This window comes from Myxocyprinus asiaticus, chromosome 24 (genome assembly GCF_019703515.2).
Source record: "Myxocyprinus asiaticus isolate MX2 ecotype Aquarium Trade chromosome 24, UBuf_Myxa_2, whole genome shotgun sequence".
Taxonomy (NCBI): Eukaryota; Metazoa; Chordata; class Actinopteri; order Cypriniformes; family Catostomidae; genus Myxocyprinus; species Myxocyprinus asiaticus.
This window is the reverse complement of record NC_059367.1, coordinates 10266741-10374723: the sequence shown is the minus strand read 5'-3', so window position 1 is coordinate 10374723 and position 107983 is coordinate 10266741. Positions and strand designations below refer to the sequence as shown.

The window sequence follows — 107983 nt, the reverse complement described above, 5'->3', positions numbered from 1 at the left end:
AAACTGTGGTTTCCTCTTTCTCTGCTAGTGTGCGGCGGGTTTGTTATTTCCGCTTGCTGAGTTTTTCTTCTCTTGGGCCTGAAAGAAATTTAGTGCTATACATGAAACTCTCATTTTCTCACATTTTATAAAAAAGTATGATGTACAACTGATAGCAGCTTTGAAATTTTTGTTTATTGTGAATGTTACAGGGGCACTCAGTGATTCTACAGCTGGTGATTTCTTTATTAAAAAAAAAAAAAAAAAAAATAAGTTCAGAATTCTACACTCTTAGTGTTTTAGACATAAACACTGAAAGTTTTTTTATTTTTTTCGGGCTTGATGCTCACATAGTCTTGGTTTTTGGCACAAGGTCATGGCACCATGTGAAACTTTGCCCATGGTAACACGGTCCATAAAATAATCTTTTAAAACTATCTCGGGATACATTGTCATATCCTCTCGATATTTTCCCACAAGATCCCCTTCCTCTGAGCACTAAACTCAACCCGGACTACGCTTCCCAGAATCCCCCCCTCTTCCCACATTGACTCTCACACCTGATCTTCATTCACTAATCAACTCCTTGTGTATATAAACTCTGCTCTCACCACACTTCTCTGTGAAGTCTTGCCAATTCATGCCGTTGCTCGCAAGTCTGAGCATTATCTACTGCCTGCCTGCCTGCCTGCCTGCCTGCCTGCCTGCCTGCCTGCCTGCCTGCCTGCCTGCCTGCCTGCCTGCCTGCCTGCCTGCCTGCCTGCCTGTTACTGATTACTGCCTGTCCCTTGGATTACCCCTTTGTTTAGTTACCTTGCCTGGATTACTTACCTGGTTTTGACCACAATTGTTATTAAACTCTGCACATTGATCTTCACTCTGTGTCTGACTCGTCACATACATTCTTTTGGTTACAAAAAAAAGGAAATCAGACTAATGATTAAACACACTACCAGTCAAAAGTTTGGACACACTTAACTGAATTTGTTTTTCATGATCTTAGAAACTTTTTAATTAAAAGGCTTATGCTTGAAAATGGTTTTGTAGTCAAATACAAATCGTGCCTACCTATTTCTTTCAGCTGCTCCCGTTAGTTGTCGCCACAGCGGACCATCCGTGATCCGCATATTCGTCTTGGCACAGGTTTTACACCGGATGCCCTTCCTGACACAACCCCCAGTGGCTGGGGGAGCTCTCACTCACACCTACAGGGCAATTTAGAGTCTCCAATTCACTTAGCATACCTATTAATTTCTTTACAAATCTAACATTTTTATTTAAATGGGTGAGTTGGATCCGATAGTGAATTAAAATCGGCCAACAAGTGGCTAGAAACTCCAATACTGTTTAAAAAGCAGTGTCAGAAACTTTTCCATTAAAGGGAAGCATTTGCCTCTGGGATTTAATTTTAAGGGGCATTTTTTTACCTTTATCAGGGCATATGTTTTCTAATCATATAAAAAAGGTCAAATACTAAAATTATTTTTTAATGAGTAAGTATATCTTATGTTTTATGCAGGGATTTGTAAATCTAGGCCTATATACAATTAAGAAATATTTTTGATTAATTAGACTTTTTTCTTTTTTTTTTTTTTTGCCCCCACATTTTGAATTTCAAGGGCATTTTTGTCACTTTCAGTGGAATCTGTTAATTTCTGACGCTGATCCAGTTGAATACCTCATGAAGAGAGATTGCCCAGAGTGTGTAGAAATGTAATTTAGACAAAGGGCGGCTACTTTGAAGGATATAATAAATATATAATTCCTGTATTACTTCATAGTTGTTATGACTGTACTATTATTCTAAAATTATGAAAATAGTAATAACTACTGATAAATATGTAGGCATGTCCAAGCTTTGGTCTGGTTGTGTTCTTTCAAAAAGGTGCTGGGGATGTCAGAAAAGCATTATACACTGTAAAAAAAAATCCTGTCCTTGCAACTTTAAAAATTGTTCCTGCTGCTTTAAAATGTTGTGTCAATTTAAGAGGAAACGTTGGTGATAAGAGAAACAAGCAAGTTCACAGCACATTACAGTGAGACACAGAGTATAAAACAAGGTAAGAGTATAAATAGACATACAAAAAAATAGGACAGATAGAATGGCTTATGTACATGTGCAAGTGGTAATATATGTGTGAGGTAGGGGTATGTACAGTTATTGAATTAAATATGAGTGAATTTACATATGTACTTGACATATTTATACATTATTGCACTATGGGAGTCCTGAAAGCAGTTTAATTGTTCATGTGGAAAATGGCCTAAGGGTAAAAACTGTTCTTGTGTCTGGATGTCCTGGCGCTGAGTGCTCTGTAGCACAGGCCAGAGGGCAACAGTTCAAAAAGGGAGTGGGCAGAGTGTGTGGGATCCAGAGTGATTCTGCCTGCACGTTTCCTCAATCTGGAGACGTACAGGTCTTGGAGGGTGGGCAGGGGGGCACCAATAATCCTCTCAGCAGTCCTGACTGTCCAGTAGAAGTAGAACTGAGTCAGCAGCTCCAGTGGCAGGTTGAACTTTCTCAGCTGGCGAAGGAAGTACAACCTCTGCTGAGCCTTCTTCACAATGGAATCTATGTGGGTGTCCCACTTCAGGTCCTGAGAGATGGTAGAGCCCAGTGCAGGGAGATTTCTCTTGAAGTCCACTATCATCTCCACTGTTTTGAGTGTGTTCAGCTCAAGGTTATATTATCATGTCATATAATGTCATATAATTAATATTACTAGTAGTTAGGGCCATCCCATTGTCAGTAGTGATGTCCAGAATGAATCGTTCTTTTGAACCAGTTCTTTTTAGTGAACGAGTTGAACCAGTTCACCAAATCGGACTGAATCGTTTGAAACAGTTTGTGTCTCGAGTCAACACTGATCCACAAGTTACTCTATCTTAACCTGTCTCTCGGATGTGCCTGACACTCTGAATCGAAATGAGCTGATAACCGGGAGTAATATAATGCTAGAACTGCTTTTGCCAACTCTTCTTTGTAATGAACCGCTCCAACTAGTTCACAAATTGGACTGAATGCTCAGATCACAACAGTTCTCGAGTCAACAGTACAATGAGTTGCTCGTAACAGTTCTCAAGTCAACAGTACACTGAACTGAGGATCGCCTCTTTCGGAGGTGTCCGACATACTGAGAACTGACGAGCTGCTGACATTGAGCATGCATGTGATTAAGGGGCAAAATATCTGTTTCTGGTGTATTTTGCTGAACAGCAGAAAGTATAACAAATAAAACATACTGGAAATATGTTTAAGACTTGATTGTATTACTGATTTATCAACGTATGAAGATGATCCAGTCTACATCTATCGAGTCAACAGTACACTGAGCCACTCGCAGCAGTTCTTGAGTCAACAGTACACTGATCCGGGGACAGCAGTTCTTGAGTCATCATTACACTTATCCGGGGACAGCAGTTCTCGAGTGAACAGTACATCGAGTCGATCACAGCAGTTTGTGAGTCTCCAGTACACTGAACTGAGAATCGCCTCTTTCGGACATAATATTGAGAACTGCTGATGAGCAAGCATGAACCGAGGACTTGAACGAGAGGGCGAAACCTTTCAGTCAAGAGATGTAAATGAATTTTACTATTGAGTATTGTGCATGTAGATTATATCTGAAGTTGTGATGAGCTGGATCATGGTTTCTGTAAAAAAGGGTGAGTTGATTAAGATAAGTTTAATTTCTTTATATGCTTTAGACATGTGTAGAACATCCGCATTTGTACATCAGTGTCAGTATTGGGTGCTTTAGGTGCAAAACTTTAATGTAGGATGTGTTGTAAGATCACTGAATGAAACACTGAAGACAGTAAACACCCTTATTATTATAACTTAATTAAATACAATTTAATAATCAGCAATATGTGCTTAAATATAGTTTTATTGAATGTGTTTGTGCATGTATTCTACGACGCCGGTGTATTAGTATTATGTATAGTGACGTCATTATGCAATGACGTAAATGAACTTGTAATTTGTTTTTTTTTAACCGGTTCATTGTAACAAACTGTCTGAAAGAACCGGTACATTGAAATGAATTTGACTTTCCATCAAGAAATGTGATAGGTAAAATAAAAAAATAAATAAATAACTGTCATTTTGTGGTTAGTTGAATCAGAGACCAATGTCTGATCTCTCAAATACATTCAGACTTCTGTTTGTTAATGAGACACACATGAGCCCCAACACTTTACACACAAATCACAATGATGGTGAAAATCATCAAATACATCCTTGAGTAAAAAGAGGAGCTTTGAATTATTGGTACATAATGACAAATAAATGAAACTCACAACAAACACAACAACCAACAGCATAAATAAAAGTAGCAAACCATAAATTTTTTTTTAAAAGTAACACTTAAATTTGCATAATTATTTCATGCTGCAGTGCATGCTGGGAATCTGAATATGTGAGTGTGCTGTGCATGAGTTCTTGACTTATATTTTTTATTTCAGCTAAATAATTTTTTCTAAGTTCAATAACTTATCAAAACTTGATCAATCCAGGGCAGTAATTCTAACTCTACATTTTAAGTAGTTAATAATTTTGTTTTACAGTATATGTCTCCATTAAAACCATTTAGTTACATAAAGAATCTCTATTACAAATCAGTTGAGTATGTACTTATGAACTGTCTGTACTCTTCTTTTCTGCACTTGGCTAGGAATGAATGTGAGCTGACATACAGGTGTGCTGCTGGTATACGATGAAAAGATTTGTATTGTGCATGATTAAATAACACAAACGAAAGCACTATTGATGTATAGGTCAAAGATCCTTAAAATCAGGTGTTAATGATCAGGCATTCAGCGCTGCCAGCCAAAATGAAAGATAACCAGATCAGCATGGCTTTGACATTGTTAATATGTGTGCTGGTTCAGAATGTAAGTGATGTGGAATAGTTAGGCTGTGTCTTTCTAAATTCAGCTAATTTGACCTCTTTTGACTATACTTTGCACCTGTCTAAATGTCGCCCTTTTTCAGGTAAACATCTTGTTTATCACCCTTTATAAAAAGTTATTTTGGATTGAGAAGGATTTTGGTAGGATTGTGAGCCGTAGCTTCATTCTGTAGAGACGAGTATGATTTCAGGTCAATGTTATCTCAGATATTTATAAGTAAAGTGTGGTTCTAGCACATGTACATTTTTTACATAGTAATATCAACATATGGACAGCTTCTTAACCATAAATCCTTTTGCATATATATACAACTTTAGAGATGTACAAATGTTCACGAATCCTTTGTGGTTCATAGAATATAGAATACAAAGGTTGATTTTACTCTACAAATCTATAATTATGAGATTAATCTATTACATTTATTTGATGCAGAATGTAAAATGCAACCATTCAACTTACCAAATTTTGACAGCACTCATCAAAGGTTTGTTGTTCCAAATTCCACCGTAATAAACCAAGACTGATAGAATCCTTCTTGGTGGGTCCTGTAGTAATCCAATAATTATTCAGTTAAAGTACAGTAGCATATGTAAAGAGCTGCATAGCACTGCATTTTCACTTTTTTTTGTTGTTGTGTAAACAATGAGTGACTTTGTCTCACCTGTTATGTAGCTAACCAGCACACCTACCAGCATGACTGCACTAGCTGACAGGGCTCCAAAGTAAAGGTAGGATATTAAATAGATATTTTGAAGGCTGTATTGACTGTATGAATTTTTGTTGGGAAAAAATAAACACTTAACCCATGCACTATTGCTCATGTGAAACATACAGCAAGTAATTGAAAGGAATAATTCACCCAAAAACTATAATTTTGTCTTCATTTACTCTCATACCGTTCCAAACCAGTATGATTTTCTTTCTTCTGTGGAACACAATAGGTGAAATTTTGAAGAATTGTGGGGACTCAAGCTTTCAAGCTTCAAAAGGGACACAAAACCACCATAAATGTATCATAAAAGTGGTCCAAATGACTTATGTGCTCTATTCCAAGTTTTCTGAATTAATACAATAGCTCTGTGTAAGGAACAGTCCAAAATTAAAGCCTCAGTCCCCATTCATGATAATTTCATGGAAAGCAATACAATTCTTTAAAATATCAAACCCATATGAATTTAGAACAACATGAGTGTGTTTAAACAATGACAGAATTTTAATTTTTTGGGTGAATTATTCCTTTAAGTCATCAAGTAGCAATATATTGAGCAATTATAGCCATTATAAAAAGCAAAAATGTTTCCATCTCGGGTCATTTCTCCTACTCACTGCTGTAGTGCTGTTGAGTGATGTATTAGTTGCTAGACAGTGACCAGCACTGGTGGGTAAAACACCCATGAATTATGGTGTTGGTGGTAAATTTTGTTTCAAACAGCCAGCCAAAGAGACAGGCAGAAACCCACAACCACACCTGAAAACACCCCCTAAATGTTGTGAGTAAAAAATACACTGCTATTCTTTTCACTGGATGAACAAAAGAAATGGTCAATGATGTTACAGGAACAAACACTGGACCGTTAACCACACCCATGACTTTGAATGAAGCCTGATGGTATTACAGAGGAAGCACTGATTAGAGCACAGCCATAAACACTGAAATCTAGAAATCACAGTAATTGCAGTAGGCTGTTATCTGTACTTGAAGAACTCCCAAGTCAAGCAGAGAAGAGAGGACAGCCATTGTAATGCAGACAAGACCGTACAACATGGCTTTTTTTCCACATGCAAACAAACAAAAATGAAATTTTTCATTTTTCAAACATTGTCAGTTTGATATTTGATACATTTGGAATCATATCAGAATCAGAATGAGCTTTATTGCCAAGTATGCTAACATACAAGGAATTTGTCTTGGTGACAGGAGCTTCCATTACACAACAATACAAAAACAGCAACAAGACTTTAAAAAAATTAATTAAAACTGAATACAAAATAGATAAATATTGGAAAGAAAAAAGTATATATAAAATACACAATAGACAATATTATATATATATATATACATACATACATATACATACATATATATATATATATATATATACCATCTCTAAATGCATTTGATGAAGATGATTGAGAGCGTATTTATAATGGGGATCAGCTGCAGCTTTGAGGCGATGATTTCTGATGGACTTGGACAGGAGCGCGTGCCTTCCAGCAGGAGTCGTGCATTCCTGTTGCGGTAGATGCGGTGGCTCAACAGAGGGAGGTCTCCTACGTAACAGATCTGAAAGAAGATCCGGATTTGCTGATCGTTTAAGCCCCGTGGTTTCAGTAGCGGATGTAGGCATGGGCGACATGTGCCATTGCCCAGGGCAGCATCTTGCGGGGGGGGGGGGCGGCGGCATCTTGCGGTGGGGCGGTACGAGGCACCCACACACACTTTGGGGGCGTGTTGAAGCGGGTTTCGCCCAGGGCGCCATACAAGCTAGAACAGTCACTGCGTGGTTAGATGCGGGGCACAAAGTTGAGATGGAAGGCGGGCTTCCCAAGATGTTATGTATGAGCTGAATTGCCTGTGAAGATTGGGTTGACAGAGATGCCTGGTTAAAATTTCTATTATCATTCCAAGAGGGCCGCGATCCCACTGACCGCTATAAGAGTGCATGTCACCAACATTTTAGCCAGTCGCGCTGCCTTTGTCCTCTCGTCTGATCTGTGTCGGGTCTCTCTCTATAACAGTATACATTATAATAATATTAACACTATAACATTAATAAATTACACACAATGAAAACACATGATCTATCTTTAATATGCATATCTGTTTTGAATATACAACATAACTGATTTAGCAGCAAGGTTCTCTCAGGATTTTATCTGTTAAAATTTTCAATGCATTTTGTCAATATTAAACAGCCGTTTTTAACGCAACTGGTGAGAACTGACTTGTACTCTCAAAAAGATGATTTACCCAAAAATGAATTCCATTTGCCAATGTTATCGTCCAACAAAAGTAGTTATTGTTTCAGGCCTAGCAACTGATACCCCCAGCATAGCAACAAATACTGCATAATCCAGCATACAGAAGCCCGGACTGTCAGGGTCTGAAGCCATAGTGCTGTTTTGACTGAGCCAGTGACTGAGAGTAGAGTCCTTCTCTTTAACAGGTTGTCAGCTGAAATAACCAACCCAGAAAACACAAAACATTCTTAATCTGCCCCCTGTTATGGTTCTCTTGATTTTCTTTCTTTTTTTTTCTTTATCCCCTTTTTCTCCCACTTTGGAATGCCCAATTCCCACTACTTAGTAGGTCCTCGCAGTTACTCGCCTCAATCCGGGTGATGGAGGACAAGTATCAGCTGCCTTTGCTTCTGAGACATTCAATCCGCGCATCTTATCATGTGGCTCGCTGTGCATGACACCGCGGAGACTCACAGCATGTGGAGACTCACGCTACTCTCCACGATCCACACACAACTTACCACGCACCCCATTGAGAGCGAGAACCCCTAATGGCGACCACGAGGAGGTTACCCCATGTGACTCTATCCTCCTAGCAATCTGTCCAATTTGGTTGCTTAGGAGACCTGGCAGGAGTCACTCAGCATGCCCTGGATTCGAACTCGCGACTCAAGGGGTGGTTATATATATTTTATATATATATATAAAAATCTGGCATCTGTGGTTGCCATAATAATTATGTAAAAAGTGAAGTCACAGTTAGAATGTAAACCACTCGACAGAACAACCTGCAAATTTGACAGTTTAAAACTGTTGTTTCTATGGTATATTTTACAATGCAGTTCCGTCATTTATATTATTAAATGGTAAACTTACAGGGTACCTGTGGGTCATTAAAGTCTTAAATTTACTTTTTAAAATTTAAGGCCATAAAAAATCTTAAATATCTTAAATAAATTACAAGAAGTCTTAAATTAGTTTGCTGAGGTCTTAAACTTTGGGCCGTGAATAGAGGAGACGCTTAAAACAGCAGAATCTGCGCACGTCAAAATCCTGCTCTTTCTCTCTCGTGCATCCATCATTTAGAAGCTGACACTTGAGTTTAGTGTGAACATTTTTACTGAACTTCCGATGTTAAACATGTATAAACATTCATAAACCCGTTAATCAGAAATGCAAATGCCGTTATTTTGCGTCTCTAGGCGAACGATGCGCTAACACTGTCACTCCTACTTATAATCGACAAAGCTGTCAAAGTTGCAATTTGCAAGTGCATGAGGTTGGAGTAGTAGTTGTTTGACGGCTTTCAAATCATGGCACTTCCTTATTTTACATTACCTTTGTCAATAATTGTAAAGCTAACAGAACTACTCAGCTGCAGAGTTACACCTGTTATATCTCTCATCTCCATCTCTCTACATGTGACATATACAGTTATTTTCTCTGCCACCTCAATCAGTAAATTAAATGATTTTTTAATAATATACAAAACATAATAATATAATTATAATTTTTTTTAAATATTAATAATATACATAATATGAAGATATATGATCTATATTTAATATTTAGTATATAATCTGTTTTCAATATACATCATTATGCAGCACAGTTCTCTTTCATAATTTAATCTGTTAACATTTTCAATACATATTGTCAACTTTAAATGGCCATTTTTAAGCTAACTGACGAGTTTTGACTTTTACTTGAGATATTTCACACAAAAATTAAAATTGTCATCACTTCACACCTTCATGCTGTTACAAACCTGTATGACTTTCTTATTTCAGTGGATATCAAAAGGAGATATTAGGGAGTTTCAGTCACCATTCACTTACACTGAATGAAAAACAAGATGCAGTGACAGTGAATGGTGACTGAGACTAAACCTTTTGCTTAACATCTCATACAGATTCAAAGATTCATACAGACTTAAGGGTGAGCAGTGATGACAGAAATTTTTAATGAATTGCCCTTTAACTACCTGTTGAAGTATTTGTTAAAGGTATCTGCCAAGAAAAAATATATAAATGTTATTCAGCACATGCTAGACCTTATTCACAGCAGTGCCATATTTAATTTTTGACGAGAATGACAACGAGGATGTGAGGGATAGACGTACAGTCTCTTCAATGGGCTGCACTGCAGTTTAAAGTGTTTTTGGATCGTTCCGCAGACAAAGCATTGGAAAAACATCTTTTCAAGGACACTCAGTAGACAAAAAACTCTAGACAACACGAGTTGTGGAAAATCAGATGGGATCTAGGAGCTTGTGGCAGCGGGGGCATGGTCAAGTGTCTCTCCGGAGAGAGAGAAATCGGTAAGGGCGCTTGCACCTGAACTAGATTATGTCTAACACCTGTCTCTAATTACAGTGAGCACGGGGAGAGCGGCATAAAAGAGCCACACCGCCAGCAGACAGAGAGAGAGAGACTGGCACAAGGAAGGCCACGATGCTACAGAAGCTATTGTGATGATTGTATTATGAAGTTAAAGTGTATAAGTAAATATTTGCCTGTGAAACTGTAAGCATCAAGGTGGACAAATTAAACGCCTACCTGAACTGGGAAACCTCGCTTCTCGCCTCCTCCTTTCCACTGAAAAGTGTTACACTGGTGCCGAAACCCAGGAAAAGTTTGGTTGAAGATGGACGGAAGTTGCCCCGTAGAGTCCTCCCACTTGGCGGAGATCCTCCAAGCCCTTGCTGGCCTACATCGGAACCACCAGCAAACCCTGCTTGAGCTCCGGCAAGATCAAGATCGCCGGTTTGTGGAGCTCCTGCACGCTCAAGCAGAGGACTGGCAGGCGATCCGGAGCCTCCTCAGCCAGGAGGCGTCCCCAGCCGCGACCCCGGACACTCACACGCCGTTGCCCACGCCTGCGTTACAGAAGATGGGGACGACCCCGAGGCGTTCGTGGATTTGTTTAAGCGTACCGCCGAGATCTGGGGCTGGCCGCTCGGCCAGTGGGCGGCCCGACTTACTCCGCTGTTGTCCGGGGAAGCCCAGCTTGCGGCTCAACAACTGCCGGCAACGAACCTCCTGGCTTACGGTGACTTGAAGGAAGCCATCTTACAAGGGGTTGGTCGGAGTCCGGAAGAGAATCGTCAACTCTTCCGGAGCCTGAAGTGGAGAGCTCCGACCGCCCGTTTGCCTTTGCCCAACAGCTCCACGACGCCTGCCGAAGATGGTTGCTAGCGGGGGACCGCAGTGTCGACGGGATCATCGACCAGGTGGTACTGGAGCAATTAATACATCGACTGCCAAAAGGGACGGCGGAGTGGGTCCAGTGCCACCGTCCAGCGTCGCTGGAGGAAGCCATCCGGCTTGCGGAGGACCACATGGCAGCAATCCCGAGGGCGGAAGAGCCCTCCTACTCTCTCTCCCCTCCCCCTGTGTTTTCCCCTGTCTCATCCCCCTCCCCTCTCCACTCTCGTTCTGCTCTCTCCCCAGGGCCCGTTCCTGCCCCACGCAGGCGAGGAGGACTTCAGCCACCAAGACCAGCTCCCCGGGTGTGGGAGGCGACACCCCCCCCACCCCGATGCCCCGCCGCTCTCCCCCTCAGGTGGGGGCACCCGCCGATGCAAGTGCGGGCATAGCGTCTGGGCCAGTCTGCTGGAGGTGCAGGGACCCAGGCCACTTCTGGGATCAGTGCCCCCTGATGGAGCTGGGGATGGTGCTGCCCCCGACCGGGCCGGAGCGTACCGGATACCGGTAAGTGTCAAGGGGGGTACTCACCAAGCATTGGTGGACACCGGGTGTAATCAAACCACTATCCACCAACTCTTGGTTCAACCTGTGGTGACTCTGACGATTAAATTCCAGGGGAAAAAGCATAGAGTGGAGGCCGCGGTTAGCTCCCGCCTCACCCATCCGCTGATTTTGGGGATGGATTGGCCTGACTTTAGAGATTTACTGAAGGGAATTTGTGTGGATGGGTCCTGTACTAAATTAGGGAGATGTGCAATATGCGATGCTCTGGCAGGGAAGGCGGAGCCGGGGACGTCCTCAACAGCTCCACATCCTAATGACGAGAGAGGGGGAGAGGTTACAGCCCCTCCCCTTCTCAGGGGAATTCCCTGAGGGAGATTTCACTTTGGAGCAGTCACGAGACGAAACCCTCAAACATGCCTTCGTCCATGTGAGAGTCATCAATGGACAACGACTCCGGTCGGACATCGCCCTTTCATACCCCTATTTTGCAATTATAAATGAGCGTTTGTATAGAGTGACACAGGATGCTCAGACTAAAGAAGATACAACCCAACTTTTGATACCACGGAGCCGTCAGGAAATGGTATTCCAGGCGGCTCATTATAATCCCATGGTGGGTCACTTAGGAGAAAGGAAAACACTGAACCGTCTAATAGCCCGCTTCTATTGGCCGGGCATTGGTGGCGATGTCCGCAGGTGGTGTGCGGCATGCCGCGAATGTCAGCTGGTTAACCCACCGGCCACAACAAAAGCGCCGTTGCGCCCTCTTCCATTGATCGAGGTCCCCTTTGAAAGAATTGGAATGGACCTCGTCAGGCCATTAGAATGGTCTGCACACGGACATCACTTTGTATTAGTCCTAGTGGACTATGCAACGCGATATCCGGAAGCAGTGCCTCTTCGCAACATCTCAGCATGCAGTGTTGCGGAGGCACTCTTCAAAATAATCTCCCAGGTGGGGATTCCGAAAGAAATCCTCACCGATCAAGGCACGACGTTTATGTCACGGACACTACGCGAGCTGTACGAATTATTGAGCATTAAATCGATTCGCACCAGCATGTACCATCCTCAAACGGATGGCCTGGTGGAACGATTTAATAAAACCCTCAAAAACATGATTCGTAAGTTCATGCACGACGATGCTAGGAATTGGGATAAATGGCTCGACCCCCTGTTATTCGCAGTACGAGAGGTCCCGCAAGCCTCCACTGGCTTCTCCCCATTTGAGCTGCTGTATGGGCGACGCCCACGCGGTGTGCTTGATGTATTGCGAGAGGCCTGGGAGGAGGGACCTTCAAATAGTAAGAATGAAATTCAATACGTTCTTGATCTTATAGCCAAACTCCACACTTTGGGACAACTAACACAGGAGAATTTGCTCCAAGCTCAAGAACGACAGCGCCGACTGTATGACAGGGGAACTCAGCTAAGGGAATTTGCACCGGGAGATAAAGTCCTTGTATTACTTCCCACATCGAGCTCTAAATTACTCGCCAAGTGGCAAGGGCCCTATGAGGTCACATGACGAGTGGGAGATCTCGATTATGAGGTTAAATGAACGCGGAGGTTGCCAGGTTGCAACAGGAATTTGCGGATGTGTTCTCCACTCTACTGGGTCATACGAACCTCATTCACCACCATATCGAGACCGAGCTGGGGGTTGTGGTACGTAGCCGCCCCTACCGATTACCCAAACACAAAAAGAAAATCGTTCGGGAAGAATTGGACTCAATGCTCGATATAGAGGTAATAGAAGAATCCCTCAGCGATTGGTCCAGCCCAGCTGTTTTAGTGCCTAAGAGCGACGGGTCTGTATGGTTCTGTGTGGATTATAAGTCATTATAAAGTCAACGTGGTGTCTAAATTTGATGCGTATCCAATGCCTCGCGTTGATGAGTTGCTCGATTGGTTGGGCGCTGCTCGATTTTATTCGACATTGGATTTGACGAAGGGTTATTGGCAGATCCCCTTGACACCAATTTCCTGTGAAAAAAACACCTTCTCCACACCGTTTGGATTACACCAGTTTGTGACACTTCTGTTCGGTTTGTTTGGAGCCCCGACTACGTTTCAGCTTCTCATGGACCGAATTCTCAGACCGCATTCAGCTTACGCCGCTGCCTATTTAGATGACATCATCATTTACAGCAATGATTGGCAGCGGCACATGCAGCATCTGAGGGCGGTTCTGAGATTGCTGCGCCGTGCGGGACTCACATCAAACACAAAGAACTGCGCGACTGGGCGGGTGGAGGTACGGTATCTGGGGTTTCACTTGGGCCACGGGCAGGTGCGTCCCCAAATTGATAAGACAGCAGCGATTGCAACCTGTCCGAGGCCCAAGACCAAAAAGGGGGTGAGACAGTTCCTGGGGCTGGCTGGCTATTATAGAAGGTTTGTACCTAACTATTCGGACGTCACCAGCCCGCTAACTGATCTCACTAAAAAGGGAACTCCAGACCCGGTCCAGTGGACAGAGCAGTGTCAGCAGGCGTTCAAGCAAGTTAAAGCTGCACTTTGCGGGGGGCCGCTTTTACATTCACCTGATTTCTCTCTCCCTTTTGTTTTACAGACAGATGCTTCAGACAGAGGGCTGGGGCCCATACTCTCGCAGGTGGTGGAGGAGTAGGAGCGCCCGGTGCTGTACATTAGCCGTAAGCTCTCGTTGAGGGAATCTAAGTACAGCACCGTGGAAAAGGAGTGTCTCGCCATCAAGTGGGCGGTCCTCAGTCTCCGATACTACCTGTTGGGGTGGGCCTTCACCCTCTGTTCCGAGCACGCCCCGCTTCAATGGCTCCACGGCATGAAAGACACCAACGCGCGGATCACCCGTTGGTATCTAGCTCTTCAGCCGTTTAAGTTCAAGGTGGTCCACAGATCGGGAGAGCAGATGGCTGTCGCCGACTTCCTTTCCAGAAATGGGGGGGGAGTGGTAGGCAGGCCGGATGCCTCCCCGGTCTGTGTCGGGTGGTGGGAATATGTGGCAGCGGGGGCGTGGTCAAGTGTCTCTCCGGAGAGAGAGAAAGTGGTAAGGGCGCTTACACCTGAACTAGATTATGTCTAACACCTGTCTCTAATTACAGTGAGCACAGGGAGAGCGGCATAAAAGAGCCACACCGCCAGCAGACAGAGAGAGAGAGACTGGCACAAGGAAGGCCATGGTGCTACAGAAGCTATTGTGATGACTGTATTATGAAGTTAAAGTGTTTAAGTAAATATTTGCCTGTGAAACTGTAAGCATCAAGGTGGACAAATTAAACGCCTACCTGAACCGGGAAAGCTCGCTTCTCGCCTCCTCCTTTCCACTGAAAAGTGTTATAGAGCTTTTTACAGCTTTATACAGTGCATGCCATTGAAGAGGTGGTAAGTCTATCCCTCACAGCTTCATTTCCATTCCCATTCAAAGTCAAACATGGATCTACTGTGAATAAGGTCTATAGACCAATCCTCTTATTTACAAAAATGTCAGTGCATGCGTAGTAAGTGGTGGCAGAAAGCCCGCTGACTGTTGCGTTAGATTTGACAGATGATTAATTTAGATGATTAAATGAAAGTATGACACAAAACCATCATAAATACAAACATATTCTTAGCGATACAATTACTATAATGAAATGAGTTAATAACAGACATGTAATCATGTTTGCTATACATTTTTGCTGCAAAGTTGTGAGTTGAAATGATCTCGGTCCAGTCAGCTCTGTTGATGGCTTGAAGCCACAGCAGTCAACTAGAGCCATCAGAATAATGTTTTCAACAACGTAATCCAATAAAAGTTTACTTTTTACACATTGTTTTTGTCACCACTTCCGTGTTTGTCATAAGCAGTGACATTGCCAAAGCATTGGTCTACTGTGTCACATCTTGCTGGAAAGCAAGTGACTAAAGAGAAGGGTCACAATGTTGGCTACATACTTTAGGCTATGTGCATTCTTAATGATTTCATTTAGTGTTTTAATGTTGTATTAACTTATTTAAAAAAAGAAAAAACATAAATGCACAATAAAATATAAAAAACATGTCCAGAGACATCCAAGTAGCCTCAGTGGTTTTGTATTTACCAGCTAATTAATTATTTAATGTGTTTTTTATTTTAGTTTATTATTGTGAAAGTGATCATACATTTTTCTTTTATTTGGCCTTAAAAATCTTACATTTCATTCCTTCAAACCTGCAGAAACCCTGACTAAATATATTTACCTTCTGAAACTGTAAAAGTCTGCTTTTCACTTTATAATGTATTGTTAATCACTGTAGTAATTACAGAAGGGCACATGATGATATGAAGTTCATCAATAGTGGCCCTTCCTGGAGCAATGAACATGTAGAGACAGTGTGCTCAGTATCACTCACACAAACACTAAACACCATCAAATGTGAAATAAAAATTATGCAATAAACATTAACTAAACTACATCAAATATAACACAGAACACCCCAAAGTAGATAAGTGATATTAAAAATAAGAAGAAACATAACTATTCCCATAAAATATAATGAAATGTAATGGGTTACGCAGGGAATTCTGGGAATGCCCAATTACTGTTTTTACCGTACTTCTAACAATCATTTACCGTAAAAGGTACATGTAATCTAAAAAATTTTCAATTTTACTGTAAAACTATATGTATTGTCTTTTTATATATATATATATATATATATATATATATATATATATATATATATATATATATATATATATATATATATAAATTAACATCTATTTTACGGTAACTACTCATTAACCAATTTATGTTTTTTTACTGTAGCATTTTTACAGTTTTTTACTGTTAAAATTACAGACATTTTTACAGTGTAGACTGCAACACGCAATGCGCAGTGTCATTTAAGGTAAGAGCAGATAAATTGAGTACAACATAAAATAGGAGAAAATATGTATTACATGATATTTAAATACTTAAAAACGTACCTTTAATTTGACGAAACAAATCTGCAGAATGAGTCTGACTATATGAAAAGATCAAATTCCACAGGTCAGCACATGATCACTCATACAGGACAGTGAACATTATTGACTTAAAGATGTGGTCAGTTTCACTTACCAGTGAGGGTGGAAAGCGAGTAGAGGTGGATTTACTTTTCTGGGTTGATAATTAAAGGCAGTCTAAGGGGAGGGACATAAGGAATTTATTTAATATGTATAGGAAGGAGTATGTTGTGATTGACATTAGCAGAGGCTATGACCTTCATTAACACATTTGACAACTAGCCTAATGTAATGCATATTTCTTTACAAACAGCCACAGTGTAAAAATTTTTCGTAATTTTAACGGTAAAAGAATGTAAAAATGCTACAGTAAAAAAACGTTAATTAATGGATAGTTACCTTAAAATATATGGTAAATTTTTTTTTTCATATATTTAAAAAGACAATACATGTAGTTTTATGGTAAATTTAAATATATATATATATATATATTACTGTAAAAAGTATGACTTTCTGTATAATTAACAGTAAAAATTTATATTATGTTTAACAAGAGAGTACTTTTTAAGTTAAATTATTGTTAAAATTACTGTAAAAAAACAAAAAACAAAAACAATCGGGTGTTCCCAGAATTCTCTGCGTGACCCATCAGATTTCATTATATTTTATGGGAATAGTTATGTTTCTTCTAATTTTTTATGTCAGTTATGTACTTTGGGGTGTTTTGTGTTATATTTGAAGTAGTTTAATTAATGTTTATTACATTATTTTAATTTCACATGTTTTACCCTGATGGTGTTAAGTGTTTGTGTGATTGACACTGAGCACTGTCTCTACATGTTTATTGGTCATTGCTCCAGGAAGGGCCTCTATTGATGAACTTCATTTCATCATGTGCCCTTTTGTAATTACTCTGGTGCTTAACAATACATTATAAAGTGAAAAGCAGATTTGTACTGTTTCAGAAGCATAATATATCAAGTTTATTATTTTATAATAAAAACTTTCGGTAACGCACCGTAAAATATACAGGCATCAAAATTACATCCCGTAAAGCCTGAAACGTGGTTACCATATTTTTTACAGTGAATTTCTGGCAATCACAGCTGCCAGTATTTTACTGTAAATTTAACAGGATTTTTTTTACAGTGCACTATAAGTCTTTAGCTGTAGCTTAATCATTTAGTTTGAACTTAAGTCAAGGTTTGATCATCTCATTTGGTCAACTCATGTCATATTTTTAATTTCTTCAGTAATTATGGTAGAAGAGAAATATAGAGATAATCTGCACAGGAATTTGGCTTTTATGGCTTTTGTTTTTCAATTATTAAAATCTAGGAAGGTCGGTGTTTCTCAATCTTGACCTTAAAAATTTAAGTTTTTTGTAAGATTGTAAGAGTCGACAGACTGACTCTTTATAAATTATGTAAAGAATATTATTTCATAAAAATTTCAAATATTTAGTAAAAAAAAAAAAAACTACTTGTGACTGAACAGTATATTTTACTAAAAAGGATTTAAAGATAAATTGAAAATTCTCTCATCACTTACTCACCCTCATGCCACTTCAGATGTGTATGACTTTCTTTCTTCTGCAGAACACAAAGATTTTTAGAACAATATTTCAGCTCTGTAGGTCCATACAATGTACATTACATTACATTAAAGTTATCCATAAGACTCCAGTGGTTAAATCCATGTCTTCAGAAGCGATATGATAGGTGTGGGTTAGAAACAGAACAACATTTAAGTCATTTTTACTATAAATCTCCACTTTCACTTTCTCTTTTGTTTTTGATAATTCTAATTTTTCATGCATATTGCCACCTACTGGGCAGGGAGGAGAATGTATCGTAAAAAAAAAAAAGAAAAAAGGACAAATATTTATCTTTTTCTCACCCACATTTATCATATCGCTTCTGAAGATATGGATTTAACCACTGGAATCTTATGGATTACTTTTACACTGCCTTTATATGCTTTTTGGACCTTCAAAATGTTGGTACCCATTAACTTGCATTGTATGGACCTACAGAGCTGAGATATTCTTCTAAAAATCTTTGTGTTCTGCAGAAAAAATAAAATCACGCATCTGGGATGGCATGCTTGAGTAAATGATGAGAGAATTTTCATTTTTGGGTGAACTATCCCTTTAACTAATTACCAAATAATTAGGCTATAAAATAAGTAGCCCACCACTTAGAACTTTGATTTAAACACAGTTTATTCCTGACCATTAAAATAATTAGTACCACTGAAAAGCAAAAAATATTTATTAAGTATTAAAGCAATAATATTATCATCACTCTGAGGTGTGCTCTTATTTGACATTCAGTGAATTAATATAAACTCAGCAAAAAAAGAAATGTCCCTTTTTCAGGACACTGTATTTTAAAGATAATTTTGTAAAAATCCAAATAACAGCTTACAGACGGTAGGCAATTAAGGTCACAGTTATAAAAACTTAGTACACTAAAGAGACCTTTCTATTGACTCTGAAAAACACCAAAAGAAAGATGCCCAGGGTCCCTGCTCATCTGCGGGAACATGCCTTAGGCATGCTGCATGGAGGCATGAGGACTGCAAATGTGGCCAGGGCAATAAATTGCAATGTCCGTACTGTGAGACGCCTAAGACAGCGTTACAGGGAGACAGGAAGGACAGCTGATCATCCCCGCAGTGGCAGACCATGTGTAACAACACCTGCATAGGATCGGTACATCCGAATATTACACTTGCGGGACAGGTACAGGATGGCAACATCAACTGCCCGAGTTACACTAGGAACGCACAATCCCTCCATCAGTGCTCAGACTGTCCGCAATAGGCTGAGAGAGGCTGGACTGAGGGCTTGTAGGCTTGTTGTAAGGTAGGTCATTACCAGAGTTCACTGGCAACAACGTCGCCTAGGGGCACAAACCCACCTTTGCTGGACCAGACAGGACTGGCAAAAAGTGCTCTTTACTGACGAGTCGCGGTTTTGTCTCACCAGGGGTGATGGTCTGACTCGCGTTTATCATCGAAGGAATGAGCGTTACACCGAGGCCTGTACTCTGGAGCGGGATCGATTTGGAGGTGGATGGTCCGTCATGGTCTGGGGCGGTGTGTCACAGCATCATCGGACTGAGCTTGTTGTCATTGCAGGCAATCTCAATGCTGTGCGTTACAGGGAAGATATCCTCCTCCCTCATGTGGTACACTTCCTTCAGGCTCATCCTGACATGACCCTCTAGCATGACAATGTCACCAGCCATACTGCTCGTTCTGTGCGTGATTTCCTGCAAGACAGGAATGTCAGTGTTCTGCCATGGCCAGTGAAGAGCCCGGATCTCAATCCATTTGGGCACGTCTAGGACCTGTTGGATCGGAGGGTGAGGGCTAGGGCCAATCCCCCCAGAAATGTCCGGGAACTTGCAAGTGCCTTGGTGGAAGAGTGGGGTAACATCTCACAGCAAGAACTGGCAAATCTGGTGCAGTCCATGAGAAGATACCCTGCAGTACTTAATGCAGTTGGTGGCCACACCAGATACTAATTGTTACTTTTGATTTTGACCCCCCCCCCCCACCCCCGTTCAGGGACATGTTATTTCATTTCTGTTAGTCACAAGTCTGTGAAACTTGTTCAGTTTGTCTTAATTGTTAAATCTTTATGTCCATACAGATATTTACACATGTTAAGTTTGCTGAAAATAAAAGCAGTTGAAAGTGAGAGGACGTTTCTTTTTCTGCTGAGTTTATAAACTGTGTGTGTATAATTTTTATACTGTGAATAATTGTCTGTTTATTACATTTTGATTGGTTATTATGTAACACTCTGTAAAGCTTTGACTTTTTATATTAAATTAATTATTATGATCAAGTCTCTCTCATGTGGATTAAAATGTGGATATTTTAATGGTATTATTGTCACATATACAGTAGGGCGAGAGCAGGGCTAGTCATGCTTTTTACTCTAGTGGAAATTATTTCTGAAAGTCATTTTCTGCAAATATGCGCAAACTTTTACGTCTCGGCTACAAAAAAAAAAAAAAAAAAAAAGCTATTGAACATTCCCACCATAACAGCCCAGTAAAAGATATACAGTGTATTAAACACAAGTTGACCTTTCATCACACTATTTGGGGTAAGTTGTACTTGAATTCAAAAAAGCTGAATCTTCCATTAAATTGAATCTGTGTATCATTCTTTCATTTTCAATTAGGAATTCAAAATTGGAAAAACAAAAAAATGATTAATTTCATTATTCCTTTACAAAACCAATAATTAAAAAACAAATAATGACTTGTTTTTCGTCATTTCAATTTAATGCTCAAGTTAAATATGAAATTGGAAAAATAGCCATGGGACACTGAGCGTTTTGATTATTTGATTTCACTAATATATGGCTTGAATATTTGATTTGCATGTATTGGTGGACCTGAAACGCCCCTTTCTTCTGACTGGTCAACCTGCACCATCATCTTCCTCAATGCTATGAGACAGAATAAAAGTTCTCTGCTGTTTAATTGTTCAGATAAATTTGTCTGTTAATATTAAATTGAAAATAAACAGTAAATAACAAATTATAAATAATAATAATAACAAATAAATTGGAAGACATTATTACCTTTAATATTTAATATAAGACAATAAGTATTTACATGGCAGTGAAGAGTACTAATTTCAAGCTCAGATCATTCTACATCCATGATTTTGAATGGGAATATGGGTAGCCTTAACCTACTGGGTGGTATACGCAGCAGTTTTGTGTGCCTTTTATTATCAGACAAATGTGAAGCCTATGTGTAAATGCTGATTTTAAATTCACTGGTCGAGCTCTTGAGAGACGAGCATTCATGAACTTCCTTTATCATAATTTCCATGATGAGCATGTCCCTAACACTAAGCTCCCAGAGAGGGGTAAAGTTAGCCTACTTTTAGGTTCGATATTTTTTTGGATATTCGGTTTCTCGCACCCGTGCTCTCTGCCGGTGGCAAGTTTGCACACTTGGCTTGATGTTATGGTATATAAATATAAATGGTATATATAATATACAGACATAAAATATTGCACTCAGAACCAAGGATGTAAACACATATGATATTGAAATATATACTGATTGATGAGATCAAAATGATTCTGATTTAAAAGGGTGTTTTGAACTAGGTGTTTGAAACAAAGTGGTACAAAATGACTGTAAGAGAAAAAACACATTTGTAATTTAATTTTTGCTTCAAAACCTAGTTGAGATTTGACTCCATGTAACAACTAGCCCCACTCTCCCCTTTACGTTTCTTACACCGAAAGATGGCAGTTTTGTAGTAGTCTATGAAATAAGGAAAATATGAAGTTATTAAGAATAATATAAATAATTGTTACAATCGCAATCCGGTCCGACCTTCCTCTACAAAACGGACACAAAATCTGATGCAATGAACAGTTCACCATATGGAGGTTAGTGAGGTATCTGCCGACCCTGTAGGTGGCGCTAAATGAAGCACTTCAACTGTTTCGCAGCCGCTTGGGAAGAAGGGCTAGCAGCACCCAGGAGGCGGTCGTGTGCAGAAGGTATCCCTCTCTCGTTAACTTCTCGCGCATGTGCATTCAAGCGTTTTCTAATTATGGAAAGCAATCGAAATTTCAATGATATCAATAGTATAACATTATTATTATCATTATCATAGTGACTTTTTGCACTAGGCTTAAATACCTGCCACATACTATTTGCACTGAAATAGTCTAGTGGAAACAAAAGAAATAAAGACAAATGCTCTGTCACTGCAATGGCTTATTGTGATAAGACAATGTGCTTTTTCTATGTGGATGACCTGGGTTCTAATACTCCTTTTGACCCAGTTCTCCCCATCCTGTTTTGAAAATAAGGGCTGATTTCTCCGCAGTGATAGAGTGGTGTAGGGTGTCTGTGGGACTCTTAATAAACACACTCTTTGTCTATTAAAATATAAAGCTGCATTTAAGTGGATTAGAATCTGGGGATTTCTTATAAAAAGGGCGAATATGTTACCACTTAATTACCCAGTCAGACTCTCAATAACTAAGCTGATTAATGTACTTCTCCACTGACCAACAATATCTCAAGTTATCAAATGTATTATGTTATTATGTTATTTATTTTAGAGCTTGATTTTATCATCAAATCTGACTGCTCATCAAAACAGACAATTTAAAATAATCTTTTACGAGCGCTCCTCGTTGCTGTGCGACTTCAAATTAACGCTGTGTAAAAATCTCGCGAGATTAACGAGAGAGGGATCCCTTCTAGACACGACCCCAGGGGGCTGGCGCAGGAAAAGGTTGGTGCTGTTAGATGAACATGATAAATTCAGCGCTGTAATATGAGCTCAAATTAAATAAGATACGTGAGACAGCTGCCTCTAGTTCTGCCATCTTTGTTCAATTGACAGTATCTGATACGAGCTTCTACATAAATACTGTAGCTGAGTGAACTCAGAGTGAATAGCAACCATGCTAACTAGCTACTTTCTTAACAGAACATTTTACTATAAAAATGTTTCTAAAGTTCCTTAATTAAGCCTCTACGACACTTTTAGAGAATTTAGAAATATAGCATTTTGTTATTAGAGAGTATGTCAATAAAACAGATGATATTTGTTGTGTCATAACCAAGAAAAGCAGGTGTATGGATATATATTGGATGTATGTATGAAAACACCTCTTGAATTCGGGTAAATTGGGACGCTTTTTGACAGTGACCGATGTCAAAAAAAAAAAAAAAAGATTATATCCGAATTCACCCTATTTAAAGATATCACACTCTGGATTTTTTTGTCTTTGCTTCTGGCTGGAAGAAAGCAGTGACTAAATCTTTGTTTCTGTCCAGTTGAAAAATAACTGAATTTAATCTTTTGTTTTAAAGGCATTTTAACAAGATATGTTTGGGGTTTAACTCTCCACAATAACTTTCAGTTAATACCAGGTTATATAAATACTGTGGGAACAAGGGAACTCAAAATCCCAAAGATCTGTACTTTACTGTGAATTGAGTCCAAAAATTTTAACTCTCGATAATGCTGTCACACGCATTTATTTTAGGAACACTTTGAATGCCAATGTCGACCGATAGTAGATTTTGCCAAAACCCATAGCTAAAATGGTGAAAATGGCTGATTAATCTATAATCGATAACTGATTAATCGACCAGTAGTTTTATAAAAGTAAATTTAGAGAATGATCAAAAAGGCTACAAGAGTCCAAAATAAATAAAATCCCAAAGCAGTTTATTATGCAACCAAAATTCCAATAATAACCAGAAAAATTCAGATTTGGTGCATAACATGAGATTTTTAACTAAAAACAAGGTAGAAATACACCGGGGACTTTTTTAAATGATAGAGACTTGGCTCTGTTACAAGGCTCTATATGTAAGTATTTAACAAATTTAGCTTTTTTATTGCCTATAATATAAACCCTTCCTCTGGTGAATATATAGGCTATAAAAAAGCTTAATTTGTTAAATACTTCCATGCAGAGCATTGTAATAAAGCCGAGTCTTTGTCATTTCAAAATAAAAGTCCCAGGTGTATTTCAGCCTTGGTTTTAGTTAACAATCTCATGTTATGCACCAAAGTTTAACAACATCGGCAGTATAGGACTGCCAAGTTCTCACTGTGACTGGAGTAGTAAAGATGCTAGCACAGAATAACCGATGACCGATAGTTCCAAAAAGCAACTATCGGCACAGATTTATCGGTAAAACCGATATATTGGTCTACCTCTACAATTTAGTCTCAGAAGATACACAAAATTTGTACAGATCCATCTGGCCTAAATTCCAAAATTCCAGATCAGAATGCAGGTGACCACTGCAGTTCTCCCAAGGGCTCAATAATTAATTAATAGAATTATCTGATATTTTAATCTGATATTATATATTTTTTTTAGAGACATTAGTACATTAAAAATTGTATTAGTTTAAATCTACTTGCCTACTTCTAAGGATTTATACCTGACACATAAATGGAAATTTGTCAATCAATATTTTAAGATTTTATTTTTTTTCTTAAAATAAAAAATGCTGTTCCAGTAATTACAAATGACTGGCTAAGTCATGCATTTGACCTTTCAATTTTCAAAAGTGCAAATCAAGACCTGTAATCAGGGTGTCTTCATCCTTTTCAAGCTGATTATCATCTCTACCGTACCTCTGCAGGGAAGTCCCAGGAATGCCGAAGAAATTCCAGGGTGAGAACTCCAAATCGGCCACCGCAAAGGCCCGTAAGGCCGAGGCCAAAGCCGCTGCTGATGCACACAAACAGAAGGAGCTCGAGGATGCGCTCTGGGAAGATAACGACAAACATGTCATGAAGAAAGAGCAGAGGAGGGTAAGACTCCTTCCTGGGTTAAAGCAATTTTGTCCTTGTGCTATCAGGGTCAAATGAACTACACTAATAAAAGAAATCCAGCAAGCCTGCCTTTATATGGCATATCACACAATAACATTAGTAGTAAATTGGTAACACTTTACAATAAGGTTCCACTCATTAACATTAGTAAATGCATTAGGTATCATGAACTAACAATAAGCAATATATTTTTTGCAGCATTTATGTAATGTTAGTTAATAAAAATACAATTGTTCATTGTTAGTTCATGTTAGGTCATAGTGCAGTAACTAATGGTAACTTATACAGCTTTTGATTTGTAAAAAATGTATTACTATTTGTGAAAGTAACATTAACCAAGATTAATTAATGCTGTAAAAGTATTTTTCATTGTTAGTTCATGTTCACTAATGATGTTAACTAATGTAAACAAATTGAACCTTATTGTAAAGTGTTTCCAGTAAATTCTTTTAACACATTAGTTCCTTGTGTGCAAACTAGTATAATACTGAACACAAGGTGGCAGTAAAGATCTTTCTCTCTACAGACTGTTAATTCTATTTGATAGTCAAACTGTTTGTCCTAATTGACTATTGATATGGAAATGTGTTGAGTTCTGTTGTAAAATACATGATTAATTAATAATCAGAAGTGCCACCACACCAATGTTTTCCACATGTTATGTTGTCTAACAACCCTCTGCAGTTGGCTGCTAATCTTGTATCTAAATGACACAGCTGTCTTCCTCACTAAAGCTGCAGACATGTGAGTCTGAGCACCACACAAAAGATTAATACATTGCGAGTCGGGTTTTAGGTTCCTCAGGAAATGAGGTCCCCATAAACAAAATGAAAGCCGAAGCCGACTGAGTTGAAGTAACACCGTCACGCATGTTCTGATCTCCTCTGTCAATCATGAGTATTGATGGTTGTTATCTGTCGCTAATGAGTCTGTTGGGAAGCTTGATTTTGATGAGGTCCATAGGCATTTTGTTGTTGTTATGCAGTGATTGGTTAGTGTTGATTGGTTGTTATGCCTAATAAGTGTTGGCTTGATTTTTTTTTAAGCCATGCTCAATAGCCCAGGTTGAAACTGCTCCTAAAAATTCCATGTTAGCTGTATTGAAATTTGGTGTTATGTATGGGCAGAATAAATGTAAACATTGACAAGCACAACAATACACTGGTAATCATCAAAAATCTTATTATTAAAGTAAAAACGGCATCTTGATGCCAAAACATAATTGGACATGCACACATTTTATAAACTCTATAAAAAAAATTAAAAACTCTGATAAAGTTGTTCGCATACAAAGTGAAATCAGGATAAGGGACAAACATCTAGGTGTGTCGGTCCAGTTTTGCTTAAACTGCCTTTTCCCAAATTATTGAACAGAGTATAAGGTGTTTGCATGACCTTACATGTTGTCAGCTTATTAAGCATAATCATTTAGTCACTGTCAAATATTTTAACTGTCCAAAGGCTGAATCTTAACACAGTCAGGTTTGAATTTACCAAGTTCTGTAATTATTTTAGCAAAGTATTAAAGGATTAGTTCACCCAAAAATGAAAATTCTCTCATCATTTACTCATCCTCATGCCTTCCCAGATGCGTATGACTTTCTTTCTTCTGCTGAACACAAACAAAGATTTTCAGAAGAATATCTCAGCTCTGTTGGTACTTTCTATGAAAGTGAATGATGACCAGACCCTTTGAAGCTCAAAAAAAAAAAAGGCAGCTTAAAAGTAATCCATACGACTCCAGTGGTTTAAAATGTCTTCAGATGCGATAGGCTACAATAGGTATCGGTGTGAAACAGATCAATGTTTAAGTCTTTATAACTATAAATCTCCACTTTCGCTTTCAAAATGTGAAAGTGAAAGTGGAGATTTATAGTAAAAAAAAATGACTTCAATATTGATCTGTTTCTCACCCACACTTATCATATCGCTTCAGAAGATATAGATTTAACCACTGGAGTCATATGGATTACTTTTATTGTGGCTTTTATGTGATTTTTGGAGCTTCAAAGGTCTGGTCACCATTTACTTGCATTGTAAGGACTAAAAGAGCTGAAAGTCTTAAAGTCTTCTTTCTCTCTGTTTCAAACATTATTGAGCCAGTATTATCATATGTACTGAGCGTCAGCAGTGTTGCCATGATATGCCAGTCTACTTGGTTAAGTGCAGCTGGTAAGGAGCTTCTCACACCCTGTTCCTTTCCTCCTGTTTCCTCCCATTGCTGCCATCTGATCCCCGCCGGCCTATCAGACCCACACCACTGTTATTCTACTGCAGCCATTCTGCTAATTATACCTCATGTCAATGGGCCACTCAGGTGAGCTCACCAGCACTAGAAACACACTTATTTTCATTTCTCAATCTTAAATATCAGCTACTGTCTGGGACACTGCACGATAGAGACAAAAATAATATTTTTTTTCCTGTGTTGTATTTGAGATACATTTTTATTATTAGAATTCACTTAAATACCTCTTTTGTGTGGGGCATCTGCTTGCCATAGTTTTTATGTAGGCTACACATCCAAAACAAGCTGAGAACTGTGTTCCTAGATTGCTTCATTGTTAAATATTTGTAAATCAAGACAGAGCCTAAATGGGTCAACTTCACATTGACATGAAAAACAAAAATATTATAAACATTTTCAATAGATCATATGCGGAAAGTGAGAATATTTTGACGTAACGGGAGTTAGCCTAAACGGAAGTAATAACACTTTTACGATAAATTAATTGTGGCAGTCGTAATTGTAATTTTGAGTACTACTTATCACAATAATTATGGGTTAGAATCAGTAGGGCCCTGATGATACAGTATAATAGCCTAGCGATAGCTGGGTCGTGATACATTAATAATGCAATTTTTATGTTTGGTGTATTGCGATTCAAAACAAATGTATTGTGATCTTTTACTGACTTGTTTACTTTTGCAACAAGTACTGAACTTTTGCTTTACTTCATCATCAGTGTTGTGTAAGTTACTAAATACTTCTCAAAATGTAATCAGATTACTTAACTGATTACTTAAAAAAATAATCACATTACTAATTATTTTACTTTTAAATTACTTTCTAAATCACTTTTTCTACGTTTTGGTTTTTTGCTCAAATTCAAAATGTCTATATTTCCTCATTCATTGTCAAACATATGAATTCATATTTTAAATGTATTATACAGTATATATTACTTTAATGCACTGAAAAGTAATTACTTTAATTGGAAATCAGTAACTGTAATCTGATTAAAATAATTTATAATGTAGTGTTACATTAAAAGTTAATTGGATTACAGTAACTAATTACTTTATAATCAGATACACACAACTCATCATAGACACAGAAGTATTTCTGTGAAATATTTTGAAATATCTTTACCCCCCAACCTCTAGTAGATATGCAAGAAGGTCAAGAAAGAAGAGCGTATCTTGGTTTGCTCTTAAACATGGCCTGCCTTGCTGCTTATCTGTGTCACACGAATGACATTTCAGCCTCTGCTCAACATCTGAAGGTGTCATCTCATTATGCGCATCTTCTTACTGTTGTGTCACTATTTCTGCAAATATTATCAACAGGAAGGTGCTGGGTGGTTAGGATGTGAACAGTTAAGGCCATCTCTGATTCTTGTAACCATTACTTACCTGTCGAGCTGACATAGAGTGACTCTAAACAGGCAGGAGGCATCTCTAATTTCTTTACTCAGTCGGCTGTTTACACTTACATTTACTTAATGATCGTCAGGTTCTCTAGATAACATCAGTCCAGTTGTAATTTAAAAGAGTGTTTCTGTGTATACAGGATGATAAGGAAAGGAAGCGTTTGGAGGCTCTTGAGAAAAGGAGAGAAAAGCAAAGGCTCTTAGAGGAAGAAGATTCCATGATAAAGGGTAAACAGACAAAAGAACCCCCCAGTAAAGTGACTCGTGCCCAGATTGAGGAGAACCAACACAGTGGGCAAAATGTTAAAGAAACCAAGGAAAAAGGTGAGGCACATTGCCATATCACATCTTTAATTAGTGTCACAGCAACTTAAGACATAATGAGAGAATCTGTCATTGGGTTAATAGGAAGTGAAATTGTGACAACAGGGCCTACAACTGCCTCATTTATTTCTGTCTGTTCTATTGTAAAAATCTAAAAATAAAAATCATATTTCTGTAGCAGTACTTATTTTTACACTTTGTGTCAATGGGGTGTGTATAGGTATACATCTTGTTGGAGCGAATATTGTGTGATAGGTGTGATAAGCCTCTTTCAGTCTCTTTATTCATTTTTCTGTATCCTTTCAAATTCTACAGAGAAAAGCCACTTGGAGATGCCACTTGAGGAGAACGTCAATCGGATAGTTCTGGAAGACGGCACGGTAGAGGCCCGGACCATTGAGGATGCCATTGCAGTTCTCAGGTATCCTGCTCTCTGGAGGATTCACTTTACAATAAGAGCTGAATTTAATAAATCATTCATCGCATAAATCAATCATCGTCCTTTCATTCTCTATAGCAGGTTTTAAATTTGAGCTTAAAGGTGATGTGTGTAATTTTTTCATTGTAATACTTCCTCTTATACCAGTTTAATATGCATTGACAACTATAAGTGAGCCATTGGAAGGATGGTAAACACTGTAGCCCTATCAAAACATTGCTCTGTTTGTTTGAGCATGACAGAGCAACTTTGGCTCAACCAATGGCGTGAGTTTGGGGCAGGACTATCTGTTTACCTGACCAATGGCAGGCAGGTGGAGTGATTGAAAACAGTCAGAAATTAGCACCGAAATTAGACACTTTATCTTTAAGCTAGATGTCGTTGTACGATTGGTTCATCTTTTTTTTTGCTTTAGCACTAAGGAAGACCTGGACCGGCACCCTGAACGACGTCTGAAAGCTGCCTATGCCACATTTGAGGAAGCAAACATGCCACGTCTTAAAATGGAGAACCCCAATATGCGTCTTTCTCAGCTAAAACAGCAGCTCAAGAAAGAGTGGACAAAGTCCCCTGAAAACCCCCTCAACCAACGTGTGGCCACCTACAACTCCAAGTAAACTAGCCTCACAGCACTTAAAGACTGGCCCTTGATGCAGATCCTAATGAATACAAAGAAGCACTCTGCTTAAATTTGGATGGACAAAAAAAAAATGAGATCTGGAAAGATTAGCATGCACAACTTTTGTTAGATTCATAGGAATACAATTTTATAAATGAACTGCTCATCCATCCACATAAGCTCATCAACAAACATTATTTAACTAAGTATGAGGTAAATATTTGCCAATAGCATACAGCCTAATTTGCTCATCTGCTAGATCATGGCCCGTTTTCAGCTGCGAAGAAAGTTACTAGTTTGGTTTGAAGTGAACAAAAGAGTGGATTCTCAGCTAGTACACGTTTACTCCATCACATGTTATACTGCTGCGTTGAACTCATTTATTAATGTCATAATAAGCAAAACATGAGTTGGTGTGTGGTAACTTGAGGCAAGTTTTTATTTTTTCATTTAGTGTATGCGTGGTGATAATTAGGGCTTGTTTTGATATTTATGGAGAAGAGAAAAGTTATCTGAAAAATGCCCTAAATTAAGATAATGGATGTTTTTCATTATATGGCTCTTTATTTTGAAACTGCACTTTGGACTTGTGTGGACTATGTTTCCTCAACGGAGAAACATTGGATTTCCATTTACATGTGTAGCATTGACTGGATGCTGCAGTTAGATACCATTGCCACGCAGTACTAACACATTTTGTGTTTTCTTTGCATCTGTGGAGGAGAACACAAACACACTTTCAGTGGCTCTTGGAAAAAATAAAATAAAAAGAAAGGATGAACTATTATTATATTTGCTGATGTTTTCTGATTTCCATTACATCGTGCAATTTGGCAGACACTTTTATCAAAAGTGTCTTAAAGAATTTCCTTGGAATTGAACCCACAACCTTGGCGTACCATTTGAGCTACAAGAACACTCAGTCCTCATACTTTAAAAACAAGTGTAGCTGTACTGGTATGCTTGCTTATCGAGGCTTTTTATCTTTATTTTTTGTAAAGAAAATGTATCACTTTCTGCGTATCTTACCCTCTCTATGTCTGTGTCCTTTGCGAGAAAGAAGTCGTTGTCTTTTGACTAATCCTAGTTCCCTGTCTGATCTGATCTGCTTTGCCTGCAGTCTGAACATAGCCTTAGTTAACTGTGCCTTTAAGAAGCTTGGAAAATTCCAGAAAATTATGTTAAGCCTTTAGACAATTAGCCAATTAGCTTCTGATAGGAGGTGTACTGAAGGAGGTGTACCTGTGGATGTATCTTAAGGCCTACTTTTAAACTCAGTGCCTCTTTGCTTGACATCATGGTAAAATCAAAAGAAATCAGCCAAGACCTCAGAAAACAAATTGTGGACCTCCACAAGTCTGGTTCATCCTTGGGAGCAATTTCCAAATGTCTGAAGGTACCACGTTCATCTGTACAAACAATAGTACGCAAGTATAAACAATATGGGACCACACAGCCATCATACCGCTCAGGAAGGAGACGCATTCTGTCTCATAGAGATGAACGTCGTTTGGTGCGAAAAGTGCAAATCAATCCCAGAACAACAGCAAAGGACCTTGTGAAGATAGTGGAGGAAACTGGGAGACAAGTATCTAAATCCACAGTAGAACAAGTCCTATATTGACATAACCTGAAAGGCTGCTCAGCAAGGAAGAAGCCACTGCTCCAAAACCACCATAAAAAAGCCAGGCTACAGTTTGCAAGTGCACATGGGGACAAAGATCTTACTTTTTGGGGAAATGTCCTCTGGTCTGATGAAACAAAAATGTAACTGTTTGGCCATAATGACCATCGTTATTTTGGAGGAAAAAGGGTGAGGCTTGCAAGCCGAAGAACACCATCCCAAACGTGAAGCCTGGGGGTGGCAGCATCATGTTGTGGGGGTGCTTTGCTGCAGGAGGGTCTGGTGCACTTCACAAAATAGATGGCATCATGAGGAAGGAAAATTTTGTGGATATATTGAAGCAACATCTCAAGACATCAGTCAGGAAGTTAAAGCTCAGTCGCAAATAGGTCTTCCAAATGGACAATGACCACAAGCATACCTCCAAAGTTGTGGTAAAATGGCTTAAGGACAACAAAGTCAAGGTATTGGGGTGGCCATCACAAAGCCCTGACCTCAATCCGAAAAACTGAAAAAGTGTGTGCGAGCAAGGAGGCCTACAAACCTGACTCAGTTACACCAGTTCTGTCTGGAGGAATGGGCCAAAATTCAGGCAACTTATTGTGAGAAGCTTGTGGAAGGCTACCCAAAACATTTGACCCAAGTTAAACAATTTAAAGGCAATGATACTAAATACTAACAAAGTGTTTGTAAATTTCTGACCCACTGGGAATGTGATGAAAGAAATAAAAGCTGAAATAAATCATTCTCTCTACTATTATTCTGACATTTCACATTCTTAAAATAAAGTAGTGATTCTAACTGACCTGAGACAGGGAATGTTTTCTACAATTAAATGTCAGGAATTGTGAAAATCTGAGTTTAAATGTATTTGGCTAAGGTGTACGTAAACTGCTGAGTTCAACTGTAATTGTATTTCCAATCACTGCCAACTAAGGAACAAAAATCACATTAAATAACATGGCAAGTTAAAACAAACAGGGAGAAAAACAAAATAATTACCATTAATGGACTTAAATCTCTACTTATACTTTTTCATATTCTTGATATTCACAAAGTTTGGGCAGGAAAATTTTGACGAAAACTAAAAACATGAAAATTAAATATAGTTTTTGTGTGCTTTTATTTTAGTTAGTTGTCAAGGCAAGATTTTCCTTTTTTTTTTTTTTTTTTTTTGTTTAGTTTTATTTTTTTATCTAAGTCTTATTTTAGTTAACGAAAATGTTTTCTTTAACGATAATAACTCTGATTGTTAGTTCATGATATCGAATTCATTAACTAATGTTATTGCATAAAACCATATTCTAAGTGTTATCGCAATCTTTAATCAACCTAAAATAAACTAAACAATCATGTTTTATAGCCAAGATATTACACACACTCGGAGACATAAGAATGCTATGTTTTTATTTAAATAAAATAAATCTATGCTAGGTGTTTATGTGGTTGCTGGTTCATCTTGCCCATTTTGTCAAGATCAGGGGAAAAGCTCTGGGCTTCTTAAGGGCAAAATTCCTTGAATGAGTGGTCTGCTCGAAAGATCAAACTGAATAAAATAGTTGACACCCCGTGCAGCATGAAGAATCTAAACAAGAGATACCATGCTGTCTTCGAGAGCATCAGGTCTAAAATAGCACAGAATTCCCTTATCAGTAGAGCTTGAGAGGTTACACTGATTAATGATGGTCCACTGCTGCCTATCTACTTTGAAATGCACATGTTTCTCAGTATCCATTCTAGATGGGGGTCTTTGAAGAACATTTAGTAATGAGAAGTAGGCATTTTCAAGATGATCACTAAAGCAGCATGTGTTGATATTTATTGATGATGATAGGTTTGCATGATTATGACAAAAATAATAATTAATCATTATGATTATTTCCCTTGATATTGTAATTGAGATTAATTTTGATGAATAGAATTTACATTAAAATATTTATTTGGGGTGGACCAACTGCATGCCGTATTCTTTATGTTGGCTAGACATCCAAAACAAGCTGAGAACTGTGTTCCTGAATGACTTTGTTGTTTTATACATCAGTAAATCAAGACTAGTTACCTCAGCTGTCAACTTTATATTGGCCCTCTCAGAAGCATAAAAGAAGCTGTTGTTCAAAATTTGAATAAAGTATACACAGAAGCGAGCAATGGACATGTCTCTGGTTGGTTAAAATGATCAACCACTGCAAAAACATTCGTTAAATAGAAGATTAAAAGGAAAATGCTGACAGGAGTAGACCTACATGGACTGCTAAAATTGACAGTTCTGACGATTAGTTAATTGTGGCAGATGTAAATGTAATCTTAATTAATTGTGCATCCCTAGATGATAATGTGCAACACTTTACAGTAGGCTTCTATATGTTAACATTAGTAAATGCATTTGGTATCATGAACTAACAATAAACATTTATTAATCTTATATGATTAAAACTATACTCTTGTTCATTTGGTAGTTCGTAATGCATTACAAGTATTATATTGTGGGGATGGGGTTGTGGTAGTGTGTCTGTCTGCGGGAGAGAGAGGTGAGGATCGTCACCTGGGTTTTCATTGTCTATAACACCTGTTTCTTGTTATAGTGATGGTGGAGGGAGACCTGAAAAAGCACGCAAATGCGTCAGAATGGCGGAGAGAGACAGCAGAGAGTGTTGGCTGCATGTGCCCGTCATATTATAGAGAGAAACCTCAAGATTCGTTTGTGTATGTTTGGCCACCAAGAGCCCATTTTTGTTAAAGTTTTGTGTGACACTGGAGGTGTAAATAAAATACTCACGTTGATAGTTCGCTGCCTCCTGACTCCTCCATTGCCCAGAAATCACGAATCTGCCGCAGTGGTACTGAAACCCAGGAGTCCATCAGAGGATAACGTCATCATGGAGTCTTCACTGCTGGGTGAAGTAATCAAATCCCTTGCCAGCATCCAGCAGAACCAACACCAAGCCCTGGAGCAGGAACAGCGTTTTCAACTCCTGCTCCAGGCCCAAGCGGAGAACGGCATGTGTTCCGGAGCCTGATCGGCAGAGAGGGGGCTGCTGCTGCGACCTACCTCAATCTATTTGAGAAGACTGCCGAGGTGTGGAAATGGCTACCCGACCAGTGGGTGGCCCACCTGTTACCGTTGCTCTCCAGGGAAGCGCAGCTAGCGGCCCAGCAAATTCCTGCCTCCAGCCTCCACGACTACAGGGACCTGAAGAAGTCCATCATGCAACGGGTCAGCCGTAGTCCTGAGCAGAACCTCCAGTGCTTTAGATCCCTGAATTCCAGAAGGCACGGCCACCCGTTCACCTTTGCAGAACAGCTCTGGGATGCCTGTCGTCGATCTGGTGACACTGGAGCAATTCATCTCCCAGCTTCCTTGTGGGACGGGCGAGTGGGTCCAGAGCCACTGCCCGGTGTCACTAGAGGAGGCCGTCCAGCTGGCCAAAGACTACATGATGGTGTTTCCCCCCCCCCGCCCCTCCCATATCCGTCCTGTTCTGGCTTCCCCTGTCTCCCTCCCACCCAATTTATTTATTTTTTTTTTTTTTTATCTCCTTTTCTCCCAATTTAGAATGCCCAATTTCCACTACTTAGTAGGTCCTCGTGGTGGCGTGGTTACTCACCTCAATCTGGGTGTCGGAGGACAAGTCTCAGTTGCCTCCGCTTCTGATGCCGTCAATCCGCGCATCTTATCATGTGGCTTGTTGTGCATGACACCACGGAGACTCCGCATGTGGAGGCTCATGCTATCCGCGATCCACGCACAAATTACCACACACCCCATTGAGAGCGAGAACCACTAATCGCGACCATGAGGAGGTTACCCCATGTGACTCTACCCTCTATAGCAACTGGGCCAATTTGGTTGCTTAGGAGACCTGGCTGGAGTCACTCAGCACACCACAACCCAATTATTAGTACCGAAGAGCCATCGGTTAAACTCTCTTCCAGGCAGCTCACCATAATCTAATGGCTGGCCATTTAGGACAGGAAAAAAACACTCAACCGAATAATGGCCCGTTTTTTTTATTTAGAGTGTGGAGCTCGGTCCAGTTTTTTTTTTATTTTTTTTACCTTTTCTCACCCAATTTGGAATGCCCAATTCCCAATGCGCTTTTAAGTTCTCGTGGTCGCGTAGTGATTCGCTTCAATCCAGGTGGCGGAGGACGAATCCCAGCTGCCTCCACGTCTGAAACTGTCAACCTGCGCATCTTATCACGTGGCTTGTAGTCTTCTATATGTTAACATTAGTAAATGCATTTGGTATCATGAACTAACAATAAACATTTATTAATCTTATATGATGTTAAATTAAAACTATACTCTTGGTAGTTTGTAATGCATTACAAGTATTATATTGTGGGGATGGGGCCGTGGTCATGTGTCTGTCTGCAGGAGAGAGAGAGCGTTGAGGCTTGTCACCTGGGTTTTCATTATCTCTGACATCTGTTTCTTGTTATAGTGATGGCGGAGGGAGACCTGAAAAAGTGCACAAATGCGTCAGAGTGGCGGAGAGAGACAGCAGAGAATGTTGGCTGCATGTGCACATTTTGTTAAAGTTTTGTGTAACGCTGAAGGAGGAAATAAAATACTCACATTGATAGTTCACTGCCTCCTGACTCCTCCATTGCCCAGAAATCACAAACCTGTTACATATATATTAACATTTGTTAATGTTAACATTAATTAACATTAAGAATAATAAATGCTGTTAGAGTATAGTAACTGTTGCGTAACTGTCGGCATGTTGTTTTCGACAGTTCCTGTACCCTAGGATCGGCCACATAATGCTGACTCACTGACAAGCACCATCTCCCATCAGACATTCTTGCATTGGCTGAAGCATGTTTAGCTTTCCTTGTGCCGCGACAGGAAGCGTGTTGCATGAGCAGCGTGGGAAACCACGCAACCAAGAATTTGCATCCTGCATTGAAACCAGGTTGTAATAGTGTTCGCATAATCGGTGAAGACCACGTTTCGGAGGTTGCTTTTTTTTCCTCTAGCGGTACATTTTTAATCCACTGATGGTTAGGTTTAGGTTGGAGGTTTGGGTTGGGAGGTACAGTTTATAAAATATTGTTAGTTTTCACTGTAATAAATCCTGTACAGCTGACAACAGCTTGCTTTTTGCACCCCTCCATGGACATTTCACCTGGAAAATTGAGATCACACATGCCCATACACCCAGCAACACTTACCGTTTTGGCCACTGGGGGCAGTGTTTTTCATTTCCAGTTCCTGATTGCCCTGTCGGGGTTTATTTTGCAATAATGACTGGCTGACTGTAGATTATCTCTTACTTAATGTATATAACCTTATAGTGAGGTATTACCTCATTAATGCCATCTAAAATGTTAACCTTTTAAGCATACTATAATAAAAAAAAATCCATTCTCTCTTGTACTCGCTCCATGGCTTACTTCGAGAACTCTATATTAGAAATACACTGGGGTCCATAAGTCTGTGAAAAATTCTGGATTTTTATTTAACCCTTTAACAAAACAAAGTTTTTGGATTTTGAAAAGGAATTTTTTTTTTTTTTTAAGTTAAGGCAAAATTAAAATTTACGATTCTGCACTATTTCTAGGTCACTAATCAAATAAGCACATTTGTGACGTTGACCATGTTAGCGCCTTTCTACAAAAGCACACAGGATGCTTTTTGGAACATTCAATCAAAATCACATGGATCATCAGTTTATGCCTCCTCGAGTACATGCTTTTATTAAAGAAAAAAAGAGACTCCATATACTCAAAAATCCTTGCCAATTTTTATTCAATTTTACACACAAATTGTTATGCTGATAATACCTCAAATGGAAAATAAAAAACAATTTAAAAAATGAAGCATTTTCAGCAATGATCTCTTCTTTTGGTAGAATTTTGGACCACACTTTTTTCCTAGCACATTTTTTGTGCAGCATCTTTTTAACATTGATAAATTATTGAACAGTGTCAAACACAAACCAAAAATAACCACACTCTATGTCAATCAAAAAAATACCCCAACAAACATTTTCACTGCAGTGTTATGTTTAAGCAAATTTATAAAAGAACTGCACACACTCTAATATAAATCTATACTGAACCCTGCTGGCTGTGGACACATATATGTCCAACATCCATGTTTCCATCCAATGTTGGTGTGATGAGTGTGCATCATTTTTCTGAGCTGCTTCTGTGGCGGGAAAGATAAGAGGGTTTGAGAAGGCCTTTGAACTGCTGAGCATCAATCGCAGATATCTCTCCCCTCTTGTTTCAACCAGTTCCTCAATGTATTCGACTATTTTACCAACCCAAGCAGGGCATACAATAATGATAGCCAGTATGTAAAACATACTGTGTGGTGGTGTGTGCAACATATAGTGTTGTGCACTCCCTCTCTCTCTCTGTATGTGTGCTCCTTGTTTCTTTGTCTCCTTATCCATTTGCATGCCAACCCTTATCAAGCTGGGCTGTCCTTTCTTCAGCCTGCATCCTAATTATGCGTCTCAAAGAGAGAGACCAGCCGGCCTCCTACATCTGACAAGCATCTGACCAAAAGCTGCATGTCTGATGACTAAATCTTGTTTTGTTTTTTTCGAGAGAGAAAATACGACCATCACTCCAAGCTTACGTATGTTAGGGGATCCAAGTCTACCATGCTTGCTGGAGGGAAGGAGGATACTATTTTTGGAACTATGACTCGACGGTAAGAATATCTCAGGTTAGAGTTACTGATGCTTTGGAGATAGAAAGTGTTTTTATATCTATTTGTCACATAAAAAGGCCTCTGAAAGCAAACTCAATCTTGTGTGCTGAGATTTTGATTTTGGAAAGTTATTTCAGCAAAGCAATTACAGTTCTAATCGACAGGTGTCTTTCCTGAGCAAAAGCAGAACAATTTAAATGACAAATGCATTGTGTAATATGTGTAGTTGTTGTAAAATGTGGTTTACATATATTTTAGGCATTGTGTCAGCAGATTTTACTTATTATTCGCAGACAGTTCAACTGCTTGCTCAAATGGAATCAGAATCATCATCCTGATTTTTTTGGAAATGACGCATGGAAGAAATGCCCTTTATTCTTATAACAGACACAGCTTTCAGTCTTTTATTTTGTTTTAATGGGATCGTTCAGCCAAAAATGTAAATTCTGTTGTCTTTTACTCTTCTTCTTGTTGTTCCAAAGTCATGTGAAATTTTTTTTTTTTTTTTTTTTTGTAGAATGTTGATGCTGCTCTTTTTTTCCATCCAATGACATTTGGAGACTGAGGCTATTATCTCCTTTTATGTTTCATGGAAGAAAGTCATATGGGTGTTTCTTTTTTGGGTGAACTATCCCTTTAACATCTTTTTCTACCAATTTAGTAGAGCTGCAACTAACGATTATTTTGATAATCAATTAATCTAACAATTATTAGAACTATTATTTGACTATTCTGTGATTATTGCAATGATTAATCATCAGCTCATAACCGAATATTCAGCTTGTGGCCTTACTTAAAAGATTGTATTAAATGTGCTTACAAACAATAAGGAGGACAAAATCATCTTTTAAAAATACCTCTAAATGACATTCACTGAATTAAAGGGGAAACATTTTTTTTTATTAAGTTTAATTCGGTAAAGAAATTCACTGCAAAAACTCCTATTGTTATCAAGTGTATTTGTCTTGTTTTCCATTTAAAATTGTCTAAAAATACTTAAAACAAGATACATTTACTTGAGAAGCAACATGTAAGATATTTAGACTTGCTTTAAGAGTATCTTAAAAATAAGTGTATTTTTTTCACTTGGTTATACTTCTGCGAGTGCAGTAAAGACAAAATCTACTTATATTCAAGATCTATTTTCTAAAAGCAAGTCTAAATATCGTATATGCTGCTTCTCTGGTGAATGCATCTTTTTTAAATGATTTTTAGGTATTTTAAAATATTAGTATTTTTAATATTATATTCAACATTCTCAGATAACAATTTGTTATTCTACAGTATAGCTGTAAAGAAAATGTATGTTGTTTTAAAGGGGTTTTAATATTCATAAAAGAAAACAAGCCAAAACAATAACAAATGAAAAGTGTTTTGTTGCAGTGTGTAATTGGGCGAAGACTACTCTCTTTCACCTTTCTGTTCACTTCAATCCATCTTTAACTCTCAAAAAAGCAAACTCTCTCTTATTAATAGAGCTGCGTATTGCCAATTTTCTTCATGATAAGAAATGCACAGTGACACATATATTACGATTCAATAAGTCAGGAGCCATCACGTTATAATCTAGCTGCATTAAGCGTGTGTGCTTGAGGGATGAACGTCCCTGCGCCAGAGTGTGCATCAGCCGGGTGCAGTTTCAATCTCTTCCCCTTAGATCGGGACACTTCGCGCAACTCATAGAAGAGGCGCTGACCGCACAGAGAAATTACAGTTTCGGAGTTTGTAGTTATTTACATGATCTGCTTCCGTATTATTTTATCTTTATTAAAGCTATAATGCATTAAATATAACTGCATTTAAGATGTAACGCAGGGGTGTTTCCTTTAAAGAGCTCCGGCTCCACTTATTCCACAACGAGAGAGCTTCTGTATTTACTTATTTGGTATTTTTGTATAATTCCTTATACTTTGCGATCTACATCACCTGAATCTGTTTGGAAGGTTTTGAATGCATCTGGACTGTGAGGTGTGTTATTCTTCCTAGCCTCAGTCAGACGTTTCATTAAATGAGATCAAACGACTATTCGACAACGAACATTTTTGCCGAAATTTTTTTGTTGACGTTGTCGATAACATCGACTAATCGTTTCAATCCTACAATTTAGTATCTGCTTTATGGCATATAGGGAGACATAAAATCACAAGTTATAAGTTGTGCTAAAATTGGTGGCATTAAAAAGAGCAAAAGTATTATCAGGAGTGTTTTATGGTCAGTTTGTTTTATATATTTTCTAAATGGCTAAGGTTCCATGCCAGGCATTAGCGAGAAATCTTTTTCAAGCACACCCTCCCCCCACACCCCCGGGGGTAAAGTGAACACTCATCTGCTTGTGACAGGGCCTCTCCATCTTTCTTCTCCCTGTTAGACAGGAATGTGTGTTTTTTCATACAAAAGAGCCTCTCTAACAGCAACGCAGTTAGCCTAGTGCAAGCAAAATATGAACAGAAGCCACCATTTTACAGTATAAAGGTTTCCTGAACTGTTCTCAAAGCATTTCAGTCAATGTTTACTTATTTTCAATAACTGGCATTATATCAATTTAAAGAGACAGTTCACCTAAAAATAAAAAGTCTGTTACCATTTACTCACCCTTATGCTGTTCCAAACCCATATGCCTTTATTTCTTCTATTAAACATTTTGGAAATTTTGAAGAATGTTTGCACTGCTGATTATTCTTTTCTCCATTTAATGAAAGTGAATTGGAACTAAGGCTGTCAGTCCCTTAATATTCTGCCGAACATATCCTTTCGTGTTAGAAATAAAGTCGTACAGAATGACATAAGAATGACAAGATTTTTATTTTTGGTATACTATCGCTTCAAAAGAATATTTCGTGCTTAATACAAGTTAAACTCAATCGACAGCATTTGTGCATAATGTTGATTACCACAAAATGTTATTATGTTTGACTTACGTACTTTTATTTAAAAAAGGCACAAATCTGAGTTGCAGTGAGGCACTTACAATGGAAGTGAATGGGGCCAGTCCGTAAACGTTAAAATACTCACTGTTTCAAAAGACGTAAACAATATGCATGCAAACATGATTTTAGTGTAATAAAATCCCTTACTAACCTTTTCTGTCTAAAGTTAAAGCCACTTTTACAGCTTTGTTGCCCTGACGATGTAATGTCATCAAGAGCTGTCAGCTTAATTGCTTGAAGAATTACTTCCAGAGAATTATTCATTCTTGTACATGTTAAAATTGAAAAAATGTTTTTTTTTGATACCAGGATATTAAAAACAGCTATAAAATTGCTCTGTTTGTATGGTGTGCTGTTTCCATTGTATGGAGTGGTTATACAAATGACTTACTATCTGGAACCTTAAGGAAGCATTTGATCTGACGTCAAAATACAGATGGGTTAAGATTATTCAATTTAACAAAAAATAAATAAATAAATACAAAAATACTGAAGACAATTCTACAGCCACTGTACACATACCCCAGGGGATGTTTCGAAAGATTCTGGTTTTGTTTTGTTAAACCTACTATTTAAACAGAAATGACCATTTTTAGATAAAAATACTAAAAATACTAGGGATGTAAATAACTAATTATGATTAATTATATGATTTTGGAAAGCAAAATAATGTGTACAATATGGGGAAATGTTGACTTTTTTTTTTTAAAAAGACTGAAATACTATTATTGATACTGTTGAATGATATATATATATATATATATATATATATATATATATATATATATATATATATATATATATATATATATGATGTAAAATATGAGAAACACATTTCTGGTTTGGTGTCAATAAAGGGGATACTGTATTTGAGTCGATGTGGGAAAACAACGCTTTAGGTGACATTAAATTAGTTATTATAGCATCATTTGATATGGTAGAATGTATTTGTTTTTTATTGGTAAATTTATGGGAAAAAATTGTGAGAATAATTTTTTTTTTCAATGAATATGATGTGTCAGTGTATAGGTCAACATGGTTCTCAAATCGGTCTGTATCAAAATGATTTTTGAAAATCCATAACCTGCAATCCTGAATGACTGGAAAGGTCATGGAAAAGATATGGAATTTTACTGGTCAAAAGGGTGGGAACCCTGTATATACCTATTCTCCCGTAAAATAATTAATCAAGATCAATGCACAGTAACAATTGCCACCATTTTCAATCTGAAAATTTCAGACTGTAAACCCAGAAAATAACTTTCTATCTAACAGAAACACAAAATAGAAAAACAATTACTTTTTTTTTATCAGGATTAGTGGTGGGGAGATTGATTTAAATATTATTTCTGTATACCATACACACGCATACATACATATCTGAACATGTAGCGGGAAAGAGGAAATTAATAATTTACACGGTTGTAAGCAACATTGCCTCCAAAATCAGCAAGCAAATGATACTTCATTCTGCTCAGGAGCCCATACAGCTGTCCGGTACTAATTACTTAATGAAAAGATCAAATTACTGGCTTCTTTCATCTGCGCCCCAGATCCTTGCTGAAGCCCAACTCCAAACTATGTGCTTTGGCATCGTCCTCACTGACATCAGCACTCAGTCCTGTGAAAACTAACACCACTATCCTAAAATCTAAACAACTTTCCTCTTGAATTTCATGGGGTTTTATATCAGTTCAATGCCGACTGAGGTGCATGTGCTGATAGAATAATTAAATGGTACAAAAGCATACCTTATTGATTGCAAACATGATGCCATAGCTGCAGGGTTTTCATGGAAATTAATACACCTTCATTCTCTGATCTTTTTTCAGGCCTCTTGGAGATTCGTGACTGCCTGACCATCAAATTGATTCAGCATCACGCTTTAGCATAACACATGTGATCAACTCACAAAATGTAGTTGTAACTTGTGTGACAAGTTCATTGTAAACACTTACATGATTTTTAGCCCTTCTAATTTATTTCTGGACTACTGTTATTAAAATGGCCATGCTTTAGAAGCCATTTTGCAAACACCTCTAATGCAAAGCAATTTTCAGGACACTAATTGCGAGGATAAATCCCCATGAACAACCTGAACTAAAAGTCATTGCAAATGGGTACAGTGATGCCGGGTCAGGACTGGGATTTCAGTATTTCTCCAATTCCTAGATCACCTCTATACACTTCAAAATAAAGGTTCCAAAAAGGGGGTTTCACAGCAATGCCATAGAAGAACCATTTTTAGTTCCCATAAGAACCGTTTTTGGAAACCCATGGTCTAAATAACCTTTTTTCCCCACTACAATGGGAAGGTTCCATGGATGTTATAGGATCTTGGTGGGACCATATATGCCGATAAACAACGTTTATTTTGTGTATTGAACCAACCAGATCCTAAATCACTAGGCCATTTTTAGTTCTTCAAAGAACCATTTTTTGAAAACCCATGGTCTAAAGAACCTTTTTTCCACTATAATGGGAAGGTTCCATGGATGTTTAAGGTTCTTGGTGAAACCATATATCCAGATCCTAAACCACTAGGCCATTCCGAAGACAGCAAATAAGAAGCAGATGGACTTTGAAGGTGGACACCATGGGCTTCATTCTTTTTTGGCCTGTATCTTAGTGTGCTCATTCATATAAACGTATAGACTGACACATGAGGGCGGCGCTCCCTGTAACTCCACAGTGACGTGATGAGGCTGGTCCTTGTCAAACCTACCAATGAAACAGGCCTTCTTGACTCCACCGGCGCTGCGCGCAGCGAAAGGGTGCCGGAGCATTGCAACGCAAAGCGGCACTCGCAATCCGCCGCAGGTGAGGGGGGGATGCAGCATCGGTACTCGGGAGCTGTTCATCAGCACCACCACCACCACCACCACCACGCAGAGAACAGGGGCGTACAGAGCACAGCTGCCCCTAGACAAACCACCCCGGTGTACAGTCTGTCCGAGCCAAAAGAGAGCCAACAGAAGCTGCCCAGCCCATTTGGTTCAGCAGCACCAGTGCAAAGCCATGGGAGCAACCCAAGTCTGCCAGACTGTTCCAAACACTCCCTGAGTCGGCAGCAGAGCATTCGAGGAGCTGTCACGCGAGCGGAGAGGTGGGACTCCCCGTGCAACCAGTGTCGCTTGTCAGAGTCGGGGAATCCAAGCGCGTGGAGTGCGTCGCAATCGGGGAGTCAGCATCATCGCCAACCAGATCCTTTCGCATGCAGCTGCGGATTGCACGAGCAACAGCATCAAACCCAGCGTCACAAGCCGAACCACTCGAAACCGCTCGTTTTTTGCAATCCGACTGACGTGCAGCCGCAGCTGCAGGTCCAGCAACAGAGGTTGCTGAGGAGCAGCCTGCCCAACTGCTGCGTGTGGGGATCCGCGGAGCTAAGAAGTCAGCAGCCCACTCTGCTGCAGCAGTTCCACTCGCGACAGTGCCATCACGCCCGCGCGTGTACGCCGGATAGATGCCAGAGAGCCAGGAGCTCCGTTTCACCGCGGAGTAAAAGCAGTCCGCTCTCCTCTGACAGTCGCCTGTGGCTCGAGGAGAATAAACACAGACACGAAGGGCATAAGGTAATCCTGCACATACCGATCGCACTCAGACTGATGTTTAGACATGCAGTAGGCCTATCCGCCGTTTATACATGCACTCTGTGAAGTTGTTGCTTAACAGGTGGCCAATTTTATCAATGCACTCTATTGCGCAGGGTTCAGCTTGATAGAAAGCGCGTGCGGCAAAACTGTGAGGTCATGCTTGAAATCACTTGCCATTTTTGACATATAATTACGCCAAGATAAATGCACTGGGCATAAGGTTTGTAACTGAAGCATTTCGTAGGACATAGGTATTTGTGTTAACCTCGAAAGCATGGAAAGAACAGTCGGGGAGTGCTTGCAACAGGCTGAATCTCATGATGGCGTTTAAAGAGATGTAGCTAACAGTAAATAAGCGCTATGAATCCCGGTTGCATTTAATTCATCTGTGTCTCATTAATATTTAGTCTTAGTGGGAGTCTATCTGTCTATCTATATATCTATCTATCTGTCTATCTATCTATCTGTCTGTCTGTCTGTCTGTCTGTCTGCACTAAAAACGTAAACCTAAAATGTGCTTCATGTGTAATATAGAAATTAACTGTTTTTATTCAGATATCTATCTATCTATCTATCTATCTATCTATCTATACATATATATATATATATATATATATATATATATATATATATATATATATATATATATATATATATATATATATATAATTACTGAATAAACCTTAATACATTAGATTACACCAAGAAAAACCAATTTTGAGGTGGAAATAGCTCTTTAAAGGAATATTCCGTGTTCAAAACAAGTTAAGCTCAATCGTCAGCATTTGTAGAATAGTGTTAATTGCCACAAAAATGTAATTCCACTTAAAAAAAAAAAAAAAGAAAAAAAAAAGAAGAAGCAAAAATCGAGGTTTCAATGAGACACTCACAATGGAAGTGAATGGGGCCAGTCCTTAACAATAAAATACTCACTGTTTCAAAAGTATAGTCACAAGATGTACACTGTATGCATGTTAACATATTTTTAGTGTGATAAAATCGCTTATTAGCCTTTTCTTTGTTATATCCAATTTTACAACTTCATTGCTATGAAGGCATAACAGTATAAACCCTAAAACCCTAAATGACCCTAACAACTACAATTTAAACAGCTTTACAGTTTTAAGAGAAGAACTAATGTACAGTAAGTGCTTTTATAAAATTATAACCTTCACATTTCTGCCTTTAAACCCTTCAAAAAATGGCCCCACTCACTTCCATTGCAACTGCTTCGCTGTAACCTTCATTTTTGCTTTTTTTAAAGAAAAGGAAGGATGACCCAAAATAATTTTTTGTGGTAATCAACATCATGCCACAAATGTTGTTGGCTGAGCGCAACTTGTTTTGAACCTGGAATGTTGCAGGTTTCCACTTTTTCTATCAATCTATCTGTCCATCTATCCATCAATCCATCCATCCATCCATCCCTTTATCCATACATCCATGTGTTGCACAGCTTCATGTGAAAATAAAAACCTTGCAAAGACCAGAGGCAGAAAAGCAAGATAGAAAGGCAAATCAGTGTCATTCATTCCTTCTGGGAGAGCCGACCCTGTTTCTGCCTGGCTGTTCCATTTTCTGCCTGTGTAAGCCAAGGGAAATCCCCCTTGAGTGGCACTAACATGTACTTCAGGCCTGTATAATACATGAAGGGTTAGACATCACTGCTAGAGCAGAGAGACATCAGTATCAGTTTATTACACAATGCAAAGCAGATGGAGGTAAATGCCATCACAGATCTCTTACCATGAAATCTCCCATAAGTCTTTCCCTTTGTTGTTCATGTCTGTCTTCCTTTCTCTGCTTGACTGGTTCGTATGTGTGACTGTATTGTTCTTGCACTGGAGAAAGTGGTTGTTTAACCTGTGGTGTTTGCTTAATTTTCAATGCAATTAATTATTCAATGCAGTGGTTCTCAGCACAACCAAAAAAATGGGTTGCAAGTCTGTTAGCGTCATGGATAGCAGGGAAAAAAACAATGCTAAATGCAATTAATAAAAAGCAAGTAACCATATAATCGTGCATAGTTAGGATAACAAAATAAATGAGCTTATCAACAATAATAATAAAAAAAAAGAGTACTCTTATCTTTTGTTTTTGATGTCAAAGGCCAAGCATCCAGTCAAACTCTATAGTCTTTTGGTGCAAATGTACTGTATATGTTATGTTCTTAATGCCTAATACTGTATTAATACAATATGGCACAGTGTTTGTTCTATGTGTTAGGCTCGTAAATCACACTTCTGCTGTTATATATGCATTTATTGAATTATTATGCATTATTATTACACATTATATGAAATTACTTTTGTACAATGAAACAATTCGTTACTGTGTTGCAGTAGGTTGCAACTTGATGTCCAATGTAAAATCTAGATCCTGAAGCAAACCAATCGAAAGCTACTAGGTTGAATGCATGGTTCAGAATCAGCTTAACAGTGATTGGTTTGAAGTAAATAACCCTGGGAACTGGGTAACATATTTAGCTGTTTGTACAAATTGCTCTTTTAGGAAAACCACATTTATGCAGAATTCTCACCACAGGAGGTGTAATTATGTAAATATTTACACATAGTTTACAATCAGGCTTCTTGATTGTTCTTCAGAGGAAGTTGAGGGACTAGGATGTGCCGTGGATGTAAGGGAATGACTGGCTCAATCTGAAAAAGCAGGCATAGGGGAGAATCTCCGGGTGTTGGTATACTCTGCAGCTGGTGTTCTGCTGCTTAATCAAGGGTAATTTGTGGAGAGTATAATTGGCTGAGCTCTCTTGTCTTTGTGTGTATTCGAATTAATAATAGGTCTCTTTCTGCAGTACCTACGGTGTGTGTATGTGTATGCACATGTCTTCTGGAACTGTGTCAGGCTATGTCAAGCCCTATTGCTGAGATAGCATAGATGATTAATACAAGAATATGTTCTAGAACCAACGTTTTTCACTTAAAGAAAATATACAGTATATTTTTTTCATAGTCAGTATTAGTGTCATGTTTCCAGTTAAAATATATCTTTAATCAAGATACAGTAACTGCAAGATATTACTTGTTTTCAAGAATATCTCTTGAATTGACATACATTTTTCTCACCCCATTGGCAAATATATATATATATATATATATATATATATATATATATATTTCTTGTTTTAAGCATAATTCATGCAAAATGTTGTGAAGTTTATGCTTAAAAAAAAAAAAAAAAATCCCATTGGGGTGAGAAAACTACATTTAAATTCAAGAGATATTCTTTGAGAACAAGACTTATTATCTTACACAGTTTTGCTTTTCAAGTAAATGTATCTTCTTTTAAGGAAACTTATTATTTTAAATGTTTTTTACCAGAAAGCAAGACAGAAATACTGATTAAGAAAATGAGCAATGTCTTAATGTATTAACACTAGTTTAAACACCTGGTCTTTTGGGTAATATTGTTTTTTTTTTTCTCTTTTTTTTATTTCTTTTTCTAATCATTCTTTGCTTTTCTGAAGTCTGTTTCTAAATCTAAGGTTTTTGTTTTTTTAATGTTGATACTTGATTATACTGCTGTTGTTGTGCTTTTCTTTTATCCCGTGAGAGCCCCTGCATTATTTGTGTGATACAGCACTAAATTACACTTGGGAAAAGAATGAAAATGATGCTAAATTGAAGTCAATTGCTTGAGGATGTAAATGCAATCTTTTAAAGCCATTATGTATGAAACTGTTTGGAATCCACCACAATGAGCACATTTACATGCACAATCTTACAATGATTTTGCTAAATGAGCCAACTGTGTTTAAGGTCACAGAAATGCCTTAAACGGTTTTCCTTTATCGGGGTAAGGTCATAAAAGGCTTAATTATCAATCGAACGGCACACAGATGTCACGTTCACACAAACAGCCTTTTCCAGAAAAGTACCTACAATTTCCAGTTTAGAGGTCACATGTGAACATGACCCTTTTGAAAATACTGGTAAATTGTGCTCTGGAAATTTTCCTTAATGCGAAGTTGTATTATTACCTATACATTTCCATACTGATGGTATGTGTGATCAGCATTTTTGGTACATTTACCAGTAAAAGCAACCCGTATAATTTTCCTGTAATTTACCTGGTTGCATGTGTCTGCGGGGTTATAGATTTTGCCTATTACCCCGATTTTGCATTTCACCTTCTTACCAGCTTGTCCAATATTTGCGAGTGTTGTGCACATGCGACTTTACGTTGTGATGTCAAAAGCAGAGAATAACCTGATCATTTTATATCTCATGTAATCACTGTGTTTTTTTGTTGTTGGATGTTTTTAATAAGCTGATTTTTGGTAGTTTACAGTGTATTGGTGTAAATGGAAACACACTCATTGGAGTAGACAACTTTCGCAGTAGTAACTTAGGTGTTCTGAGTGATTTTAACTGCATTTCAAGGGTGTACTTAGAAATCTGCGGTTGATAAGTTGTTGTGAGTGGTTGCTAGGGCATTGCTAGGCCATTGCTGCCCTGAGTCAAAAGAACACATCCTTAAGTCTCCGTGCGATCATTTTGTAAAGTAATAACACACCTTTTCTCAATAAGCCACACAATTTGAGGTATAATTCATGACATTAGCATCATCATATTAACAATGATGGTTGTCCATAAATACTGCAGTTGTACAGCAGTAATATAGAAGAGGTAGTTCAATTTACATAAAAATCAAAATGACTGTAACAAATTGGTAACACTTTACAATAACGCAATAGTTAACATAACCTAACAATGAGCAACACTTTTACAGCATTTATAAATCTATATACGTTAAAGGTGGATAATTAATATGAATTAATGCAATATTAGCTAAAATTATCAAAAAAATAACAACAGTATTTTGAAAAATTAGCATTAACTACTGTAGACTTAATCAGTGCTAGTTCCTGATACCTAATGCATTAACTAATGTTCCACAAAACTTAATTCAAAATATTTTTCTTCTTTTGTCTTCTACAGTATATCATGCAGGCTCTTAGGTGAGAATTTTTGCAAAATGAGGGAAGATGTCTATGTGTAAAGATCGCATTTTGATAGTGGAGAGCAGTTAGAAAAGAGAATATTGAATAGCCGGATGTGTAATCGGCTCTCAGGTCTGCTGCCGACATTTCATTACAGTGAGAAACCTGGAGAACAGAGAGTCTGATGCCACATCTGAATGAGTGCAAATTCAATGTCAAAATAGATTTGCTAAATTGGATTTGTACGGACCAAAGCTTGCAGAGAGGGGAATGAGGGAGCAAGGGAGGGTGAAGTCTAGGGACCCTTCCGCTTTGACACGCACAGAAGAGAAAATTGGTTAATACAGAAAATTAGCGAAATGTGAAATTGTGAGGCTGTGACGATGAAAATACTGTTGCAAAGTGGTTCATACTTAGCTTGTTGCACTGAAATGGATACAGTGCAGAGTAAATGGAGATGTTGATATTGATAATGGTGATTATATGATCTGTAATTGTTGAATATGAACATGTGGAGTTTATCCTTAAATCAGCAGAAAAAAAGACTCTTCAAGGTCATGCAAATAACTTCTAGCTTTTTCATCTTTGTTTTACAGCTGCTGTGTTGTAAATTACGTTAGGAAACATTAGGAAAGAAAAATCACAAATTGGATCCCTTTAATATCTCAGTTGTTTCTCCTAGCAAGCATTGTGATTAAATGGAGAGCACTACTGCTTAAAGCTGAAGTGTGTAACTTTTTCAATGTTAAAATACTTTCTCTTATCCCAGCTTACAACAGTATGTACAGACAACTATAAGTAAGCCATCTCCAGGTTGATTTCCTCAAAAAATGTAAAAATTGTGTCTCTGTGGCACTATAAATTTGCAGCCCGTCCATCGACCTCCATGTTGAACTCTATAGTCTGTAGGTCAACAATAGTCTTGTTTAGTCCTGAGCTATGCAAGAGTAACCTCCAAAATCTTTCTCTGGGATTGTATTTTAAACCTTAGAATAATGTCAATATTCAAAGTGATCCTTCAGGAGCAGATTTGTACTGTACCTTAATGTTACAAGAAGAAACACTATAACGCAATTGACCACTGGCTCCCTCTGGGGGAAAAAAATAGCTAATTTTGGCAAGTGGCAGACCATGCTGGCTTTGGAAAGAGCAGAAGTTTTGACAGTTTTGCTGGGTACTGCGATTGAGCACTTTTATCAGAGCAAAAGTCACTGTTTCCTGGAAATCTGTTCTGAACCTCTGGGTATCTGTCATTATGTTTATAACTAAATTGTATTTTAAAGTAAAGTAGAGGCAGACTTACTGTAGATGATGCAAGGAGAGCCAAAATATATCTCTCTAGCTGAAGTAGCCTACTGTAGTTTTTTGAGAAATAAAATTCTTAACAGTGTTGTGTGTGATACGTGTTGTTAAAAATATCCTGTCTTAAAAAGTACAGACAGCTAAGACATTCATTGGTTGATTTCCCCCAAAAGTGCATAAAATATATTAAATATATATTTTAACAAATATAATAAAGTACATCAGATCACATACTGTAAATAATAAAGATTATATGCATTAAAGGAATATTCCAGGTTCAATACAAGTTAAGCTCAATTGACAGTATTTGTGGAATAATGTTGATTACTACAAAAATTTATTTCAACTCGTCCCTCCTTTTCTTGAAAAAAAGGAAAAATCGAGGTTACAGTGAGGCACTTACAATGGAAGTGAATGGGGCCAGTTTTTCGAGGGTTCAAAAGCAGAAATGTTAGGATTATAATTTTATAAAAGCACTTACATTCATTCTTCTGGTAAAACTCATGTATTCTTTGAGCTGTAAAGTTGTATAAATCAACATTTTAACAGTCAATTTAAGGTTTTAGGGTTTGTTGACATTACATCATCAGGGCAACAAAGTTGTAAAATTGGCTTTAACTTTAGACAGCAAAGGTTAGTAAGTGATTTTATCACACTAAAATCATGTTTGCATACATATTGTTTACGTCTTGTGGCTATACTTTTGAAATAGTGAGTATTTTAACGTTTACGAATTGGCCCCATTCACTTCCATTGTAAGTGCCTCTCTGTAACCCAGATTTTTGCATTTTAAAGAAAAAGAGAGGCAAGTCAAAATTAATTTTTGTGTTAATCAACGTTATGCCACAAATGCTTTTGATTGAGCTTAACTTGTATTGAACCCGGAATATTCCTTTAAAGTACTCCACTTAAAAAAAAAAAAAACACGAAAATAGCTAAATATATATTACTGTAGTAGTGTGTATTATTGTATTAAATAGGATATCCAAGGTGTTCCCAAATGGTACAGTATGTACAAAAGTGTACTTGTAGACACGTTCTCTCAGTCCGTTTTGTGAGAGACAAAAAAAAAATAAAATAAAAAGCTCTTCAGGATATGTTTTTTGTTGTAATTTAAGGAAAACTCCATGTAAAGACTCAATGAGAACAGTCTCACACCATGGTGTTGACAGCCATTGGCTTTTGAGGTCTGTAATACTTGTTTTCTAGTCCTGAATGTTATTATTTTTGTAACCTTCGGTACTAGCTGCAGTGCTGTTACTGAACAGCCCAGTGCAGTAACATGGATAAACAGAATTGTTTCAGTGAACAAAGTAAAACTGTTAGTTGTGCTGAGAGTTCAAGCAGCAATGGTGGAGGACTTAACACTGTCTTTATGAAGGTTCTGCTAAACCACCAAAACCAGATTTGTGAAAGGTTTCCAGGTGGTGCCACAACTAGTACTAAACCTAACCAGGAGTGAAAATGTACTTTAATCTTAAAAAACTTTAATCTTAAAGTTCATGTTTGAAGGAGTTTGTGCATGTGAGATGTAAGGATATACTGTAGGATTTAATAGTTTAAGTTCACATTGAAAATATAGGGTTAGAAATCAAATTCAGATATTTAATATCTAGTTTAACCTCGTATGCGGGTCGCATACACATCATTGGACATTGTATTTTGGCTTTGCTATATGCAACACTATTTCATTTAAACTCATGTGATAAAACAACATGGCGCTGATCACAGCAGAGTTTGTCTTTGGAAGAAACGCCAACAAAACTACATCTGGTAAGAATCCTAATTAAGGTTTTACATAGAAACATGTTTGCGTCAAAAGATTAGGGTCTCTGGTTTCATCTGATATGCCATTGTTAAAATGTGAATGATTTATCGTGAAACACTACGCTGCTAAACACTATGTACACTATAGTGTACAATAGCACAAGGTCTTCATTAGAAATCCTATATTTACTGTGCATTTTCACATTTAGAAAAAAAAAAAATCTTTCAGAGGCTATATATTGAGTTAAGATGACAATACATTGCATTTCGAGGACCAGTGCAAACAGACAGCACACTGGAGGTTAAGTCATTAACTAAATCGGAAGCAAGGGAGCATCCTACTGCTTTCCTATGAAGCCAAGTGCATTCAATCCAAACCTCCTATCAAAAGTTCAGTTTCAGGCTGCAGATGATGTTTGGACCACTCAACATGTTTGGCAAACATCAGGCAATGGTAATCAGTACATAGATTTAGAATTTATAATGTATAATTTTATTTTAACATGGTTGACAGTGATTGGACGATGCTGGCCATTGTTTTGAATCAGAATTAATTATGCTCATTTCTGATTGGTAAAATGCTTCAGCACTATCTATCACTTGTTTGTTTGACAGTGCGAACATTGAGAACATTGAGTTTGTTTCCAAAGTATAAATTATTGTAATATAAAAGTCAAATCAAGTCAAATAATTTTTATTTGTATAGTTTTTTATTTGTGCCTTTCCGTAATGTCTGTAACATCTCAAAAACATGAATAACCAACATTCTTGGAGACATAATGAACAAATTGATGAAAACATTTTTACAAACCATAGCTTGGTATTACAGTATTTAAAATGTCACAACTTAGTCCCGCTGTCCACATATGTGGACATTAATTCTTAGGAAAACTATTTGCTCTAGAATTTATTTAATCTTTATTTTTTTGCATGTTTATTAAGTGCTAAAAAAAAGGGGGGGGGGGGAAGAGACATTGCACATAGCAGTCATGCTCGGGTCTCAGGAGGTTAAATATGATAATAAACAGAAAGTTTTAGGATTTAAAAAATGTTTAAACAAAAAAAGAATGATGTAAAATGAAGAACAATTATTTAAGATTCTGCATTATTTTTAGGTCACTAATCAAATGTAAGCAAATTTGTGACATTGGCCATGTTAAATCTTTGGTAAAAAAAAAAAGGTCAGATTTCCTTGCTTCCACTGAAGCACACAAGATGCTCTTTGGAACATTCCCAGATCATGACGGAAAAATATGGATCATAAGGTTTTACTGAAGAGGGACATACCAAAGACCAAGAAATTAATGTTAACTTGTCAATTTTCAATGATATGTTTATACTGATAATATAATTTTTAATGAAAAGAAAAACTGTATTAAAAAAATAATCAAAATACCATTTGCACTAGTACACTCAGATTTAAATCCCATTGTATTGTTTTCAAAGAAGCTGTCACTATTCTAATTTCTAAGTCATTTGGTCTGTCTAGTCTGTTAGAATGTGGGTATACACTGTGTGCTGCCTATCAGAAAATGACATTACAGAAGTAGGTCTCTGCAAATGAATTGGCAGTGTGTTGGCACAGCAGTAGCTGCTAGATAGAAGAAACTGATCCTAATTGCCACGAAAATTAGAATGGTATTAATTAAATAGACAAATTCAATTCAGAACAGTGATTTCTATGTTACAGCTTTAGATTAAAGGAGTCATATCACAATTTTTTTAAATAAATTTCATTTTTTGTTTTCCCTGAGGTGCACTGATAATGTTAGTCAAGGTTTCTTGTACCAAAACAGTCTTTTATGATCATTGTCCACCCACTCTCTGACTTACTTCTAAACAAGTAATTTTTCGCTACTGTACCTTTAATACTTCAATGAAAACATGCTCTGTTATAATTGGCAGTGGAATTGGTTTAACAATAATTGTATTTATAATACTTGCTACTTATTATTTCACTTGCACTGGTTTAGCTGAAAACTGTATTGGCGCCATTGGCATGATAAAAGAATAGTTCACCCGAAAATGAATATTATCTCATCATTTACTCACCCCCTTGCCATCCCAGATGTGTATGACTTTCTTCTGCTGAGCACAAACAAAGATTTTCTGGAAGAATATTCCAGCTCTGTAGGTCCATACAATGCAAGTGAATAGTGGCCAGAACTTTGAAGCTCCAAAAAGCACATAAAGCATAAAAGTAATCCATAAGACTCCAGTGGTTTAATCAATGCCTTCTGAAGCTATCTAATTGATTTTTGGTGAGAACAGACTAAAATACAACTACTTTTTCACAGTAATTGCCATTGCAGTTTCTAGGCACGATCATGATATCAAGCTCGATTGCACTTCCTTGTGCTTAACCCATGCACAGAGTGCTAGATGCTGCTAGGAAGTGTAATTGAGCTTAAAATCATGATATCCAAGGAAATGGCTGATGTCAAGGTTTATAGTGAAAAAGAAGTTATATGTTGGTCTGTTCTCATCCCCAAACCGATTGGATTGCTTCAGAAGACATGAATTTAAACACTGGAGTAACATGGATTACTTTTATGCTGCCTTTATGTGCTTTTTGGATTTTCAAAGTTTTGGTCACCATTCACTTGCATTGTATGGACCTACAGAGCTGAGATATTCTTCTAAAAATCTTTGTTTTTGTTCTGCAGAAGAAAGAAAGTCAGACACATCTTGGATAGCATGAGGGTGAGTAAATGATGAGAGTACACCAAACTCTGTTATTTCAAAAGATCAAGATCCCTAAGACCACTTTAATCCTTATAAGATCAAATAAATCTTGCATCTGAATGGTTAAATAGTGCAGATGTCACACTGCTTGACAGAGAGCTTTTTCCGTAGTGAACGTAGACTAACCTTGTCACATGCTTTGCAGCCACCAGCATGCATTATGAACCCTGTAGTGGCCTGTATTTATAATATACTCTTCTAAACAATTTCATGTCAAGTCAGCATTGTTGTGAATTGGCGGTGCTCTCCCCAAGACTGTAGTTTACACAACCTCCTGGGCACAAATGGCAATGATATAATCTATAAAATATATTTTTGTTTCTGGCAGGTGAATGCGGATGCCAACAGGCTGAGCCATGCTGGATCGCGGCCTTCCCTGTCCCATGGTGGCCCGCAGTATCCTCAGATAGCCATGAACAGCTGCAAGTACAATGGAGGCATAATCAGACCACTCAGCAGTCTGGGGGCATCCCGGAAGAACCTAGCAGAGCTGGACTCTGAGACCCAGCCTTTGCAGACCCTACACACTTCTGGCCTGGAGGTGGTGGTCTCCAAAGGGAACGGGGAAGACCCAAGTAAGCAGTCCACTGAGAACCTGGTGAGGCAAAGACCAAGCAGCACTCCACATAAGAAGAACAAGGACATTGGCTATAGGCTCGGGCACCGAAGGGCGCTGTTTGAGAAACGCAAACGCCTTAGTGACTACGCCCTGATTTTTGGAATGTTTGGGATTGTTGTTATGGTGACAGAGACTGAGCTCTCCTGGGGAGTTTATACAAAGGTAAGAGTAACCTCAGATTCTGTATATTAAGTTTTTCTTAATATGGCATTCCCTGCTATAAAGACTAGCATTGCTGGTCACCAGCATATTTTGTGTATTAAAATCTGGAGTTCTGTTTATTTGCTCATTTGAGAGCATTTGTGGCATAATGTTGATGACCACAAAAAAACATTTTGACTCGTCCTTCATTTATTAAAAAAAATAAAATAAAAAAAAGCAAAAATCACTGTTACAGTAAGGCACTTACTATGGAAGTGAATGGGGCCAATCCATAAACTTTAACATACACATTGTTTCAAAAGTATAGCCACAAGACATAAATATTATACATGTTAACATGATTTTAGTGTGATAAAATAAGGGATTTACCAGTGTTACAACATTTACCAGATTACAGGGATTACCGCTGTTGCTTCGTCCTGACAACAAAGTTGTTTTATTGGATATAACTTTACACAGATATGGTTAGTAAGCTATTTTATCACACTAAAATAATGTTAACATGAATAATGTTTGTCTTCTGGCTATACAATTGAAAGATTTTTGCTTTTTTTAAATAAACATGCAATGATTCGAAATTATTTTAGTGGTAATCAGAATTATGCCACAAATGCTGTCAATTGAGCTTAACTTGTATTGTACCTGGAACACTCCTTTAAGTTAGATAGGAAGCACCACCGTGCTAACTAGCACTAACCAGCATAAATCAGTCTGAACCTGCATGAAAATTCATGTAATGGTCTTTTCAGTAGTGCAGCAATTTTTCATAAGTTATTGCGTGTAGACCTCCACTAGATTAGCTTTATACAGTACATCTCATTTCATCTTTAGCACATTGATTCATGCCTAGCAATTAAATGCTGCAGCAATAAGTTCTGAGATTGATCTATTTATGACCGTTTTAAGACACTAAAGCATAAATTCATAATTGAGATCGCCTTTTTTGTGTGCACTTCCTTAATGAATAGAGGTATCAAAGAACATCAGTCAATGTGATCTCATGACAATTACATGTAATTTTTTATATAAGCATTTGCACACTTTTTACCCCCAAGTTAAGCTTCTATACAAAAGAAACTGAATGAAGGTGAATGAGCTAATAGGCCTAGCCCTTAATTATATGCTCACTCAATTATTTAAGGGACTCTTAATGAGCTCAGCTATAGTAAGAGCCTGATATCCTTGTAGAACACCTTCACCTTCTGTGGAACCTTCAATAATGCTATTTATTTAATTTTTTTCTCGTAGAGACTAGGCTTGATACCAATTCCAGTGAAATTTCACGAATCACGATACATGATACCAATTTTATAACCAACATCATTGTTCAGTAGCAACCACTTTATATATTATAACAGTTAAATATTAATATAAACATTAATACATTAAATTACAACACTCCTATTTAACCTTTAAGCATTTCTCAATTAAGTAAAGTTTGCTTTTTAGATTTATATCAATCAGGCTACACTTACACTGCAAGGCCTAATGCACAGGTCCAGTCTGGTCTCATGAAATTTATGTGACAATGGCAACATTTTTAGCAAACCAAAATTACAAGCTTCATTACACGTTTGGCTGCAGTTTCCCAGTGAAATGATGTTGTTATAAGATGGGGTTTTTAAGGTGAATATGAATTAATGAGTAAAACGTATCTCCCTTACCTGAAACTTTAACCTAAACCTAACCAAGAGTGTCCTTAAAGATAAATGAGAGGTGAATAAAACAGACATCCTTATCCTTAACCAACATCTAAACCTAACCAATAATGTTTTAAAAGCAAATTTGACATGAAAAGCACATTTACTTAAGCAACCATGTCATATAGTCTTGCTTCTATGGCACTTTTGCATCACTTTCACTTTCGTTTGAAATGTGCTTGGCTGGGCTTGAGGCTAGGTCCACCAAAGTTCAACACTCTATCAGGTGAGCTACAGCCAATTTAATCACACTGGAATAAGTGTGGAAATGTAGGTGGGTCTGTAATACAAGCATTAAAATACATTTATTTTTTCAAATGATGCGTTAGAGTAAAAGTGTTTTGATATAATACCATAGCAAAGTCCTAAACAGCCATAGTACCCATGATTTGTGTGAAAGTGAATAAAATGCACAGTTGTTGTAGCACCTGTTGTAGTGTTCATTTCACCAGGAAACTGCAACAAAATGTAGAAAGCGGCACGTAAAACTTAGTTTGCAGAAATATAGTTATAGTAACGTTCATTCAGTGAGACTAGGTTGCAGCATGACTAGGTTGCACAGATCCCACATTGTAACAGAAATCTAATTTGACTGGTATTGTTACATTGTATTAAATATTAGTATCGACTTGGAACCAAAGTACCGGTACTTTGACATGCCTAATAGAGATTCAACTGGTTTAGCATCAGGACCTAGAGTTTATATTGGACATCAAGTAGCAAACCAACACATTACCAAAATGAAACAAAAAAATCCTTAAAATCAAACATTGAAATAGTTTGATTGGACACACAGTCTTTGACGTCAGGATATGGGAAGCATTTTCTCCTCCCTTGTAAAAGTTGATGGGCCTATTTGTTTTGCAATCCTATCTATGTATGATTAAACGGTTAGTTGCATTTTATTATTTGCATTCAGCATTGTTTTTTTTCCCCTGCTGTTCACCAACCTATCAAAACAGCAATTTTTTAGGTCACATCCAACAGTTGAGAACCACTGGTGTAAATTAATTCATTTAAAGGGGTCATGACATGCCTTTTTTTTTTTTACATATTTTTCATAATGTTCACTTATAATATAAGTTGTTTGCACAAAAAACAGTTACACTGTATATTTGTAAAACATGATCTTTTTCCACCCTCATTCTGAGCCTCTGTCAGAAACGTTCAGTTTTGATGCTGCTTCTCCTTTAAGACTTGACAGTACACGGGCACTGTTATGATTGGCTCTCTGCTCTTGATTGACCTGCTCTCAACTTGCCATCTCATTGCTACTGGGTGGGGCTACGAAAGTTATTAAAGGTAAATTAGGTGTGTTGTGGAGGCGGTCAGATGCAAATGTCTACCAAAGTGTGACATCACAATGTGGAGGAAGTAGAGAATGAGTCGTTTTGGCAGCTTGGTTTCAACAAATGCTCTTTTTGCAGTGAGGAGGACGTTTTGAGTTCTGAAACTGTGCAATGACCTCTTATATGTCAAAAGATCAAAGAAAATTTGATTCTTCATGTCATGACCCCTTTAAATCTCTGTTTGGTCCTGCTTATTAATGGAAGCAGCTCAAAAACTGATATTCAAATCTTACCGAGGAGTTGAGTAGTTCTTACAGTTTACACCAAAGTGTTCCAAATAGTCTCCAGTACATCCGTTAAGTGTCGCCTACAGGATGTAGTGTTCTCATATGGTACTAAATCCAATGTTTGCAGAATCTTTTGGCCTGAGTGAATCGCTGGCCCTGTGAGTAGTTAGACAGTCCTTAGAGTGGAGTTTTTATTTTTTACACTTTCCACTATTCAGTGCCTTAGCCAGCACATCATGTTCCAATGTATCAGCAGAGTCAGACAGGTTTAATGAGCTACTATTGAACTTGTGTTAGCTACTTCTGTTGGAACTACTTTATCTGAGAGAGGAAGACACCAAAGAAATGTTATATTTTTGTAGTGTCACACAGAGTAGAAACTGTACTTCTATTGACAATTCACTACTTTCTCTAATTTCATGCAGTAGAAATAAAATATTATGAATCCCAAATTGTATGTAATGCTGCCTTCAAGTCTCTGTGGGAGGTTCCTCATCAAGTCGTTATTAGAATGTGATGTGTTCAAGTGATTTAAGTTGGAATAAAGGCGATGCATTGGGCAAATTAAAATGTTCCAATTTTTTGGCAACAAAATAAAGAGCTATGGATGCAAGTTAAAGGTGTAGTCTGGGTTCAATACAAGTTAAGGTCAATCGACAGCTTTTATGGCATAATGTTGATTACCAGAAACATTTATTCGACTTGAAAAAATAAAATAAAAAGCAACTGTTTCAAAAGTATAGCCACTAGACATAAACAATATGTGTGTTGTTACATGATTTTAGTGTGATAAAATTGCTTACTAACCTTTTCTGTGTAAAGTTGTATTCAATTTGAAAACTTTGTTGGCATGAGCGCCATAAACCCTACAACCCTAAACGATTGTAAAAAAAAAAAAAAGATAATATACAAGTTTTAACAAAAGAATTAATGTTAGTGCTGTTATAAAATTATTAGCTTCAAATTTCTGCCTTTAAACTCTCCAGATATTGGCCCCATTTACTTTCATTGTAAGTGCCTCACTGTAACCTTGATTTTTGCTTTTTTCAAAGAAAAGGAGGGACGAGTCTAAATAAGTTTTTTTGTGGTAATCAATATTATGCCACAAATGCTGTCGATTTTGCTTAACTTGTATTAAACACATAATAACTCTTAAATTGGGAAATGTAGTTTTATCATGCCTGTTAGAGCATAAACCGGGCTAAATTAGACATATTTTCTGGCAAGCTTTATCGCCATTCTTCATCAACGTTACACAACATGCATTTAAACTCAACTGTACAGGTAACATTCATAATCACAGCTTCTTATGACGTATACCATCTAATAGATTCTTAATTTGTGACTTAAAGAAAATCCAGAGTTCCCCACTGGTGCTGTAATTAGAACATACTGGTGCCATTCATGTGTGCTTACTTTATAAATACAATCATTCTAACATGACTTGAAGGCAGCATAACATCCAGTATGTTTGCAAGATCTTTCTGTCGCTCATAAATACATTTCATTTTGTGAAAGAATCTTTTATCCAAAGAGACGTGTGTATGTGTGTTCCCTAGGAATCAAACCCATGACTTTTGCATTGGTATAACAGTGCCCTTCCAGTTGAGGCACACACAACTTAAAAAGATTTTAAATTAATAAATGTCTTTTTTCTTTCTTTCTAATGTCTCTGCAGGAATCCTCATATTCATTTGCACTGAAATGCCTTATTAGCCTCTCCACTGTAATTCTGCTCTGTCTGATCATAATGTACCACGCACGAGAGATTCAGGTAAGTTGCAGACTCAGCCTCGGAAACCATAAACAAGAGTACAGACTGAGACTGGAGCCTTAAAGATAACAGAGGAAGCACCTATGCCAGTTTCTTATGACTTGTAGTACCACCAGAATGAAAGCTTGCCCTGGCTTTTGTAATTCCTGATATCTGTATTCAATGGCTGTGCCATTTTGCCTATCCATTAAAAGATCTTTATAGAGAGGACACTGATGTTGATTAATGATGGTATTACAAGTGGGGCTTATGGCTAATATAATTTAATACAGGCCTGTCAATCAGTTGATTAGTGAGCATTATTTAATGACTTTAAACATCACATGGTGGTTAAATTACTGAATGGATGGACAATTGAAAACCTTTATTCCTGATTGCAAGTTGTATATAGTAACTTTCACAAATGACATCACAATGGCAAAAGAGCAGAAAAATGCATAGCATAGTCATTATGATATAACCACAGATACTTGTTTTATTGAAAAATGGCACTAAATGGAAGAGGATAATTTTCTTCATTTACTGTGAACTTGACTCTTCCATTACAATATGCTTTTATTATTTACAATTAATTGCATTGATATTTAAGGCATAATAAATCTATGTATGATTGAGGCTAAACTTACCGTGTTAAAGGGATAGTTCACCCCAAAATAAAAAATTGTGTCATCTTTTACTCATCCTCATGTGTTACAAACCCCTTTGACTTTCTTTCTCCCAATGGACACAAAAGGAGATGTTAGGCAGAATGTTGAGAACTGATTGCCTCAGTCACCATTCACTTTCATTGTCTCTTTTTTCCATACTAAGAAAGTTAATGGTGACATTCTACCTAACATCTCCTTTTGTGTTACACAAAAGAAAGACGAGTCATATGGGTTTGGAATCACATGAGGGTGAGTAAATGATGACACAATTTTCATTTTTGGGTGAACTATCCCATTAAAAATGCTTTGTCCATCCAACATTTAGCTCTTCATGGTGGACAATGGGGCGGACGACTGGCGGATAGCCATGACATATGAGCGGATCCTTTTCATCGTGTTAGAGCTCCTGGTGTGTGCCATCCACCCCATTCCAGGTCAGTATGTCTTCACGTGGACTGCCCGCCTGGCCTTCACCTACACCCCATCTGTGGCCGATGCAGACGTGGACATCATCCTCTCCATCCCCATGTTCCTGCGGCTATATCTGATTGGCCGGGTCATGCTCCTCCACAGTAAGCTCTTTACGGACGCCTCGTCACGCAGTATCGGAGCCCTCAATAAGATCAACTTTAACACACGCTTTGTCATGAAGACTTTGATGACTATTTGCCCAGGCACAGTGCTGCTGGTTTTCAGTATATCATCATGGATCATTGCTGCCTGGACTGTGCATGTCTGTGAGAGGTGAGATATACTTTAATTTCTTAAGAAGCTCTTGTTTGTATACCTGGCTTATTAAGTATAATGTACTTAAAGGTATAGTTCACCCTGAAATACAAATTCAGCTATTATTTTCTCACAATCATGTCATTCCAAAGCCATACTCTGTTATTTTTTCTGTTCAAAAGCAGACATTTTTGAAGAAACACCATCACCTTCAATACAATGACAGTTCATAGTGACCACATCTTTCAATCTCCACAGATAATTTTCCACTCCACTGGAGCTCGAATCTATCTGGTGTTCATGCCCAGATTAAAAAATGGCACGTCAATGTCACAGAAACCAAAATGACATAAGTTTTCGCATGTGTAGTACATGACCATGCACTGTTTTTGAATTCTGGACATGAACGCAGGCTAGACGTGTGAAGATTATCAATGAATAACAACTTTAAAAGACTTGAAATAGAGTGTGGAAATATCATAAAATATCATGTTAACTACGTTTATGGTGCTTTTTTTGGCGTGTGTGTGTGTTTGTCCTTTTTTTTTTTTTTTTTTTTTGACTTGCGAGCTGCATGATGATATTTCTAAATAATAAAAATTCCATAAAATAAATAAGAAATTTTGGAATAACATAAGGGAGAGTTAATAATAATATAACTGTTATTTTTGGGTGCACTGTTCCTTTAAGTAACAATTCCTTTTCCTCTTTTTTTTTTTTTTTTTTAATCAAATGCTGTTGGTCAAGCACATATTTTGTTGTCTGTATAAAATGTGCTGTCATTGGCAAGTGAAAGTGTTTTTATACATGTTCATGGTTTTGTTCTATGTTTCTTCCACATGGCTGCTGCTGAACAGGGGTCCAAAGTGAGTCTATGCTCTGCAAGGAAAAGCTATTACTTGGCTCTTAGCTTTCCTGAACTTCTGCTCATCTCTCTTGATGAGTTATACTGGCAAAACAGCAATCACGTATCTCTTGCAAATTGCTGGCGTGTTGGAAATCCCAAATTCTTAAACATATACATTAATTTATTTTTTCCTATAAATGGTCGTTCATTTTAAAGCCTCATTCAAAGAGGAGTCTTAGTGTACGGTCATTATCAAACTTTTGAGTAATTCTTTGGATTTTGGGATTTTCACGCAGCTGACACCATGTGTTTAAACATGGTAGTCATCATGTTCATAGCAGCCTGTTCTTTTCCTAAAGCGCTGTCGATTCCTTGACCTTTTCTGATGCTCTAGAGTGATATTTCCACCAAGATATCACCATCATGACCTAGACCTTGGGGGAAGAGTGAAGATCTAGTATGTTGTCATGTCCCACTGAAATAGTAAGAGCAGCACAGCTATGCAAACCAGGTCATCCTGAGCCCTTTAGCTAGATTCTGTGAGCACTTCTTACCCATTGGACTATATGTGCCACATCATCTTCCTGTTATTTATTCACTGCACAACAAGAATAGACCATATTGGTGTATAGGGTATTTCTGTTCAATGTCTAGGGGACATAAAATTACTCATGAGACTTTTAAGATTTAAGGGGAATTTAAACCTGTCATGACATAATATTTCCTGTCTGAAAGCAGATTTGATAACTATGCTGTTATTAGAAGCTTAACTATAGCCAGCCTCATCTCATGAATTACGTGACAATGGCAACATTTTTTCAAACCAAAATTATGTGCTTCATTACATGTTTGGCTGCAGTTTCCAAGTAAAATGTCCAGCTGGGGGCACTAAAAGCGAGTGAATTTATATTGTAATCAGAGGTTTTTAAAGGGTCGCAACACCCTCCTGTTTCAGCACAGTTGAGCTCTCACCACGTTTTTAAAAGGTGCACTCAAAAGTGGGAGTGATCAGCAGCGGAGTGAGGGGAGAAGGGGGAGTAAACCCAACAACTGTCTGATCCAGTCACTCAGCTTTATTTTAATAATGTAGTTAACAGCATCAAAGATTCTCACAATTGCTCGTAACAGAATGCACAAATAAATTATACACTGTTTTGTAAGCTCACAATACATTACTCACACTGGTCATTTATGTCTGTAATTTAATACACAAATAAATGCCAAGCCATGCACTCTGTATCGAACACTGTACACTTTAATAACTTTTGAGACTTATTCCAAGAGGCTGATTGACAAATTTAAGTGCTTAGATCGGTTAACACACTTACATTAGGGATGGATGGATGGATGGATGCATAGCTGAATTACACATCCCATCAACTTTGAAAACAAATGTTTATACATGGCCCCCTTAAGAGGTCCCTGTGACTATGAGGGCCCCTAGCCCTCTTATAGGACCCTTTTGCCTCCCTGTTTCTAATTACATTTTTTGAGCAACTCTTTAACCTTATAACTCAGCGCATATCATATTTGATGCATGACTTTCTAAAGCCTCTACATCATCATCACGATGTGTATGAGATGTCTACTGTGTCCTGGTGAAAGTGTTCCTCTGGAAGTTGGACACCTTGTAATATAATTTCCAGAATAGCTACCTTCATGTTTTGATGCTCTCTTTTTTATGTGGAATCTTTTCTGATTTTGATAGTAAAAATAACAATAACATTTATATTGTTATTGATTTTTCAAGTTACTGATATTTCATTAGCATTTATTGAATTCAAGCAACATGTGCTTAAAATTTCATTATTTTATAGAAAAAAGGTGTAAACAGATTTAAAAAATATAATTTGACTATTTTTTAATATGTTAGGCTTTATATGGTTAAGCTTTATTCTTTGTATAAAAGGGCTGTCGAACAAAACTTTTATTATACTACTCATTGCTATAACTGCATGTTTGCCCTACGTTACAAAAAACCAAAAAAACCAAAAAAACTTGGCTTAGGTGGTTGGGAAAAAGAAAATATATTTATTAAAAATAGATATTTTACTTTGTGTGGTTCAAAAGTACTGATTAAACTAGATATGTAAAATGTGTTGAGACAAACTATAATGTTGGTCTGACCAGAGCCGTAACCACCATAGTCATTGAGGGGGACTTGTCCCCTACAATATTCAGAATAGTGGTATACTGATATGGGGTTTTTCCATGGTTGATTATTAAATTATTACAGTTGGTCCCCCCCAGTCCTGAATATATGGTTACATCCTTGGGTCTGACAAAACATTGTCTGAAAGTTTAAAATAGTTTTAAATGCTTGAAGTTAGATGTTTTTACAGGTTTTACAGTAAGAATGAAAGAAAGAAAGAAGAGAGCATCTTAAAGCAGATTAAAGGGCTTGTGTGTAAGTTTTGACATCTGAAGTCTGAAATCGCGAACATTCCAAAACAGACTCTTAACTCATTTAAACATTCTGTAATGTAGTCAAGGGGATTTTTGGACACTTTGAAAAGGCTTAAATGATGCCTTTGCAGGGCTTTTCGATGGAAGAATACACTATGTAACACAATTTTTGTTCCTGGGTAGTAAGTGTTATTTCCTAATTGCTTATGCCTCAAAAGTATAGAAAATGGCTATTATTCCCCACAGACTTTGCTTTTGTGACCAGGACAATGATATTTTGAAATTTACCTATTTCCAATGAGAAAACGGGCAAATTTGTGTCTTTTCATTCACATAAAGTCTGAAAAAAAACATATGAATCCAAAATCCTTCTTTATCTGTGGTCTGACGAAGACACTGGCTTTGACCTTTGTCTCAGACATCTTGAAGGTACTTGACGGCTGCCAACTCCTTAGCTCTGACAAATTGATTCATAAGGCCCAATTTGATGTGCAGTGGTGGCATCAGCACCTTCCGGGGGTCCACCAGTGGCTCCCACTTGACGTTGGTCCTCCCCACTGAGAACTCGGTCCGCTGTGGCCAGTCCCGCTGTGGTAGTGCGCCTTGGTGTTCCTGCTGTCCCAAAGGCAAAGATAGCAGGGAAACTTGGTAAAACCGCCTTGGAGATCCATCAGGAATGCCACCATTTTGAAGTCTCCTATGACCTCCCAGCCATACTCATCATACTTCAAGGTGTCCAGCAAGGTCTTGATGCTGTTGTAATCCTCTTTGAGGTGCACTGAGTGAGCCAGGGGAAGAGATGGGTACTTGTTACCATTATGGATCAGCACGGATTTGAATAGTACTTTAGTATAAATACATGTTAATTTGGATTCATATGTTATTTTTTTCTGACTTATGTGAATGAAAAGACACAAATTCGCCCGTTTTCTCAATGGAAATAGGTATATTTCAAAATGTCACTGTCCTGGTAACAAAAGCAAAGTTTGTGGGGAATAATAGGCATTTTCTATAATTTTGAGACATTTTTAACACACAATTAGGAAATAACACTTACTACCCAGAAGAAAAAGAAAAAAAAACAAACATTTGTTACACAGTGTAATGGTAGCCAAGCTGTAGGGTCGTTCCAAACAATTTCCAAATAAATGACCAAATGACCACTATTTTTGAGCCCCACACTTTTCAGCCCTTCAAAGCTCTCACAATGGAGGGTAAAGTCTTTGAAGGGTATAGAGTGTAGGGATGATCACTTCTGAATAGAACGCACCCCATCGTTCAGATGAGTTGAAATGATATAGCAGCGTGAGCCAGAACTGCTTTTAAAAACCTGGAAGATGAAAAATTAATCACATTGGAATAAGTGTGTAAATGTAGGTGGGTCTGTAATACAAGCGTTAAAATATATTGTTTTTAAATGATGCATCAGAGCAGGGATGTCAAACTCATTTTAGGTCGAGGGCCACTAAGCGTTACTGTATGAGGGCTGTTATATACATATATAATCATGTATTAAAATGATAAAATCATTTATTACAAAAATTGTCTATATTATCTTAATGTTATCATTTGAACAAATGTAATGACTGCAATGATTTTTACACAAAACAGTTCTTGTTTCATTTTGGCATGACAGAGAGTTATAACATCCATGTAACACCGTAAATTAAAATGTTTATCTGCCCTGCTGTAGCTAAAAAAGGTCATCATATCAATGTAATAAGCTAAATCAACTTGAATGTTTTTAAGTATTTTTCCCCCTCAAATCATCCCGGACACATTTGGCCTGCGGGCCGCACGTTTGACACCCCTGCATTAAATCAAAAGTGTTTCGATATCATTACAAAGTAGGGTGTGCGTAATAGAGCATAAAATAAGTTTTATAAAGATAGAAACAGCCATAGTACCCGTGATTTGTGTGAAGGTGAATAAAACGTACAGTTGTTGTAGCGCCTCTAATGTTAATTTCACCAGGAAACTGCAGCAAAACGTAGGAAGCGGCACGTAAAACTCAGTTTGCAAAAATGTCGTTAAAGTAGGGTTCATTCTATGAGACTAGCATATAGGTGAAATTGGGACTAGTTGTCACACTTAACTCCAGTGAATATTTCTAAGGGTGGTTTTACTTTTGAAGGTCACTAGCATTATAGGCACATAGCTTGAATTCTTGGCTACAAAAAAATAATTAAAATAAAATAATTAACATTTCCACCATGCTTGTCCAGGATAAATATATAGTTCGTTTAGAAAATCACCTTTTAGCTACTGTACATATATCTCATGTCAGTTAACTCGAGAATGTGCTTGTGCATTAGCTGAACAAGCCAAAAAATAAAAAATAAAAATAAAATAAATAGCATTTATTAGCGTGATCTGAGCTAAAGAAGCATAATTTATGATACCATTGTTGTCAGATTTTACTGCTGATTTAAAATATGTTATATGATCATAATCTTGACCAACTGCTATGGAGATTTCAGTCTTTCCCCATTCAAATAGATAGGAACAGTACTTTTATGCTGCTTGTATCCATAGAAATGAGCTGGCCTGGGAGCATTCCAAAGATGGCAGCCGAGTGGACTGACTTGCCTTGAAAGGGACTTTGCCGTAATCCACCAATTTTTATTTTTTGGACAGTCATGGAAATGTAATAGCTGATTTTTATTTATTTATTTATTTATTTATTTTTGCTGTTGGAGCAAATGGAAATGTAGAAATTATATTTGCTATAGTTTCCCATTCTTCGCTAAAGAACTGCAAACCCTGGAAATGTGAAAATGGTCAATTGTATAAAATTACAACATACAAAACAAATATGACAGCTTTCCCCTTCATTAGTGTGATGAAAAATAGAATACTATTGAAAATAGTTGTGTATTAGTATTAGTGGAGGACAGAATTCCCAAAACTTACCTCACTATCGGTGCTGAAACCAACATACCCTATGTGACAACTAGACCTGGTCTCACTAAAACAAACCATTATATCAGCTGTATCCTCAGATATCCAAGCTAGTGTGTTAATCTGTGCCAGACATCGTGTGTTAAGCAAATATAGTGGTTTTCCGCTGTGTGTGGCTCATGGTTGAGTTAAAGTGTTGAGAACACCAACTAAGCTAATGTGCTTGTTAGGTGTCAAAGCAGGTGGGAGGAGGTTATGTTTCTATATTCTCATGCCTTATGTAAGAGTTACAGTTGATGAATCCATTGAAGGAATGGAGAGGTGCTTTATCAGCACCTTTGGAACCATCAGAGACTCTGTATTTCTCTTCACTTCACCCTTAAATGGCCACAGCTACTCCTTCGTTTTAAATCATTTGATGACGGGCTAGCACAAGCCTCATTTAATAGCACTCAAGCTAATGAGTCCTCAGTTAAATTTATGGGCAGAGAAACTGGACACTCACTGATTGATAAATTTGCACATAAATGTAGAGTTACCCCGTAGTCAGCACATGGACATATTGCCCACGCTGATGGAACATGGATCTGAGGCCAAGAGATGACTTCGTTCTGAAGCTTTGACATCATCATCCTAATTTTTTTATTATTATTATTTTATATTTATTTAAGAGTGTTGTTTGGGTGATTGGTTGCTTGAATTGAGCGGAATGTTTTTAAAGACCCCATGAAATGGCTTGACGAGTCTTCTTTCTTGTGTTTACGTATTTTCTATTAAACAGGAAGTTGTGGCAGGACGTTTCAAAGAGCTTGTCCCTTTTTTAAAAAAGCCTATAAACTTTAGTTATGTCACTGCCATGAACCATGATTTGCTACTTGCTATTGCTAGTCAGATGTAGTTGGTACTAAGAGGAGGGACATTCACATTTTAGTGAGCATTTAACTGAAAAAAAAATAAATAAAAAAAAATGGATACACCCCTAAATGAAAGATGAGTCATCAGTATTTTTAGTCTGTTTTCTCCAAAGAGAAAGACTGTACATTTTAATTCATATATCTGCTAATTATATTTTATTTCAACTTTTAGGAATGCACTAACATATAGGTGGCCTCAGAGCTAATAGACATGGAATAAAAGCACAAACTCCAGTTCTGATTTTATGGTGTCTTTAAAAATGTTAAAGAGAAAGAATCATCATATATGGTATGTTGTTCCATTACAAAAATGTAGTATGGTAACCATAGTTTCTGACAAATTACCAGTCAACTACTACAAAATCCTTTAAACAGTGCAAATGTCTGTTATTTTGTACCTAGTCTTTTTTGTTGACAGTGGTGGCAAATATGAAGGTACAACAGTTAAATTATTTTGGCTTGTCAGACTTGGTTTGGGGTCTTTTTTTTTAAATCCCTAAACAAGACCAAAATTTCTGACTGTAACTACTTCTAGAGCTTTCAAGCTACATCCACCAAACTTGGCATAGACCTTCAGACTGTTGTGGAATAGTGTGCTTTGTCTTTTCTAATTGATCAGAATTACAGTTTTACAGAAGTTACAGAATTACAATTACAGAAGCAAATTATCCAAAATCCCCAAAATTCCATAGACTTTCATTGACGGAATGTTAAAACAAGACTATTCAAAAATTCAAATGCAAACAAACCCAAACACAAGGACTTGAATCTGCTTTAAGTTTCAAGTTTACATACGGTATCTAGTTGTTGTACCAATGTTTGTAGTAAATGGTATTTGCCATAAATTACAGAAAGTGTGTTTACCATGGTAAATTTTTGTAAGCGCTGAATCTATGTTTAAGTTTTTGCACATTAATGATGCTTTCGAACAAATGTTCTCTGTTTTGAGATAATGCTAAAATGCCTTGGTGAACTTGACTGCCTGAACAGTCTTATGTGCCCTGTACTCTCAGAGCAGTACATTATCTTAGTTCATGACAGCTTTGGGTTTGGTTACACTGCCAGCATGTTTTTCCATTTACCCTCTTTATGCTTGTGTAATGGACTGTGACTGCCACAATAGTTTTACACAGACCCATTCTCCACACCAGACTGAGTTAGAACACTGGGTGAATAAGAGCAAAGCCATGTAATGGGCCCTGGCTGACCTCTCGTTCATATAAGCACAATATGGACATCACTCCTTTGAAATTACATATATAAAGGCACCTTAATTTATATTTGGGCTGTCCGCCTTTCATCATGTGCAGTCAGGCCTGAATATTGATATATACTGCTGCATTCAGTACTAAGTTGCACTTTAGGTCACCTTGAAGATTACCCTTCAAATGTAATTGGGCTGCTCAAATGACACTTAATGTAAAGTGTACAGTACCTGGCCACTGATTTGGACAGGTCATTATTTATATTCTGAACAGTTTACTGTATATTACAGCAGTGTCAATGTTAAGTAGTGTTCACATTTTAAAGAGACAGTTTGTAAATGGCTGTTGTAACTTTATCATTTAGTATGGGTCAAATCAATGAAAATCTATGAATATAATTAACTATATTTACAAGATTTCTGAAGTAGCACAAAGTATTAAGTAGGCGGGTCAGAAAATCTTTACTAAGGTCATGAATATTTATTATATTTTTTACTATTATAAAAGAAAGATCTGCTGTTAATCACTCTTTTAAAGGTGATAAATATCTAGCTACCATTCTAAATTTAAATTCGCACACCTCAGGAAATGGCTTGGCGTTCTTGTTTTTTCCTGTGTTGCTGTATTTTCTTTTGAAACCGGAAATTTGGGCAGAACTTATAAAAGTTATTTTTTTAAATAGCCAGTAGCCTTTAGTTCATATCACAGTCCAGAAAAAAACATGATTTGCTTCTTAGTATTGCTTGTCAGAGGTGGGTGGTATTAGGGGGAAGGACATTTTCATTCTAGAGAGCTTTTTGTTGGACAAAAATTTGGATACGCCCACTGAGTGTACGATGAGTCATCAATATTTTTGTTTTGGTTTCCTGGAAAAGGAAGACTGTAAATTTGAAATGCATATACTGTATTTGCTAATCTTGAAAGTATTTATGCATACTGTATATCTTAAAAGTAATTTTTTAGGAGTACGTTACCATATTGATGGCCTAAAAATAAATAGACATGGACTAAAAGCCACAAAAGTAAAATTTTGTTTTCTCATTCTTTCTCTTTCAAGATTTACTGTATTCTGCTGACAAAGTACTGATTAATCACTCTCTGCATTTTTGTTGTCATTTTATCTTATCAGATACCATGATAAAGTGGAAGTCACCAGTAACTTCTTGGGAGCAATGTGGTTGATCTCCATAACCTTCCTGTCTATTGGTTATGGAGACATGGTGCCTAACACGTACTGTGGGAAGGGAGTGTGTCTACTAACTGGAATCATGGTGCGTCTCTCCTTTACCTTCTAATATTGTATAAATTAAACTTTTCCCACCGTGACTCAATGGAAACAGATAAGAAATAGGTAAAGTCCGGGGTAAAGTCTTACCGTCAATTCTATTTACAGAGGCCTGTTTCACAAACATGAGCAGCGTGTGAGCAGAGCGTAATTTTTCCGGTGCCCATTTTAACAGGTTAGAGTATTCACATTGGACGCAGCAGCACCGCATCAGAGCATAGCTGGAGCGTCACAACATTGAAGCGGGTGTTTCTGCGCCGAGTCTATTTTTGCACCACTGCTCACACTCAGTTAATGTGACGGTGCACTTTTGATGGACAAAAAAGATATATTTGGACACAAAAAGGTAAAAATGGCATTTTAGAGACAAATTTGAATTAGAGAACGTCAGAAAAAAAAACAATAAAGATGCCAGGAGATGTAAAATGACACAAAAACAAATTGAAATGATTTAAATGATAGCTTAAGTAGAAGAATGGTTTTCTAATTTAAAACCATAGTATACTACAAGTTATGAGCCTAAATATATGAAAATAAACTGTCTGTCGTATACTATTATACTGTACATAGAGCAGGTCTATAGGCTTAGCAGAAATACCCATACACAGCCGAGTGTACTGGCATGAATGGACCTGATAAACAAATGCACGCAACAGCCCATGTGGTCTATAATTTTAGAACTTAACTCATTCTTGGATTGATGATGGATGACACAAGAGTGATTGTGAAGAAACACCATGCTCTATGGCCATCAAGACACTTTTTATAAGGATTACTGTTAATAAAGGAAAATGCGTTTGAAGCAGTTGCTTCAGCTGTTGGTGCAGATGTTAAGTTAACAAACCTAGTTTTTCCACTGAATGATGATGTTTGTTAGGATTAGAGCAGGGGTTTCAAACCACCAGAAGATAGTTTCATACGGACCGCGTGAGCAGTGTTAATTTTTTCACAGTTTTTTTGTTTTAGGTATAGTTTTAATCTTTTGACAAAAATGTCTTTTAAAATTAGTCAGTATTTCATCATGTCATATTCATTCATTTTAGTCAGTTTTACTCTGATGAAAATGACATGTAATTTTAGTCAACAAAAATAATATATTTTAGTTTATGATGATTTGCAAAATGGACAAATAAGTGTATCAAACTGTAACAGACCAAACTTTAATCAAATATTCACACATTTAGAAAAAAATGTATAGGCATTTTCTAATTTAAACATGTATCAAACATAAATATGCATACCTTGTCCTTGTTGTGAAAAACCTGAGATTCTGAAATAAATTATTATGAATTGACTGAAGTATTAGCTACTTTTTAGAAGTTACCCTACTGTATTATGAATTCTTCATGCTTTAGAGACGTATTATTTTTCCGTGAAATTATATTACATTGCATGTAGCGTGTTTCTTACAGCGTATTCACAACGCAAGTTACGTAATGCAAATTATGCATCTTCTGACTAGCGCGTCATTTAGTTCAAGTTCACCTGTTCATTCGCTTCACTGTGCAGATGTAAGTTTTTATATTACATATGTTGTCAATATAGTGATTAAAATCATGTATAAATAGGATGCGTTGGAATGAGGTGTTTTCCCCATGTTAAAGCGCTTACTTTTGCTGGTGTTAGCGCTTTCAACTCACGCAGCTCAAGCAGAGAAATCCTTAACATACTGGATTAATGGATTAGATGAATCCATCTAATATCTTATTCTATATACAGATTCTCTAGATGTTTCTTCTTCTGTTTATATCTTGCACTGTTAATATCTTGCAGTATAATTTTTATCTCGTCATATTTTCGTCAACAGTATGCTTTAATAAAATCGGTTAATTATCGTCATGATGCGCCTTTTCGTCTCAATTTCATTATCGTTGATGAAATCAAAAAACCCTTCTCCAACTAACGTTTTCGTCAGTGATTTCGTTGATGAGATTAACACTGCACGTGAGTGTTAATAGTTTATCCTTAAACCCGGCCCACAATTTATTTTACTTTCTGCATTTTGTCTTGGTCTTTAATGTTCCCTGTAGTTCTCTTAAAGAATTATTAAACAATAGTCTAATATATTCCACATGGCTTATACACACTTAACAAAACTAGATCACTTCCGTCATGATCTACGGAGCTGTTTGTACTGGAAACATCCGTTGATGAGACACGTGATCAGGCGACGGCTGCTCCGTTTCTATTTTTGATGCTCTACAGCAACTCAAGTCACTTAATTTTTTCATACAACTGAACTAAAATGATTTCATTTACAAATAGCCTATGTGGGGGGCCTGGGTAGCTCAGCGAGTAAAGACGCTGGCTACCACCCATGGAGTCGCAAGTTTGAATCCAGGGGGTGCTGAGTGACTCCAGCCAGGTCCTCTAAGCAACCAAATTGGCCCGGTTGCTAGGGAGGGTAGAGTCACATGGGGTAACCTCCTCATGGTCGCTATAATGTAGTTTGCTCTCAGTGGGGCGCGTGGTGAGTTCTGCGTGGATGCCGCGAAGAATAGCGTGAAGCCTCCACACGTGCTATGTTTCCGCGGTAATGCACTCAACAAGCCACGTGATAAGATGCGCGGATTCAGACGCGGAGTTAACTGAGATTCGTCCTCCGCCACCTGATTGAGGTGAGTCACTACGCCACCATGAGGACTTAGAGCGCATTGGGAATTGGGCATTCCAAACTGGGGAGAAAAAGGGGAGAAAATAAAAAATAAATAAACAAATACCCTGTGTGTTAACTGATTGCTATGCAAGATTTGTCCTTGTATATTTAAATAATTTCTCCAGTTACATCAAAGTACCTAAATGGGACTGCTACTTATGGGTCTGTCGTTCTCATGAAATACAATATCAGGTCTCAGCTAAACATGCAGAGCAGCATGATGCATCAATATCTGTGGGCTAATACTGTGACAGTAACTAAAACAGTTAACTGAGCACTATTCACTGGCATGCTCCGCCTCCGCTACAGAGCCACGGCAAAATAAATATATTTTGTTGTGAAATGTAGGGTGACCAAACGTCTTCTTTTTTCACAGACATGCCCTCTTTTTGGACATAGAAAAAAACATTTGGCCGGGATGTGAATCTGTGTATTTCCTTCTGCGCATCAGTTTTCATGTGTTTACATGTCCTAATGTGTTTATTCTGCCATTAGAATTCTCTCTCTCTTTATTGAAAAGAACACCTGCTTACTCAGACTCACGCTTACTATGTATTGTTATATTTTACTAAAAATGTTGACTGTTTCAAGACAACATCAAATATACTGCGAATCAGGGAAATTTAAACTAATATAATGGATAAAAATAGACATTGATGGAAATTTTGCAACTCAGTCCATCAGATATTTGTAAAGCTGGCACTTGCGTGTCAATGGCAGAAAAGGTAATTTGAGTTTGAGACCCCAGGATTAGAGCTTATTGTGTTAGCTGCCAATAATGAAAGAATTCTACAAGAGCACATTAGGTGACACCAGCATCATGTAAATACGATTTCATGATGATCATGTTTGTAATACTTATCAATGGCTGACTCCTAATAACCATTTCATAAGTTATGCATTAATGAAGGAAATACTCAACATAGTTAGATAGAAATCACTTTATTTTTTATATAAAGCCACGGCTGTGACACTGTAAAAAAAAAGAAAAGAAAAAAAAGTGTTCCAGTGTTAAAGCCATAGTGAGTCTGCTGCTGTAGTTATGCTGCAGTTGCGCTGTAGCGTCGCATATGCACTGCTCACGCTTGCGATGTGAAACAGGCATGAGACTTTCACATTTTTTACAATTATTAGATTGGTATCCACTCTGCCATAACATCATCAAGTCAAAAAGCCATTTTGTCTAGAGGAACTGTATACAAAAAAGCTTAGGACTTTAGCTAAACTTTCTCTCAAAAAAGATTTTGTTGTCTTTATGTTTATTTGCAGGGGGCTGGCTGCACTGCCCTAGTTGTTGCTGTCGTAGCAAGAAAACTAGAGCTCACCAAGGCTGAGAAGCATGTTCATAACTTTATGATGGACACTCAACTCTGCAAAAGAGTGAGCATGCTTTACTTTTGCATTACATTAATCATGTGGAAGATGCTTTTATACAAAGCAACTTACAAATGAGGAAAAACACAAGCAATTTTTCATACAGGAGCAAATAAAATTAGCAGCACCGCAGTACAGAACTTCAGGAGTAAAACAGAGTAGTATAGAAGCTTTGGCAGAAATGCAGAAAAATAGAGAAAGACATTACAAGACTTAATTTATTATTATTGATTAATTAAATGGCATTTCTTGAATATACTGAATTTTTAATGAAAATTAAAAAAAAGTGGAAAAAGGTAAATAAAAATGTCATTTAAAATAGTAAAATAGCCTAGTATAGGATAGTAAATATAAAATAAGTGTAAGGAGCAGTCAGACTCTCTGCACAAAGCACTTTTAAGCCAAATGTTGATGCTGCATAAGCCACAGCAACAAGCCAGCATTCATTTTTTGATGATGTCATTTATTTAGACAAAACCTGGCAGGCAATTCACCAGAGCGTTGCAGGACCTGCAACTACAGTGGCAGCACTTTGCTGAAAATGTGCTTTATTTTAGTAGTATTCTCTTTGAAAGGTTTAATGGAGTCATAAGTTATCTGCACTCTTACAGTGGAGTCCAAAAGTCTGAATCCACTTGAGAAAATATTTCTAGTTTTCATTTTTCTAATTTAATACAATTTAGATTTTTTTGTAATTACAAATTATATTTTCAACATAGCAAGTTGAGTGAATGTATTCCACAAGTTTGTGTAAAACCTGATGATTCATGTTATTTCAGCATGATTTGAAAATTTTCCAAAGACAATCCATCTTCAATGGAAGCAATATAATGTGACCTTTTATACAAAGGAGTTAACATGGTCGATGTTTGCTTATTTGATCAGAGACCTAGAAATAGTGCAGAATCTTAAAGGGGCCATGACATGCCTTTTTTTTTTAATTATTTTAACATGTTCCTTGAGGTTCACTTAAAATATAAGTAAAGTTTTTTGCATCAAAAACAGTCATAGATTTGTAAAACATGATCATTTTCCACCCTCATTCTGACTCTGTCAGAAACACTCAGTTTTGGTGCTGCTTCTCCTTTAAGACTTGACAGCAAATGGTCACTGTTATGATTAGCTCTCTGCTTTGACATCACAATGTGGAGGAAGTAGAGAATGAGTTTTTTTGGCAGCTTGGTTTCAACAAATGCTCTTTTTGCAGTGAGGAGGACATTTTGAGTTCTGAAACTTACAGTATATTTTGATGGTACAATGACCTCTTGTATGTCAAATGATCAAGGACAATTTGATTCCTCATGTCATGACCCCTTTATATTAATTTTACATCATAACATTTCTGTGTTAAATTTGTCTGTTTATGTCCAGGTTTAAATTAGATTTTGAATCTCAGTAATAGATGAATAAGGGTCCAAAGTTTTTCTGGCTATACTTGCTGTACTGCTATTTTAAAAACAATATTTCACATAATACTTATGTAAAATACCTCTTAGTCTCTTATGTAGACTTTATTTGTGACAGGTAAAAAACACGGCTGCTAATGTACTCAGGGAAACATGGCTAATCTACAAATATACTAAACTCGTGAAGAAGATCGACCACGCCAAGGTCCGGAAACATCAGCGCAAGTTTCTGCAGGCCATACATCAGTACGTATATTTGCAACATTCAGTATAACACATAAACTTACAAAGAACTGTTTGGCCCTTAAGCTGTTGGTATGGTAGATTTTATATGAAATCAAAGATGAATCTAAAATTTACAGTGATTAAAACTGGGTTTAGTTCATGTGCTCTCTTTTCAATTTTGGGAATCTACTCACATAAAATAATGTATATGGTAAAGAGTTTTGAAAACTGAATTGAAGCTTTTAGACTGACATTACAAATTTTAAAGAAATAGTTTATCCAAAAAGGAAATTCTGTCATAACTTACTCATCCTCTGTTCAAAACCTGGCTTTTTTTCCGGGAAACTAAAAAGGAGAAATTTTGAAGAATATATTGGCCATTCTTTTCCATGTAATGAAAGTGAATGGGGCTACTAAAATAGTACATTTGCGGATTATGACACCATTGATGCTAAATGCCATTGGTTCTTTTATGTCATCTGAGAAAAAGAAAGTCATATACTGTAGGTATGGAATGAAATAAGGGTGAGTAAATAGTGACAAATTCTTTATTTTTGGGTGAATTATTCCTAAGATCTTGGGTGTTTTCTCTGTCTGATCATGGACTTAAATTGTCTTGTGAATGGCGTAGACCGTAACCTAGGTACAGAATAGAGACAACCCTGTTTGCTCTAACCTTACCCAGTATATATCAGCCAAGCATGTTAGACAGAATGGTGTTTACCATCAGCTCCTGAAAACCAATGAAGAAGTGCAATATATCAGTTATTAATTTTGAAATATCGATGGAAATACAATAAAAAATGTAAGCAACAAACATTGCTAAATGGCCTAACAATGCAAATAAAATGACAGATTTTTAAAGTCTTTTGGTGTCAAGTGTTGTGTGCAACTTGAGGTTTTTAAAAATATATATTTGTTTTTGTTTTGCCTTTAATCACTGCAGAGCTCAGAAGTAAGTCTTCTATCTTTCCTTTCCATTGGAACCCCTTTTTTCATTTTTATAAGTTTTATTCAGCAATATTAACCAACATGAGAAACATTGAAAACATTTGAAGCTGGGTACCATCTTACATTAGATGTAATATCCATTAAGAGTACAGATAAATTACAGTACACTTTTTTACAAATCTGTTAAGATGGTTTACAGCCCTGTTAATGTACATACTTGGAGGGAAGAAAGGTTCTTTGCATCCTCTCAGCTTCAAATTTATGTCCAAAATTCATTCATCTAGCCTGTTCCAGATTTCCATAGAAACTCAATCTGCACTGATCATCTTAGCTGCAGTACCTCCATGAAATAGTCTGTAACAGCATGTCCTAACCAGACACACTGCGATAAGATTCCAGTGACAAGCAATCTGTTCTGTCCACACTACAAGCAAAACTGCTGTGCAACACGGCACAATCACAGCCAATCAGAACTTATGAACTTAAACTTGATGTTTAATTTACTATTATTGGTCCAATAAGAGTTTACAGTGACAGATATAGAACACAACAGTCCGAAAGTAAAAATCCCATGCATTATTCCATAAGGGAATAGATTTTTTAACGATAATTAAAAAACGTTTAAAACAGACCTACTGAGAGCTCCGAGGTTGTTAATCGATTATATGTGCTTCCGTTAAAGCCATCAGTCCATGTTATTTCTTCTTCATTTAAAAAAAAATCATATTTACTTGCGGAATTTCTGGTGAATAACTACACTACCCATGAACCTACCAATCAGAGATCTGCTGCAAACAAAGCGCACCAAACGAGCTCTGCAGCAACTGCACATTCTCATGACGCACTGTAAATGACGTAATCCCTACACTTTCAAACTACTTTTTTTGCATATCTATATATATATATAACTATTTTGCAATCAATTTAAATACACTAATGAGCCAAAACATTATGACTACCTGCTTAAAATGCTGTTGGTCCTCCATGTGGCACCAAAACAGTGCCGACCCGCCGAGGCATAGATCTGCTTGACCCCTGAAGGTGTCCTATGGTATCTGGCACCAAGACATTAGCAGCAGATCCTTCAAGTCCTGTAAATTGCGAGGTGGAGCCACTGTGGATCGGACTTGTTGGTCCAGCACATCCCACAGATGTTCCTCAAACCATTCCCAAACAATGTGTGCAGTGTGGCAGGACGCACCATCCTGCTAAAAGAGGACACTGCTTTCAGGAAATACCATTGCCATGAAGGGGTGTACCTGGGCTGCAGTGATGTTTAGGTAGGTGGCACGTGTCAAATTGACATCCACATGAATGGCCGGACCCAGGGTTTACCAGCAAAACATTGCCCAGAGCATCACACTCCCTCCACCGGCTTGTCATTTTCCAACAGTACATCCTGGTGCCATCACTTCCCCAGGTAAACAACGCACACATACACGGCCGGCCACGTGATGTAAAAGAAAACGGGACTCATCAGACAAGGCAACCTTCTTCCACTGCTCCAAGGTCCAGTTCCGATGCTCGCGTCACCATAGAAGGCGCTTTCTACGATGGACGGGGTCATCATGGGCACTCTGACCGGTCTATGACTACGCAGGCCCATTCGCAGCAGGGTGCGATGCACTGTGTGTTGTGACACATTCCTCCCGTAACCATCATTACAATTTTCTGTGACTTGTGCCACAGTAGACATTCTGTCAGTTTGGACCAGACAGGATAGCCTTCAATGCCCTTGCACATCGATACGCCTTGGGCGCCCAACACCCTGTTGCCGGTTTGTAGTTTGTACCTCCTCGGACCACTGTCGGTAAATACTCACCACTACTGACCGGGAGCACACCACAAGCCTTGCATTTTCAGAGATGCTCTGACCCAGTAGACTGGCCATAACAATTTGGCCCTTGTCAAAGTCACTCAGGTCTTTACTCCTGCCTATTTCTCCTGCTTTTAACACGTTGACTACGAGAACTGGTTGTTCACTTACCATCTAATCCACTCAGACCTTGACATGTGGCCTTGTTAGGAGATGATCTATGTTATTGACTTCACCTGTGAGTGGTCATAATGTTTTGGCTCATCAGTGTATATTGTTTCTATACTAATAATCAACTATTTCAAATCAGTAGTTTTAGATTTATCCATCGTTTTTAATTTGATTATGTCATTCGAAATGCTTCATGGGATTGTAGTTCATTCCCTCATTAATGACGTAAAGTCCGTAAAGACAAGGTCTTGTACCTTTGTTTTTTTCGTCTGATTTTCAAATACCTTTTTGCCTTTGCTTGTTGCTTGTCCCAATCGTTACTGGTTAGGACAAAAACTGTGTCCGTGTAAAATGGAAGAGATACCATTTATCGTTTGCTGCTTTATCATATTGCGTCTGGTTAGGACACTGTGTTAATCTGCAGTGTTTTCTTGCAAATGTATCGCAAATCATTTATACCACGATACATTTACAAAAATACCAAATGTTAAAGCACTGCATGAGAAGCTTAGATGATAACAAAAGCTTCAGCAACTTGTACTTGTGTGCTTTCACTTGATTGGTTCAGCTTTTAAGTGCAGTAACACTGGAAATTTTTCTGGCTACGCTATCAGTTCACTGATGTGAATCGCCCGTCCTGCCCCTGTTTGCCGGTCAAAGCAAAAGCACAACTACTGAGCACAACAATTCATTTATAATGCATTTGGCCTTTGCTTTTACGAGACTACATAAACATTCCCTTGCCTAATGCATTCAGTCATAAAATTCTATAAATATCTGCACCTGAAATGCTCCATAAACTCAAATTGGCTGTGTTGCTCATACTGCGGAGAAGGTAACAAGTGCATCTGGAGTGCAAGGAACTATGGAGATCTGAGTACAGAAACAAACAGATCAATTTTGGCCCTCCCAAAATTGAGAGTTCATCTATGAAACAGTACAAGCACTGTGAAAAAGTATAAAGTGTTCACCTTTTTATTTTCCATACAGCTTGCACACTTGAGTTGTGTTTTTTCTGGGGCTAGGGAAAACGTTGTTGGGAATGGATGGCTGGGGTTGGTTTAGGTTGCTTGGTTGACTCTGGAGAAGACACAAGCAGCTATCATGCTACATTCACATTCTGCATGTTATAATCAGAGTATCTCCTGAATCTTTCCTTAATTTCCTATGTGCCAAAAACCCTCAACCTAACATGTTCAAACACTCCCCTCATTTGTTTCACAACGAAACTTTCATTTCCGGGTTTTGTTAATTCTGTCCTAGAGGATTGGGTACCAACAGAGTTCCTGGTGTTGACTTGATGAATTCAATAGGCATTGAAATTAGGTTAATGCTAATGCATCTTTGCTAGAACATCTGTCATTACCAAGGAGCCTATAGCCGCCTAATTCTGTACTGTTATCAGTTTATCTGTTTGCACATGATACTCTCATTACAGTCTGAAAGGATACAATAAATGTTTTAAGCCAGATCCCTATTGAAAGTTAAAGGGATAGTTCAACCCAAAATTAAAATTCTCTCATCATTTACCATCCATTTACATCATTTACATCCCAGATGTGTATGACTTTCTTTCTTCTGTTGAACCCAAACAAAGATTTTTAAAAGAATATCTCAGCTCTGTAGGTCTGTGAATGGTGGTCAGAACTTTGAAGTTCCAAAAAGCACATAAAGGCAGCATAAAAGTAATCCACAAGACTCCAGTGGTTAAATCTGTCTTCAGAAGCAATATGATAGGTGTGAGTGAGAAACAGTTCAATATTTAAGTCCTTTTTTACTATAAATCTCCGCAATCACTTCCACATTCGTCTTCTTCATGCATATCGCCACCTACTGGGCAGAGAGGAGAATTTATAGTAAAAAAAGGACTTAAATATTGATCTGTTTCTCACCCACACTTATCATATCGCTTCTGAAGACATTAATTAAACCACTGGAGTCTTATGGATTTCTTTTATGCTGCATTTTTGTGCTTTTTGGCCACCATTCACGTGCATTGTATGGACCTACAGAGCTGAGATATTCTTCTAAAAATCTTTGTTTGTGTTCAGCAGAAGAAATAAAGTCATACACATCTGAGATGGCATGAGGGTGAGTAAATGATGAGAGGATTTTAATTTCTGGCTAAACTATTCCTTTAACGTCAAGAGTTTTGACTTAGAAATCCCTATTGGCAAAACATTATAATATTCAGTTATTAAACATGTTTCACTATTCCTGTTACTAAGAAAATATGTTTAATTATTTCTAGGGTTTAGTTTTCTTTTAAACAAACAAATGAGACTGAGAGAAAGATTGTGGATTTGATAATGAATCTAGCCCTTAATAGTCAACAGATGATTTTCTATGTTGGCTAGAGATACATACAAAAGCAAACCACATGCATGTTTTGCCCTCAGTAGAACATAATCAATTCAATTAAATTTTTTAAATAAACTCTGCTGTTGCTACTTTTTAAAGGTCAATTTTTTTAAAAGCAACTGTATTAATTTAGAACTTTCTAACTTCATTTCATGCTCTTATTACTTGTAACTAATTTTTAACTGCATTTCATCACACTTTTATTGAGCGTTTTGATCTGTATCAGACCACCACCAAAAAGTTGTGCAGCACAATTTCTTGATTTTGAGTTGGTTTTATCAAATCCATTCTTATTTTTATTCAGAAAAGTTTTGGACCAATGCCTCGGTTGTTTTTTTTTTTTTAACCTCTTGTGGCTGAATAAGTTTGCATGTGTAATTGAACCAAACTGGAATGTGAATGTTTGCATGTTGGCACCATATTGTGGGAGAACATTCATAATGTGACACTTTTGACCTTCCAAATTAATACCTAATTATCAAACTCTGTTTCTTCCTCTTTTTCCTCTCCTTTCATTAACACCCCAAACCAACTCCTGAACTTCATGATTCACTCTTTCCACTACAAACTGTCTTGTATATCTGTATGTCCTCTTTCCTTGGGCCCCATCCTTGTCTCTCTTTCTCTTTGTCTGTCCACCTGCTTCCTTTCTTTATAGACTGCGAAGTGTGAAGATGGAGCAAAGGAAGCTGAATGACCAAGCAAACACGCTGGTCGACTTAGCAAAGGTGCGTAAAAAGTTTCTTGTTGTTTGAAAAATACGCCTCAGTGTGAAGATGGTAATGTGTTGCATTGTCTATATGTTATATTTAGGTTATAGGTTATATTTCAGTTACGTTTGGGTTTTCAGCAAGAGTGTAATGAAAATACAGGCAAAAATAGGGAAATGAGGTAAATTTTTTGACAGTCTTCTCAATGTTAAAAAGTCGCCCAATTTACCTGAATTCACCATATATACTATTTACTGCATATTATTCTAAAATATTATGTGTAACAGAAAAGCCTGATCTCATCAATATACGTAGCCGTTTGTACATTTAAACGTACATGTTTTTACGTTTGAATAAACACAAAAACATTCAATGTGAAAGTTTGAAAGCATCTAAAACGTAACAGTTTTATGTATTTACAGCTTTAGATATGTAACATTTTAACAAATCCATGATCAATATATTTGTACATTTTTATAAATATTTTAGATCCCCTTAACCTTACCCCAGCCCTTAAACATAATCACTTTTCAACAATATCAAAAGATGTAACAAGTAGATTAATGTACAGTGACAATACATTTTGTTACAATATATTAATTTATATAATATTCGTATTCAGAAGGCTGTTTTGAAAATGATTATTTTCGCTATTCCGATCGGTTGCTCTAGTTTTGCAGGAATTACATACTTCAACTTTAAGTATTACATGTTTAATTCAGTGAGTAGTATCCAGTTATCATCTTGTGTAAGAAAAATGGTTATTCCGCATTTTTTAATCAATTGTGCGTAAATATTTTTAATATTAGGCAGTCTGATCACATAATGAGTCAAGGATGATATGGTAAAATTTGCAGTTGATATTTCTTCCAGTTCATTCGTCACACTGCAAATGCAAGGTCAAGTCAATCACATAACATTTTGGTATATAATACTCCACCCAGTGTGCTCTAGGCAAATATGGCAGGTCATCTCACATATACGTATGAAAAACTTGTACAATGTACACAGTATACATACTGCAAAAATAGTTTGAGCGGTATAGTAGTATGCTATTTGAAACACACCCATAATAGATCACTACAGTGTCTAATGCGTACTGCATACTGCAAAAATAGCATGTAATTTCAAACACACCCTTAATTTTTGGGATACATTTTTTGCCATTGGCTTATAATATACAGTTGTGTGTGTATAATTGTATGCGTGAGTCTGGTAACCATGTGTTTTCATCACTTCCTCAGACTCAGAATGTGATGTACGACCTAGTCTCAGAGCTGCAGGAGCGCAGTGAGGAGCTCGAAAAGCGGATAGGTCACCTAGAGACAAAACTGGACTCCATTAACAGCAGTCTGCAGGCTCTGCCTGGTCTGCTCTCACAAGCCATACAGCAGCAACAACACCACCTGCTGGACGGGCTGACCCAGCGTGGATTCACCCTGATACGACCCTCCTCGCAGGCCTCCGAGCGCTCCTGGTCGTCATCAGTGCACCGACGGCGGTCACCCTCTACCGCACCACACACGTCCTCTGACAGCGGCTAGCACGCTCGCGCACACACTCTAAAACCAACACACACACTCCCACACACACCTGTCATCAACTAACACTGCTAAAAATACTTTTAGTACTAAAACGTTAACAAGAATGACAAATTCAACACACAGAGAAACATTTTTTATGAATTAACACATCATGGTAGAGATATGGTTTACGTTTAGCCATTGTATGGCTGTTTAAAGTTAGCTTTTTTGTAAAGCCCTTGTATAGTAATGGACTGGATTTAGACTAAAGGGGGTGGAATGGATTTATATGAAGGTATAGTTTGAAAAAGAGCACTGAATGGAATTGAACCAATGAAAATGAAAGGGAAAATGTGAGGAAGAGGAAGTCACCAGAAAGACTTCCTGTCCATGACAGTGAAGATGTAGGCTGAAGATGTTCGGAATGGAATACTAGCGAACCATTTACTGAATGCTGCACAGTACACTGTGTACTGCCTACCACGTTTTAAACAATAGCATGTTACATTGTTGTCATATGACATCAGCACATTGCTTGTGAGTTGCGTCAAGTGTGCTTTGTTGTATACTGCACATTTTGGCTAATGTAGTAGATCATCTGGGTGTTCTGTGCAATTGATTAATTTGCATACAGTGCACAGTATACATTACATATTATGTACTGCAGGAATAGTAAGAGTAGTATGTTAGTATGCCATTCCGAATATAGCCTTAGAGCTGATGGGGCCTTTGGAAGACCAACGGGTGGGTGGTTGAAAATGAATGTTTCACATTACTAGATTCAAAGTTAATAATGTAATTTTAATAATAATAAAAAAATAAAAATAAAAATAAAAATAAAAAAAGCGATCAAATAAAACAGTGTTGCCAAATGCAAATTTTTGTTTTTGCAGTCCAATTAGACTGATCAGTTTTTCATAAATCATGCTTCAAAAACTTTCCTTATCTCATTCTGACCATAAAAAAGTTCTTGGCAGATAATAAGCATTTTCATAATAGGAATAAACAATAAAATGCACAAACAAAATGTTGTGCTGTGAGTGCATTAGGTTCCCACACTTTTTGACCAATGAATTTCCATGACATTTCCAGTTGATTGTAACTAATTGATGAGGATTAAAAACCATTCAAAATTTACTAATGAATCATTCAGACCAATTTGTGAACCAATTCAACCAATTCTCTGAAAAGTACCAACTAAAAAGACTGTTTCGCTCACAAATCAGACATCACTATGGTTTGTGAGCAAGTTTTACTCAACACAAGAGCAATATTTAGCCCATGAAATCTTTTAGAGCAGATCAGAGTTCTAGAAAATGTAGAAATCTCCATGACATATAGGGATTGTATACCTTTCCCTGAATTTTATAAGCATGGGAAACACAATTTTAAAGGGAATGTTCACCCAAACATGAAAAATTCTCACATCATTTTCTATAAATCTCCACTTTTACATTCGTTCACATTCTGAAAGTGAAAGTGGAGATTTAAAGTAAAAATGGACTTAAATATTGATCTTTTTCTCACCCATGCCTATCATATCGCTTCTGAAGATATAGATTTAACCACTGGAGTTGTCTGGATTACTTTTATGCTGCCTTTATATGATTTTTTGGAGCTTCTAAGGCCTGGTCACCATTCACTTGCATTGTATGGACCAACAGAGCTGAGATATTCTTTTAAAATCTTTGTTTGTGTTCTCCAGAAAAAAAGAAAGTCATACACATCTGGGATGGAATGAGGGTGAGTAAATGATAAGATAATTTTCCTTTTTGGGTGAACTATCCCTTTAAAATTCCCTGATATTTCCAGGTTTTCCTTCTCAGTGGGAACCATGTGTGCAACTTCTGTTAAGGCTACACAACTGTCCTTCCAGCGACTTTTTCATGTTTTTCAGACAACTTTACATGAATCACATAATATATTGTCAATCACCATCTTGTATGATTTATTCATATAGGCAAAGTTTCCAAAGGCCCTGACAGCTTTTTTAGTTCAGGCAATCTAGAAGGCAGCCTGGGGATATGACAGAACAGACTGGACAAAAGGAAATACACCCCACCCCCTTGCATGTTTCAATGCAAATGATGATGGAGCTAACCAATAGGACTGTTTTCTCTTAATTTTTTCTCTGTTCTTTTCTCATTTTTTACAGAGATTCCTTTTTTCTTATTTACCTAGATTTTTTATAGCTTGTAGAGGATATGCACTGATGTTCCTGCAGAGTGGCAGCATAGTTCAAACATGAGTTCCTTGATTAAATAAGAAAACAATTCACCTTAACGAGATGTAGAAATTAACAAGTGGAGATGAATCCCACACTTTTCATGATCAATTACATGAAATTAATTGATTTGGTTCCCAGTTCTGCGTTTAGAATGAAAAACATCAAGATGTGATTGTCTTTACAGGTTTAAAAAACAGCAAACTGCCTTTACTGTGTGTGTTTGGCCTTGTTGGCCAAGCTGTAGCAGATTTACATAATGCTGGGCTCCAATATAAAGAAATAAATGAATAAATCCAGTAACTGGTTACCTTGCACCCCTGTCTTTATTGGAAGTGTTGTTGATTTTTTTACATACCGTAAGCCTATCAGATAACTATTTCAGATTTTAAATGGATTCTTCACTGGTTCAAATCCATGAACATCTTGAATATTTTTATAGGACAACAACAGTGTAAGACTCCCGGTCAGTGGTGATGCAGGATGTAGAAATAGCAGTTCCTGTATAGCTTGCAATTAACCATCTATAGAACTTTTGTGCAGAAGAAAATGGACAGTATTTTTAGCCCACACAAGGCACTTTAAAGCTTGCAACTCAAGTGCTTTTATTTCTCTCATTGTTCATCCATCCATCTAGTCCTCTGTACCTCCTCTGCATTTGTGCATTCACTCAATCTTTTGTGGCTTGACAGAACAAAATGAATCCAAGTTTAACTAGTCTATTTGAAGGCACTCATTGAAAATTGCAGAGGGTACTGATCGAAATATGCAGAGACAACTATAAGAATGCCATATCAAAACATTATTTGTTTGAGCATCCCAAACAGCCCAACATTGTCTCAACCAATGGCATGAGTTTTGGGCGAGACTATCTGTTTTGGCAGCCAATGTAAGACGGGTGGGAAGAGTTCAAAAAACACTAAAAAATGTCCATAATTGTAATAGTAAAAGAATGTAAAAATGCTACAATAAAAAAAACATTAATTGGTTAACGGGTAGTTACTATAACATATATGGTAAAAAAAAAATGATAATATATTTAACAAGATGATGGATGTAATTTTACAGTAAAATATTGTAAAAATTCTGTTAGATGTAAAAGGTATGAATTTACCATATAATTACGGTAAAAATGTATATTAAGTTTAACAAGAAAATACATGTACTTTTTACGGTAAACTATTGTATTTTATGTTTTTATATTATATAAAAACAATAGTCGGGCGTTCCCAGAAGTCCCAGCGTGACCCGTCACATTTCATTATATTTTATATCTTCTTATTTTTAATATCAGTTATGTGCATTGGGGTGTTCTGTATTATATATTATGTAGTTTAGTAAATGTTTATTGCATTATTTTAGTGTCTGATGGTGTTTTGTGTTTGGTTGAGTGTACTGTCTCAACATATGTATTGATCATTGCAACTGGAAGTCATCATGTGGCCTTTTGTTGCATTACTAAAGCGATTAACAATTCATTTTAAAGTGAAAAGCAGACATTTTTAGTTCCAGAAGGTTAGTATATCAAGTTTATATTATACAATAATATAAATGGTAGTGAACCGTAAAATATACAGGCTCAAAATGACATCCCCTGAAGCCTGAAACGTGGTCACTGTATTTTTTATGCCAAATTTCAGGCAAACACAGCTTCCTGTATTTTACCATAAACTTAACAGATTTTTTTTTTAAAGTGAAACCTGTTTGAAAACAATATTTTTGCAATTCTGTTAAGTAATGCTAGTGCCGCAAACATTACGCACTTCTTCTTTTACTTATTTACTAAAAATATTTATTTGTGCAGATGCCAATCTGAAAGTTGATATAATATTCATTGAGTTCAGAGGAGTGGGTGCTGTAAAATTTTGCACCCTCATTCATATTCTTTCTTGTTTTATATCTTGTTTTAGTAATTGACTTCAGGGCTACAAAGTGCTTCAGTGACACACAGCATACATAAACATGTGATCAAAATACAGTTAAATGCAAATGAATAGGCACTTATGACAACATGTTGCTCTTAGTAGAGATGGAAGGGAACAGACATATGAAAAGAGAGAGAAAAAAACAGATTTCTTTATAAATGGACTTTAAATGTTGTGAGGATGGACTTTTGCCACTGAAGGTGACAAAAATGCATTATACTTAGGCCCAATCCTCCCCACCCCTTTGTTCTCCATCTTTTTCTCTAAACAACATATTCCTCCATCACAAGGGTTCACATTTGTACTTCAAAAATAAACTTAACATTTGACATTCTGAGTCACGAAGTTGTTTAACCTGAAAAAGTGCTCTGATATGGGAAAATTCCACTTGCATTAATATTTTAAAAGGGCATTTTCACCATTTCCCCCAAATTCGTCTGTACTCAACACTGCACTGAAGTCCACTAGCTTCACTCAGTGCGTGTTTATGAATGTTTAAGAACCAAAAGCTGGTGGTCTTGATACAGTATTAAAAGGGGATAACTCAATTTAACCAGGGGCACAAAAAAACAAAAAAACAAAATGTGGATTAATGGATTAATCAATGATTTATATTTGGTCACAGAGCTTAAAGCATACAGGCTGATTTAAAAATAGAGCGATATGTTACAGGCTTAGAACATTTTTTAGAACAAAATAGTGTATTTTAAATTGGTATTCGATTCATATACAGTGCTGGGTAGTAACACATTTCATGTAATCTGGATTATGTAATCATGTTACAAAAATCAAGTACTTGTAATTATTTTTAATTACATTTCAAATATTTGTAATCCTATTACAGTTACTTCTATGGATTGCATGTTTATATAATTTATTGATCCCTTTTATTATTCTTTTTAAATATTAAATTGTTTTCATTCTAAATCAGCCTCTTTGAGCAAGTCTTCAGGTGTTTTTTATTCATTAAGTAAGTTTTCTCTAATGCATTTAAGCAACATTACTCTATGTCAAAATGGTACCATCTTATCCAACTCATCAAATAAGCATCAAATAAACAAGAAGTAATCTAAAAGCACTCAGATTAGATTACATAAAAAATGTAATCAAAGAGATTAAATTACTAACTACAATTTTAGTCATGTAATTTGTAATCAGTACCAGATTACAATTCAGAAGTAATATATATAACATATTTATCATACACATGTACTGTAGATATATAGATGGATATGTATTGTATATTAGCGCAATATCACACAAGCAAGAGTGTTGTATGTCTAGCTATTAGCACGCGTCCTTGTGCTGCAGGTAATCACAGCCGTACTAACAGATGGACACTGTCACAATACAGCACGACTGCGAGTGTGATAATGCTTTAAATACAACAGTTCAACGAACAATTAAATAAATAAGAAGGGAAAACTAAGTACTGTCCCAAAAATTTTTTTCTTGTGTGTGGAACTACTTTCTTAAGCCGCAGGATCTGCCATTGCTGGTTCGAAAGATGCGCCCAAGCTTCCACTACTCATTCGAAAACCACCCTTTAGGACTTGTAACGACAGCTTGGGCTGTTTCTAACAAGTTATTGGAGAAACAAAGATGTGTGTATGAGAGAGAGGGAGAGTGTGTGATTACCTGCGTCTGTTACAGTAATGAACATGCTGCAGCTGTTAGTTTAACTCTATTTCTCAGCTGTAGTGTGATAGTAATCCACTCCAATCATGGAGTGATGCTGCCATAAGTGCAATCGGAATGATCCTACTGTACGAGTATTTCACTCAAGTTCAAGTGTTTTGTTTTCAGAGAAAAAACATGGAGGATGCCAGTTTCATTCTTGTATATTTCTTGGGGAACTCTTATTTTGACACAGACACAGAAATTCCCTCCTCCGCCATTCCCTCCTCCACCATGTTGAAAGTTTACCTCTTCTCCCAACTCGGAAACTTGGGTATCAGGTAGGTGCCCTGAGCGTGTTTGATTTGTCCGTCTGTCGCAACTCTCAGCTGTGATCAGCAGTAATGCTGAAGCTGTTAGTTTAACTCTATTTCTCAGCTATAGTGTAGTAGTAATCCTAGTGATCATGGAGTGAGAGACAATTCCAGATGACTTCAAAGACATGTGCACACATACTGTGTAGAGCGGAGGAGGGCGGGCCGGGCTGGAATGACGTATGCCCCGTCCCCAATCAGCCTGATGGGGCGTGCGAGGGATAAAGGCGGCTGGGGACGACAGTTCGAGAGAGAGAGAATTACAGGCAGCTGCCCTGTGTGTGTGGTTATGTTTGTGTGTTTTTGGTTAAGTTGATCATTAAACTATTATTTATATTCTCAAGCCAGTTCTCGCCACCTCCTTTCCCTCTAACCCCCTTACACTGGCACCGAAACCCAGGAAGTAGGAGGGATACCCTTCGCAGAGCCCTCGACACTGCCGTCCACCCAGGGGAATGCCGGACGTGGGGGAACGGCTGCCATCCGCAAGGCGAGTGGGGACTGGACTCCCTGACCACTTGGAGCGATGGAGCCGCTGCCAGTGGCGGAGGAGTGCCCTACTATCCCCCAGAAACGTGGAGGGGACAAGAGAAGACCGCCATCCACGAGGGGAGGAGGGAAGTGACTCCCCGACCACCTGGAGCGGTAGGGCCGCTGCCAGGGGCAGAGGAGTGTCCCCACGGGTCGCCAGGAACGCGGAGGGACGTTCTGTCCGCTGGGGGTCGGAAGTCTGACTCCGGTCCGCCCAGGGAGGAGTGGCTGCCATCCGCCTGAGAGGGTGGAGGAGTGATCGAGGACCATGCGATGGCGCATCAGAGAACCGGTGAGTGAGTTTCTTTTTTTCTCTCTCCTATCTCTCTCTCTGTCGCTCTGTGTTGGCCTTTCCCTCGCCTATTTTGTTTTTTTTGTTGTTGTTTTTCCCCTCCTGTCTCCTCCCAGGTCGAGGAAGGCGGGGATGACCCGCCGGCAGTCGGGGCACAAGGCACGCACCCCCCCCCCCACCCCCCACCCCCCGGAGAGGAGGGGGGGGATGTACATCATGCCGGGGCTCCCTGGCCTGAGGCAATGCCGGGAGGAGCATAGAGTGGAGGAGGGCAGGGCCGGGCTGGAATGACGCACGCCCGGTCCCCAATTAGCCTGATGGGGCGCGCGAGGGATAAAGGCGGCCGGGGACGACAGTTCGAGAGAGAAAGAATTTCAGGCAGCTGCCCTGTGTGTGTGGTTATGTTTGTGTGTTTTTGGTTAAGTTGATCATTAAACTATTATTTATATTCTCAAGCCGGTTCTCGCCTCCTCCTTTCCCTCTAACCCCCTTACACTGGCGCCGAAACCCGGGAAGGAGGAGGGATGCCCGTCGCAGAGCCCTCGACACTGCTGTCCACCCAGGGGAGCGCCGCTGCCATCTGCTGGGGCACGGAGTAGCCCGACCGCCCGGACGTGGGGAACAGCCGCTGTCCACGAGGCGAGTGGGGACTGGACTCCCCGACCGCTTGGAGCGATGGAGCCGCTGCCAGTGGCGGAGGAGTGCCCTGCCATCCCCCAGAAACGTGGAGGGGTCAAGAGAAGACCGTCGTCCGCGAGGGGAGGAGGGAAGCGACTCCCTGACCACCTGGCGCGGAGGAGTTTCCCCACGGGTCGCCGGGAACGCGGAGGGACGTTCTGTCCGCTGGGGGTCGGAAGTCTGACTCAGTCAGAAGTCTCAACGTTTTTTATGCCCTCAGCCATTCTCCATGCTTGATCTGCTCCACTGTCAATCCCTCACTTGAGCGTTGGGCTCGACTCCAATAGGAACTAATTGAAAACGCCAACTCAGCTCCACTAAAAACGTGCCAGTGGATCTAATGTCAAAAATATAAATATATTTCTTTTTAGGATTCTTTAATAAAGTTTTTTTCTTTCTTTCTTTCTTTTTATTGATTTATTTATTTAAAAAAATAAATAAATTTGTCCACAGATATCCCATAACAAGGTGAGTGTTTTGTGCAACACAATGACAGTTAGTTGGTTAAACTACATTGATTTACAAGTGTAGCATTGTGATGTCATAATTACACATTTGGCCATTATTTTGGCGATATCTTGAATTGTATGTTAATTGCCAACCTTAAAACACCTTACCATTCACCGTAAACAGCACTGTTTGTAGCCTTCGTGTCTTTGCAATTTTTATACATTTGAATAAGCCTTTATATCAGGTTTTAACATATTACAAAATATGGGCATTTGAAAGGGTCCTCAATTATTGAATGAGGCATACATTTAGTAATCTTTTTGACATATATTGTAATGTAAGTCACTTATATAACACACAAAAAGTTATTTGATTAGTACCTTGACCAATCATACATTAGAGTATTTAACACGTTATTTCATAAATTGCGTTTCAGTTAGATGAGCATTCTTGTTTTGTTCTCATGTCATTCTATTATTTTGCACAAGAGGGCGCAATTTGATTGATTTTTATTATTTTGCGCGTTGTATTTTTTTTAAAAGCTACATTTGGAGTAGACAGGTCAACCTTCCTCAAGGGCCCAACAGTGGCATCTAGGTATTGCTGGGGCTTGTCGGTGCAACATGATTTGTCATATTGATCTAGTCAGAATAAAACTTTTTTTTTTTTTTTTACTTGAATAAAACCATTCCATTTAATTAGGCGATTAAGCAATTAGGTTACCAGACCAAACATTTTTTTTTTTTTTTTTTTTTTACAGTATGACAACAACTGCTCAAACCAACGATGTACAATTATTTAAAATCCCCCCTTTGTTGACTTAAAAAAAATATATATTGTGATAAAAGAAATCTAACTAATATAATTGTCATTTAAATTAGCATTTTAATATTTTATCCACTACTAACTTTACAGTAGTTGCACAAACACATGGTCCGTCCGCCTCTCCGCAGGTTTTGTCCAATAGGAATGGTTCAGAGCTGGCTGACTGCGTCGAGTCAAGTCCCAAGATTCCAAGTAAACTTCTTGTTCGCAAAGTTTATTTTCACAGCGATTCATGCGTTTTATCACCCACATCTCGTACGTCAGAACGGGAGAATCCTTACAAATAGATGTCTGACTGAGACACATTCAAATTCGTTTCACTGCATGCAAGCGCAGGTGAACCATCAGATGTTTTTTATTTTATTTTAATTAATTTTTTTTGGATGATATTGCTGACATCTACTGGAGCAAAAATTTGAAGAAGAAGAAGAAGAATCTGGAAAATATATTTTTTTAATCGTCATTTCTTCAGGTGAAGACACATTCAAAAAAAGGTAAATTATGGAGTACTTTGTGTATTTAGCCTATTCATTTTAGGCTGTTCAATATATATATATATATATATATATATATATATATATATATATATATATATATATATATATATATATATATATATATATATGTATGTATATATATATATAATTATCATTTTAGCTTTGGTGTAAAATACAAATAATTAGATATGAAAAGAATCAGTGTCCATATTATTTACTCTTTCTTTTTTATGGCTAAATTTATTGTAAAATAATAATAATAATAATAATAATAAACTATTTGCTGTAGTCACATGCAGCCATTTTACAGACAAGCAAAGTGAACAATAACATATTTTGTGATCTTTGCTCCCTGTTAACCTTTTTTTTTAACATGACTAGAGTTCTTACAATAACAAAAAAGTACCACAGTACAACCATGGTTTTTTGGACATGCATTGTGCAAATACCATGTTTTTGTACTTTGAAGTACTAATGTAATCATTCGGTACCATGGTACATATTAACTTACCATGGAATTAATACTATCAATTTACCATGGTATCACCACAGTACTTTTTTTTGTTGTAATGGCACAGAGCTTTCTCCTATAGAGCTCCTGTGTCTACCATAAACTCTCTCACCTGCTGTTATTAAGCAGGTCATTCCAAAGATCAATAGACACACACATAAATTAAATCAGACCTCCAACATCCTGAGTAAGGGATGTGTCATGTTAGTAAATAAGAATGGATTCTCTTGAGGACACCTGATCCTTACAACTATGTGTGCCTACGTAAGCACCCCCCTCTCCAGAGTGGGCTAGACAGTGAAGCTCTTGTGTTTTTCCAATCAAACCTTCTTTTTTCTTTTTTTTTACCTCAGGCCTTTAATTACCATGGTAACCATGCATAGGCAAGAGTGCAGCCTTGACTTTTTGCTACAACAAAGGAGAGAAGTTGGGGGAGGCAGGGTAGTAGGTGAACACATAGTAACTAAAAAAAATCGCTTCTTTATGTATTTGTAGAATAACCATACAAATGGCTTACTAACCATTTACTAACTGTTTACTAACAGTCTCTATTGAAGGGATAGTTCACCCAAAAAGTCAAATTCACTCATCATTTACTCACCCTTATGCCATCACAGATGTGTATGACTTTCTTTCTTCTGCTGAACACAAACAAAGATTTTTAGAAGAATATTTAAGCTCTGTAGGTCCATACAATGCAAGTGAAAGGTGGCCTGACCTTTGACGCTCCAAAAATCACATAAAGGCCACATAAAAATAATCCATAAGACTCCAGTGTTTAAATCCATGTCTTTTTAGAAGCTATATGATAGGTGTGTGTGAGAAACAGATACATTTTTAAGTCTTTTTTTTTTTTACTATAAATTTCCACTTTTATTTTCACTTTCAAATGTGAAAAAAAAATTAAAAGTGAAAGTGGAGATTTATAGTTAAAAAAAAAAAAGACTTAAAAGAAATGTATCTGTTTCTGAAGAAGGAAAGTCATACACATCTGGGATGGCATTAGGGTGAGTAAATGATGAGAGAATTGTACTTTTTGGGTGAACTATCCCTTTAAATTGGAATAGGAGAAAGAGTTTTAACATCGAAGAGAGTTAAAGTCCCAGGAGTCCATGTTTTAGTTTTATATTTGATCCCTTCCTTTGAGATAATTTGTTGTTCTCTTGTAATTTTATGAGATTGTATTGTTTACAACTAATTTCTAAAAGTATAGCTAACATGCAATTCTTAAATTACTTCATTTATTTTATATTGTAATTAACATATTTCCTGGAAAGAGTGCAGTATTTGATGTCTTTTTGTGTAGTTCTAGATGCACTGCATATTCAAAATCTGTTCTCTCTGGTTTTGCCCTTTCTGTAATCTTCCCCTTCAAATATATGATCTGAAATGAAACAAACAAAATATTTGGCAAGAACTGGAATCTTTGCATTTCAAAGACATTGCTGGACAATTGTTCATACTGAGTTGAACTCCCACGGTCAGGCCTGTAAACAGTGGCTTTGTGTGGCTCTCTGATCCCTGGTGCCGATGTCTCCACTCTACTCTCTGTTGTTACCTCACACTGAAAAACAGCACAGTTATTTTAGCAGAGAGATTACATAGCTTGTGGTTGCAGCATAACGTCATTTTGGACTGAGCATTTATTACTCACTGTCAATATGCTGACCCAAGACATTTAATGACGAATTTTGTGCTGTTAAATCAGTGCTGTGTATTCAAAAACAGTGAGTATTGTTTTTCATGGTGTAGTAGTTAAAACATGACAGTGTAAGTAAAATAAACGTTTTTCAGTGACTGTGTAAAATCATTGAAGGACTATTCCAGGTTCAGTTTCAGTACAAGCTTAAGCTCAATCAACAGGTTTTGTGGCATAAGCACAAAAAATTATTTTGACTTGCCCCTTGTTTATTTAAAAAAAGCAAAAATCATGGTGGTAACAATAATGCTGTTACAATGGAAGTGAATGGGGCCAGTCAATATACACTAAACTCAAAGTTAAACCACAAGACTTAAACTTTATACGTGTTAACATGATTTTAGTGTGATAAAATCGCTTACTAACCATAACTGTATCCGTAAACGTTAAAAAACCCTCTGTTTCAAAAGTATAGCCACAATACATAAACAAAATATGTGTTAACATGATTTTTTTGTGTTTTGTGTTACTAAGTTATATCCAATTTTACAACTTCATTGCCATGACGATCTAATGTCAAACCCTTAAACGACTGTAAAAATTACGATTTAAACAACTAAAGCTCAAATAATACATGAGTTTTAACAGAAGAATTAATTTAAGTGCTACTGTAAGTAATAAAAGGATGGATGAGTTACAACATTACGCCACAAATATTGTCAATTAAGCTTAACTTTACTTTAAAATGTATAGTGTAGTAAAAAATGTCCTTAATGAATGTAAACAATGCATTTTATAATAAGGATAATAATAAAAGTTATTATTATTAATAATTTTATTTTGTACATTAAAATATTAATAAAATTATAAAAAAACAAATAATTTAAATAATATTAATGTCTGCAGCCATTAATTCCCAAAACACATTGTGGTTGTCACAAACCATGCTAATCTTATTGCAGTTGAACCCGTCTGGGATCTGTTTAATTCTATATTACCTTGTGTTGTTTTGTTTTTGTAATTTATGGTTTTTGAGAATTAAGGCATGTTACACAACATGTTGGTGTCTGCCTAATTCGGCAAGCTTCTATCAAGTGACAGACGAATTTGTGCCAAAATACAGTAGAGTTCGATTGGACATACAGCCTTTGACATCAATAGCAAAAGATATTGGAAGCATTTTCTCCTCCCTTTTAAAAGTTGATAAGCCTATTTATTTTGCTATCCTAACTATGCACGGTTATACGGTTAGTTTCATTTTATTAATTGTATTTAGTGTTTTTTCCCAGCTTATTGCAACCCTGAACAACCCATTTTGTGTCATGATCCACTAGCTGAAATCCACTGAAACAGTGTGGTGCAGCCATACATAGATTAAGACATATCAAGTGATATGGGAAATATCTATAAATATCTACACTGTACTTTTGAACATTTTATCTCCATCTAAGGCCAGCCATTTACCTTTTTTAACAGGTCATTGATCATCTTTGAGAGATGTTTGAGAAACAGCCCTACAATAGTCCCCCTATGTACACCCCTCCAACCAGTGGCTTTGGACCACCTGGAAGCTTCCAAGACCCACGGAGTGAGTTTGATTCCTACCCTCCACCTCCAGGATCATACTACATTGGCGAGGAGGTGCCACAGCATTTCTACAAGTGGTTCTCCCCACCAGGAATCGTGAAGATTATGGTAGGGACAGTAATAGTTCTCTGTCTCGGAATCTTTGCTTGCGTGGCCTCGACTCTGGTTTGGGACACACAATATGGAATAGGTTATGGAAGTGGATATGTTTCTGGCTATCCTGGGTATGGATATGGAAGTGGTAGCTATGGATACGGAGGTAACTATGGATATGGAAGTGGCTATGGAAGCTACTACAATTCTTACCCAACACCTTACTCTGCAAAGACGAGCATGATCGCCGTTGCCGCCATAAACTTTGTCATCTCTTTGGGATTCTTCATAACCAGCTTCTCCAAATCAAGCACGTTCCGCAGTAGAAAGTTCTACCTGGCAGTGCTCATTGTTAGTTCTATAATGGCGGCAATACAGGGCATTATAAACATTGTCTACATTGTAGGAGTGAACCCAATGGCCCAAAGCTCCTCTAGCGCGTACTACAACCCCATGATCATGATGTGTCAGAAACTCTATGGCAGCAGTGTGACTGGAATGGGGCCAGGCTTTCCTGGGTATGACCAGTACTTGTACCACTACTGCTACGTGGACCCTCAGGAGGTACATTATTTTTTTTTTTTTTCTTTTTCTCCCAATTTTGGAAATGGCCAATTCCCAATGTGCTTTTAAGTCCTTGTGGTCACGTGGTCGCCTCAGTCTGGGTAGCGGAGGACGAACTCAGAACTCAGAATGAGTTCGTCAACCCACGCATCTCATCACGTGGCTTGTTGAGCGCTTTGCCACGGAGACATAGCGTGTGTGGAGGCTTCACGCCACTCACCGCGGCATCCACGCTCAACAAACCACGCGCCCCACCGAGAACGAACCACATTATAGCGATCACGAGGAGGTTACCCCATGTGACTCTACCCTCCCTAGCAACCGGGCCAATTTGGTTGCTTAGGAGACCTGGCTGGAGTCACTCAGCACACCCTGGGATTCGAACTAGCGAACTCCAGGGGTGGTAGCCAGCGTATTTTACCACTGAGCTACCCAGGCCCCCAGGAGGTAGAGTTTAAAGTTACAGGACCTTAATAAATTTTTTTCTACATTTAATTTGGTTTCTTTATAGTCTTCAATTAAACACATTTAAGGAAGCCTATGAGGCATCAATGTGAATAAATGTTTAAAATATGCAAGTACACACTATTTTAAAAGTATAACCATAACACTTAAAGAGTTGCTATAAAATAGAATCGCTAACCAACCTTAGAATGCTTAGATCTGTGCATAGTTATATACAAACTCATGTCATGATCAGCTAAAAAATTCGACCCAGCAACTTTCGCAAGGAAAGGTACTAGGAATGGACATGAAAGAGATGTGATACAACACTCTTTTAAGCATTGTTTACATGGAACAATCTGTATCCATAGAAAGTATGTCTGTAATGAATAACCAGAAATTCATCCACCTAGAAAAGTATTCCCACACTGGAAAAATATGAACTTAAAAAAATTTGCTTTGTGTGGTAACATTTAAAAAACCCAGAGTATTCATTTAATGTTAGGGCTAAGCATGAGTAGGTGAAGTGGTGATGATAATTGAGGTTAGTATGACAAAAAAAAAAAATAGTCTGCTGGATCTGTTGGAATCAACACTACAAATGTGTCTTTCTCAGGCAGTTGCAATGGTTTGTGGCTTCATGGTTGTGGTTGCACTGGTTGTGGCAGCCTTCTTCTCCTATAAGACCAGAAGTACAATATGGTGCTACGGGAAACCAAACATCTACTGGGATCAACCACTAATGGCAGGAACAGAGGGCAGAGATGTGGAGGACTGGGTGAGTTTCTTTATTACTACTTACTTACCTATGTTGAGACAAAATACACATAATGCATTGAGGAAGTAACACATGGTCACTATCTAAGTGGCACACCCAGATCAACTTGGTGGAAGTGCAGTTGACAACCATAGGGGATGAAAGGTCAGTCTCAAGCCTATAAATATTGTCAAGCACTATGTGAAAGACATATACATTTAGATTTTTTTTTTTTTTGGTTCCACAATATATTAACATTCAACATTAAAGGGATAATTCACCGAAAAAATGAAACCTCTGTCATCATCATCATCATGTTTTTGCAAAACAGAAATAGATCACTACTGTATAGTTGTAATATTCACTGTAATACTACTACTACTACTACTAATAATAATAATAATAATAATAATAATAATAAATCAATAGTAATCTTAGTATATTTAAGCAATATCTCACATCTGTCATGCTCTGTTATGCAGCGATTTATTTGACAAAAATAACTCCAATGTTGTATTTTGGATTGTGCTGTGAGGTTCTATATGAAAGCATTTCATTTGATAAAATAAACAATGTTATGTTGAAAATTAATAGAAAATTAATAGTTATATTTTCATTTGATTAAAGTTTTAATGAATTAATTTATTTAAACACCATTTTGATGATAAAGTTGAAATAAACTGTTGAAATAGAATTTCAGAAAAAATAAAACAAAAAACATGTATCGGACTCGGTATCAGTGAGCACCAAAATAGGAAGTATTGTAATCGTACTTGTTCTCAAAAAAATGGAATCGGGACATCAATATTATAACAAAATATTTAATAAATATACAGCATATTACAATTAAATATTTATAATAAATTTGACTAGGTCTCACAGTTATAATTTAGTCTTATGCGTATTCAACTGGGCTCCAAAGTTTTTTTAATAAAAATATATGAAGGTTAATGCTTTTTATTAAGATACTATGTATCATTTGTATAAAATACTAATATAAATATAGCCGCAAGTGGCAATTATCGGGGTCCAAGCACATGTGAAGAAATAACCAAAATAATCAGAATTAACAGAAATGATCCAGTGGATGCCAAATTACACAAATTGACTATATAAAAGCTGCTGAAAGCTGATTGGTCGATGGCGGCCATGTTTTTCAAAATATGCGACTGTCCTCATAGACCTTGATGACACCTTGGACAAATAAACTGCATGCAAAATTTCAAGTCAATCGGACCAACGGTTCCATAGTTAGTAATATTTGTGTCCTCAGAATGACCTCATACATAAGTGTACCAAATTTGGTGATAAAATCTCAATCTGTTCAAGAGTTATAACCATTTTAGTAAAAGTGGCCACACCCATTATGAACGTTTTGGCATACCGTTTGACGATAAATTACAATTTTACAATTCCTTTGATAACTTTTCATTTTGGGACTCCAGAGAATGTTTCTGCACTGGTTTGGTTCCAATCGGGCGAACGGCCTACGACTAGTTCGAAAAAGTAATCTTTTAAAATAATCTCAAGTATTTATTGAATATTTTGTTTCAAACCAATGGTGCTTAAGGCAAAGTTGTTTAGAATGAGGAGGTTTACAGCATGGTCTGAATAACGTGTTTCTTTTTTAAACACAGCAGCATATGCAACAATTTACATGCATGTAAAATGCAATAGCGCCTCCAAGGAGCCAACTTTTGTCAAATTTTGCACAGACCTCTTGGGCCAAGAGAAAAATAGGCATACCAAGTTTAGTTCCGATCGGCCTTATTCAACCCTATATAAAAGCTGCTGAAAGCTGATTGGTCGATGGCGGCCATGTTTTTAAAGATATGCGACTGTGCTCATAGACCTTGATGGTACCTTGGACAAAGACAGTGCATGCAAAATTCGATTGGAACAACAGTTTCATATTTAGAGCCATTTTTATTTTTTTAATTATTATAGTGCCACCAAGAGGCAAAGTTGTGACCTCAGCATGAGCCAATACATAAGTTTACAAAATTTGGTGATAATACCTCAATCCGTTGAAAAGTTATAACCGTTTTAGTAAAATGGACATGCCCACTACCAACGTTTTGGCATACCGTTTGACGATAAAATTCCTTTGATAACTTTTTATTTTGGGACTCTGCTGAATCATTCTGCACTGGTTTGGTTCTGATCGGGCAAACGGCCTAGGACGAGTTTTTTTCAAACAATCCAAAATAGCGGGAAAACGAAGGGGTGGAGTAAAATTCTGCCATGGGGTAAAACTGATTGATGCAAGGAATCAGAGGAAAAATGAATTTTGTTTCTAGCCCTTGCGGTTCAAGATTTATGGCCCATAATGTGATTTTTGTTTGTTTTGTTCGCAATAACGCCACCTAGTATCTGAAGGATGTGTGTCTGTACGCCTGAGTAGTGGGGGGGATTTGGAACCATCCTGCCAAGTTTGGAATTTCTACGACTTACAGTCTCTGATGCCCAGACACTTTTAGGGCAGAAAATAATAATAAGAAAATCAGAACAAATACAATAGGGTTCCTGCACCTTCAGTGCTTGGACCCCTAAATATACAGTAAAACTGCATATCACAGAAAATGATTAAATCTTATTCTCCCAGGGGGGCCTGGGTAGCTCAGCGAGTTTTGACGCTGACTACCACCCCTTTAGTCACAAGTTCGAATCCAGGGCATGCTGAGTGACTCCAGCCAGGTCTCCTAAGCAACCAAATTGACCCGGTTGCTAGGGAGGGTAGAGTCACATGAGATAACGTCCTCATGGTCGCTATAATGTGGGTCTCGCTCTCGGTGGGGCGCGTGGTGAGTTGTGCGTAGATGCCGCGGAGAATAGCGTGAAGCCTCCACGCACTGCGTCTCCGCGATAACGCGCTCAACAAGCCATGTAATAAGATGCACGGATTGACAGTCTCAGATGTGGAGGCAACTGAGATTCTTCCTCCGCCACCCGGACTGAGGCAAGTCAGGGATTAGAGCGCATTGGGAATTGGGCATTCCAAATAGGGGAGAAAAAGGGGAGAAAAATAAAATAAAAATCTAATTCTCCCTCGTGTTCAGTTAGTGAAAAACTGTGGGAAACATGCCTTCATTATTTTTAAATAGATTTTTTATTCAGTGCAATTATAACATAGAATCTACATCCAACAGCTGTTTGGATGAAATTATGGTTTGATTGAAATTTCTCTGATTAAATAAAAAATACCTTTTAAACCATTTCAGAGCTAATACATAATTATGGAGAGATATATAGGCTATCAAATATCGCCAATAGGCTGAAAAATAAGGAGATATCATTTTTGTAGCCATATCTCTCCCAGCCCTACACTCAAGTCGTTCCAAAACTCTATTACTTTCTTTTTGTGCTACTCTTTATGTCCATTGAAAATGAATGGTGACTGAGGTTGTCACTCCAAAACATTCTGCCCTACCTCACCTTTTGGATTTCATGGAAGGAAGAAAGTCATACGGGTTTGAAATGGCATGAGGGTGAGTTAATATTGACAGAATTTTTGATTGAACTGTCCCTTTAAGTAATAGTTTTGACTTGAATAAAACCAGGTCATTTCTGTGTTGAAGAAAAATGTTTGGGTTACCTGATAATAATTTTTTTACAGTGAACTGTAAAAAAGCACTATTCACTGTACTGCACTGAAGTGATCAGTTAGTCACAGGCTTGTTCATGAAATTCATTGGTTAGTGGTTTTATTTGTGTGATACAGAGTGGCCAGTTTCAGTGATACAGTACATTTGTAACTTGTAAGAACATGAGTCACATTAAGCTGGGTGCTTAACACTGCAATACTCGTGCGCGCACACACACACACACAACATACTATGATACCGATCACACACTTGAGCACATTACTAGGAGTTTGGGGCTGCTTCACAATGTAATGTAAGTGTCTTTTAAAAGTGAACTCTTAACACCTGCTGAGAGCTAGGTTATATTTTTGGAAAAAACAATTCTGAAAGAGATAAAAGACTATTTTAAGCACTACTGTGAATATTCGAGCAATTACATGAATTGAATTGTAGAAGATCATCAAATAAAAGTATGTTAAAGCATGTATTTGTATGTTGTCCAGCTTTGACAATATTTTGTTACTGAAAATGTGTGAGATTAAACCTCATAGGAAAGACAATTCATAAATGCTATCTCCTTAATATTATAGTTGTTTCTCCTAGACAGCAATTAAAACATTAAATTAAATGGAATAAATGCTTTAAAGGCAGAGAAAAAAGCCATTACACAATTAAATTAAGCCACAACACAACATAAAAGCCTTAAGAAAACGGAAATAAGCACAAGACCATGAAACTAAAGGGAAAGTTCACCCACAAATGAACATTTTCTCATAATTTACTCACCCTCATGCCATCCCAGATGTGTATGACCTTCTTTCTTCTGCTGAACACAAACAAAGAGGTTTAGAAGAGTATCTCAGCTCTGTTGGTCCTCATAATGCAAGTGAATGGTGGCCAGAACTTTGAAGGTCTAAAAAGCACATAAAGGCAGCATAAAAGTAATCCATATGACTCCAGTGGTTTAATCCATATCTTCAGAAGCGATATAATAAGTGTGGGTGAGAAACAGATCAATATTTAAGTACTTTTTTACTATAAATCTCCACTTTCACCTCCACAATCTTCTTCTTTCATTTTTGGCGATTCGCATTATTCATGCATACCGCCACCTACTTGGCAGGGAGGAGAATTTATAGTAAAAAAGGACTTAAATATTGATCTGTTTCTCACCCAGACACTTCCAACACAGACATTTCAAAATAAGAGTCCCCGGTATATTTCGGGCTTCTTTATTGTCAAAAGTCTTGCGTAATGCATCACATCTCCTTTTTTTCTGGTTATTATTGGTATAGTAATAACCACAATAATCTGCTTTTAGGATTTAATTCAATTTGGACTCTTGTAGCCTCTGTCTTGGATGTTCCAAGCTTCTTGGAGAATTCGCCACAGTTCTTCTATCTATTTCGGCTGTCTCAATTGCTTCTGTCTCTTTATGTAATCTCAGAATAACACGATGTTCAGTGGGGGGCTCTGTGGGGGCCATGACATCTGTTGCAGGGCTCCCTGTATTCTAATCTTTTCTATTTGCAGAAGTAATGTTTGGGAGTCTAACATTTATATTTCCTGTTGACACACTAAAGCTGAAGATATAAATAACCATCTTAAGACAAATGCTTTTGTGAAACATCTCATGTGCCTAAGACTTTTCAACAGTACTGTATGTGGAAAACATGTCTTGAGTATTTTAAACTTGCAGATACCTTGTTTTGCTGATGAGCAGTGTTACAAGTTTTAAGGCCTTGTGGAATGTGTGCCTCAGACTGTTTAAGTAAAAGAATCTGTGATGCATACATGATTTATTTTGAGATTGTGTGGGTTTGTTCTGTATGGACATATGGTATTAATTTTATTTGTTTAAGTATTTAAAAAGGTCTTTAAAAGTCTTAAATTTGATTTTAAATACACTGCAGCAACACTGTTAATGCACATACTGCAACATCAGCATTTCCAAAGGCAGTGCTCGAAGCAGTACCCGCAGTGATGCAAAAATTGCGTCACAGTACTGGTGCCTATTCTTTAGTACCAGCAGCACTTATAAGGTATCCTGCTCCCACAAAAATGGACTGTTCGCAGGCTGTATCCCCCCAATTGCATGGCAAAATGCTCAGACAGCAAAACGCTCTGGGGAAACGCTCCCCTGAAGTTCAAAACTCGTCTAGTAACTTGCAGTGGGATGAGCAGCTCTCTGCTTCTTCTGAGCAGCCTCATAATCTCACATGCATTGAGTCAGACTGCCACACGATTTAAAATATAATGCTTAAAAATATTTATTTTCTGTTAATTTCGTGGTGTTGCGGTTTTGCTGTGCTGTGGCTTAACTTCACTGTATGTAGCTTAATTTGGTTGTGTTGTGGCTTTTCAGTTGTGTTTTCAGCTCTCTCCTGAGCTATGAAAGATCAACCTCTGAGCAATAATTATTCCCTTTGGGACTACAGGTTGTGTCCTTGTACAAGTGCTGTTAATGAACTCTTAGCTGGCAGCAGAGGCTCCGTGGGGTGCAGTTTGATTTTGTCCATTGGAAACATAATTACTACCATCATGAGACCAGTCAGTCTCTTACTCTCTGCCCTGCTGGTTTCAGTAGATCTATGAGATCTGACAGCGTTCCACACACTTCCTTTGAATACTTTCTCTCCTTGTTTTTCCTTGCACTCTCTCTCTGTCTCTCTATCTGACTTTGTCTGATGCAAAAGCAGGTCTACGAGCATGAAACTGCTCTATTTTCTGTGTTCTCATGCATTCTTTTCCTGCTTATAAGTGTGATCATGGGTCAGTGGTGGCTGTAGCTCCTGCAAGGAAGGCATTGCTGGAATTCCTGGATGACTTGGGCTCTTCCACACAGTGGCATTTCCCTTTCTCCCCAGCTGCAGGGAAACACTACTCCACCCTCTTTCCTGCTGCTTCCTCCTCAGAACACACACACACACACACACGCTGGTGCGGCTATCCTTATGAGGACTCTCCATAGACATAATGATTTTTATACTGTACTCTATACTGTATAGATTCTATCCCCTAACCCTAACCCTACCCATAAACCTAATCCTCACAAAAAACGTTCTGCATTTTTATATTTTCAAAAAAACATCGTTTAGTATGTTTTTTTTAAGTGATTTGTATTATGGGGACACTAGAAATGTTCTCATAAACCACATTTATAGTATAATACCCTTGTAATTACCAGTTTGTAACCTAAAAAAAATGTCCTCGTAAACCACCCAAACCCACCCACCCACACACACACACACACACACCCTCTACCCCTTCAGAACAAACAAACTCATCCTGCTCTCATTGTTTTAGCACACTTTGAACAGCACAGATTTTTTTTTAACTTTATATCCGTATAGTCAGTCCTTCTCTCAATTTTTGTCTTAATCTCTGTCAGTTACAAACGAGCATCTTAAAAATGAATAAATACACTGCAGTTGTCACCCTAAAGGGATAGTTCACCCAAAAATGAAAAATTTGTCAACATTTACTCACCCTCATGTTGTTACAGATCTGTAGAACTTTCTTTCTTCAATGGAAAGCAGAAGGAGACATTTGGCAAAGTTTTAAGCACTGACAGCCTCAGTCACCATTAACTTTGAGGAGTTACAATATATCTACTTGATCTACCCCTTAGAAAGAGTTACTTTCATTGGCGTAACTTAATGAAGTGAGGTTAATTCCATCACATTAAATAATATGTTTTGACTTAATGTAGATGTTACAACATGAAGCATTTTTAAAGGAATGTTCAAGGTTCAATACAAGTTAAGCTAAATCAACAGCATTTGTGACATAATGTTGATTACCACTAAAATTTATTTAGACTCATTCCTCTTTTTCTTTAAAAAAAAAAAAAAAAATCGAGGTTATAGTTATGGAAGTGAATGGGGACAATAAAAGTGAACATGGCCAATTTTTGGAGGGTT

General features: G+C 37.5%; 3 protein-coding genes across 5 annotated transcripts in view; all 3 read left to right on the top strand.

Moving 5' to 3' along the window:
* The first annotated feature begins 22773 nt into the window (after positions 1 to 22773).
* Positions 22774 to 32286, top strand: LOC127414737 (coiled-coil domain-containing protein 124-like). Of its 3 annotated transcripts, none has more exons than XM_051652976.1 (5): positions 22774 to 22812; positions 24690 to 24861; positions 28676 to 28859; positions 29175 to 29280; positions 29714 to 32286. In XM_051652976.1, the coding sequence occupies exons 2-5, from the start codon at positions 24703 to 24705 to the stop codon at positions 29913 to 29915; spliced, it is 651 nt and encodes a 216-aa protein (XP_051508936.1). In that variant the 5' UTR covers positions 22774 to 22812; positions 24690 to 24702; the 3' UTR covers positions 29916 to 32286. The 3 variants fall into 3 exon arrangements, with proteins under 3 accessions (XP_051508936.1, XP_051508937.1, XP_051508938.1); XM_051652977.1 differs by having other exon boundaries at positions 22797 to 22812; positions 24660 to 24861; XM_051652978.1 differs by lacking the exons at positions 22774 to 22812; positions 24690 to 24861 and adding exons at positions 25306 to 25626; positions 27133 to 27199.
* An 11553-nt stretch (positions 32287 to 43839) lies between these two features.
* On the top strand, positions 43840 to 87983 carry LOC127414740 (small conductance calcium-activated potassium channel protein 2-like). The gene is made up of 10 exons (XM_051652982.1): positions 43840 to 44715; positions 55842 to 56294; positions 61249 to 61344; positions 62317 to 62735; positions 72120 to 72261; positions 76201 to 76311; positions 77830 to 77957; positions 78883 to 78891; positions 83894 to 83963; positions 85190 to 87983. The coding sequence occupies exons 1-10, from the start codon at positions 43840 to 43842 to the stop codon at positions 85487 to 85489; spliced, it is 2604 nt and encodes an 867-aa protein (XP_051508942.1). The 3' UTR covers positions 85490 to 87983.
* A 6619-nt stretch (positions 87984 to 94602) lies between these two features.
* Positions 94603 to 107983, top strand: part of LOC127414724 (occludin-like) — a 19190-nt gene continuing 5809 nt past the window's right edge. Inside the window, exons 1-3 of the mRNA XM_051652947.1 lie at positions 94603 to 94878; positions 98508 to 99275; positions 100336 to 100497. Coding sequence (XP_051508907.1) covers positions 98529 to 99275; positions 100336 to 100497 — 909 coding nt within the window. The 5' untranslated portion in view covers positions 94603 to 94878; positions 98508 to 98528. The remainder of the gene's footprint in view (positions 94879 to 98507; positions 99276 to 100335; positions 100498 to 107983) is intronic.

Bases quoted from the DNA above. Each gene is read 5' to 3' on its own strand.
- LOC127414740 (XM_051652982.1), top strand. From the start codon at position 43,840: ATGAGGCTGGTCCTTGTCAAACCTACCAATGAAACAGGCCTTCTTGAC. The intron at 61,345-62,316 runs GTAAGTTGCAGA...TCCAACATTTAG, and splicing joins ACCACGCACGAGAGATTCAG to CTCTTCATGGTGGACAATGG. The intron at 76,312-77,829 runs GTGAGCATGCTT...TATTTGTGACAG, and splicing joins ACACTCAACTCTGCAAAAGA to GTAAAAAACACGGCTGCTAA.
- LOC127414737 (XM_051652976.1), top strand. From the start codon at position 24,703: ATGCCGAAGAAATTCCAGGGTGAGAACTCCAAATCGGCCACCGCAAAG. The intron at 24,862-28,675 runs GTAAGACTCCTT...CTGTGTATACAG, and splicing joins TGAAGAAAGAGCAGAGGAGG to GATGATAAGGAAAGGAAGCG. The intron at 28,860-29,174 runs GTGAGGCACATT...CAAATTCTACAG, and splicing joins TAAAGAAACCAAGGAAAAAG to AGAAAAGCCACTTGGAGATG.